The sequence below is a fragment of the Castor canadensis genome, chromosome 11, assembly GCF_047511655.1.
Source record: "Castor canadensis chromosome 11, mCasCan1.hap1v2, whole genome shotgun sequence".
Lineage (NCBI taxonomy): Eukaryota > Metazoa > Chordata > Mammalia > Rodentia > Castoridae > Castor > Castor canadensis.
Genome location: NC_133396.1, coordinates 133,395,189 through 133,539,367, shown reverse-complemented (window position 1 = coordinate 133,539,367; position 144,179 = coordinate 133,395,189). Strand labels below are relative to the sequence as shown.

At 39.5% G+C, this 144,179-nt stretch overlaps 2 protein-coding genes and 1 long non-coding RNA gene across 7 annotated transcripts; 2 read left to right on the top strand and 1 right to left on the bottom strand.

Moving 5' to 3' along the window:
- Positions 1 to 32,701: 32,701 nt before the first annotated feature.
- Positions 32,702 to 65,585, bottom strand: LOC141413984 (uncharacterized). Its single transcript, XR_012439068.1, has 3 exons — positions 65,378 to 65,585; positions 34,092 to 34,241; positions 32,702 to 33,133 (listed from the first exon to the last, which is right to left on the bottom strand). It is a non-coding gene; the product is annotated as an uncharacterized lncRNA (long non-coding RNA).
- C11H1orf53 (chromosome 11 C1orf53 homolog) lies at positions 64,235 to 68,338 on the top strand. The gene is made up of 3 exons (XM_020185931.2): positions 64,235 to 64,523; positions 67,028 to 67,129; positions 68,196 to 68,338. Exons 1-3 carry the CDS (start codon positions 64,254 to 64,256, stop codon positions 68,265 to 68,267), a joined length of 444 nt encoding a protein of 147 aa, XP_020041520.2. The 5' UTR covers positions 64,235 to 64,253; the 3' UTR covers positions 68,268 to 68,338.
- A 4,730-nt stretch (positions 68,339 to 73,068) lies between these two features.
- Lhx9 (LIM homeobox 9) lies at positions 73,069 to 93,630 on the top strand. Of its 5 annotated transcripts, none has more exons than XM_074048700.1 (7): positions 73,069 to 73,283; positions 73,533 to 73,604; positions 78,785 to 78,903; positions 80,880 to 81,082; positions 82,135 to 82,490; positions 88,233 to 88,435; positions 89,625 to 92,556. In XM_074048700.1, the coding sequence occupies exons 2-7, from the start codon at positions 73,577 to 73,579 to the stop codon at positions 89,880 to 89,882; spliced, it is 1,167 nt and encodes a 388-aa protein (XP_073904801.1). In that variant the 5' UTR covers positions 73,069 to 73,283; positions 73,533 to 73,576; the 3' UTR covers positions 89,883 to 92,556. The 5 variants fall into 5 exon arrangements, with proteins under 5 accessions (XP_073904801.1, XP_073904803.1, XP_073904802.1 ...); XM_074048702.1 differs by lacking the exon at positions 89,625 to 92,556 and adding an exon at positions 92,571 to 93,630 and having other exon boundaries at positions 73,076 to 73,283; XM_074048701.1 differs by lacking the exons at positions 73,069 to 73,283; positions 73,533 to 73,604 and adding an exon at positions 78,156 to 78,427.
- Positions 93,631 to 144,179: the final 50,549 nt, after the last annotated feature.

Below are 144,179 nucleotides of genomic sequence, written 5' to 3'. Positions count from 1 at the left end.
TGTGTCTTACTTTGGCTTCTAATATGTGATATAAGAGGTGTCTGCCTGGTTTTCCTTCCAGTTTTCATGCCTGTGTTCCTGCTGATCTACCCCATTTGCATGGCTCCTCTTCTCCCTCCTCACCAACCTCAACTTCTAGCCAGGCTCTGCGTCCTCTACAAAAACACTTTGCAGTACGCTGTCTGTCCTTTTTTAACCAATTCCCAGCTGTTTAATGTTAACTGTTCCTTGCTTTATTTTTAAACATCTAGTAATTTAAACACTACCACTGTAAATGCCTTAAGGGTGAGAACTATGATTTCTACTGTGTGTGTGTGTGTGTGTGTGTGTGTGAGAGAGAGAGAGAGAGAGAGAGAGATAGAGAGAGAGAGAGAGAAGGTACCTGGGTATGTGTGTGCATGTGGGTCCATTCCTTTTGTAACACCCAATCTAAATTGGGGCCATCCACTTGGTATTCAGCATTACTGACTGACTAATACAATGATGACCACCTGGTAAAGAAAAAGTCTATTATTGTTATTCTGGAATCTTAAGATTCTGGATTTGGGTGCTGAGGGTGTGGCCTAGCATGTGCAAGGCCCTGGGTTTGATCCTCAATGCTGCAAAAGAAATTAAAACAATAAAAAGACCCTGGATTTTACTATTTTAAAAATGGGTTTATCTATATAAAACTTTATGGCTTCAATAAGACTTTGATAAAGACAAGACATTCAGCTCACTATATAAATCATGCTTGAAAGAATAAAAGTATAAGAGAAGAAATGAAAAATATAATTAACGAATATTAACTGAGAAGAATTTTCTCTAAAAATGTTTAAATCCATAAAATCAAAATGGTTTAGAACATAAGTGCTTAATATATTATTTTATTATTTTAATAATCTGAGAAAGGGGAGAAGAGCCCTTCACAGTTAAGTGATAAGGATTTATCAATATATTAGAGATTTTTCTCCAAAGGCATCAGATTAACTAACCTTATCTATCATGAGCTTCTGTACCTTCCAGATTCTTTTCTCCTCCCCCCTCCCAAAAAATTATCAAACTTATCATTTCATTCATTTATCTATTCAGCAAATCTTTCCCCACCTTCTAGGTATTTCAGAACCATGCTGAATGAACTGCGTAGGCTTGGTATTTGTTAGTTTAGTTTGGAAAATGCGTTTTCTGTATTTCCATGGGGCAGGGATGTGCGTTGTATGCCTCTCACAATTGTAGATCACCTCCGTGCCACCCCTAGTCACACCTCCACTTTCAGCTTGATGAATGGTTTTGCAGCAGCTGTGGCAAATCAGGAGGAGGAGCTGTTAGGAGCATTTTCTGTGCTAAGTGGTGGGGATTCCTCCTGCTGTTCCCTTTGGCTGACTGGCTCCTCTCAGGGTGTTGTTAATGAAATTTAGTCTCCTGTCTCATGGTCTTCTGAACTTTACAGCCTACAGTGCCACTCCCTCAAGGACTTCATGCGGTTAGTGAGTTCCCGCATTAGAGAGCTAAGCAATGATGTTTTAGTCCATAGTAAAGGGGCACATTCCTCAGCAGAGCTCTACCGGTGTGACCAACAGCAATGTTTTTGCCCTAACATTGTGCTTGTCTCTTGAGCACGGTAAGCCTACCCTTCTCTTGTATATTAATGTGTCAGGCAGCTCCTTGTTCTGCAATAGTTCACTGTATTGAACATTTCCTGCCTCTGCAGATGCATTTAAAACTATGTTCTCCCTGCTGCCCAACACCAAGCTTTCAGTAATCACAATCTCTCACCATGCATTTACACTGGCAGGTCCATCAATTAACACATTTCTGGCACACCTATTACCTGGTGCTTGTTATCTGTATTTAAAGTCCTTGCTGAATGTGTTCTTCCATTGGACAGTCAGTGTAATTAGTCCATAGAGTTTACATGAACAAATTGACAGGGTGAAGATACTCTACTCTCCCATCAGGAGGAAAGTTAGCTATGCATAAATGAGTATGTGAGCTATCATTTAGTCTCTTCAGTGTTTCCTTAAAATATCAAACATAAAAAAACAACTTCAGACAGTGCCTGAACTTACTATTTGCAGATTGAAAATCAGCAATTTTAATGCTAACTTCTTTCTCCTAAATTATTTGTTTGTTAGAGTTTAATAATTACCAGCTATTCTGTAGGATTTTTAACAATTTAATACTTTAAAATAACTATGATATTGACATATGAATTTCATATCTGATATGAAATGGTTTTAAATGCCCAGGCTAACTTAGGGAGTGGATTTAAATATTTTTTAAGTCCATAGCAACATTTACCATTGATCACCTTATTGCTGCCTTGGACCTTGGCCTTCTTGAATGTGTTTTATTCTCATGTTTCTACCAAGCCTTTGCTTAAAGACTAATTCATAGATATATTTGCTTCATCTTCACCATGTTAGAGGATCACAGGCCACATGGTGCAATTTATGTGAACCAATTTAGCTCAGCTTCTCCTCTGAGCACCTAAGGAAGGTAGGATGTGCAGAAACAGGTAGAGGGACTTCCTCATTATAATCCTACACAACAAAGAATAGAGGCTTCTCTTCCTCATTTGAGTGCTGTTGCTTCCATCAGCCTAAGATTTTGTGAAATAGTTAGTATTCAGCTATTGCTAGCAGATTAGAAGCATATCCATCTAGTTTAGTTGTTATGTTTGAAAGGATGGAAGACCTATTAAAGCATACTTGCTAAATTCACATATTAGTAACTTCGATTCCTTAACCACAAACCCAGAAGCAACAAAAAGCCCAAGGAAATGAAAACAGTCCCTTACCTATAATGTATTTGTCCCACAAGTTTTAGGAGTTTCAACATTAACATTATGTATTCTGTTTGAAAGGTTGGGTGTGGTCATAACTATACTCCTACCAAAATTACAGAGCAAGAGGGGATCGCAGTTGCATGATGGAGAAGGAAGAGGAAGTTAGCCAATGAGGAGACAGGAATGCAACTGGTCACCTTGAAAGGAGCAGTCATCTTTGGTGAGGGAGAAAGGAAGATGGAGAATGGCAAGGAGGGAGAAAAGGGAAAAAGTACCCAGATTTCCTTCTTTCCTGTCTTTTTTCATTGCTATGATTTGGTTAGAACCTGTCCCAGTGTAGAAAGCAGAGTACAGCAAGGCAGAGAAGTGATCTGTGTTAGGGTCACATTAGGACCAGGTCCCCTCCCCCTCGCAGGTGATTTACTGGAAATTCTCCTAAAGAATAACAAACATACACCTTTAGCTATTTACTACCCACCCTTAAGCCATTATCTCGGGAGGGCCAGAGGGATGATTGAGGATTTTCCTGCCCAGTGACCTTCTTGGGACTTCTCCACCAACCTCTTATATCTACCCCCAGTCTGTAAGCAGTAGTGAGCTCTAGCTTTCTTACTGGAGACCCCTTCCTCAGGTTTCTTCTCCCCAGTAAAGCCTGTGTAGACTGATTGAGCCATCTCCTGCCTATCCTTCCATGCCTTTTTCATTCTAAAAGTCTGGAGGGGTAAAAAGAAGCTATTCAGGCTGATGTCCATTTTGTATAAAGGTTAACTCTGAAGGATAACAGAGAAAGGAGGAAACTCTTCTTGTTAGCATGTTTATTCGTAAGTGTTTTTGTAGGCTTTCCAACTAGATAAGGTCCAGGACATGCCCTTCTTATTTCTCTATCCTTGTTTTCCATACAGTTATTTGAGTCACTCAAAGAATGTCAAGTATCGCGCTTTCCTGTCTGTCCTGTAGTTCCTTTCCTCTGGGCCTTGTTGGGAAACAGCGAACTAACCCTGAGTTGTGCTTCATCACCAAGGTGATCACTAACTCAGTACCATACATGAAGTCCTTGGGCATGAGCTTCTCATTCACACTGTCCCACAGAGTGTCATTCAGGATGGAAGAAAATGGGGAGATAAGGGAGACCGTCATTGAAACAGAGATGTCAAGCCAAAGATGTATCTCCACTGCTTCACCAAAACCCTCTTCCACTGCTTCACCAAAACCCTCTAACAAAGCCTGCAAAGAGGAAAAATGGCACATGCACACACATACCAAAAAAAACCCCAAAAAAACATAGAAAAATATAGGAAGATTTCTAAGATACCTGGGAAATAGAAAGTGAATTGACTAAACAGTCCAAAGAAAGCTGAAATCTAAGTATTTACGTATTCTCCAGCTCCCTTTCTCCAAAGCACTAGCAACCATAGTTCCTAACCTCCAAGTAGAGAAAAGAAAGATACTTCCCTAAGAAAAATGGCCCAAGGCAAAAGAGCTACAGATACTAACTGATCTGAGACCCATGGGATAGCCTGATGACAAAGTCCTTAGGGGGACAGCTCCATCTAATCTTTTACAGCAAAAGATAGCCCAAAACTTTGAAAAAGTCTCTAACATGAAAAACAGAGATAGTGTCCAGTCTCCTTTAAATAAACAACAACAAAATGACATACAAACAAAGGAAAGGAAAAAGGAAGAACCAAGGAAATGAACTTTTTGGGAAATAAAAAACCTCATTATTATACTTAGTTATACTTAGCGAAATTATTGGCTCTCTGAAATGAAAATGGAGCTGCTAAAAAAATAAAATTTCACAGAATAAGAAACAGTTCTTAGAAGTAAACTATACCAGAAATAAAATAAAATGTGATCAGCAGAAAATTAAAAGAGCCAGGTGTCAGTGGCTCACGCCTGTAATCCTAGTGACTCAAGAGGCAGAAATCAGGAGGATGGCAGTTCGAAGGCATCCTGGGCAAATAGTTCACAAGACCCTATCTCAAAAAAACCTTCACAAAAATAGGGCAGGCAGAGTGGCTCAAGGTGAAGGCACTGAGTTCAACACCAAAAAAAAAAAAAGAAATAAAAAGGATTTGAGAAAATATCCCTAACTTGCATATAAAATCATAACAGGAAGGGTAAGAGAAGGGACAAGAAAACCAGAGTATTGAACCAGGAAGTCCTATATCTAAAAGAAAGAACAAAGACATAAAGAGAAGATATCAAAGAAATAGCAGCAGAAAAGTTTCTAGAACTACAGGGCATGAAGTTCCACACTGCTCCATAAATAGAAAGAGACATTAGCATTAAAAATTTAGAACACCAGGGATTAAAAAACAAACAATGCCATATAAAAAGGACAGAGTCCTCCCATCAACTTCCACAGAAATTGAAAGACAATGGAATTATGCTTTCAAAATAGTTTTTAATTTAAAATTCTATATCCAACCAAGCTACTAACCGTGTATGACCAGAGAGTAAAAACATTTTTGGAAATGCAGCATCTTAAAAGTTTAACTCCATGATCCCTTTTCCAGAATGCTACTAGAGAATATGCTCCCAATAAAACCAAGAAAGAATAAGAGATGAGATCCAAGAAACGAGGGATACAAAGCAGGAGAAACATGAAAGCACTCCCAGACAGTAGCAGTCAGCAGAGAACAACCAGACTAGAACAGGACAGATGCTTCTAAGAGCAATGTCTAAGAATAACAAAAACTGATGGAACAGCTAATATTTGTGTCTGTGTTCAGAGGGGAGTTAGTTTTAAGATTGGAATGAGCAGATAACTGATATATACTCCCAAAGAAATGGAAACACAGGAAACTATTTACATTAGGGCACATGAAACAAAATATGGTAAACTGTGTGTCTCAGTTGTGGATAATGGTTTTATTGCCATTATTCTGCATGTTGGTGCATCTAAAAATCTAGAAATGGTACTTTCACTGGATAAGGAAGGTGAAATGAGAGGACTGACAGGTGGTAGAGGGTGTGGGGTGCTGTACAGATGGAAAACCATCTTCACAATATTGGGAACCCAGTGCCCCAGGTTGAATCCCAGATGTCAGCTCTGAGATGGAGATTAGAGCTGGAAGTGACTAAAGAAATGAAAAATAACAGTTAATCAGAAGGAAAGGTGGATTATAATGGTATCTCAAAGGACGTGTTATGGTTCAGACACAGTTTGAACCCCGACGCATGTGGCAGAGTGTGGGCTCCACTGTTACAGACTTGAGAGGCAGGGGAGTCCCTGGGAAGAGGGGTCTACTGAGAGGTAATTGGAGCATGGGGTCCCCACCACTGAAAGGGATGAAAGCCTGTCTCACTAGAGTGGGTTAGGTCTTGAGGGTCTGGATTAGTTACCATGAGAGTGGCTAAAGCAGGGTTACCCCACATTTTGTCTCCTGCACACGTCACTGGCTCCTGCCCCATCTCTTGTGTTCCTACCAGGGGATGCTCCTCTCCATGTTAATGTGCCACCTATGACCCTCACTAGATGTGGCTGCCCAAGCCTAAACTTGCTCAGCCTTCGTGAGCCAAACAAACAAACAAACAAAAACAAATGCAACAAAAAACTTTTTCCTTATTAAGCACCCAGTCTCAGGTGTTTTGTTATAACAAAACAAAGCAAATTAAGACAGAAGGTCTCAGCCAACCCCATAGAAAGGTAATCACTGCTAGTTTTTCAGAGTTCTTTCTCTGAACTTGGAACAAGGAGGTTGGTTATTTATACTCTGGTGTAGTTAGCTCATTGAGCATAGGCCTCCTTGGGCACAGGCAGCACCTGAAAACATCTGGAAATTAAGGATTGTCTGACAGCAGCACTTGGGTGGTTAGGGGAACTGGTGCTTCATTCCAAAAGGTACAGTGCACCACAGAGTCCACAACAATGATATTAAAAAAAAAATTAAGATCCAGCCAGGAGCCAGTGGCTCACATTTGTAATCCCAGCTACTTGGGAGACTGAGATTGTGAGATCATGCTTTGAAGCCAGCTCAGGTAAATATTTCATGAGATCCCATCTCCAAAATAACCAGAGCAAAATGGACTGGGAGTGTGGCTCAAGAGGTAGAATGCCTACTTTACAAGCACGAAGCCCTGAGTTCAAGCCCCAATCCCTCCAAAAAAAAAATTAAAATTCATAAATTTCAGACTAAGCATAAGTTTTAGAAAATACAGCATAAAACAATTTTTTAAATTGATGCTTAATTAGATGGGAATAAGGTGTGGGGAGGAACGGAGCAGGTACTGCTGTACTGCTGGTTTTCATTAGGAGACTAGAAGTACCATGGGACTTTTAAATTAAATGCTTTAAAGTTAAAGCTTTGGCCAGTTTTTAATTTTAAGTGTAGCTAAGGAAGTAGCCATTAAGGTATATATCACTATAATGATCAGGGTCCTTAATCCTATTAGGACTAGAGGTCACATAGAAAGGGACAGAGGTGGAGTTTGAGAAAGGAAGAAAGTGAGTAATTTAAAGCATTGTGCATTAGAATGTGGAAGAATACTTTGAACAGTGTAATTTAAATATTTTGCATAATGGTGTGAAAGGCTAACTGAGGAAGGCAGAGGTCATAGCATTGAGCAGGAAGGAAGAGGCAGTTAAGAAAGTGACTTTTGCTTCTTAGGCTTGCGACTATGTCAGAGCTAATATTTACCTTGATTCAAGATTACCATTCAGCTTGCACTGAACTCAGACTCAAGGTAATGAGGCAGAGGGGACAAGATTTCAAGTGCTGGTCTCCTCTATGGCTCTTTGATGGGATTTGGAGATCCAAAGCCTATCCTGGAAGTTATTATGAAGCTGGAAGCCCAGGTTTAGGACAACCATCTTCCAGCCCAAAGATGCTACATCCTGGGATAATGGCAAACTCTAACAAGTATGTAGTTAGGAATTCTTAAAACATAGGTAATGACTTTACACAGAATTTAAAAGAAAACGTCCTTCTGACAGGGGATGGGGGACACAAGTTAGAAACTGAAAGCACCCTCAAGGTATCTAGATAAGCAGAACCACTTTGGTGTTTGAACATGAGAAATGTTTGAATTTTAGTCCCTTGAACATGAGGACAAAGTTACAGCTAAGGAATAGTTTCACACTGTGTTTTTCCCACGCTGTTATTCCTTTCATTCTCCCTAATCTTCAGTAAAGTGTGACATGTCTATCCTGTTGCTAAGATACACTTCCCAGACTAGGTGGACCTGCTGTGGACTTTGTCATCATGGCAGAGTTGGCCATACTTTCAGGGTTTGCTGTGTGGTGCACCCTACTCACCCTATCAGGCCTCCAAATACCTAGGAGTCTTCCAGGTTTGGACAAGTTTTGTGCCTGTTCCTTGTGGTGCAGCAGAGGGCAATGTGGCAGGAGCCCAACAAAATGGCTCCAGGTCTCCTCAACTCAGTCCTCAGAATATCCCCCTCCGTGTTCAATTTAGGCTTCTCAGCTCCAAAGCTTGTTTGGAGCTGTCCTCCCAAGGGAACTCAGGAATACTCAGTAATCTCTAAAGGGAAGATGAAGGCAGACAGAAAGCAGATGGCACTATCAAATGAGCATATACTCAAGGAGGGCTAATTTACAAAGAGACTCATTGCAAAGGTGTGGCAGTTTGAGGAAGCCACAAAGAACAGAGCAGGAACCAGCAGCAGAACTATCCTATCTCTAGCACCAATAGAAGAAGGGGAGAGAGAGAAAATTATTTTTGAATAAGACTTAAGGAGAGGAACACAATCAGCTGATGGCGATTTCTCAGGGAAAGAGTCAGGTTCTCAATACTGTGGCCACATCCTCCTGTCAGGGATGCCCATTGACCAAACCCCGCTGGAATCCAGAGGGGTTTATGACTCCATCTGTTAAAGTTCAGCTTCCCAGGGAGGAAGCAAGGAGAAGGGGGTGAGTAGTGAAAAGGGGCAAATGGAAGCGATCTGGCACACCCTAACAGCATCAGGCATTCTGCTGGCTGACCTGGCACCAGATGGAAATCATGTCCTCATGTGGTTTCTCTAACTGGAGTGTGTCCCCATGTGTGACTACTTTCCAGGAAGGTAGCAGGCAGGGATGCTTGTAATAGAATCAGTTCCCAAGATTTCAACTTCCGTATGTAGCCACTTCTAAAACGTTCAGCTTGACCACAAAGGAGATGACTGTACCTCATCTATCCAAGATCTTAATAAGTGTATTTACTAAGATGTTAAAAAAACAAACAAACAAACAAAAACCTCATGGGTTCTCATGAACTCCTAATATAGCAGCACCATTCCTAAATGAGCGCTCTGAGTCTGCCTTTTCCTTCTTATATTTATTTCTGTTTTTGTGAAGTCCTAGAAACAGGGTACTGTGGACTGTGTTGGGATTTGATTAACTTAAGGATATTAAAGAATGGATGGTGGGAGCCAACCATTTTATTTTATGATCCTATCTTCTCTTTAATTTTTAAAAAGGAAATCAGTTCTTTTTGGATAGTCTCAACATTCATCCATAGCATATATTATTAGTTGGAAAGGAAGGAACCTTTGAACAGTTGAAAAACCATCAGCTAGTGATGTTCATTGTTTTATAAATAGTGAAAATATTTCTGGGTTAGGAAAACACACCACCTCATGTAAGTAAGGCAATGATGAAGTGTGTCCTTTCCAGATCATTCTGAAACATTCTTTCACAGACCAACCTAAAGGATGTTTAACTCTGTCAGAAAAGATATTTTTGACTCACTGTTTCCCATTATTTAGGACTCAGAGTCCATACATTTAGGTTTGTTTTGGCTTTTATTTTGTGGAACTGGGGTTTGAACTCAGGGATTCACACTTACAAAGCAGGAGCTATATACTGCTTGAGCCTCACCTACAGTCCATTTTGCTTTGGTTATCTTGGAGATGGGCTCTTTCAAACTATTTGCCTGGGCTGGCCTCAAACACGATCCTCCCAATCTCAGCCTCCCATATAGTCAGGATTACAGGCATGAGTCACGGGTGCCCAGCTAGGTTTAGATGTTAACTTGCAGAAGATTGGTAAATTGGAGAATTGGAGATAACTTTTGTCTAGTAGAGATGAAAATAAGTTCTTCCTGGAAAGATAACACCCCAAATTATAGTTTTACTGCCTGAAGGTCATTTAACAAATTTGCACTGAATTTTTCATGCTTACTTTGTCATTTTTGTCTCCAGTCTATCCTATATTCCTTTAAACTACCTTACCCATACTTTGGTTCCTTCACTACTAAAATAAATACATGTTTGATGTGTAGTCACTGTTTACTTGAAATACGTAATTATAGCAAATGTTAAGATGCATCAGATAAGACACAAAGATAAATATTTCATCATGATATGATAATCAGAGCTGGTGGAGTGGCTCAAATAGTAGAGCACCTGCCTAGTAAGTGTGAGTTCCTGAGTTCAAAGCTCAGTACAGTTAAAAAATTTTTTTTAAAAAAACCTAATAATAAATAAATAAATAAGCAATGAAACTCTAAGTGAAATGGTAACTTCTACAATTAATAGGTATCTACATATTTGTAAGGTCTTTTTTGGTACACGTCCCCAAGATAGAGAAGCAACTCATAATGAATAACAAGTCATCTTACACAGCAGATGGTCTCTAGTTCTTTCCATTTAACGAAATTGGGAGAGGAGATCCAATACAACTCTCATCTGGTACATTACTACAATAATTTTATTTTCCTGTTGATAGAAATTGTATGCTAAATGAAATGTGCATTACATTGAGTACTTTTTTTATGATAAGAACACTTAAAATCTATTCTATTAGCTGTTTTCAAATATACAGTACATGATGAAAATAATTTATGTGACAGATCAGTTTTAGATTTTTGGAAGGTGGTCAGAGAATTGACTGACACTACTGCAACAAGTCTTCCTGTCGCATCTACAAATTTACATGGATGATGAATATTTCAGCACATCCATTCATGAAAATTGTTCAGGCTGAAACTATGACAAGTTCATAATAAATTCTGTTTTATTCTAGCAAAAAATCATATTATACATAGTTATCTACTTTTAAAAGTCCCTATTAATCTATATTTATATTTACTCTATATTTAACAACATAATTACTTATAAAAATTTAAATAAAGAATAAAAGTTTATTGCCATATTAACTATCACCATTCATAATATATATCTATAATCTTTTAGCAGTTTTATACTAATTAGAACTCATTCCAGAGAAACCTTATATCTAATGTGTGCAAGATTTAAAATAGAATTTCAATATTAAATAAAATTTTTATATTTAAGGTGTTAATTTACACACATTTTTGTGATAGAGCAGTATAATAGGATGTTTAATAAATAATTTAAAGCATAAAATACATTAGACTATGACAAGAATATAAAATGGTTCCAATTTCAGCATGTTTGCTGCCAAAGCAAACACAGGAATGCCAATATGAATTTAAGGAGAAAAAGAAGTCAAATTTCCAAATGCAAAAGAAAAAATTGTTCCCATATTTACCAGGTAAAGACAGGGGTCAAATTGTCATATACTTATGTTTTATTGATATTTTTATGAGAGTAAACAGTTTTGTTTTAAAATGTCATTAGAGACAATACTACAGATAATATATTGCAAATATGTCAAGTGATTATGAGAAACTTGTGAAGAGGGCTACATTCTTGCTTGGAGTTTTCTATGAGGCAAGGAAGCATAAGTAAATGAAGAACACGACTTCACACGGTGGTATTTTGGGGGGAAGTGAGGAATGTGGCACAAAGGATAAGAGAGATGTTACTTATTTTCTCATCTCTTGTAACCCCATGAAGTACAAGCTGGCCAGTGTAGCAACAGCCCCGTGGAGAACACTTAAATTCCTGGTCTCCAAGCCAAAATGATATGCAAAGCAAAATATGGTAGATGGTAAGGGGAAGAAAGCAAGAGTCATCAAAGAGACACTATGAGGCAAATTTACCCCAAAATACTAAAGTAACAAAGCATTTTTAAGAGCTAGAGATGCTGAGCTTTAAATTACATTTAGAAAAGGGAAAACTTAACACTTAATATAAGATTACCACTTCTATTCAACATTATAGCCAGTGCAATGACACAAAAAACAAAATAAGATGAAGAATTTAGAGATTGGGAAGAAAAAAGTAACAAGTAATATTGCTGGACACAAGCTTAACATACAAATGTCAAATGTATTTTTAGATATAATATGTCAAAGGTTGGATGAGATTTTTTCAAAATATCATTTACAACAGCAATGAAAGTATCAATACCTAAGGATAAATCTAAGAAAAGGTACTAAAGAATTTTACATAAAAAAACACCAATTATGATGGAAAGAAAATTTAAAAGATGTATCATGTTTTTTTATTAAGAAATACACTATTCTTAAAATGTCAATCTTGCCCAACTTGAGATATAGAGTTAATACAATAATCCAAATCAAATCCCATAAGTATATTTTATGAAAACTGACAAGCTGTATCTAAAAGTAATAGAAATAAAATAAATCTAGAAAAGTAACAGTCAAAACAATCTTATAAAAGGATGATAATTTAGAGGATGTATAGTCCCATATTTCAAGTCTTGCTATAAAGTTACAGTTTTTAAAACATTATGATATTGGCTTATAGACAAACAATTACACCAAAACAGAAAACCCAGAAATTGACTCACATGTAAGTGGTGACTTGGCTTATGACAAATATGTCAAAGCAATTCATTGAGAAAGAAAAAAAATATTTTCAAAAAATGGTCCTTAAATAATTGTATATCCATCTGGAAGAAAATGAACTGCACCTCAACCTCATTACCATGGATGAAAATAATTTGTGCTTTAAATCTGCAACATTAAACACTAATGCTTCCAGTAGGAAAGCATCATTGGATATCCTTATTGATTTGGTAATACAATGACTTCTAAAAAGAACACAATAGACACTGTTATAAAAGAAAAAAGGAGAGTATACTTCATTAAAAGAATTTCTTTTTTTTAGCCAGGTCTCGTGGTACATGCCTATAATCTTAGCAGTTGGGAGAAACAGGCAGGAAGATTTCATGTTGAAGACCAGCCTCAGCTACATAACAACATCTGGTCTCAAAAAAAATTATTTTCATGAGGAGACAGAACTAAGAGAATAAGTCAAAGTACAGACTGAAGAAGAATGTATACATACTACATACTCATTGAGGTATAAATATTTGACATAGCTATACCTCATAAACATAAATATATGACTAATATTTATGTACATTATAACTACATTTGCATCTGACATCTATATCTGACAATGACTCATATCCAAATGTCCAAAAATCTACTTCTCAATTAAAAAAAACAACTTAATAAAATGGATAAAAGACTTTTGAGCAAATACTTCATAAAAGAAGATACCCAAGTGGATAATGAGATCATGAAAAAGCACTGAACATTATTAGTCATCAGAAATGCAAATTAAAACCAAAGAAATTTCACAATGCACCTTTTTAAAATAAAATTTTATTAGGATATATTCACTATACAGGGGGGATTCATAGTGACAACTCTGATTAGACTTATATTGTACATTATTTACATCTCCTCCATTGTCTCTTCCCCTCAGCTCCTTCCCCACCCCACTTAAAGCAATTGCAAGAGGTTTCTTACTTCTGTTTCATATAGGTTTATGAGGTCCATCCACCATATACCACCACCTTAAACTCATCTTCCTTCAACCCTCCTCACTTCCACAAGGATCACACCCACACACACACACACACACACACACACTATGCCTATTTTACAGTCCTGGTTTTTGTTATTAATATTTAAGTTGATATTCAAAGGGGTGTCTTAATGTATGCCCACTGAGGGTGTACTTTATTTTGGTCTGTTCAACCCCTTCTACTACTCTCCCTTACTCCTTTATCTCCCAACCCCCATTTTTCAACAGCTTTCAATGCACATCCTTATATCCTCCACCTTCACATCTTGTTATGTGACATTACTGATGCTCTATCATTCTCTTTCCTTTCTCTCTTTCCCTCAATTCCATGGAGAAGTTCCACTGTTATAAACATGTTCTACATCTGAGTTTGTGTATAATCATGCTTGTTTTTGTGTGTATGTTTATCATTGGGTGTATCTTCTACGTATGAGAGATAACATGTAGCTTTTCTGTATCTGATCCTGGCTTACTTCACTTAACATGATGTCCTCCAATTGCATCCATTTACTTTCAAACCACATGTCATCATTCCTGATGGCTGAGTAATACTCCATTGTGTATATACACCACAATTTCTTGATCCATTCACTGGTTGTAGGGCACCTGGGTTGTTTCCAAAGCTTGGCTGCGATGAACATCGGTGTACAGGTGTCTCTTCTGTATCCTGTCTTACGTTCCTTTGGGTAGATGCCCAGGAGCAGTATCACTGGATCATATGCCAGTTCTAGCTCTAGTTTTTTGAGGACTCTCCATATTGCTTTCCATAGGGGTTGTACTAATTTGCATTCCCACCAACAGTGTATAGGGATTCCTATTTCACTACAATCTCACCAGCATTTGTTGTTGTTATTGCCCGTGAATATGGCCATTCTAAACCAGGGTGAGATGAAATCTAAGTGTTGTTTTGATTTGTGTATCTCTTAAAATCAGGGAAGAAGAACACTTCTTCATGTAAAGAAGTGGCCATTTGTACCTCTTCCTTTGAGAATTCATTGTTTAATTCATGTGACCATTTCTTTATTGGGGAGTTGTCTTTGAGGACTGAGTTTTTTGAGTTCCCTGTAGATTCTGGATATTAGTCCCTTACCAGATGAGTAATGGGCAAGGATGTTCTCCCATTCTGTGGACTATTGCTTGAGTCTAGTGACTGTTTCCTTTGCTGTGCAGAAGCTCTTTAGTTTGATGCAGTCCCATTTGTTCATTGTTTCTCTTAGATGCTGAGCCATTTGAGTTCTGTTTAGGAAGTCGTTCCCTATACCTATCTGCTCCAGTGTATTTCCTAGTGTTCCTGGAGTGGTTTCAAAGTTTCAGGCCTTATATTAAGGTCTTTAATTTGACTTTTACAGGGTGAAAGACAGGGACCTAGTTTCAGTCTTCTACATGTGGATATCCAGTTGTGCCAGTAGCACTTGTGGAAGAGGCCATCTTTTTTCCATCATGTGTTTTGGGCTCCTTTGTCAAAGATCAGCTAGCTATAGATGTATGGGTTTATGTCTGAATCTTTTATTCTGATCCATTGGTCTTCCTGTCTGTTTTTGTGCTGATACCTGCTGTTTCTATTGTTATGGCTCTGTAGTATAGTTTCAAGTCAGGTATTCTGATACCTCCAGCATTGGACTTTTTCTCAGAATTGCTGTGGCTATTCAAGGTCTTTTGTGTTTCCACATGTATGTCACGATTAGTTTTTCTATTTCTGTGCAGAATGTCATTGGAATTTTGATAGGGATTGTGTTGAACATGTAGATTGCTTTTGGTAGTATGGCCATTTTCACACTGTTGATTCTACCAATCCATGAGCATGGAAGGTCTTTCCATCTTTTGATGCCTTCTTGCATTTCTTTCTTTGGTGGTTTATAGTTTTCATTTAAAAAGTCTTTGGTTTCTTTCATTAAATTTATTCCAAGTTACTTTATTGTTTTTGAGATTATTGTAAATGAGACTGTGTCCCTGATTTCTTTCTCAGTCTGTGCATTGTTATATAGAAAAGCTACTGATTTCTGTATGTTAATTTTGTATCCTGCTACTTTGCTAAAAGAGTTTATGATTTCTAATAGTTTTTTTGGTAGACTTTTTGGGGTCCCTTAGTTATAGGATCATGTCATCTGCAAATAAGAATAGTTTGACTTCTTCCTTCCCTGTTTGAATCCCTTTTATTTCTTGCTCTTGTCTTATTGCTCAGGCTAGGAATTCCAAAACTATGTTGAATAGGAGGGGAGAAAGCAGACAGTCCTATCTTATTCCTGAATTTAAGGGAAACAGTTTCAGTTTTCCATTTAGTATGAAGTTGGCTCTAGGTTTGTCATATATAGCCTTTATTGTGTTGAGGAACATTCCTTCTATTCCTAGTTTCTTCAGAGCTTTTATCATGAAAGGGTGTTGGATTTTGTCAAAGGCATTTCCTGCATCTATTCATGTGGTTTTTGTCCTTGCTTCTGTTTATATGCTGTATTATGTTTATGAATTTAACTATGTTGAACCATCCTTGCATCCCTGGAATGAAACCAACTTGGTCATGGTGTGTGATAGTTTTGATGTGTTGTTGAATTCTGTTTGCCACTATTTTGTTGGGAATCTTTGGATCTATATTTATTAAAGATGTTGGTTTATAATTCTCTTTTCTGGTTATGTCTTTATTAAGGGTTTCAGAATGAGTGTAATGCTGGCTTCATAGCATGAGTTGGTAGTGTTCCTTCCCTTTCTATTTCCTAGAAAAAAAGTTTGAGGAGTATTGATGTGAGTTCTTTTTTAAAGATTTGGTAAAATTCTGCCTTATTACTCCTTATTACTGCTTCAATTTCATTGCATGTAATAGGACTATTTAGGTGGTCAATATCTTGATTCAATTTTGGATGGATATATGCATCTAAGAAAATATTCATTTCATCTAGATTTGCCAGTTTAATTGACTATAAGTTTTCAAAGTACTCTCCAATGATTCTCATTAGTATTGGTGGCTATGTCCCCTTTTTCATCTCTGATTGTATTAATTTGGGTTTTCTCCCTCCTGTGTTTTTTCATGTTGGCTAAGGGTTTGTCAATCTTGTTAATCTTTTCAAAGAACCAACTTTTTGTACAGTTTTTTTTTTTTTTGGTTTTTATCTCATTGATATTGGCCCTGATCTTTATTATTTCTCTTCATCTGCTGGTTTTGAGTTTGGTTTGTTCTTGTTTTTGTAGGAGCTTAAGGTGCATCATTGGATTGTTTATTTGGGAGGTCTCTCTCTCTTTTTTTTTAATGTAGGCACTTACAGCTATAAAATTTCCCCTTAGCATGGCCTTTTCTGTGCCCCACAGATTCTGGTAGGTTGTGTTTTCATTTTCATTGGATTTGTGGAATGTTTTGATTTCTTCCCTTATTACTTCAGTCACCCATTGGTTTTTCAGATGTGTGTTGTCCAGTCTCCATGTGTTTAAATATTTTCTGCATTTCTTTTGTTGTTAAGATCTAGTTTTATTTCACTGTGATCTAATATGATTCATGGGGTTATTTCAATTTTCTTGGATTTGTTTTGTGTTCTAAAATATTATCTATTTTGGAGAAAGTTCCATGAGCTGCAGAAAAGAATGTGTATTGCCTACTTGTTGGGTGAAATAGTCTGTAGATATCAACCATGTCTATTTGATCTAATGTGTGGAGTAGCTCTGAAGTTTCTTTGTTAGTTTTTTGTCTGGATGACCTATTTATTTGTGATAGAGGGTTATTCAGGTCTCCCACTATCACTGGTTTTGCATCTATCTGTGCTGTTAAGGCCATTGAAGTTTTTTTAATGGTGCTCCTGTGTTTGGTGCGTATATGTTAAGGATTATATTTCCTCTTAATGAATTGTTCCTTTCATTAATATGGAGTGAATTTAGGGTTTTGCTTCTCACTGATGATGGAATCCCATGGGTGCCTTTTTGGGTCCTCTGATCTTCTCTTTTCAGGGTAGTTAGTCACCGCTGGGCTATAGGGATGTCAACAATCTGCCATTTTGTCCTGCTTTTACAATACACCTTTGAAAAACCAAGTGTGTTAGTGAGCTTTGCAGCATATCTAAGATAGCTTAAAAGGATGAAAGATTGATTTTTGACTCATAGCTTCAAAAGTTGCAGTCTGTGATGTGTTGGTTCCATTGTTTGGGGGCTGTGGTGAGGCAGAGCTCATAGGGTAAGCAAAGCTTCTCACTTCTTTCATGGTAGCTGGGAAGCAAACAGAAAGAGAAGGGTTAGTGGGGTCCAAGGCCCCATTCAAGGACCTGCCCCAATGACCTTACTTCTTCCTACAAGGCCTCACTACTTAAAGGTTCTATCACCTTTCCACAACACCATGCACTGAAGGCCAAGTCATTAATATGCAGCCTTTGGGGGGCATTTCACCAAGTGTTGACAGGGATTTGAAATAAATGGAACTTCTGCACATTTTTAATAGTAATGTAATTTAATAGATATACTTGTGGAAATTCTTTGGTAGTATTTACTAAAGCAGAACAATAACATATAACACCAAGATTTCAGTTCTATGTGTAATTCTAAATCAATGACTGAACATGTCCACCAAGACAAGAGCAAGAATGTTCATACTTTGTGCATCATAGCCAAAACAATTTAAAAGTCTATCAACAGGAAATAAATTTCAATATATTCAAATAGTAGAATTCTACTCCACAGTATAAGGAATAAATCATTCTATCTGGAACACAGATGGATCTCATAGACATAGTGTTGAGCAAGGAAGGCCAGCACAAGAAGGGTGCTCATCCTGATTCCATTCATAGGAAGCTGAAGAACAGGGAAAAGTCATCGACACTGACAGAAGTAGTAATAAGAACCCTCTAAGGAGGGAGTGATGGCTGAGAGGGGGTGTAGGAATGATCTGGAGAGCAGGAAATGGTCTCATCTACATCTAAGTACTAGTTATTTTGGTGTATACCAATGTAAAAACATATTAGGCTATGCTCTTAGCATTCATGCTCTTTTTAATATATAACACCTCAGCTAAAAGGTTGAAAGAAGATTATCAACTAAAGGGCTTTTTTCTGCTTTCTAACTGCTACAAAGTTGACATTCTCCATATTGCCAAATTGCCATACAGAGGTACATCACTAAAGGTGACAGAAGAGCTCAGTTTGCAATGGCAAACTTAGCCTCTTTATTTTTTTTTTTTTTTGGTGGGGGGGTGTTGAACTCAGGGCCTCCATCTAGGCAGGCACTCAATCACTTGAACAATGTCCCAACCTTTTTTGGTTTTAGTTATTTTGAGGATAAATGCACTTTTTGCCCACGGCTAGCCTCAGATGGTGATCCTCTTACTTATGCCTCCCTCACAGCTGGGATTACAGACATGTGGGATCACTACACCTGGTTTATTGGTTGAAATGAGGTCTCATAAACTTTTTGCCTGGTTGTCCTCAAACCTTGATCCTCCCAATCTCCACCCAATCCCAGGTAGCTGGGATTACATATGTGACCCATCACACCAGGCCAAGTCTCAGCATCTTAAAGATGGAAAGGGCCTAAGAGTTGGTTATAAAAGTACAATAGTACATAAAGTACATTCTCAAGATATTTTACATTCTCAGGTTTAACTTTAGTTCATTCAAAATGAAAGGATGAGTTAGGGGATAGCAAAAGATGAGGCAGAATTTGTAGAGAGTCAACTAGGGTTCAAAGAGAAGTTTGTTTGGGGATTGTTCACTTGGGGATTGTTCACTATGGAAGGAAGGCTGGAGAACAGTGAAGAGTGTTGATACCCTTTCTATCCTTCCAGGATGGTACAATTCTTGGAGTAATCCTGGGGCAGCTAGAACAATTGAGCTACAGGCTGAGGCCATTTCTTCATACCTCAGCCATAGTGCACAGGTTTTCAAGAGAACAAGTTTGCACAACTTCCAGGACCAAGGCCAATTCCAAGTAGCAATGGAGAAAATGGGGCTAGTCAGGATCTATTCACAGTCAGCCATGAGATCTGTTACCAATACCGCTAGTCCAAAGTTTCCAGTACCCCATAGACACGCTCCACGTGATCTTCTTCTCTATAACTTGAATTCTTCCCTTCATGATTTCATCTTCTCTCTGCTACACCAACCTCTCCCTGACTAACCTTTTACCAAGGCTTTCTCCCATGATGAAGCTGACTAGACCTCAGGTTGCTTTTATATCTTTTCTCATTTTAATACCATTAACCAGGGATGGGCCTTTACGAAAGCAGGTAATAGTGCAGTAGTTTTAAAGCAGCTTTTACTGAAACTGAACTTCCCTGAGTACTTGCTTCACCCTCTCTCTATGGCTCAAAGAAATTAAACATTCTACAGTTTCTGCTGATTTTATGTGTTTCTATTGGTAACCTATATATATTCCCGTGAATTCACACATTTTCCTTCTAGTAATTAACCCCATTACATTATGCTCTCTTGTCATTCTCCTTCTGACCAATATATCTAATTCAACAAGTGTGTCTGAGCCACCTATCTCGGAGCCAGAGCTAATAAGGCAGGAGGCTGCAAGCCCAGGAGGGGAAAGAAGCATGAAAGGAGACTTAAAACTAGTGTTCAGCAATTATGCAAGAATTACATGTTACATGTATCAGTTACTTTCCATGAGTTCTTTTGCAAAACAATGGGTATACATTACATATATGCCTTCATATATTTAGCCCTAATTTTTGTAATGTTTCCGATAGTATAACTTATCTGTATAACTGGTACATTGTATCTAAAACTGACAATATTGCAAGGTCAAAGTATCCATATACTTTTAACTTCAGGGGAGAGTTTAAATATTTCCTGTCTAGTCTGTTCAAACTAATACACTATAATTTCTAAAAATCTTACTAGTTGAGTCTTTGTTACCACTTACACATTGCAGCAGAGTCCCTGAAGAGGCTCCTGTTTCCCTAAGAGTGATGTCCACACAAAACCCTGGAAATAGCCAATCTTTTCCCAGATACTACCAGGCCACTGCTCTGGGGATGGGATTTAGCCCTGGGGCTGTGGCCATATTCCAATTTCGGGAAATGCATGTGGCAACCAAAAATTTCCTGCTCTTCCAGTTCATTCTTGGGCTTTTCTTTACTTGCAGTCCTAATTCATGTGGTATATGTTTTTAAAACTTTGCTGGGTTAACAAGGGGCTGTGTTCTAGTGAGAAGCTAGCAGGATCAGGACTAAATATTTGGGGACCCCAGGAAAAGATGGGGTCCAAAGAACTTCCACAGGTTCTGCATTGATTTAGTCTTACACTTTTTCTCTGTCTAGATGATCAAATGAATCTTGTCCAAATTTAGTATTAAAAAACAAGTTTAATTAAAATGTAAATCAAGGAGCTTAAAGAGACTGATTTTTACAGTCTAAAACTCTTTCTATGTCTTGTGCCCACTGATTCAGTCACTAGTTAAAGAGGGCCCAAGAACTACTAGTTTTCTGAATTTCAACACACAACAACATTCTTCTATATTTGACATTGAGAATGAAAATTTTTGCTACTCCCAAGGGAAAAAAAAACTGAACTATAGAGATCTTTAAAAAAAATGATAAGTATCAAAACAAAATAGAGGGGGCAAAAGAGAGCAAATGAGGAAATAAAATTGTGGGAGAAGGAAAAATCTAAAAAACTGTGCTATCACTAAAGTAAATGTGATGTTTAGAAAGTGGCTTGCAGGGATACTTAATTGGAATTAATCTACTTTTATTAACTATTAAGTAATAGAAATTAAAGTGTAAAATATTAACCATCTTTAGCATTAAAATAAAACTATGCACTAAAATGAAATCAAGATTTTTATTACAAAACAAGCATCTGTATATAGCTTAAAAGAACTAATTTTTAAAAGATCACATTTGATATTATATTATTTTCTCATGTCTGCTGTACCAAATTTCTGCAAACTCAATGGCATAAAATCACACAAATTTGTATCTTACAGTTCTGGCGGTCAAAAGTCTAAAATTGGTCTTATGGGGTCAAAATTTTGGTTGGCAGGGGTTCTCTAAGACAGAGTCCATTCCCTTGATGCTGACTCTCTTTCTTAAGTAACTGTAGTGCTGGGGACCAAACTCAGGGCCTCCTATATAAGAGGCAAGTGCTTTATCACTAAGCTACATCACCAGCCCTTGAACATGAGGGTACAGGCTTTTTTTTTTAAGGGGGACCAGGGTCTTTCTATGTTGTCCAGAATGGTCTTGAATGTTTGACACCTGGATTCAGTTTCTTCCCTTAGAATCTCAAGTACCTGGGACTACAGGCATGGACGCTACCTTGTCCTCAAGACTATATTGTAGTATAGGCAAGATCAAAAGTAAAGAAAAATAAAGAAAGCTTCTGCCAGTCCATGTAAAGACTAAATTGTAAATACATAATGCTAAAAGAAAGAAACCAGACTGGACAGGGTCCATGGTCAAAGCTCAAAAAATTTAAATAAAAAACAAGAAACATATTATAAATATATACATATATAACATATATTACATATGTGTATGTAGATATATATACAAATATATGTAGTTATATATATGCATGTATCATATTGATGTAATTAAATTATTGAATAAATAAATAAATACATGTGGGAAAATAGACAACTCTCCCACGCACAAGAATTCCAATTAACTTTTGGACATACACAATTCCAAATAACACACGTAGCATGATTCTCACTTCTGAAGTGTGGTCTGTGCATTATGACTTCCTTCCAGGAGAACAGCATGGAAAGGCGAGGCGAACACTAACTTCACAGTTACTCTACCTCAGCCAAGTAGCCAAGGTCAGCCTCAACAAAAGTGAGTTGTGCACATTTGGTGTGGCAGGATGAAAATGGCACTTCCCATCTGTAATCTTTTCCACAAAGTTCATAACCCCTGCCTAATCATCAGAAAAAGTTCAGAAAAATTCCAATCGGAAGGCAGACTATACAATATCTGGTCACCATTCCTCATAACTGTCAAGGTCATCAAATACAAATAAAATTTCAGAAACCAGTGCAACCAAGAGGAATCTGGGGAGAAACAACTTCTAAACATGATATGATACCTTAAATTGGATTTGATTCTAGAATAGAAAAAAAAAGACATTAGATTAAGGATAAGGAGAGCTGAGGGTGGAACTGAGAGGGACAGTGCTTACTTAGTTGCAGGATGCCCTGGGTTTGATCCTCAGCACCTCCAAGAGAATCAAGTAGAAAATTGCAATAGACATGAGTCTAGTCTTCAGGAAGTTTATATTCATGACCTAACCTACTGTCCTGCTTTCAATTTTTTTAATGGAGTTTTTACTTCAGATAGTTCTATATTTACAGAAAAATTGCAAAGAGGGTGAATTTCAAGTATGTAGTTGATACATTGTAAGAACCTTTACAAATGCCACAATGTACCCCCACCCAGCACAAAAATAAAGAAAAAAATAAATGAATAAAAAAGAAAAATTGCAAAGATAGTATAGAGAGTTCCTGTATCCTCCACACCTAGCTCCCCCACTGTCAACATCTTAATTAGGTTGGTACGTTTGTCACAATTATTGATTTATTATTATTAGCTAAAATCCATACTTTGTTTTGATTTCTTCCCTTTTTTTGGGGGGGGGTGGGCAGGTTTTTCCAAATGGTAGACTATTTTGAATAAGTATTGGTTGAATCAAATTTAATTAGGAGGCTGAACAACAACAATAAAAAAATTAAATGCAGCTGGGCATCAGTGGCTCACCCCTTTAATCCTAGCTCATTGGGAGGCTGAGATAGGGAGGATTGCCATTCAAGGTCAGCTTGGTACAGGTTGTAAGATCCCATCTCCAAAATAACTAGAACAAAAGATGGACTGGAGGTGTGGCTCAAATGATCGAGTACCTGCTTTGTAAACAGAAAGTCTTGAGTTCAAACCCTAGTCACACATACACACACACACAAAATTAAGTGAATGATCAGAATATAAATTACAATTTTAATGATACCAGAACACCAATAGAAGACTTAAATCTATAACCTAAGACATAGTGTGCACAACCTTAAAATTTCTACTCTATTACCAATTCAATACATATCATCCAAGTAGTTGTCTGAATTATGAAGAAAGCATCCATGCTAATACTTTGAAAATATATAAAAATTTTTAAAAATTGCATTTTTGGAGATTTAAAGGTACAGTAAAAGTACTAACAAAAAGGTGCAGGTAGATAGGTGACTGTGCAGGGGGTTTCACTGCTTTTCTATGGAAGATGTAGACATGGAAACAATATACACACTCCTTGGTCATGGAACACCCAAAAGAGAGCAGTAGAGTAGGAAATTATCTGCAAGAAAATTTTAGGGAAAAGAGAAAAAAAAGTGAAAATAAGAAAATGACTTCAGTGACCTTATTTTAAAAGTGTAATCATTCTTGTGGCTCAAGCTGATGACCAATATTTAAAAATTGTGAATTCATATGGTGAGTCTTTCAAGATGTTCCCCATCATACACCAGCCTTCTCTTAGGTCAGTATAAATTAGTTGAGCATTAGTGATGGCTGCAAGAGTTGGGTGTGTGACTGGAGGAATGCATACCAGGACAGCTATGTGGTGTCTGATCTTGAAGGATGTCTAGAACCCTAAGTCCCAGCATAGGATATGCCATGAAAGTTGATTTTGATCTGTAGCCACATGGAAATCCAAAAACTATGATGGGTGGCTTTCTAAGCAAGAGAAGGTTCTTGTCATTAGGTGAGTTTGAGACATCTTTCCATGGGAATTCATCTTCATTGGTGTGAGGCTGTCCCACCTATAGTTGAAGGATCCTGAAATTAGTTGCTAGAATTGGGATGAGGGCAAATGAAATCCTGGTAACATGGAGAGAGTAAGAATTGTGGTTCACAGCAAGATCTAAATTTAAATTAGAAATGGGGAAGAAAGTTACTTAATTTTGACACATGAGGTGGTCATTAAGTAGCAAGGATTTGGATCACAGCTCCCACTGGTACTCAGAAAGATAACATAAAAAGTAGTAGTAACACTATTTAAACTGAAGACATGAAGTCCCAGCTTATATTTGCTGATGAAGTAAATAAAAATCACCATTACTTATTACATACTTTCTATGTGCCAGTCACTGCTCTGAGTATTTGATACCCAAAATCTGTGAGGTAGATACTATATATCACCTCTACGTAGCAGATGAGGAAACTGCTGTCACAAAAAATCAAACAACTTTCTGAAAACCAAATGAATAATTCAGAATGGTAGAATTCAAACTCAGTCACTTTGGCTCTGAAGTCTGCTGATAACTATAGTTACATGTCACCTTGCTTAATCTTCACAGTCAACCTCTAAAGTTAGATTCCATCATTACATTTTTTATATGGAGGAATCAAAGATTACAACGGCTAAGTAACTTCTCCCCAGTTTCTGTGGCAGGATGTATGATCCTAGACACAAATGAAAGTCCCTTAAAGGCAAAACCCATGATCTTAGCTATTAGAAGAGGCACCTTGGTGGACACAGTTGACCTACACTAATTTCAGGTTCTCAGGAGAGAATTACAAGTATACCAACAAGTTCAGCCTTCATTAGTGCCAGGTGATGGGTAAGAAGTACACTCATGGGCTCTGAACTAAACTAGAGCAAAGAGGATCTGTCTATTAGATTAAGAATCTAAATGTCAAATTCTAATTTGTCAATCCTATATTTTACATTCTTTGTTTTGACCCAATTTTCCAATCTTTATAATTTTTTGGGTCTTAATTCTATTTTTTACCCTAGTAAGTTTTCCCTACCCACTTTTGATCTTCTGTACTTTGGATTTACCAGTATTTGGGAGCTTCATTCAAAAACAGTCAGAGGAAACTTTACAGAGACTGCATTTTTCTAAAGATGAACCTTCCCTGAGACTGAATTTTCATTGAAATTTCTAGAAAACAATTCTCAGCTATTCTAAATTAGTATATAAGAAATCCTCTTCAAGTTTCTCCTTCACCTGTACCACACTCTTTCTGGATAGGCTTCTTTTTTTCCCCCTCCCCCTCTCTTCATTGTGCCATCTTTCCTCATCACCCCATGTCTCACCAAGTCAAATCCTACAAGTCAGGCAACTGTGTTTCTGGCTTTATTTCTAACTAATAACATTTACCTGAGGAAGTAACCTCTTCCTTTATTTTGTTCTGGTTTCTTGATTTTAAACATGTCCGCAATAGTACAAAATACCATAAATATATCAAGTAATGATATGAAAAAGGGTTATTGCATCATCAAAAGCAGTATTTTTCTTCCTCAATTGCGAATTCATCAGGTGAACGTTACAGAGCTTCCTAGACTGACTGCACAGTCTACAATACTTCATTTTATGTTTGGCTGGGAGCAGAATAATCATCCTAATTCATGAGTGGTATTAAAACAAGGCTTCATTCACTTATCAGGCCAGAATCCTTCTAATTTTTAACCATATAAAAATGTAGTGAACTGTACACACTTGAATTACATTCATTTAACTTAAATCCCTTGCCCATGAAGCCTTGCTTCATGTTCTCAGCCTCTTTTTGAACAGAAAAAAACAAAATTGTTAAAGGATTTGTTTTGAGTGAGATATCAAAGCAACATTAAAAAAAAAAGAACAAACAAAAAAAATACTTGCAGGAGCTCTCAGCTTTATGTACATCAAAGAGAAATATTAAATTTGAGTTCTTGAAGTATTTTTCTCTTCTTAAGGTAAGGTACATGCTGCATGGAATTCTTCGCTTCCTGCTGTCAGTCTCCTGGTAAGACAATCACTATCGGTTGAACGTTTCAATGGAAACTGCACAATAAAGTCTGATATTGTCTTACAGCGTTAGATGCTTCTAAGTCATTCAGAAATAAACATCATTAAAACTTCCTGAAATTTTGAGTCAGGGAAAAGTACAAAAGAAAACATATTGTAGAGAAGTTTGGAGAGAAAACATGCTACATTATTCTGGGTTAAGATTCTGAAGTATTCTCATTCACAGTTCTAATGGCCCAACCATAGGGTCATTTTCAAAGAAATGTTTGTTTCTTGGATTTTCTGCTCCAGCTGATGCTTTGACTTCACAGTGCTCTCTTCCAAACATCAGTTCCAGTTCACTGCTGACTCTGTCCTGGAGTAACCACACAGGGTGGTTGGGTAGGGCCTGAGGGAGGGGAGGAAGGAGAGAGAAAGAGAGATCCATCTTAACTTTGAAAAGCCCATGTTGAACTGCGTTCTTGAGGGTGATAGAGTCATTTAGACACGCTGATTGATGACAGATCCTCCCTGCTTCTGGTTTTTCTCCAGGCAAAAGAAGACAGGCTGTTTTTCCAATGAACTTTCTTACTGCCCACACTTGGTGGCTCCATTCCATACTTTAAATCATTGTCTTCATGAGCTCTAAGTAAACCTCCATCCTAAGCTCTTCAAATTCGATGGTATACTATAAATCACACACTGACTTTTTCAATTGCCTGGGCATTATTTTGAAGATCTATGACAATTTTTTAAAAAGCAGCAGATTTGTGACAAAAGCTTAGCCACATTTTCTGTATCATTCGCCAAATTTTAAGTTTTAGTGATCGACTTTCCATTAACCTCAGCTGTATTTTAATCGATGTGCTCACTTAATAATAATTTCATTTCACCAATTATCATCTTTCCCATCAGACTCTCCTTGGGGACTTTTAATACCTCACCATGACTCCTAGTCAGGTTCTAACTTTTTATGTGATCTTTTAGCACCCTGCATTAAGAAATGAAGTGGGAGCCATGTTTACCTCCCACTCCTATCAAATGCTTGAGCTCCTACAGAGTCAGTGACCTCCTAAACATGGTAAGTCACTGTTGCTTTCAGCTTTTCCTCTTACATTTTCTACAACTTCCTTTCCATCTTCCAGATCCACTGACTTCAACTCACATTTCCCTTTCAGTCCTTCCCTGTATCTGCAATGTGCATTTTAGTCATTGCTTGTGTATAAGCTTGGGTACCAGACAGACCTGGGTTGGCCTGTCATTGATAACACCTTGCTGATGTTATATGTCTCAGCTTCCCTCAGCATCTTGATCTATAAAATAAAGACTATACATTATGTGTAACATAAGCAAAATTCCTAGTTCATATCAAGTGCTAAATAAGTTCCATTCCTTTTTCCCCCTATAATTTACTTTAGTTGTTTTATATAAATAAGCCCAGATATTTCAATTAAAAAATCTTCTGAAGGAGAAATAATATATAATTTCCTTTGCAACTTACAAAAAGCCTGTTGTACATGAAGCTTATATGATCTGAGATACTGGGGAGGGAACACAACAAATTGGAATATAAATTGCATTGCTTCCTGAAAACACATGAGTAAATTGTGGGTAAAGCCTGTGGACACTGGCTAGCAACTCTTACTGAGAATCGAGGACCCTAATGTGTACTGCTAATCCTAGTGTGAGAAAGTCAAGACTTGGAGACAAACTTCCTGCCTGGCTCAATGCTAGCTCAACACTGATGAGCTGTGTGTACATGAGCAGTGCTTCTATGCCTCAGTTTCCTCTTCTGTGAAAGAGAGATGGTAATAGTCCCTGCCTTTGGGTATGCTGTACCAAATGAGTTTACACACATATATACATGCACAGCATTTGCACAAAGGACATATAAATGTTTATGCTATTATTATCATTCCACTGTTTTTTTTTTACTGGAACTGGGCAAAAAGAGGCAGCTGTAGCTATCCTAAGAAGCAATGTAAGACAGTAGAAAGATGATAGAGTTTGAATTCAGATAAACCTGGGCTCTGGAAGCTTTATTTCCAATAAATTAAACTCTCCTTGTCTCAGATTTCTGATATGTAAAATAAGGCAAATCCTTATAGACTTTTGTGAGTATTACTTTAGATAAGATACCAACTGCAAAACACTTAGTAGGTAACTAAGACATAGAAGGGTCTCAAAAATGGAACTGATATTGATATCATTATTACTGTGGTATTTTACTTAGTCTATTTTAAAATAGGACCAATATTTTGTTTCTCATTAAGAAAGAAAAGAATGCTACCAATTAAATAATGGTGGGCCATCAAAATAAGACATAGTCCATCTTTAGACAAAGATGTGAGGCAAATGTCTTAAAACCAATGAAATACACTAGTTTTCCTATGTGAAGCATCACAGAATAGCTAATCTACCATGGAGGCTCCATGGGTGGGGGTGGAGACAGCAGCATGGTACAAAGCACAGTCCCTTGACTTGGAGCTGTGGGCTCAAGGCCTGAATTCCTCGATGTCAAGCCCAGGTATCTGGGGACACATTGTTTTTATCACCATAAACACCATGGAAAACTACTGGAAACTCATGATTTTGCAGTTTCCCCTTTCTTCCCCAATATCTTACCATAAGAGTTTCAACTCAACTAAAAACTGTCCATGAAATGTTGATATCATGTATAGCCTTTTCTCAGGCATCTGTGCTTTAAATTCAAAAATAGTCAAACACAGAAATTGCATAGAAGATTTCTTAGTTGTAGAGGGTTTTCTTTTGTAATAACTGCCACACAAGATTTTCATTTCATTTCCTCTGAGCAACCATGAGAAAAGGCTCTCCTTTGTCTTTTTTTTTTTTTTTTTTTCGGTTCTAAGACCCTAGAGAATAAATTGAGTTTCTTGGGACATTGCCAGATATGTGACAGATCGACAAAGAAAACAATAAGCAATCTTTTCTGTTTGGAAGACTACACTCAGAGACTTCTGCCCTGATGGATTAGACATAAAATGAGTCCGCTCTCCTCTCCTCCAGCCCCACTTCTGATTAACTTTCCTTTGAAGGTTGACTTCGATGAGTTAGAGTGTCTTTCCTCAGGCAGACCCAGTGGATGTGGGTGGGGGTGTTAAAATTTACACACAGAACTAAAAACTTTGCAATGCCAGCTTCTAAATCATCACTATCTCCGAGTTTAGTCTAGTACCACTGGCCTCTTCAGACACATATTTCTCTCTGTCCAAAGGGATTTGGGGCCAGCTGATTTCAAGGTCTTAGAACACAACTGTTTCCTGTTCATTCCTACACAGTCTTCATCCAATATTAATCTAAATGGCTTTTAAATTTTTGTAACCTCTTTGATTGCCAGGAAATGCTACAGTGTTCATTCCTATTCTTATTTCTGAACATATGGCGCTCATCTTCTTGCCACTGTAGGGAGGAAAGGGTCGATTATCAGAGATCAAGGAAGGGATCTCAGCACAGGAACATGTGTGACAGAAAAGAAGAGCACTCATCATACTTGCACAGCCTTTCTATTTATAGCTGCAACACATCTATGATGCCTCCAGCTAGCACAGACCTTGCTGATGTTAACTGGAGAGTGCTGCTAACTAGCCATGTATTGGGAAAAATTCTCTAACACACCAGTCACTTCCTAGTGCCTCCGTTTTTTTGTTTATTTGTTTGCTGTTGTAGTATGCTTGTTTGTTTGTTTTGGTGCTGGGAACTGAACCCTGGATCTCAAGGTTGTTATTCAAGCCCCCTACTATGGCGCTAAATTCCCAGCCCCCCAGTGCCATTTGAAGTAATGTGAGTAAAAACTTGTGTCACCAAGAAAAAGAATGGATTTTTCTCCTTAAGTAAATCTACCAGTAATTTTCTAGATATAATGGTGCTACCTCCTGAATCTGGAGCATAGTTTGTCAACAAAATTAATTTGACCACACTGAATTAAGATAGAATGCCATCAATTGAGCAAAACACTCCTACCACATGTCTTTGGCCTTGATTCTAGTTTGTCAGATCCTGGAAAGCAAGGGAAATCTGACTTGTTTTTGAATCACCTAGTGTTTAGGACAATACCTGGCAATCTATGTGTTCTGAACAAATCTTCGTTGAGCTGAGTGGGGTTAATACCCAAGCCTCCAGCCATGGTGCCAACATCATCATAAAGAAATATACATTTTAGCAAACAGAAAAAATTTAGTCGGAATCCCACTCAGTGAAGATGACCACTCTTCATATGCAATGAACAATTGCTATTAGAACCTAGTCTGAGCTGGACCTGGTGGTCCACACTTAAAATCCCAGCCCTCAAGAGGCTGAGGCAGGAGGATCAAAAATTCAAGGCCAGCCTGGGATACACAGAGAGACCCTGTCTCCAAAAGAAAAAAGAACCTTGTCTAAATTCAGTGTTCAGAATTCCAAACTCATTACTCACATAATAAAATAATTAGTGATTCCAACAAAAATTCAATGAACTCTTATGGTAGATCTTTGTGTGTGTGAGAGAGAGAGACTTACTAAGAAAAGCTTGGTCTACATATATTTTTCTAATTTTTTAAGGGTTGTGTTCATACATTTGTGGGGTTTTTTTACATTTTTATTGGCATATATTAGTTGTACAGAGGGTTTCATTGTGACATTTCCATATTACAATGTACTGTTGTTAGGTTCATCCCCACCATCATTTGCCCTCATCCCCTCCCCTCTACTTAAAATAATTTCACAAGTTTCATACATGTATGAAAAGTATATCTTCCTACAAGTACATAAAGTACTTCAACCATATTCACTATCCTTTACCTTTGCCATTCACCCTCTCCCTCCCTCTCAGACCCTCCATATAACCAGACATGTTTTATATTCCTGTCCTTCATTATTTAAGCATATGTTCATTTTTCAAAGGGGTTTTGCCATGGTATTTCACCTGCAAGTATCTTGTACATCAGTCAGTCTAAACCCCTCTACTACTCTTCCTTACCCTTTCTCTCTACCCTCTATTATTCAATATCTTTCAGTGCCTCTTGTTATGTCTTTTTCCTACACGGATGCAATGTATTTCAATGTTATTCACTCTCTATCATAACAACTTTTTAATTAGTATAGGAAAAAGTCCTTTCCTAAATCAAAATTACAAAGATTGTTGCAAGTGGGCTTTTCAGGAAGCAGATCCTTAGATGAAGTATTTGGGGAGAATAATAACATCTAAGAAAGAAAAAATGGGAACACATGACTGAGTAGAGAGCTCTTAGACCAGAATACAAAGTTTGACGAAGTCTTTTCCATCCACTAGGGATTCCAGAGCAAAGTTTGCCCATCCAAGGAATAGCACATTCAGTGGAAATGGCTTGAACTAACGCCTTGCTTAGTCACTGGGTGGTGCCCTCTCCCAAGACCAGCATGACTATACCATAAAAGCAGAAGTGGGTCCAGGCTACAACAACAGTTGGACACTGGCCTCCCACACCAGCTCACCAATGAGAACTTTCTTGAAAATGGACCTGTGTGGTACCAACTTGTTGATTGCAAAGATATTCTCTTACATTTTCTTTGAAAAGAAAAATACTTTATCCACTGAAAGCTTTAATCCATGAAAAATTTATTCTTGAGTGTGATGTTCTTAAGATAGACCTCCAAATTGTTTCATCATTCACTGAATAATCCATCACTTCCTAGAGAATTTTAACATAACCACTTACTATGACATTGGATGTTTGGATATTTTACTGGATAACAGTTTTTGAATAGTGGAAGAATATTTGCTCAGTTTTGTGTTATTTACAATGTAGGAACCATAGAAACAATGTGCTTTTTAAGATTTATCTGCGTTATTATTTCCCTCTCACTTTTTAAAGGGTAGACCATCAACAAAACAATAAACTAAGCCCTGAGTTATGAGTATCCAGATTCTGTGGTGTAAATTCTCCCACCAAAGCTGATTCCAAGCTACCAATGTGATGCTTCTCAGGGCAGAGATGGGAACAGACCCACAGTAGCAGGTTCCTATATGACATCTCCTCTATACAGAGGTAATAAGCATAAATGACCTCAAGCATAGATAGCTCTAGTGCATTCAATGACAGTGTAGTAAATTGTAGTAAAATAGAATGGATTCATTTTAAGTAAGTATTAACTTTGCTTTCAATATAATAAAATTTAAACTTTAATAATGTTTGCACTTAATAACCACCTCTCTAAATTAAAAAATATATATATGCTAATGGGTTCTCAAGCAACCAGAACTTTGCCTTTTAGGTACCTACAATAGAGTAACTAAAGTAGATATACATAAGGACTCAGGTACAAGAATCTTCATTACAGTCTCATTTATAAAAGGATAAACTGAAAGTGTCATAATTGTCCATAATTAGAGAAATTGATGAAATGAAGTAAAATTCACTCATATAATGAATTTTAAACTGTAGTTTAAAAAGGTCAATTAGGTCCTTACAAATCAACGTATGTCAGTCTCAAAAGAAAGCTACAAATATATGTATGTAGTGTGATAGAAAACACACAAGCATGCAAACACATTTGAATCTAGTTTATTAAATATGCACATAGAGTGCAGCTATAAAACATGTACAAACATGAAATACACAAGTGCAGGGTAGTGTTTAGCTCTGAGGAAAGAAGTAGTGAGGTAGAAATTTAACTGTATCTGTAGCATTTATTTATTTAGAAAAAGGATGATAATAAAGGATTCTCAGCTCACCTGAGCAGTCATCAGAAAAGACAAATCAACATTTTTGTGTCCTTTGGTAGAAGTACATATGGTATATATAAAATAATCTTGCGAAGAAAGAAAACTTATATACACTTAAATGTCAAAACCCAACTCACAATTTATTGAAAAACAGAGGACAAAGGAACACGTTAAATGGAGCTCCTAGGATGCAATAAGTAGAGCCTGGAGAGTGGATTCTTCAACAGATAAACAGCAAGGAAAAAGAATAGAGATAGGGACAAAGATTCTACAGATGAAAAGAGAGACAAGGGATCCATCAACCAATTTCCATGTGTGGGCATCAGTTCAGTTCTGATCAAAACCTACAAATTACAGAAAATAAAAAGCAATAAGCAGGAATATTTGGACATTGAGTGGATATTCAAGTATATTAAGGCATTACTATTAATTACTTAGGTGACATATAATACTATGGATATATTTTCTAAATAACTTTCATCTTTCAGAGATTGATGCAGAAAAACCTAGAATGGGTAAAGTGATTTGGTGTGGGCAGGAGCACAGATGAAAAAGATTATCATTCTTTCTTTTATAAGTTTCATACAAATAGATGCTTTTCAAAAGAAGAGGAAAAAATGGAAGCAAGAACGATGCAAACATGGATTCAATCTCAGTGGTTTAACATCTAGTACACCTAACATCTAGTATATTTAACTTTTGTTTGGTGTATATTTGGGGAATTTAAAATATTACATCATTTAACTTTTCAAAAGATGTAATTTTGTATGACTACCTCCATAGTGCCACAAACATAAAATATACGCTGGCCATATTTTAGATACCATGGCCCAGCAGGGAGACAGATAAGTTATCAGCAGTGAGACTGGGGCTTCCCACTGCCTGCTCCTCAAACGTGCCAGACACTTTTGATTTACCCTCCTACCAGATTCCCTCAGCCCCTCCTCAGATAGTGGACACCCACTATCTAGTGCCATGAACCAGAAATTAACCCTTTTTGCCCACTAAAACAAAAAAGACTTCATTCTTCCTCGCTGCAGGAGGAGGTTGACAGCTGCTGGCAACTAACTTTCCCTTGCAGGGTTTTCACTTTGTTCCCTGTGAATGTCAAGGTTATGGAGACAAGGTCCCTAAAACCCTAAATGTGAATTTGAAGAGGTATTATCATGTACTGTTGTGTTTGTGGCAGTGTTCAGGAATTTTGGTATTCAGGTTGGTCATAATGGTCCATCAGAGAAATAAATTAGTCACATATTTCTACTTCTATGCAGTCATGCAGCAATGAGGACAGAAAATTAATACCTGCGTATTATTTAAATATGGCTGAACAGTTTCAAATGCTTCAGAGTGGTTGAAACATTCTTCATGCACTGCACAACTGTATATTCACTGGCACGTGTTAGAGACTGTAAAATATTCTTGATGGTCATCACATGAAGAAGTCAAGCATCCCTGGAAAAGTGAAATGAAAAGAAAACAACATTCCACGTCCTTCTGAAAACATCACACTTTAGTTTTTTAATGTAAAACCTTTTTTCCATAACTTGTAATCTTCAGTGCTAAATTTGGATCTATTTTTGGCCAATAAAAACACAGGTATGTGGAAGTATCTCCACATGAACAACTGAAATATACAGAGAGGAGATGAACCTCAACAAGAAACATTGCAAGCAGATATGGAAATGTCACAATGAAACCCCCTGTATAAATAATATACACTAATAAAATATTTTTTTAAAGAGGTACAAAGATATCTGGGTCAGTCTCTGTGACAAATGTTTTACTGCAGAGACAATATGAAGTTACTAAGAGTATAGATGCATTAGATGTAGTGACACACACCTGTAATTCCTGCACTTGGTAGACTGAGGCAGAAGGATCACAAGTTCTAGGCTAACCTGGGTAAATAGTGAACTCTGTCTAAAAAGAAAAAGGAAGGAAGATAAAAAGAGCATGAACCTCAAAACCAGAATGTTTCAGTTCAGTTTTCAGCTGTATTGCTGCTAGCTAATTGATGTTAGGAGCACTATTAAATCTTTTTGTCTCTACTTTCCCCTTTAATATGGAGCCTGCAACACTTGCCTCATGGGCAGGCTGTATAAGAATGACTTAAGTTAATATGTACAAAGCACCTGGAACATGTGACAAATGCTAAACAAGCATCAGTTATTCAATCCTCCAAAATACTAGCACTATTTTACAGATAAACAATTTGCTTAGGACTCAAAGTTAGGTGGGGGTGTAGCCTAGTGGTAGATCACTTGCCTGGCATGTGTGAGGCCCTGGGCTTGATCCCCAGAGCTGCAAAAAATATTTAAAAGATTAAAATTTTAGTGAAAGGTTTGAGCTCTGGCTCTGACCAAATCCTGTATTCTCTCCACTACATGCCCCATCTTCTTTGTGTATGTGAGGACACACTAAGTTCCAGTGTCAACAAAAATGCCGTCTTATAATGGGATATGAATTTAAACCTAAAACCTAGGCAACCTCAGGATATTACAGCATCAGGGGATTAAACATGATGTTTGTATACCAAGTTTTCCTACTACGTGATTCTGATCCAAGACTGAAAGAGATTTGGACAAGAGTTGGACTGAGTTAGCCTGGGATTCATACTCTCAGGTGTATGTTCAGAATATTTGGACTATTTCATGTTGCGTGGACTTTCACCCAGTGTGATGATGTGGGAGCTACTGGAAACTTTATGAGATGAGGCCTATTAGGTCCTTAGATCATTGGTAGCCTTGCCCTTGGAAGGGAATATTAGCTACAGCTTCAGTTATTTTGTTATAATAATGAAAATCAGATTCATACAGGAGTTCTCAGTAGATATGTAATCACCTTAAGATGAAATCATTCTGAATTAAGGCAGCCTCATGTCCAATATTACTAAGGTTCTTGTAGGAAGAGAAGAGGCCCAGTGACAGACACAGGAGGAAAAAACCATGTGGAGAAGGAGACAGAAACAGGAATGAGGCATCTACAAGCTGAGGATGTCCGGCAGCCACTAGAAGCTAGAGAGAGGCAAGGAGCAGATCCCACTCAGAACCTTCAGCAGGAGTCATCCCCACTGGGATTTTGGACTTATAACCTGCAAAAATAGGACAGAATAAATTCCTGTTGCTTTAAGCCACAAAATTTGTGGCACTTTGTTAGGGCATTCCTACTAAACTAATACACATATCTAGTTAATTGAGTGACCACTATCAGTAAATTATCAATGATTTCATAGAACCTTTTTGTGCTGAGATGACTCTTTCCTAAGACAGTATTTTTTAGCTTTTATTTCATTTTTTTATTTGCTGGCATATTATAGTTGTACCAGGGGTACATTGTGACATCTATGAAAGTGCTTACAATGTATCTAAGATTGACCTCCCTCAAGACAATATTTTTTAGCTCTTCTCATTTGAAGTGTGTCAGAGTAGTTTAAAACACAATACCCCCACAAATTGTACTGGAAACCTAAAGAAATGTCAGAGGCTTGATTTGAAATTGAATGATAATTAATACTAAACATATTATCATGATAATCACATGTGCAACACTTTTGAAAAACAAAAGCCTCTGAAAGAAAATATGCAATTACTTGAAGATGTCTTTTGAAACAGTTTTGAATTCCCTTAGTTTTGAAAAGAATTAAATTAATTAATAATAAATAATAATTAAGCCATTAGTGCTAAATTAATAAGAATTAATAAAAAAAGATTATTTATTTCAGCACAATAGAGTGGCACCACTGTTCATACCAATTAGAAACTTGAATTTAAGAGTATCTGAAATTCTACTATTCGGCCACAAAGAAGAATGAAATTTTGTCATTTGCAGGTAAATGGATGGAACTGAAGAACATCATCTTAAGTGAAGCTAGCCAGGCTCAGAAGGTCAAAAGCTGCATGTTCTCTCTCTAATGTGGAATACAGACCTAATACAAATGCAGCAGTATTATGAAAAACAGGTCATGCTAAGGGGAGGTCACATACGAGAGGGGGAAGGTAAAAGAAGGAAGCCAAGAAGGTGAATATGATTGATGTACTCTATACAAGAATGAATATAAAAATTTTAAGCCAGTTGAAACCACCATAAGAAAAGGACTAAAGTAGAAGGAAGACAAATAGAGGAGATGACCAAATTGGCCTATCATACATCTACACATGGAAATGTCACAGGAAACTCCCTGTGTAGCTATCTTAAGCAAAATGTCTTTTCCTTTTGTTTCTTTTACAAAACCGGAGAACAGGAAAGGGCAGAATAGGTCCTGCTGGGGGAGGGGGGCGGCGGTGAGGAGAGGATGGTATACACTGGGAGGGGCAGGAGGTGGGAAAAGGGTGGAGGAGTGTGAATATGGTATAAATACTGTGTACACATGTATGAAAATGGAAAAATGATACCTGTTGAAACTGTTCCAGGAATGGGGGCAGGGGGAAATAAAAGAGAATGGTGGAGGAGGTGAACTCAAGTATGATGTATTTGCTAAGACTTTTTATAAATGCCAGCACAACAATAAAACAGACAAACAAAAAAAGAATTAAACAGTAAATAAATAAATAGTGAAAGAATAAGTTGGACCTACAGAATGAAGAGATTATAAAATTATCTTCTATAGAACATCATCTTGCTTCTTTTAATCAATCATTTGATAAATTGTTGCTATTTTGCTTGCTGCCTAGAGCAAAATTAAGAGAAATAAAATATACTATGTGTTTTCAAGGTACATCATTCAGATTAGATCCATGCTTTGTTTCCTGTGCTATACCCAGGGCTTCCTTAAACATAAGTAAACAAAGGCATAAATATTTATTTGTTTATAAACATCATTTAAAGATGCATATGGCTACCTGCTGAGAACATAAATATGGAAAACATAAATGTTAGAAGCATAAAACTATACCCCTGAGGTTTCCTTGTAGTCTTGCTTTTATATGTGCATTATTTTGCTCTGAGTTAATTCATTATTTCCCTCCCAGCAAGCCAGTGATAAAATACATGGAAGATTTTCAATAAAGAAATAGGAAACTCTTAATAACAAGAGAAACCAATTTTAAACAAGTGTCAGGGATTCAAATCCAATTAGAATAACAGAGGTGCATTTGTGAATTCTAAAGATTGGAAGAATATAAATCCCAAATCTACCCACCCGTCTTTTCAATAAATATTGCAATGTCAGGCAAAACCAGATGCAGGTAAATCTCCTGTGAATTTAAGACATCCGGCCTTTCAACATATCAAGCATATTCTGTTCAAGAAAATGATATGAGGAGGTAATATGCAAATGGTCCTTCTGAAATGACAATTAAAAATCTGGAAATACATTAGCTTAGTCTCTTTCTTCTGTTAAAAAATTATACAATGTTAAGCAGAATTAGAGGTTTATGATTGATTTTGAAAAAAGTGTTCATACCACTTGTATTCAATTACTTTAATTTCTTACACTTCAGCATTTGCCTCGGATTTATGTAGTGACTGCATATTTACGTGGTCCTGCCTAACAGCACTGATTTACAAAGAGCTATTGGGCCCTTCCGGAAGCAGATGCTGATAAGGAGTAAGGAGAGCCAGCAGTTTACGGGGAACAACGCCCACAAAAGATTCAAGGATGAGGCTGCAGAATCCACAGGGAAATCCCTCCAAACAAGACACTCATAGTCACCTAGGAAATGGAAAGGAGAAAGGAAAAACAACTTGGCAGGGAGGGCCTCCTACCAGAAGGCAGATCTGGCAAAGTCTCCAGTGTGGAGCCTGGAAAAACACCCTCAGGAGACTCCATGTTGGGCAGGAATGGCAAGGCCTTTATCCCCTAGTGCTCAATCACTGGCTGGAGGTTGACCAAGAAAAGATCAGCTCAGCCCAAACCTGAGGTGGATCCTGAGGGCAGTGCAAAGTCAGTTGGCCTCCAACTGTGTTCCTTTTGCCTTGTTTCTTGGAGCAGGATCTGAGTACCACATGTCTATTATACAGAGAAAAACCTGCAATGCTTCTGTTCACACTGCTGGAGCCCCACCTCTCCCTATCCTGTGTATCCCTTTGCAAAACACACTCCAATATTTTCACTGTCTCAGCCTTCCGCCAACGTGACTATGAGCTCAGAGGTTCAGGAAACCTGGGCAGGTATCTCAAACTAAAGAAGAAGCAGCGGGAACGTGGGGGAAAATGGTGAACTGGACAATACAGACCCAGACTAAAGACTGCAGCTCTGAAGACCTGGTAGGAATGTAGGTCCAGCATGGCTGAACTTTCAATTTCCCAAAGAAAACAGAAATACAAATACTTAAATGACAAACATTTTTGTAATACAATTATAAAATGTGTATATTCTTAATGTATCCTGTAGAAACACTGTATCAAGTGCAAAATGTGATAAGTAGAATGGCAATTATTTATGGTAGTGAAAGTATGGAGGGGAAGGTAAAGGGTCATCAGTAAAGAACTGTGTGAATAAAAGGGTCCCATCCACAAGATAGATGAAGTATATATAAACATGTCTGTCCTCCTTCCTTCTTTCCCTGGCTCTCCTCCTTTCCTTTTCTTTCTGTCTTCTTTCCTTCCTTCCTTCAATCAGTGTATCCCTTTTCTTGAGTGAAAGCAGATAAATTTTTCTTATTAAAGCAACTGTTACGTGAGTAAACAAACAAACAAACACAAAATTTGGCTGTTCTTTGAATGGCACCATTTCATAAGGCAAATATAAGTCAAAAATGCCCTGATGCGGAAGAAAATATAACAGCACTTTTTATTTGATTTAACAACCCCGCCCCAATTATATAAAGAACCAATTTACACCTCCACTCCTGTTCTCTGGGATGCAAAGTATGTAAGAAATATGGAATAAAACAGATGGATCCAGAGGCTAGGCGGAAAATTACCCTAAGGAAACAAAGCAGTGGCTTGGATGAGCCCACTCAGCACTGGGGCTTTGAGGAATTGCAGTTCCTGGGTTGCTGCAGTACCTGGAGCTGACTGCTGCACTGGGTGAAGTGACTATGTGTGGAACTCCGTGAGTCACTGAGAGTCCCAGGCTTTGGGATTTCAAGCAAGCTTTTCTTCCCCTGAGGAAGCACACTCCCTTTCTGAGGTGCTCTGGAGCGGCACGTTCTTGCCCCACCATCTGACAGTGGGCAAATCTAAATAACTTAGTTGAATTCTCCATGCTGTGGACTAGGTCCTCAAAGAAAGCAGCTCCTTCAGAGAGAAAAATCCCTGTAGGCTAGAACATTTTTGAGAAACCTCTGGGCCTGGCAGAGCCAAACATTAATCATTCTGAGAAAAAAAAATTTAGTTTCTTTTATGAAGTTTGACCAAAATAAGAGAAAACAACCACGATAAATTTAATTCAGTCAATACTTGAGACTGTTATTGAGTTAACTAATTATAAAGCAGCATATTGGGCATGATGGGATAGAACTGGATAAAAATAATAACCAAAAACAGATTACTAGCCTCAGGGAACTTGCTATCAGAACTAGGCTGTCTGATATCCACATGATGCTATTTAGATTTAAATTAATTAGAATTAAGTAAAATTTAAAATTCAGTTTCCCAGTCACAGTAACCATACTTCAAGTATTGTATAGCCCACATCACCACAAAAGTTCGGTGAACACCACCGGTCTGGAATTTATCAATACGCAGTTCTGCTGTTGTAGCATAAACACGGGCATAGACAAGCAGTAAACAAATGAGCATGGTTGTTTTCCAATAAAACTTTATTTACAAACATAGACAGCAGACCAGATGTCCTGGGCACCATTGTTTGCAAAGCCCCTGTCTGGGAAAGGAAGCAGCTAGTTATAGTGTAAGGTGTAACATGGGAACAGAGACTAGAGGAATTAACTTTTTGTGGCATTTCAGACAGTCTTTATGGATGCATTACCTATAATGATAAATGATTTTTGTTTTAAGTCACTTGCTTTTAGGTAATTTATTTGCAACAACAGATAATAGATAGATTTAATCATGCTAATCTCTAATGCATTACATAAACAACTTTCTGCATAGCAACATTCAGAGTATTTACCCTATTTTCTATCTTGTAACATTCAAAACTCATACCCTCTATAAAGCCTTTATTTACTTCTCTATGAAAACAGCAATCTCTCCTCAAGTGGCCATAAACATTTAAAAATCCTTGTTACTGTGCACTGAATTCTAGATATTTTTTTTCTCTCTCTCTCTCCCTTCCTCCCTTTCTACTTCCCCCACCCCAAAATCCCCAGCCCAGGGGACGATAAGCACACTGTTCAAGAACAGGTTAATGACTTGTTCATCTTTGAATCCACAGCTTCTAATATAAGCCTGGCAACTAGTAGGTTTTCAATAAATGTGTTGTTAGTGTAGCTATGCCTCAATACCACCGTCAGACTTTCAGAGCCTGCATATTTAGGACTTCAGAAGTTTTATATTCCAGTTATCCTGTGTTTCTTTAGCTTACATTTGGCTTGCATTCTGGCAACAGCTCAATATTATTTCTGTCCAAAGATTCACTGAGGCCATGAATTTCCACACCTTGTGTTTGATTCATCTAAATTTTCAACCCATACATTTTTTGTTCATAAGAGTCATGCTCTCAAGTCACATTAGAGTTATTATTTTTGGGAATATATACTTTTCCTAAAAGTGTTTTGTGCTCATTTTACCAAGTGGCATGATTTACATTTGGCTGAAAGGCAGTTTTTTCACCTGAAACTTGTGTAAATATATTTTTAAGTGAACATAATTTATATATTAAATTTGCATTTTTATCACCAGGAGTTATAATGAAAAACAAGGGAATTGAACACACAGAAAATGAAAGATTATTTATTGTTTAATGTAGGAGATATTTTTTACAGACATTGAGTTCTCATTTCAAAGTAGATATTAAAAAACAGCCAGACAGGAATATGAAGCAGAGGACAGAAAAATGTCCTAGGCTGCATTTATTTTCTATAAACTAAATTCAAATTATTAATTTGCATCAAATGTAACTTTCAGAATTTTCAAACTAATGAGTCCATCCATAAAAATCAGTCAAGAAATAAAAATTGAAGTATCCAATTGTCTGAAAATACTGTCACATTTAATTATTTTCTATAATAGTTAAATCATTGTTTTCAATAATTTTTGGCTCCAATCTGCATCTGCTGCAGATGTGTCTTTTCCTGGAACAAATTAACACCGCTGGGCAGATGTCATGCAGCTACTGAAGTCCATATACTCTCACTCTATGCTCACAGAGAAAACAGAAGTTGACTTTCACCTTTTCTGTCTTATTCTAGAGTGCTGATAGCTCACTGGTTCTATGCCACTATGGGGTCCCCAAAGATGATTACCATCTCATCATCCCACAGAAGCTTACACTTGTCCCTTACATTGAGGTCAATGACGTGACACCTATGCAGGACGTCTTGATAAAATACTAGTGTGTCAAGCATAGAGAATTAATTCTATTAACATGCAGGGATCTGCCACTTCAGCAAAGTTCTTGGAGATCTGGTGAAATTGGACCTGTCTTTATGCCTTCTCCAAAGAGAAGTTCTCATACCTTTTCACTGCTCACTACAAAAAAAGAACAGCACTTGCTTGGTGAACAGCTTTTGAATTTGGAAGTAATATATAACAAACACATCTAAACATACTTTCTCCACCAACTTATCTAATTTACCAAAAGGTGAAAATACTTTTCATGGGTCCCAGAGCAAGTGAAAACTTAACAAAAATGTGATTCAATTACTGTGCAGCTTTAATTATACTCAAGTGTCTAGCTGGATGTGATGCTTTGTGCAAATTTGGTGAAAGTAATTCTAGTGTTGGCTCCCATGGTCTTAAAGCAAAGTCACATATTTTAGCAGTACCAGTTCTCTTCTGAAGAACAGTTCTTGATCCATCCTTGGCAAAAAATGAAAGTCTGACTTTGAAACATGAGGTGGCAACAGGACACCATTACTATCATAGGATTGGGCATAGTCAGTGGTATACCATTATTCAAATGAAAGTGAAACACATAGTTCCAGACAAAACAGATGCTGAAAAACCATGAAAATTTCATCAGCAACTGATTTTCATTCTATGATTTCTTCACCTCTGCTTTTGGCTTGGACACCCCTCCTCTGGGGGAGTCTGGTTATTAGTTAACCAGGAGGGAAAAGGTACCAGTTTTATTTACAGCTACCACTTAGATATTTCAGACTCTTCAGCCTTTAAGCAAACAGACAGAAGTGGGTTTGATTATTGGCTTGGATTACTGATCTTGATTATTAGGAGGAAAAGGCAGCACTAGGGGCATGGTGCAGTGTTGGAGAACTTGTCTGGCATTGATGAGGCCCTGGGTTTGACAACCTCCTCCCAAACCATGCAAAAATTAAAATAAGAGGAAAAAGGAATACTGAGGAGCCACATAGATGGAAGCCAGAAAAAAACCCAAAAAACAGAGGAGTGTCAATCTAAATTTAAAATTGGTATAATTTAGCAGGACCTGGTAACACACACTTAAAGTCCCAGCTAGTTAGTAGGAGGAATGATTAACCTCAGGAATTCAACACCAGCTTGGACAACCCAGCAAGAGGCCATCTCAAAAAAACTAAAACAAAACAACAACAACAGCCATAAAATATTAGTGGAATTTTCATATGGACCATAAACAGAGTGACAGGGCCCAGATTAACTCTCCCAGCGTAAACAGCTAGAAAACTGGTTGATGTTACATGAAACACTGGTTTTCCAACACTGGACAAAAGACAGTAAAAGTAGAGAGATGAAAGAGGTAAGCCCTCCCATTATCCCAGTGAAATGGTAGGAAGAAGTTTAAGTGGATGTGGAAGTTATTGCTTGTTTATTGCTTCAAATATTAGAAAAGGCTATAAATATTTTGGTGGAACTTGGTTTTCCCACTTAATACATTATAAGCTCTCAAATCAATAAGCAGAACTTTAAATCACTTTAAAGTTACTTAATATTCCCTAATAAGAGTATATAGCTTTTAACTCTTACCCTGTTGGTAGACAATGAGATCATATCCATTTTTACTACCACAATAAATACCATGATAAAGATTTTTAAATGTGGCCTTCAATAATGATGTTTGTATTTGTACAGGAGAGCAGTTTAAAAGTGAACTTAGTAGTCAAGCATATGTATTTTAAATTATTATAGCCACTGCCAGATTTCTTTCTAAAATGTTTGCAAATTTTACCTCCACTAACAATATATCTGAGTGTCCATTTTCCCACTTATGTCTTACCAACAGTGAATATGTTAGCCCTTTAAAATTTTTGCTATCATATTGGAAAGACTCTAAATTATCAAAAGAACTATTCTGTAATGTTTTCCTCATATTGAATTCACAGTCGATATATTTGGGTCCTTAGCACCTATAATTGGTTTGCTCTGCGAGATCAGCATGTGAACTGGACTCACACAGTGGTTTCTTGTGCTCTACTCTAGGTCCCAGATTACCCATGGGAGACGAGAGCATTGGAATGGTACCACCAGGACAAAAAGCATACAACACAGCTTAAAACCAGCATTATCATCTATGAAAGATACCTGATATTCACTAGAAACAGAATAATAGAAACACAAATCTCAGGGGCTGAAGGAGCTATTCAATGCTTAAATCTTATCTATAAAGCCCCTACTTACTTATTATTCCACCTCTGCTTAAATTTCTGCAATGATGGAGAACGTTCAAAAGCAGACAATCTATTCCACCATCAGAAAGCTTATTCTGTGCCAAACACAATTGTAGGTGCCTGGCAGGAAGTATCTCATTTAATCTTTACAAAAACCCTATAGGGAGATTTACTTTTATACCTATTTCACAGAATAAGCCAAGGCACAGATCACACAGCTGGCGTGGTTGCAGTGGATTTGAAGTCAACAGGAAGCCATATGGAAGCTCTTACACCCTACTGCCTCCCAGAGGCAGGTTTATAAAACTGAATACCAACCCTTTCTCATCACACAAAGCTGGAAATTTCTGCCTGTAGATTTCAAGCATTACTTTTATTTCTACTGCTCTTACTTCCATGAATTATCCTGAAGCCTTTTACATGATATAACACTAAAATATTTGAAAATAGCCATGACGTTCTCTATTAAACTTTAGTTCTAGAAACCAGAATGTGTTTAATGGAAGCCTAGGAAAGGTCAGCTTGTAGATCTCACTCAACAGTAAAAGCAAGAAAAGATAAGGCATCACATCTCTTACTTATTGCAGACCCCAAGTCAAGCCAACTAGGAGCCTTTATAGGAAATGGGACTAAACTTTTGGGGAGGAAGGACCAAGTCCCCAGCATTAAAATATAAAATATCCATGGGAAAGATTAACAAAATGTCATTACATTTTCCAAGTCTCAGTCAAATCCATCAGTGAAATGTTTGCTCCTAAAGACTCCCCAGGAATACCTCAGACACCTAGGAATTAAGTCCTTAGGAGTATAATGACAAAGGAAAGTATGGCATATACAAGAGAAAAGCTTAATAATGTTCCAGCTACAGGAATTCAAAGACAATGGAGGACATAATAATAAAAGTTTAAAAAAACACCAAAATTTCTGCATTTATCAATTGAATGGCAAAACAGAAGTAGACTATGCCCATGATGAACATTTGGATTGTCGAAGACTCAACTAAAACACATTGATGTAATCTGAGTCTTCTTTCTCTCTCTCTTAATGTGCCTTATTGATACAATATCTATGCACTATGATTTTGGTTCTAACTTCCATTTGGAATCTCTTGAGTCATAGAATATTTCTTTCTTATTTTTCCTCTATCCTTTACACTTTCTTCTGCACTGTTAACTTCACAAACTAAACACTTCTCTTAAATACTAAAAAATGAAAAAGCAGTAAAGTATACCTTATTGATACAGTACACGCTCTAGGGTCTAAGTTTGATCCCCAGCACCAAAAGAAAAACATAGCTTTATGGGTTATGTTTATTTCATTTCTTATTTGCAATGTGTAAGCAATTTATGTAACACCTTTTTTTTTTTTGTGGTACTGGAGCTTGAACTCAGGGCCTGCACCTTGAGCCACTCTACCAGCCCTTTTTCTTGTGATGGGTTTTTTGAGATAAGGTCTCTCAAACTATTTGCCTTTGTTGGCTTTGATCCATGATCCTCCTGCTCTCTGCCTCCTGATTAGCTAGGATTATAGGTGTGAGCCACCAGAGCCCAGCTACATTAACACTTATTAAAAAATCGGTTCTACATTTTTAAAGTAGTAAACTGTTAAGATATTATTAAATCTATCCGAATATTCCTGTAACTGGTTTTCCTTGAACTTGGTTGTAGTTGAATAACAACAAAGGTTATATTTTATCTGCAGTATAAGAGCTATGACAGCAGGGAATTGACATGTACATTGTTTAGAACTAATAGGTACTTTCTCTAGATAACAGAGCATTGAAGCTGGGCATGGTGGTGCACACTTGCAATCCCAGCACTCAGGAGACTGAGGCAGGAGGATCGAAAGTTCAGAGCCAGTCTGAGCTACTTAGCAAAACCCTGCCTCAAATAAACAAGATCTGGGGATTTTCCTCAGTGATAGAACCCTGGCTTTGACTTCCAGCACCAAAAAAACAAAACAAAACAAAACAAAAAATGACATTTTTTAAAATAAGGTTTTTATTTAAAAAAAATCTTTTTAATTCTGGAAGATACTTATGATGTAAAACCTATCTTCTTAGCTATTTTCAAGTGTATAGTTTGGTGACTTTAAGTACATTCACATTGTCGTAAAGCTATCATCATTATCTATCTCCAGCACTCGTTCATCCTGGAAAACTGAAGCTACACCAATTAAATAGTACTCCCCATTTCCACTCCATTCAGTCCCTCCCAAGCACCGGTCTACTTCCTGTTTGCATGATATGACTACTGTAGATGAGTCATGTAAGTGGAATCATATTTTTCCTTGTGTGACTGGTTTATTTCACTTAGCATAGTGTCTTCAAGGCTCATCCATGTTGCAGCACGTCAGAATTTCCTTCCTTCGTAAGATTAAATAATATTCCATTGAATGTATATACCACATCTCTATCTTTTAAGGCCATCCCTGAAATATGCTGTGATGTCTACTAATAGACCAGATTCAGGCCTTTTCCTTCTCCATCAGCAGGGCCTGTGAAACTCCCTATTAGCCATAGTGACAAGGTGCGGAAAGTATGCCAGTGCAGCTGTTGTGGGTAACATGGGGTCTGAGATATCTGCTCGTCCTTGTCAATTCAGGCTGCTGTAACAAATATACCATACACTTAGCAGCTTAAATAACAAATGCTTATTTCTCACTGCTCTGAAGGCTGAGAGCCCAAGCCCAAGGTGTGTGTCCACCTCCCAGTTTGCATATGGCTGTCCTCTCTGCATCTTTAAGTGGCAGAGAAGTGGGGGGAGGGGGGAGGAGGGGGAGAAAGAGAGAGCAGGGAGAGAAAGAAAGAGAAAGAGAAAACCCTCATTTCTCTTCTTCTCACACCACCAGTTGCATTCTTGAAGATGCCAGGGTCATAACCTAATAGCCTCCTAAAAGTCACACCTCCCACCACCATCACACTGGAAGTTGGGTTTTCAACATATAAATTCAGGGTGTGGGGTCCAAGCATTCAGTCTACAACAACATTCATGCAGATTACTCATGTTTTTTGGTCTTGCTCAAGGTTGATCCCAGGTACACCATTTCCATCTTATGACTGAATGTTGCTGCGTCCATCTGACTCTATGACTTGGTGGGTCTGAGTCAGATCATAATAGGCTATTCCAGATGCATGATACCTTGGTGTCCAATGGTCCTTCTCTGAGTCCAATGATATGCTATGTTTTGGGAAAAAAATGTATCTTCAACTCCACAAAAAAAAAAAAAGGAAAAAAGAAAAGAACATTATACTCTGCTGCACCTGCACTCTTGTCCCAGAATACCAGACACCCCTGTTATGATTCTCTCCCTGGGGCTTGCCATCCACACCATATGGCATCCTTTCCCACTTTGACACCTCTGACCCCATAAGGGTTGCTGCATTGCACGGCCCAAGTGCTAGGGTTTCTTGCATTGCAACTTGTACCTGTGAAGGGGACCTCTTGGGCTCCACACAAAGATAGCAGTCTTCTATGCCATCAATGAGTAGCTATTCCTAGATGTGGAGAATGCCACCTTCAGGACCTAAAGCAGCCTGTAAGCTGTTGTGTTTCCTTCTTTGTGGTAGAAGATCCAAGATTCAATAATTTGTTTGGAGGGGATATGCCAGAACTCTCCTCGGAGGGGGCGCTGTTTTCTCTCCCTCTCCTTTGTTAGAGTGAGCTTTCTCTCGCTCATGGTTATTACTAAACCTAACTGGGCTTAACTGGGGGCAACTGGAGATTCAGAAAAGACACAGGATAGATAGACAGACAGAAAGTGGGGTCAGATGTGTTGAGTGCTCGGATGGAGACACCCAACCTTCATTGCTTCTTTTGTCTATCTTTATTCTTTAAGGCCTTACTTCTTGCAGTTCTTTAAAACCTTGCTTAAAACCTTTCCTTAGACTCTCTCTGTCCCGTGTTTGCTCTTAGCTGTTCTTTAGCATAATTGCTCTTGAAGTCTTTTGCCCCCAGGCTTGCACTGTCCCATCTCTCTTAAGCTTTCTTAAAGCCTCAGTGGTCAGACTTGCAAACAGCCATGCCTAACAAACTGCATATGCATAATTCTTAAGGTCTTGGTCCTCTAGTTCTCTGTCCCATGTCCCATGTTCTCTTTGGTTTTTCTTTAGCTTAGCTTTTCTAAGGCCTATGTTAAAGTTCTCGGTGCAGACTTTCTATCAACCCCTCTTTAGCCATTCTTTTCCCTTCAGCAATTTCCCTTTAGCAATTCTTTTCTCTTCAGTAATTCCTTTCCCTTCCAAAAGCTTCCACACCAAAAAGCCCAAAGCCCAAAGCGGGAAAACCCAAGCCAAAGCCCAAAGTAAAAGCCAAAGGCAAAAGGCAAAAGCCCCCAACCCACCTTCAGAGGCCTTTGATGAACAGCCGGAAGCAGGGTGGAGCAGCAGCTCCACACTGTAAGGGAACAAACCTGCCTTTCTGCTTCTCTGAACGTAAACAATTTAGGAGACACAGCAGCTGTTCTGCTTTTCCCTGTTTGTGGCCAGGGCTGTGCTACCTTGGCCTACAGATGAAAGCAATTAACTGCATCTCACCCTGCTTACATCCAGTTCTCATAGGCTTTTCATAATCTGCTCTCCACATCTCCTAACTACAGAATCCTAAAAACTTTACCTAAATGACAGGTTCCTGAATCTTCATAGGATTTATGCCCTATCCTCTGGAATACTTGTGCCTTACCAAAGCCTCCTGTGCACTGGAGCCACTTCTTGCTCATCCTGTCCAATTATCATCCTACAATCAATGTAATGGGTGAGAGTTATTTTCTGTGGGATGGTTCATCAACCCAGATCTCTTCGGATTATGTTATGACACAGAGTGGTAGAGTTTGCTTGACCTAAACTGTAAATGAAGAGAGTTGTCCATTCCTTTATATATTCTGTAATATACCAAATAGTAAGTATTTTAAGCTTTACAAACAGTCTCTGTTTCAACTGTTGAACTGTGCAGTGACAATGGGACACCAGACAGACAATGGATAATGAACCACCGTGGCTGTGGTCCAATAACACTTAACTTGCAAAGAATTACAGCTGGATAGTTTTAACTAACAGATTATAGTTCTTTGATCCCTTTTCATTTCTAACCAGAATGGAAAGGAATGCATTTACTACTTGAATTGTTTCATACCATTATCTGAAACTTTATTGGTCTGTTCTAGCCTTTGTATGACATCTGGCACAGCAGTATAATGTGCCTAGTCATTCTCCATATTCTATAGGGGCAGACTATTAATATTCAGGAGAGAGACCCCTGAATCCTTTAGGTCTTTAATGGTGTCACTAACCTCCACCATGAACTTGGAATGCAATAATGTCATGGTTAACACCTTGGTAGGGAAGGGTGGTTGTAGAGGTTGACACCTGGTCTTCACCATGGTAATAACTTACACCATGGGTGAAGGACTCAGTGTTGGGTTATACCAATCACATAGTATAACAAAGCTGGTAATGTATTCAGGGCCTGAGGAAATCACCACTGGATGAATCTTCAGACCCCCTGTGTCCACAGCCACCCAAGCAATGAGTTTGATACACTCAGTGGTCCTTGACAGGGCATTAACTCATAGGACATATACTCGAAATCAAGGAATTATGTCAGTTTTATTTTCTATCCATGAAAATCTAATCCCAGGGATCCTGGCATGTGGTATTATCAATTTTTGTATCCTTCTTGGTAGGGAGTCTCTTAGCTCCCTTATCAAGTTATCTGCAGCTGGGTTCTTTTGAAACCATGCAGGAAAGGAAGTGAGGACAACTCCGAGGAGGCACCTGTTGTCCTGTGGAGAGAGACTTCTAAGGTATCTCTCAACCCCAAAACTGATAACTCTGATTAGGGAAGGATGGGTCACCTTCTGTAAGCTCTAAAGTCCCATGGTACTTCTATAGGGAGTTGGCACACCCACTGAGACCTCTCAGTCCCATGTTTCCAGGTCCCCAATTTCCCTACACACAATATTGACTTTAGGCTATCTGAGCTCCCTAGGACACATATTCTTCCAGACCTATGGTCTGTTGCTCCGTTGCACCTGCTCTTCCACTGAACAAAACAATGGCTTCTTTGTAAACTACCCAAGAATCCTTCTAGCTCTCACACCTAGCCTTTCACTGAGTGTTAACTGTCCTTATTTTCTCATTTTCCTTCAGTAGAGAATCAGTTAGCTTAGTCAGTCAACTCTACTGTCTGTAAACATTTTACCCAAATCAAATAACTGAATCTTTACACCAGAAGGCCTCCATGCCCAGCACTGAGGTATTTTCCTAGGTCAGTACTGGTGACATCTCTAGCAACTGAGCCACTAACCTGTCCCAAGGAACATCTGTGCCCCACCTGCCTACAACTAGGATGTCATCCTCTTTGGTCCTGTGTAGTGACTGGGCCAATCTCAGATCCCTGTCTTGCTATCTGTTTTCTAAGTATTGCTTACATATAAGTTGGATCTGCTAAGAAGCAGAATTTTAAACATTTGAGATATTTTGGGAGGGACTGAGGGTGTAGCTCAGTGATAGAGTGTTTGCCTAGCATGCATGAGGCTCTGGGTTTGATCCCCAGAACCACACGTGCACACACACACACACACACATACACAAATGCACACACAGGGAAAGAGAAAGATAATCTTTAAGAGCTTGTTTGGAGGTTCTAGCAGGGGAGCGCAGATACTCGTATACCCTTGACCAGTCCTCCTCTAACCCAGATGGTCATCCTCTTCCACCCAGCCGCGCAGCTTCAGGAGGGATGCACATGGAGCAGCGAAGGAGGGATGCACATGGAGCAGCGAAGGAGGAAGGGGACACTCGCCTAGCCAGCCAGATCAGCTGAATCAACCCTGGCGATCAATGGGGTGACTGATGTCACAGCCAGATCGCCCTCACATCCAAAGATACTCTTTGGAAGATATTTTTGGCCATGCAGTGCTGGCGGTGGTGGTGCACACCTGTAATTCCAACATTTGGGAGACTAAGACAGGAGGAAGGATTGCAAGTTTGAGGCCAAGCTATCTCTAAAAAAAACAAAAAACAAAACACCGAAAACCCACGTGTAGGTCTGCTACCTATCATCTATGGAAGGAGAGAAAGAAGGAAGGAAGATTGAACGGCAACAGCGGCAGAATGCACTGCAGTTCAAAGGAGCTCTACGTCTTACGGGTGTCCATATGGACAGAGGGGCCTTCAGCTGGGCCCATCAGTCAAACGCACTCCTTGCCTCTGCAGATCTGATGAGCACTTGTCATCTCTTCTATGCTGCGTAATAGGAAGACTTGTTGTATTTACTATACTGAGAATACATAGCTACTATAATAATTTAGCTTATATAATTTCTCAATAACTTAATTTTCTGATGTGGCAACTGGTAACAATTTAATACCTATCAAATTTAATTCATAAGAGTTTTTGGCAGCTGGGTGCTGGTGACTCACTCCTGCAATCTTAGCTACTGGGGAGGCAGAGAGCAGGAGGATCAAGGTTCAGAGCCAGCCTGGGGAAATAGCTACTGAAACCCTATCTCAAAAAACTCAACACAAAAAAAGGCTGGTGGAGTGGCTCAAGGTGTAGGCCCTGAGTTCAAACCCCAGTACTGAAAAAAACAAAAAAAGAGGCTCTGGTGATTCAAATATAACACTTCATTTAATGGAGCACTTGAAAAATTGAAAAAGAGCATATAGTGACAGTTCTATATAACTAAGAACAGCTCTGAAGTTTCTCCTTCTCCTTGGAGGAGACTGGGATAAGGAGTTCCTAAGCACCCAAGCAACTCACCCAGATTAGACATTTCACTGCAATTAGACTGATAGACTTTGTCATGTCCCTTCACCCCTCAGTCAAATCTCCTATCTCTTCCTCTTTCTGTTTCATTCTAGGTAATTTCTTTATACATGTTTATATTTTCTAGTCCCCTATAAATTCTGTTGTGCTTCATCTCTTTAACTCATTCATTGAGTTTTTAATCCTAGGCCTACTGCTTTTCATTTGTGGATTTCTTTTTAGTTGTTATATAAATCTGTCTGGCTTTTGAAGTCTCATCTTCTTACCAACTCATGTTTTCAACTCTGAGTTTTATTTCTTTACAATTCGAAGCCTTATTTGGTCCTCCATATGTAGTGATTCCATCGTAAGGAGCTTTGGTTGTCAAGCTGTGCCATTTGCTGCTTGTGACTCCTGCTGCCCATGGAGCCTGGGTTCCTCATGTGTCTTGTATTTCTAGGCTGTGAATCATGATCAACAGAGATTTTTCTGTAGGAGTTTTCTGGGGCCAGGATTGAAGTTTATTAATTAATAAATTTTCTAGAAATAATTTCTTCATTTTGCTTCCTTCAGGCAACTAGGGAGGGGTTTCACCAACCTATAATGAGTTCTTGCTATTGTCCTGACTTAGATTTTATTGGACTAAGTAGAAACAATATAATTTTTAACCCAAAGCTCATCTGTGAGCAGAGCCCTCTTTCTAAATAAAAAATGTTTATTTAAATAAATAAATGTTTAGGCCAGCTTAAGCAGGGACAAAAATCGTATCTTCCCTTTTCCTACTACTGACAGCTAGATTTATTTTGTAATCCTCCCATTCACTAACATCAGGGCTGTGATTAAGGTGAGTGCCTTTCTCGCTTCACTGGAGAACTGGCCCTAACTAAGGATACAGCTCTTTGAGTGCCTCAACCTTGTAAAGGGACATGGCTCTATCTCCTGGCTCCATCCAGCCACTAAAACCCAAACATCATGGTTATCAAGATTGACAGAAATCTCCAGGGCCACAATAGTGCCAGAGACAAATTGCACTCTGATGTTAACTCAGTTTTTAATTTTTCTGACCTAGATTTTCCTCACTTTTTTTTCAGGCTCAGCTTTGCATTTAAAAAATACAGGTTTATTTTTCTAGTTAGATGTTTTGTAAGGAGATGTTTTTCAGGCTACCTCCTGTTCCTGTAGTCTCTTCATAAGAGTAAGAAAACCTTTCTCCATAGGTTTTTCACATGTTTACATAAATCTAGCAATGGTAGAAAATTGGGTTTCCAAAACTGAATTAAGACTTGGTAGAATTTACCTCAGGGACACATGCACATTGAAACAAAATTGGGGATTAGGGAGGGGATAGCTGTTGGGAAAACAAAAGAGCATGCCTACAACATGGGTAATTTACAGGAGATTGGGTAGATTAGTCTGATTAGAACAGAGTGTGTGACCTACAGGGTAACAAGGCATAAGATTGGAAAGGTTTTCAGGGGTCAAAGTGTAGGAGTACCATGAATGCCTGGCTAATGAGTTCATATTTTACTCTACATGTAGAGGTGTGACATTGAGGATTTCTGAACCAGAAAATGGCAATAAAATCAGTATATCAGTACTTTTATTTTGACAACAGTGTTAAGAATGAATTAGAGGAGGAAGAGACTAGAGGCAGCAATTATAATTTAGGAAGCTTTTGCAGTAACTTAGGTGTGAAAAGATAATGACCTGAGTCATGCTGGATTGCAATAGGAATTCAAAAAAAGGGAGACCCATTATGAAAGAAGAATAAATAGAATTTGGCTATTATATTGACATAGGATAAATTATTTTTAAAAGCACAAGGACTTGGTGCAATTAAATATATTCAATAGTGTGCTAAATTTAGAGTCAGAGTACATGGTTCCAGTTCTAGTTCTGCCATTTCCTAGATGGTAACTTTGGATAAATCATTTAGCATCTTTGATCTTCAGTTCCCTCATTTTGTGAAATGGAGATGATTACATATTTACTACCTGTCTTAAAATGTTGGAAGAATTAAATGAGTTCCTGAATGTAATTCAAAATTTGTATTAAGCTATATTAACGTTTACTAGGCAGCTCTACATACATAGGAATTTAGTTGGGTATGTAACAGAAGCTAGTTGATATGTCTGTGTTCCTTAAGGATGTCATAGCTCAGTATTGGGAGCTAATGTTGGAAGATGAAGAGCAAAGGGTGATAGAGTTGATCAGGTCAGAGTCAGATAGTTTTCCCAGCTACCTTATATCTAGATGATGAACTATGACCTCTGGCTAAAAAAGTTTATTCTTTACTCATGCAAAACCCATTGCTGATGTTTCTGGTCATCATAACTCCTAGGCCACTGACCTTTAAGTAGTAACCCAGGAATTCAGGACTTTTACAATTTTTGGTACAGCTATTCTTAAGTATATAATCTCTTCATTCACTGAAAGATACTAAACTCCTCAACCTGGAAGGGCCAGTAGCTCACAACTCTAATCATAGCTACTTAGGAGGTTGAGGTAAGGATTGCAGTTTCAGGCCAGCCCGGGCAAAGAGAAAAAAAGCTAGCACAACCTCATTTCAACCAATAGCTAGGTACGTGCCTTACATCCCAGCAAGCCTAAAATAGGAGGATCACAATCCAGGGTAGCCTTGGCAAAAAGTGAGACACTTTGTACTGTGCAGTACAATATATCTTTAGGACTTACCTGTGTAACTGAAGTTTTATACCCTTTGAGTACATCCCTACTTCTCCCTCTCTCCAGTCCCTGGCAACCACAGTGCTACTCTCTGTCTCCCTGGTTTGATGATTGATTGTTGTTGTTTGTTTGGGGATGGGGTTTTGCTACTTTGTCCAGGCTGGTCTCCAACTCCGAGGCTCAAGGGATCTTCCTGCCATAGCCTCTTGAGTAGCTAAATCTACCTAGTCTGGCTTGGCTACTTTAGATTCTTCACATGGGTGAGATCACGTTGTAATTGTCCTTCTGTGGCTCTTATTAACTCAGCATAATATCCTCCAAGATATCAATGTGGTTGCATATTGCAGGATTTCCTTCTTTTTATGGGGGAATAATATTAGAGTGTATGGTGTGTATCACATTTTCTTCAACCAATGGTGAATCTACATTTTCTTCATCCATTCATCTGTTGGTGGACATTTTGGTTGTTTCCATGTCTTAGTCATTGTGAATAATGCTGCAGAAATCTCTTCAAGATACTGATTTCAATTCCTTTAGATCCAATACTAAGAAGTAGAATTGCTGGATTATATGATGATTCTCTTATTAATTTTTAGGAACTGCTATATTGTTTTCCATAGCTTCACCAACTTACATTCCAACCAACAGTATACCTTAAGGGCTCCATTTTCTCATCCTTGCCAACACTTATCTATTTTTCAAATCACAGCCATCCTGACAGGTACGAGGTGATATCTCATTGCAGTTTTAACTTGCATTTCTCTGATGATTAGTATTTAGTATTTTGAGATATATTTATAATAGAATCCTATACATGATGAAAATGAATGTGCTAGACTTATAGGAACTAACATAAATGTATCTTACAAAGTTAACTGAAAAAAGTTTTAGAAGATTATACATAGTATGAAGCAATTTATGTAAAACTTAACATCATAAAAATACTCATATTGATGAATAGCATCAAACTATTTATAAAAAGTTTAAAAACATAAAAAAAATCCTTATTATTTCAGTATATCTGTATAGTGAAACTATGAAGGCATATATGGTGTCTCAATTTGTTTCTGTAGCTATAACAAAATGCTTGAGAGAGGATAATTTATAAACAACAGAAATTAGTTTTGCACAATTCTAGAAGTTGAGAAGTCCAAGTTTAAGGCACCAGTATATCTGGTGTCTGGTGAGGCATACTCTCTTTTTCCAAGACAGTGCCTTCTCCCTAGATTCTCACATGGAGGAAGGAGAGAGGGGTGAACACTTGATATATCTGTGCATGACAGGAGAAGTGGGAGGGCAAAAGGGTGTACCTAGTTCCCCACAACTCTTTTTATAAGGGCATAAATCCCACTCATTAGGGTGGAAACCTCGTGACAGAAGTACTTCACAGAGGCCTCACTTCTAACACAATTGCTTTGCTGATAAATTTTCAAAATGAGAATTTTTGAAGGACACATGCATTCAAACCATAGCACATGGGCATGTATTTAGAATAAAATAAGGTGGGGATTTGGGGGATGAGATATGTGCTTGAGATGGTGTACACAGGGAGTAATGCTTTTAACACTTTACAAAATTGAATGGTAGGAATCTGGCCATTGCTACATTACCATTCATTTTATGGATTTTTAACATATTCATAATAAAATCTAAGATGGAGGAAAGTGCATCCTTCTCAAACTGGACATTGCCACATTTGGATAGGCAGCCTGAAATTATAGCAATCTAGGCAGACATCCTGAGGTGAGCAGTGAGTCGTATCTACGGACTCTTTGGGGAAACCAGCCTGAAAGACAGAAAGGACAATCCAAGCTGTGACATCTGTCTCTAGACTTCTCATTTTGTATGATAACCAATGGATTTCTGTTTTATTGTTTTGGCAGTGCTGGGGATTGAACCCATGGCCCTGTGAGTGCTAGGCAAGTACTCTACCACTGAGTTGCATTCTCAGACCTTAATGTTTTTATTTTAAGCAAATAGGATTCACATTTTCTGCCACTTACAACCAAAAGCATCCCAATAAACACCATCCATAAAAGCTTTCTTCTACAAATCTTCCTTTTTTGGGGGAAGGGATGTGTGTGGCAGTACTGAGGTTTTTGAACTCAGGGCCTCATGCTTGCTAAGCAGATGCTCTGCTGCTTGAGCCACTCCACCAGCACAGTTTTGTACTGGGATACTCTCACAAACCATTTGCCTGGGGCTGGCTTTGAACTCTGATCCTCCTGATCTCTGTTCCCTGAATAGCTTAGATTACAGGCATGAGATAAGCATTCTTGATTTTCTTCAGATCCCTGATTCTCAGCTCAAATTTTACTTCTGTCATAAGACTGTTCCTCATGGAGAAGTTTTCTCAATAGCTCTGTCACATGCTGTGTGTGAGTAGTTAAGGGCTGTCCATGAAGAGGTAAGTATGCATCACAGTCAATCCATGAAGAGGTAATGCATGCATCACAGTCAGGCTGCCTTTGAAACATCATCTCTGGAATCTTAAAATGTAATTTTGGTTCCCTGTACTACAACTTTTCTCTAATTAATGGAAAAATCTGCTTATTTATGCACAGATATAGCAAGCTTTTTTCATTTACCAATAAAAATTAGTAATTGTTCAAGTTAAGCCTCATGCCATTAAAGATTAATGATAAAAAAAGGCAACTGAGCTATTAAGGAGCTGAGGACTAATATACAAAATGACTAAAGGCACAAAGAGGTTTTCCAGCTCAGTAATAATAACCGTTAGCACTTGAGAGACCATTCTACGTGCCAAGCACTCTCCTAGATGTTTTATGTAGTACCTCACTTAACCCTCATGGTAATTCAGTATTCAGATATTATTCATATTACAGAGAGGGAGAAACTCATATCTATGAATATAAATTATCCTACTGTCAAAGAACTAGAAATACAGGGCATGTCTTCATGCTCTCTAAGACAATGCTCTTTCTACTTGCCATGCTACAACTCAAGAATTCATTCATTCACTGAGTAAGGGGGAATAAAATGATAGAGTCAACTTACTCCTATTATCATGGAGCTTACACAATTACACACTTACATTCCAAACTGAATTACACAATGTCCTTCCAAATATACCACTAACTACACTTCAGAAACCACAATTTAGATTCAACAACTTACACTGTGTCATGTTCAATCAGCCATGATGCTTTGATTTTTTTTTTTTTTTGCTATTGTTGGTCCCATAATGCAAGGCAAAGAGGTTTAGCATATAACAATGTTGTCTAAAATGTGCCATCATGACATATGATCACACAGAGCAACTGATACTGATGGCATCCTTACAGGATTATACAAATACGACAACCCACACGGTAATAGTGCAATTTAACTGCATGTAGAAGAATCACATTCCACAGGATTTCAAAGATTCATAAGCTTTATACCTGTACAAAACCTAAAGGGGTTGTGTGTGCTTCGTTGATCACTGAGGCATATCACTCCTGTCCACCACTGGGAAGATATTAACATGCATCATACTCAGTAGACTAGTCATACATGTCAATGTCAGGGATAGTTGACCTAAAACTCAGTGTGCCTTTCATTCCAGTCATGGAACAGTGGACTTGCTTTTCTCCCTCCGGCAGCAATGAGAGTGCAGAGAACAACACTGATTTGTATGTTGTATTTACAGCCTTCACCAAGACCTCTTACAAATGTGTCGGTATGTGGGAAAGTTACAAAACAATGGCTATCCACACAATTTAAAAGCACAACACTAATGTATTTAATAGTGTAAAAAGACTTGCTAATTTTTTTTTTAGCAACGTTCTTTCTGGAGATCTCACTGCTAATGCAGAATAGAGTAAGAGTAGATTTCATTTCTGATTCTTGCATAACAAAAGGGCTAGAAGTAATTAGTCTGGATATTTTATGTGACAGTGATTGTGCCCATGTAGTTTATAATTGGAATGATTGTTCAGACTTAACAAGGCTGCACTTCACTGTCAACATAAACTTACTTCATTTGGAATGCAGTCCATTCACTAATGGTTTGGAGGAAACTTAATAGATTGCCAAATAAAATCAAAGTTATCTTGTTATCTTAGTATTTTGAGTCTCAGAACAACAGTCTAAGAACAACTGATGCGCTGGTGAAACCCAATGCTGCTTCTCAACCATAAGATATTAGGAACAAATGCAATTGTATTATGCCTTTCCTATGTGGTTCACATGTAGGGTTTGCTGCCATTATGCATTCCGCCATTCATTAAACAGCTTTATTTGTTTCTTTCACATTTCCTATGTACTTGTACTATTTCTGATACAAAGATAAGAAACATAATCTTTAATGGCCTCATAGTCTGGCAGTAAAGAAAACTCAAAACCATAAAATTATACAAGAGGGAAGTACGAAGGTAGTCAGTCATGCTCAGCTGTTAGAGGAGGATTGAGTGGTGTGCCTAGCCTGTCCTGCAGAGGACACTGGGGAAGTTACAAGCAAAGGGAGCAGTAAGGGAAGAAAGCTTGGTACAGCAGGTAACATGGGCTGCAGCCTGGATGATGGGTACAATAACTTCACCACTTCAAGGAAATGAACATAGAGTTTGAGGTGGAGATGAAGGTAGGATATTTCTTGCTAGAATGAATAGCACACACAATATATGAACAACCCCAACACAGAGGAGAGGGCTTTGATACACAGGAAGTCCTCACTATGTACTATTTGTATTAATGAGTCACTCTGTTGTACCTGAGGGAAAGAAATGACAATGAATGACAGCAATGGTAGAAACAAAAGAAAAGACCAAGTTGAGACATTTTTTTGATAAATCTGAGAGACAAACTTTACCTACAAGTAAAAATGGCAGTTTGGCGACAATGTGAGTAGGGAGATGTGAAATCTGGAATGATCCCAAGATCTCCGAATTAGGTGGTTATAAATAGAGAAGGAAGATACCAAAGGTGATGATGATAAGTCCATTTTGGACATGAGTTTGGGGTGTTTTCACCTGTGTACATTCATCAGGCAGGTGATTAAACAGGTGTGTTGCTCTCACAAGCTTTGACCCTGATGCAGAGATCTGGGAGTTATCAACTTGTGGTAATAGAGTAAGAACATATGTGTGAGTAAAATCACTCTGAGAAATTGAGGAGCGGTGGCTGAGGATAGCCAGCTGAAGATATCTGAGGAAGATCGACATGTAAGAAAGGAGGAGATAGACCCTTGAAGAAATCAGAAAAAGAGTAATCATAAAGGCATAAGATTTAAGGATTTGGGGTCCAAGCCATCAAGCTTTTAGGGACAGATGATCCACCAGTTTAAAAGCAGCCTGGAGGTTCAGTCAGTAAGTGCTGTGTAAGTGCACTGGATTTAGCACTCAAGTCATCCGTGATGCTTGAAGTTGGGGGAGAGGGTAGAAGCCAGACTTCCACTCATTAAAGAAAGACTGAGAGAGGAGAGGAGATGAACGAGCTAGATTCCTTCATATTACATGGCCCTCTACACTTGTCCAGAGTAACAAAAACAAAACAGAAAGATAAGAGCCAAACACAGCAGTGCTGTAGGCGGGTAACGCTGGTGGAGTAGCATCCACTGTGAAGTCAGCAGAGATTTGCTGGGCTTGCAAATTGAAATGGTTGTAATTCCCTAAAGAGTTTTCTAAGACCGGCTCTGTGAAAGAAAGTGTGCTATTGGACGTCCGATTAAATGAAAAAAAGATCCCCTATAGGCAACCTCAGGGGCATGTAACATTTGCTCTCAATCATTAGAATTGATAGTGAAAATGCACTCTGCACGGAGCATGACATGTTATAACACACCATTCGGCTATTTGAGAAACATCAAATACATAAATCTGTGTCCAAAAGGAATGGAATAAAACAGGCAGTATATGGACCAGAAATCGAGTGGTAGCTCTGTAGCAGCAAGACTAATTTGGATAGTTCACTAAAAGCTAATACTTAAGTCAATTAGAGGCAACACTGCAAGGGCTTAGATCAGATCATTTGGCAGTGTTTTGTATGCTTATCTTGTTTGTCAGTAAAATAGCCCGTTGTTATTTAATAAGATTTCAGATTTTTTTCCAAAAATGTAACAATATTTTCAAATATGCAATTTTTTTTGAGAAAATGAGCTTAAATTTTCCTGACATTTCTGTCCAGTAGTTAGAAATATATACTTGAGAATGAAGAACCACTGACTCATTTATTAAATCAAAAATTCTTTATTCATTATTCACTATATGCCATAAATAATATGTGCAGAGACACAGGGTGGGCTGTGAAATACAAAGATGATAATGGCATGTCCCCATTTCCTTGTTTATGGTATTTTGGGAAAACAGTTCTAAAATAATTACTGTATATAAAAAGCTAAAATGGCACAAATAATTGTGAGAGATTGAAGGAAAGACTTCTAGAGGGAAACCTTTAAAGAGTAAATACTGAAAGGATTGGATGGGCTAATGGAATTTATTTTGCTTTCCAAAGTCACACTGTAGTGCATGTTTGTTAACTGTGCCCTCAGCATTAATATGGGCCACTTTCAGCCATGGGTAGGGTGGGACTGACCATGGGTAGGTCCAGGATAGCCCTAGTTAGCTTAAGCGTAATCTGTACTCCTGAGATTGGCTCAAGTACGATCCAAGGATGAAGCTATGACTGTTCACACTTCTAGGAGGGAGAAGAGCTGCTCCTATTCTGCAAGTTCTCTTTTCTTTATCAGATACAGGTGAGAAACCATTCCAGAAGCTGTTTGCAGCCATTTTTCACCAAGGAGAAAAGTCTGTCTGAAACGTGGATTAACATTCAAAAGGTGAAGCAGAAAAATGGAGAGAACTGAGTACTGGTCATATCAGGGAGTCCAGAATCAAGTTATGTGTCATGGTTATCTATGTAAACACACTCCTTTTATTTTAACCAGGTTAAGTTGTATGATCTTTGTATATCTTGTAACCTAGAGTGTCCTACCATACCTACTTAAAATTAGTATAAATGAAATCTAGGGGACTGCATTTACTTGAAAGTCATCCCCAACACAACAAGCATGTTCAATATCAACCTAATCATCCCAAATAATGGGGTGATAAAATCAACGCAATACCATGTTACATGCAGAGTTGCAGCCCAAAACTCATTCTAGAGTAAAGCTTCATAAAGTGAGAATTTAATGTATCATTCAAAGGTGGGAGGTAGTAACCCCATTTTCATAGTCATGTGTATTGTGAGTACAGAGAATATGAGAGAAAAAAAAATGAATACCCACTTGAATAAGGAAAGGGTCAAGTCCTGAAGAGGTTTTTTTAAAACAAGAGATACAATGAAAGAAAAGTTGCTTGCTATGAAATGACACTGACTCAAGATCAAATGATAATATAATTAAATTACCAAATATCTGGGAATTATTAGTATCTAGGAATTATTAGTATTAGTATCTCATTTCTTTTAATTATATAGATTTCCAACTTTGACTTCATTTTAAAGATATAATACACACAGTGGTAACACGTGAATAATATAAAAAAGCTTTCTCAGCCTAAATGCCCAGAGGTGTTGTGACTACCCAGGATGACTTTTTTTTTTTTTAAGACAGGGTCTCACTCTGTCTCAGGCTGGCCTAGAACTGGAGATCCTCCTGCCTCGCCTCACTAGGGTTACAGCACGTGCCTGCAATCCAGCTCAGGATGATCTGTAAACCTGGGAATGGAGGAGATGGGGAAATAAGGTTCTGCTTAATCTGAAAACCACTTTTTATCACTGTTTGTAAATTTAAATAATTACAAATTCATAAGAAGCTGTAAATATAGTACAGAGAGGTTCTGTACACCCTTCACCCCATGTACCCTAAAGATTACATTTCACACAGTTTCACTACAATATAAAAACCAGGAGTTTGACATGGGAAGAATGCATGAGTAGTTCTATGACACCTTGTCACATGGAAATATATGTAACCATAGTGATCAAGATGCAGAATTAGCCCATTACCACATTCTCACTCTTCCTAAACAAGATGGCACTGCTTCTTTTTCTATTTAAATCTGGCCGTGTCTATTTTATTTCAGTACAACAGCATCCCATCCTTGTAGGCCTTTATCCTCAATTTTAAAAACAATGCAATGCAATCTAAACCTCCAAACTCATTTCCTGTATTTGAAATTTTGATGGGGGGGGGTTCGTGACTTTTGGTGAATTTTCTTTTTTTAATCATAATAACTCACTTTTGGTAATCTAGGGTCTCTCCTTCCTGGTTTTAAACTCTTCTACGAATACTGAGCGGTCTCTAAGTCATAACTTATTATTCCAACACAAAGGAATCATCTGCAAAATAAGATTGCCATTTACTAATTCTCGCTGAGATTTATAATGGACCAAATTCTTACTATGAAAACAAAAATGTACTTACAGGGTTGTACCGTCAAGTCAGATACCATAAAAGCGGTTGTGATAGTCTGTGGTGGCTGAGTCACCCTTCTCTTGTACAGCTGGAGGATCTACTTTTGGGGTGCTGGTGTGACTACAGCTAAAGCCCTTACCTAGCATTTCTGGGGCCCTGGAATCCATCCACACACGACAAATAATTTTTTTAATCTACTTTTGCCCTCAAGGATCAATTCTTCATAATGAGGAACACTAACAAAATTGCCATTTTCCAAGCTCCTTCTCTCAAAACCCAGTCTGGGGGGTGGGGATTGGAGTGTTAATTTAATCCTAACACCTGAAATTACCTCCTGGGCTCGTGCTAATTTTCTGAAACTCAATTTTGTGGGGGGTCTGAGGATAACTTTCATCTGCCAGACAGGAAATGTAATTTTAGTTTCGATTTTGCAAATACTTAGTAACAGGCGAACAGCACCTTTTCCTCATTCAGTCAGTGTGAGATTTTACTTTGGGCTTTCATTCTAGGGTGGGTGAAAGAACCACACCACCAGGACCCTGTTCCAACTTTATCCCATCGCCTACTCCCTGTTCTGGATGGGCTCCAAATGATCAGTAACAAACCTCACTTTCTGGGATTTTTAACAGCTGTGATTACGCTGAATCCAGTCTAGTTTGACAGGAGAGAAAAATGTCCACCCCTCCTCTCACAAGAAAAGAACAATAGTTTGGGTTCCAACTGCGCTTTCTCTCCGGGTCCCGCCTCACTGGAGACCTTAAAAGTCCATTTGAAGCCGGGTGTGGGAGTGCAGGTCTGCAGTCCCAGCACAGGGGAGGCTAAGGCAGGCCTATCGCGAGTTCAAGGCCAGCCAGGGCAACACAGAATGACCCTATCTCAAAAAGACAACACAAAAAAATGTCCATTCTATTTCCTCAGAAAGGCAGCAGGTTCGGTCTGTCCGCCCTGCCTGAAGGTCCGGCTGAGCTGGGTCAACGCAGCTCAGGCCGTGCGCGCTGCGCCCCGGCCGCGGCCCCGCCGAGCTCGAGCCCGAGCCCCGCGCCGGGCGCTCCGCCTCCCGAGCCGCAGCGGCCATGGCGGCCAGGCAGATCCCGGCGTTGGCGGGCGCCGCGCTGGGGAGGAGACCTGCGGTTGTCCAGCCAGCCAGAGCTCCCCGCGTTGGAAGAGAGTCGCCACAGCAGCTCGGCTCAACCCTCTGCTCGGCCTCGGAGGGAGGAGGCGGCGGCGGCGGCCCCACGCCCGGCTCGCACGGTCGGCCCGAGAGAACCGAGACGCACCCGGCGAGCGAGGAGTTAACCGCCGCGGAGCTGCGGATCGCGGAGCTGCACGCGGCCGCGTGCGCGGTGAGACCCCGCCCCGTGTGCTCCTTCCGCGGGCCCCATCCGTGCGCGTCCCACTCCGCGCGCCCCCGCCCGCCCCCGGGCGCCGCCGCGCGCTCCTGCGCCTGCGCCCCGAGCTCCTCCGCCTCGAGCCACCGGCTTCCTGGAGCTCGGAGGCCTCCAGCTCCGGCTGCAGCGTTTCGCTAGAAATCTGGCCTTGGTTTAGCGTTGGGCCAAAGGATTGACCGTGTGTCTGTCCTGAGCGACAGCTGCCTCGCTTAATGATCAGCGTGGGCGCTCAACTCTGCTAGCAGTGGGAACTACTCCCACTCGTGTGCGCGCGCGTGCGTGCTGGGAACGGGGTGTGCGGTGGCTGCTGTAGGAAGAAGAACGCAAAAGTCAGAGGAAAAGTGCGTTGTGTTGTGCAAAGTGCTATATGTGCACGATCACAGAACGGTTTGTCATCCAGTGGTTTTAATAACGAAAGAAATTAGGCAGACTTATTCTGATTTTTGCTATCCCCTCTTGTCCTTTCCCTCCACTCTATAGGAGCAGAGGAAACTTGAGTCAGGAGTTTACTTTCTTCCCGAACTGTTTACACACACTTCACCATGTAAATATGCTGGCTATAAGCCAGAAGTTTCATCGTTTATAGCGCTAACACTAGAGGCGTGTAAAGGCAGGTTCAGTCAGCATGGGGAAAGAGGAACTTTTTCACAGTGGGGAATCCACACTTGTTTCATAAGTGTCAGTATCACAGAGTAAATAACTGTCCAGGGGACCATAAGTAAACCCAATAACAAGCTTGTTTCTCTTTTTCAACAAATCAGACCTCCCTCACAATGATCCTTGCCCTCCTGCATTTAGATCGCTCTTACCTTCTTCCAGGGTTGATGTGCATCGCTGAACATCTTGCTCTCCAGTCAAACTGTCAACATTGTTGCCGCATCTTTGTTGCCACCATTATCTGAGGCTCGTTTGCTGAAGACAAATTAAGTTTGTATGAGCAGCCTGCCAGCTCAGAGGTGTCCAATCCACTCGGAAAGCAGTAGAGCATACGCATGCGCAGAAGCAACCTGTTAGGTTTACAGGGTGCAACTGCCTTTACAAGACATCCAGAAGCTATGAAAAGTGAAAGTTGCTACAAAGTTCCCAGTGTTTTTGTTTTCCATCCAAGTCTCCAAAAATGGGCTTTGTAAATAGACAGGCGAGGTCCTAATCATCAGTCATTCTAAAGTGGTGCTTAATACTCCTGGTTTCATGTAATCAGGAGTGGTTCCAAAGGATTTGGGAGGCCTCTGAGACCTGCGTTGGGACTCACTGGACTTCTGCTGCTCTGATCTAGCCGTGCTAGATTGCCTTGGAGTAAACCTGGACTTGAACTACGTCCCCTTGCTACACACATTATTCACAAAATAAGTTAATTAAAACTTCAACCGGAATATAGTATTCAGCCATTAATTAAGAAACTGAACAGCTGATGAAGTTGTTCATTAGTCATACAAAAATGTGTGTGAGAAGACCTGCTAGTTTCATGTGCATTTTACTGAAAAGGTTTGATACAAGAGTGATACACTGAGTTACTGATGGGTAAAGGGTTAGGTAAAAACCATGGGGAAGTTCCTCTATAAGATCTCAAAGCTAAGTACCATCACTTAGCCACATCTACCGAAGATAGAGTTTATTTTTATCTCCACACAAGCACTTCAGGCACTTTCTTAAAAAACAAAAAACAAAAAACAAAAAAACATGTGAATGTAGGTAGAAAATGCTTCTTTGTCATTTGAAGTGGTGTACTAAAAGTTGCTTTTGATGAAACTTGTGAAAGCAGCTAGTGTTAATATGTTAAAACAATACTTTATTCGCTTATAAATAGAATTAACAGCACTCTGGAAAAAAAGGAAAATAGTAAAACTTGCAACAGAGTAACACATGAGAAGGTATAGAAAACCATTCAAAATAGCCAAGGTAATACTTTCCTATAAGGTCTGTTTTAATTAGCACCTTTTCTGTAAGTTTAAATCATTATCCCTCTACTGTAAGTACTAAAATTGCAACTCCAACTTCTGAGCAGAAGTTCATTTTCAGCCTCTTAAACTCTTAAAATTATTTAAATCACCTATTATTAAGCTTGTTTCCTAGAAACCAAATGAAAACTATCAGAGCAGTGGCTACATAGTTACTGGATGTAGAGGCGTTCTTGTTTTTCCATCAGCTCATTTTGCTCAAGTGTGTATTTTCTTCTTTAGCCACATAAAGTTAGACTGTGTTAATACTGAAATGTGTGCAGCCTTTAATTGCAAGTGCCACTAAAATTGCTGGGAAGAAATTTAATTTTTTTTTGTCTTTTTCTTTTTTGGTGCTGGGATCGAACCAGGGCCTCATACGTGCTAGGCAAGCGCTGTACCACAGAGCTACATCCCAGCCCTGTTTTTAAATTTTTTGCGTAGTGTAGGAGCAGTTATGTTGGGGAGCTATGATAAGCACGAATGAAGATTAATGAATTGTTCCATTTTAATACTCTGTAGGCTGGCCAGCAAAGCTATGTGGACCCAGCTACTGGCTATCTGGTACTCACGAGACTAGCCCATTTACAGAGAGGGTCCTGCTGTGGCTCCGCCTGCAGACACGTGAGTAACAACCGCCCGCGTACAGCAGCAGTCTGCCCAGCTTCTGTAACTTCATAAATACCTGTTACTTGAAAAACAAGTCAAATAAAAAGCTAAATAGACCTGGAGTGCACATTTCACAAGCCACTTTAGCAAAGAACAATGAAGTTGTTAGTACCAACCTAGGGTCTTTAAAGTTAGTGGAATTTTGTAACCTTTCACTGCAAGCATCAGCTCCTAGAAGTGCTGTGGCTTACATTCACCGGAGCTCTTCATTACAGGGAAACTTTTCATGAAGTTTCAGATAAGTTGCATTCACCAGGCAAGTACAAGGAGGGCAGGGAAAGAAGTCAAGAATGTGACAGAAGGAACACCCAGCACAACAATAAAAATAAATAAAGTCATCTCGGGGAAAAAAAAAAAACTGTTTCAAACCAGGTCCTAGAAAGCATTTTCTTCATTATTATCTGAATAAACAGAATTTTACCCATCGTTGAGAGATAGATTTCCTTCATATACTAAGATTTCTTTCTTCCCTTCCTTCCCTCTTTCCTAGCCCCCTCCGACTCTTAGTGTTTCCTCTCTCTGATCTCTTTGTTATAGGGTTAAGATTATAAACAGATAACCTCTGTTTACAGAACATTTTGTTTATTTTATTGCAGTAAGACGTTAGTTCCTTTCACTGGCTCACTTTATAGTTAAAGAATAGATACTAAATGCATGCATTAGCTATAAACAGTATTGAAAAATTCAACCTTCACTTTTATGTGTGTTCCTACCTGCGAAATTAGCTGTTTCTAATCAAATGCATAAGAGCTTTTTTGTAAATTGAGGACTCGAGGACTTTCTAAGAGTGGATTTTTGACAGTAAAATTCTTAAAGTTGGAAGGATGTATTTAGGAAATGGCTTCTGGACGCTAATTAGGACCATTTGTCTGAGGTTGCCATTATTCTCTTTAGTGTGCAAGACTTGATAGATCAAATGATCTATATAACATTGTGAGCAGTCTCTTTTTTTTCACTGAGAAGTATATTTTTTCAAAGTGATTGTTAAATAATTCAATAATTTGTTTTATTTCTTTTGCAGTGTCCATATGGTCAAGTCAATGTTAAAGATCCATCTAAAAAGAAGCAATTCAATTCATATTTTTATGTTTGATAACAATTTCATCTCTGTTCTCTGTTTAATTAAACTTGTATTTTAAAGAATAAAGCCCAATTCAGAATTGCTCTCTGTGTTGTTAGCATTTGAGTACTAGCTTACTACTAAAATACATATTTCAAAAGAACATCAATAAACTGAAAAAACTAACAAATGTTGTGTGTTTCTAAAGTGGCACATTGATAGTTATTTTCCTTTTTTGCTTCATTATCAGACACATATGTTGGAAAAAGAAAATAATGACTGTTCGATTAAATATATGTAGCAATTGGGTCACATGAGTAGCTCTTGACTTTCTTAGGCTTGGTTCTCATACTTTTCTAAGCAGTGTTACAATCTGAGGGAGGTTGCGGCAAATAGATGAGTACATTCTTCATTTTATTTATATCTTGAGCTATAAGGAGCTTGATATAAGGCTATGTTGTGCATGTCACGCATGAGTGCCCAAGAAGTGCCATTCTGTGTCAAGAACTGCTCTCATCTTCCATCTGTTCTTTCAATAAAAACTTTAAATTATTTTGACTTGGAGATCAGGCTGCTGAAGACTCTTCACTTAGACCATTCTGTCTTCTCTCCCACCCTTTTCTCCTCCATTTCTTTTGACATTTCCTAGGCAAATCTGTCTTCGAATGTTTTATCAGTTTTGCATCCATCCCATTCACTGTAGTGCAATCCCTTTGGGAGGTCAGTCTCCAAGCTGAGGCAGGAGCTCACAGGAACCAGTCTTCTCACACCTTCTTTTCTGTTTGTCCCACAGCAGCCCCCAAGACACCCTTTCCAAGCTCTGAGAGTTATTCAGTAAAATGAAGTGGAGCCTACTAGGAAGACTGGCTTTGCCCAGAGCTGACCTTCACCCTTCCCCTGCTCTTACTAGAAGATCTGAAAGGTTACTGAACACCTCAAGGTTCTGCTTAAGACCCTCAGACTTTACCTGTAGAACAAATACGGGCTTTTAGATATGCCTTCTCCCATATTTAATTCAAAAATAAAAGCAAGCCCTTCTTAACTATAAAGCATGTGAAAAAAGCCCAATAATTCAAATGTTTCCCTTGAATTATGACTTCTATTGGGTTTTATGTCAAATATTAAACTGCTTCCAAAAACTGAGACTTTGGTGCCCCATTCTGCTGGTGCTTTATTTCTGGTTCCCCAAGGAACACTTCCCCTGGGAGGTGTCAGCATTCAATTCAAAAAAGGTGTGTTTGGGACCTGCTGTTGTCCTAGCCACAAATTGTTTTGAGAAGGGGAGTGGGAGAAGGTTGTCAGCACTGGGATTGTGAAGGCAATTAATCTTTCCAGGAAGACGCAAGGATTCCTGGGAGCCAGATCTCTTCCATTCTGAGGTCAAGAAGCACCATTCTCTTTCCACATTTTCCATTAGGTTTGAAGATCACAAGGCAGGATTCTGGGTGAGGGGATGGATGGTGCTTTCTTCAGCAGCAGCAAGAGAGAGAAGAGAAGGAAATAGAGTTGAAAAAGATCATGTTTCTGGAGGAAAGGAGGAAAGGAAGTTCATTTTGAAAAGGAGCCCTATAAAGGCAGGGCTTTGAGAAAGCCCCTTGGTAGGGGAAGTAACTCATGAGGTGCCCCCTTCCCGCAGGCTGCTCTTTCTTCTTCCCCATGCACTACTTGCAAAAGGGCACTGACCCAGAAAGAAAGATGGCCCTCATGGAGAATCCCCACGTGGGACATCGGCAATTCTTTCTGGCAGAATGTCAAACCTCCCTGGCAGGACAGCAAAGGAGCCAGTGGGGCGGGATGGAGGGAAGGAGGGCTTCCTCCTGCACCTGATGACAGGCCAGAGGTCTGAATTTCGCTGTGGTTCTGGAGAGATGTGTGTGAACCACACATCAGGGGTGGCAGCAGGGCGGTGCTCCCGCATTAAACACAATATGGCCACATAAATGGGCCTCGCTGCAAGAGGTTTAGGCTGTATTGTATTCACACATTGTAAAGTAAAAATTCAGGTTTCTTATTAGGTGTGTGTATACAAACACATGTGGATGCTGAGAGAAGGAGACTTCCCCCTTTAAATCAACTCCTGGTACTCTCAAGTTTTCTGGAGACTCCTTCTGCCCCAGGGCACAATAAATCAAGGCATATTGATTTCTAGATTGTTTGTAACACAGAATGACCTATGGAAACTGGGGTTGGGGCGGAGGATGGATTGCTGGGCTGTAGTTCTTCCCTTGGCTGGGGAAGGGCCCTGCCCTGGGCAATCCTGGAGGCAGGTGGGTCAGGATGCACACTGCTCTTCTTTCAGAAGTTGTGTTGTTCCCACAGATGATGTGGAGCAAGGAAGAGAATGGCTTTTATTTTCCAAGGAACATTTGGAGTTCCAAACTGGGTGTGCTTGGAACACCCAGTTCCAAGTGGCCCCTGAGAAGAGGAGGCTATCCTTGGAGCTGGCTAGGTCTTTGTTTCAGCTCAGCACCCTTTTTTCCTAAGGTGTCTGCAAGATCCATTCTGCACACACAGTTCCAACATCAGAGCAAGTGGAGTTTAGATTGGTCTCAATACAAGGCTGAGGAAGGAGGCTCACAACCTACAGATGAATGAAAATCTGTATGATGCCTTCCTGTGAGCCTGCACAGCCCTGTCAGCCCAGACAGAAGCTGACCCTCCACTCCTTGCCTACACCTGCCACTCCATCTTCTCTCCGCTCCATCAATGACTAGAGTTTGTGGACTGACTCAAGCTAATAGTAAAAGATTTAAAACTCCATGCTATTTTTTTCACCATCCTGAAACAATTATAAGGTTCCTGGGCGCCCAAACTATCCTCTCCTCTCGGAAAGAAAATCAGACATTTGTGTGTACATGTGTGCGTGTCGTGAGCTGTGGCCTTTTGTTGGACTTTGGAGAACTTGATTTATGAGGAATGGTTGCAGAAGAACCAACAGCTATATTTAGTCAGAGATTGTCCCTAGACTTGTAGTTTCCCCATGTATGAAGAGTACTTGGAGTAATAATAGGTTACCTTTGTCCCCACAAGCAGTTTTGAGTTTGGTATCATGATACAAATCAACCAGTCTCAGGGCCCTTCTTAGTAGAACTATGGTGGTAAAAGAGACATTAACCCAGGAATTATGGATTGTAGGGGATGGAGAGCAGCCAAATCTTCCCACCCGAAATTTATATTCTAAAGTGTGAGCAAAGGTGTGCACTTGCTTCAGTGTGCGTGCCCAGCATGTGTGTAGATTGCCTGTGGACATCAGATAACCTGAGACAGTGCGTGACCCAGAAGAGGTTGAACACCGCTGCCTTGGACGGGAATCAATTGAGAACTGTCAAGCATTCTTGAGTGGGTGTCGCCATCTATCATTTGATGGCCTCTCGCTATCGGGAGTCTTGGCTTTGAAAAGTGACCAAGATGGGGGAGATTGTGGGAGGAAGAGCCAGGAGGCCGGGATTCGAAGGAGAAAGTCCCGGCGGAAGCTTAAAGGGTTGAAATGGTGGGCGGTGGTCCAGGTCCTGAAGTCAAGCGTTCCAGAAATGGGGGCTCTGAGAGACGCGCCTGGATTTGAAACGGAAATAGGAAGCCAGGAAACTCGGACTCACCTTTATTGGTCTGTCCCTTTCAGTCCCTAAAATGTGTGGTGGAACTTGCGGGACTGGCTGATTTCCCTCCCCGCACAGCCCCACATGAAGCTGCAGTTTTCGCTGGTAGCCGGGATGCGCACAGTCGCGGGCGGTGCATCCAGCTCTCGGCCCACGCAAAGCCAAGGAGTCGCTCCCGTGGCACCAGGCAGGGGGAGGCGGCAAGGGAGGGCGGCACCATCATTCGGATCAGCATGCTGGAGCTGCCAATCTCACTGTTCACACCCCTTCCTCACTGGCGTGGGAGCCCAGCAGTAACCCCCCGCCTCCCCATCTCCGACTGTGAGGGGCTCCCAGGTGGAGGAGCGCGTAAATAATTGGCCAGAGGCCTGGCTTGCCGATTCTCCCTCCACTTTCCGCCGGCCTGACTGCACCCGGGGGGACGCAGCCCCTGGGAACCTGAGAACAGGTACGCGGCCCCGCGGGGTCCGGAGTCTTGGCTACATCGCAAGGAACGCTCGACTGCCAGGGGTTTCAGTGGGTGTTTTCTTCATGGGGGGTGGCGGTTAATCTCCACCCCAATCCTTTAGGACGGTCCCGAGCAGGAGAGATTTCCGGGACCCTCGCGCTGACCGGGTCCCAAATGCCGCCCTCGAGGGCAGAAAGCTCTCTAACATGCTGGGTTCCTGACGCCCAGTTTAAGAGCGCGAAGAGCGAAGGAAGGCTGGAGAGGGGAAGGTGGGGATGGTGGGTGAGCAATCAATGGTTTAGCCCAGTTTCCCTCAGGAGCTTCCGCCCATTCACCGTCTATGCAGGCACCAGCTGGCGGCAGCATCTTTTAGGTACTAGCTTCGCTCCAGGAAGGCAAGGGCTGCCTGGGGGGACCAGGAGGTGTGGGGGGGCGGGGGACCGGGGACGGGAGTCCCGGCGCCCGGGACTCGAGGTCCCCCCCCTCCCCCGCCACCTCCTCCCCGGCTGCGCCAGGCCCAGAGATGCTCAAGGCTTTATGAGGTTCAGTTACCGCCGAGTCCTCCATTAACACCTCCTCTGATTACTAAAAGGCTGCGAGGGCTGGATGTAGTCTCAGCCTCAGCGTCTAGGGGCACTGGCCCGCGCCTGTGCCCTCTGCCCACTCCTCCCTTTTTCCGATTTGAAAAGGCAAAAAACGGAAAATAAAAGACAGGTGGAACCTGAGGGTCAGAGGTGAAGGATTCAGGTCAATAAGGAGAGAGAGAGAGAGAGAAAGAGGGGAGAGAGAGAGAGAGAGAGAAAGAGGGGAGAGAGAGAGAGAGAGAGAGAGAGAGAGAGAGAGAGAGAGTGTTAGTTTATCTAACAGTTTATTTATTTGGATTAACAGAGGGACCCCCAGCGTGACGAGGACGAGGGCACTGGCCCACACCTCTGATCGCCGCCTCTCCCATCCCTCTCCAAGAACCGAATTCTTGAGGAGAGCATCTGACGTCTGGACATCAAGGTAAGATCCGGAAGGGGGTTGCCTAGTCGGAGTAGTTTTCTGTCCTTGGAGTGCGCCCGGACGGCTCGGGGCTCCAGAGGCGTCTCTGGAGCCTAACGCAGGAAAGCCCAGCTTTGTTGGGAGCCGCGTGGGTACCTGAGGTCTCCGCGGAACAACGCGATCGCTGAGACGCGCCCGAGCAGATGGGAGGAGATGCCTGGGGACCCCGGGCCTCACTGCCCGGCTGACGCACGGCTTTTCTTCTGCCAGTGCCACCACCACGAGCGGCGTGAGCGACTCCTTTGGCTGTAAGAATGCTGAACGGCACCACTCTGGAGGCAGGTGAGCTCCGTGCCAGGCTCCTCTTTTCCTTGGCCCTTCTCTTGGAACCGCGTGCATCCTATGTGACTGTGTGTGCACCCGCGCGAGCGTGCTTTCGTTGAATGAAACGAAATGGAGAGTGCATTTGTCCTAAAAATTAAACTGCGCTTCGGAGGCTCGAAAACATACATTTCTGGTTCAGGATTCCTAAAACCTGCCTTTTCTTCCTTTTGCTTTCCCCCCCACCTCCTTGAATGTCTTTGACTTTCCTCAGGATCCGGGGTCCGGGCTCTGGCCAGAGGTCATGGTGTCATTGAGCTTCGAGTAGGCACACGCAGGAGAGACTCTCTCCCAACCCTCCGTGAAGCTGCTTGTGGGCGTCGCCTTGCTCGATGCCGTGAGAGGCAGACAGGGAAGACGCCCTTTGCCACCCCTTTAGGTTCACTAGAAACTGGCTTCCAATTTTCTATATTGTTATCGTTCAATCCTAATCCCAATCCAATGCCGCCATTACAGCGGACGTCCAGTGGCGGAGAAGGACATAGGTTTGAAGGGTCAAGTAGCTAGCGGCAGGCTTTTCGGTCGCGCAGGGTGTGCGTGGGCAAGAGTGTGCAGACCCTCAGGGACCTGACCTGGGAGTCAAGCCCAGCGAGCTGTGGCAAAGGCGCGCCACTGGGCTGTGGTCGCGTGTCCCAGTCTCCAGGCAGTCGAGCTTCCCCAGGGCTGGCTCTGCTCCACTCTCTTGCTTCTGTCTGAAGGGAAGTTTCCCTAGCAGGACTGAATAAGAGGAACCCAGCAAGGTAGCACCAGACTGGCTGCCAACTCCGTTTGGGCAAGGTTTGCACCTAGAGATAACTGCCTCTCCACTGTCAAGAGAATGGCCCCGCACCACATGGCCATCGATCATCTTCAACTCAGAGCAGCCTGGACTTCCAAGGCTGGTGGCTCCGCGCCCAATGAGAGCTTCCTTGCCCCAAAACAATACTAACTTCTTCCGCCCTTAGGGTGCTCCCTACAATCAAAAAGCTGGACACGATCTCCAGTGCTTTTCCAACCCAAAGGACTCTTGATAGGTTCTGAGAGAATGGTAATTCTTCTTTTTTATGGCACGGGATCATGGCCTCCAAAACTCAGGTCTAAAGAGAACTTAAGTCACCTATGCTCTCAAAAGATGCATATTTGGTGGTTGTTTTGCTTCCTGAGCAAAGCCATGCGTCCCTTTTACCTCTTCCCTTGGGGAGTTCCACTGAGCCAGGCCCCTTTTCCCAGGTGGGACTGCTAGCGCCTGGGACAAGGGTCCACTGTCTCCTTGACTGTCCTGGAAATTCTATAGTCTGGAACTCTAAATCTAAAATCCTCTCCCCCAGTGTACCACTTTCCTGAAGGTCTCTGTGGAGCCAGAAAGGGAAGAGAGCCTATTGGAATGAGTGTGCCCAATTGTGAGGGAGGGCAGAACCAGGCCAGTGATCTACCCCCCCCCCCGCCCCCCTGCTCCTAATAATGCTTTGAATTGAGGGAGGACACTGGGGATTCTATTGGGGATGTGGACCAAACAGAGCTCCCCCCACCTGCCCCATTGAAAAAGCAAGCACTCTTAACTTTTATAGATACTTACTTGTTGTCCAGCCAGAGCTGGGAAAGGAGGGGGGCACTTCCTGTACACTGGCTTCAGTCTCTTGCTGAAGAGGTGAAAGGAGGCAAAGAAAGCTGTGAGGATGCTTTACTTATTTAAAGTGTTAGCATCCTTGGAGAGTGAAGAGGAGGGAGAAGGTCTGAAGCTCCCAGACTCCCAGACAAAAAGGTTAGGACACTCAGGTCACACACCTAATTCATAAGCTAACAACCCCTTCCCCTACCTCCAAGCCCCCCCCCCCAATTCTTCAAGGGCTTCTTCTTGAGGGTCTGTGAGTAGAGGCACAGCTGGGCCTAGGGGGAGCCATTTCTGCAGAACTAACTAGGACCTCCCAAACTCCAGCAGACCCCTGCCCACCCCCAGCCTTCTGCAGACTTCCTGCATTTGCTTAGCAGGAAGAATCCTTTCTTTATAGAAAGTAGCAAATCCCTCTGGGCACAGGAATTTATAACCTGAGCTTAATAAGAAAGAGCAGTCATGGGTTTTGATCAGAAAGCTGATTGCAGGAGGTGCTCTTCCCTGCCTATACCTGATAGATAATTTAAAAATATGTGTGGAATAAATGAATGAATGAATGATTGGGGGGCTGACAGGACTTCTGTGCTTGGCTTCCCTGGAGACTCTTCATACAGTTCTGTTTTTTCCAGGAGTTGTTTCTTAAGCTTTCCTTTATGAAATCTCAAAGTTTCATTTCTTACAAGGAAAGAGTGGTGTTTGGGTTTTTTTTTTTTTTAACTGTTCATATGATACAGTACCAGAATCCTAATTACAAACACCGTTATTTGAGAGTGATGTTCAGAGGACAGACTACACCTGTGCTTGGAGATTCTTTGGGTTAATTGACTGTATTATCTGGTAGAGGACAACGGCTCTTCCTCCTCCTCCTCCTCCTCCTCCTCCTCCTCCTCCTCCTCCTACTGCAGCTCTGAGTCTGTTTAAGTTCTGACTTGTGTGAAGGCAATCTGCCCCTTTGTGAGAGGACCTGCTGTCTCTGAAAGGGCCCCTGCCCCCAGCCCCTCCTTGGGTCCCTTCATGTGTGCACGTGGGTTTGAAAAGCTCATTGATTTCCATCCAAAGGGGCTAATTACATTACTTACAGTAAATAGCCGCCCTGCTGTCAGGTAGGGCTGCCAAAGTGAGGGGAGGAGGGTTATCCAGCTTAGTTCACTTGATTGGCTTCATTTTTGTGTGAAATTGTGTTTTATGAGCTGTATTGTGGCACCCAGAGGACCTTAATAAGCGTCCAGTCTGCAAATAACATCATTTTGACCCTGAGAAAAAAAAAAAGGAGGGGAAGCAGTGGCGACTTGAGTTTCATGGAAGAGGCAACTCCAGTGGCCTCAGAGGGCCATGCTGTGGGACAGGAAGTCAGGCTGCAGCCCCATTCCCTGCATGCCTGCCTGGCTTCCTTTCTCCCTCCTTTCATTTACTTCCTTCCTTCCTCCCTTTCATTCACATGCCTCTTTTATTCTTTCTTTCTTTTTCGCTTTCCTTTGCCTAGCTCCTCTCTGCCTAGCTCCTCTCTGCCTAGCTCCATCTCTCCCTTCATCTTTCTAGATTTGGCTACAGTTGCCTGTCGGGCTCCCCCGGGCGGAGGGAAGCGGGTCTGCTGCCCAGAGGCTCCTCTAAAGTCTCTAGGATGTGTCAGGACCCATTTCCCCGATGGGCAAATCAGCGATGGGACCAGGCCGGCGACGTGGGCGACAGGAGCGGGAGCGGCCCGGATTCTTTCCCACCCTGGTTAAAGCCGGGGCGGGTCCTATCGCCGCGCCCCACTTCGGGTTCCTAGGGGGCTTCTGGCCGTTTGAATGAATCCACAATATTGGAGTAGTGTGGACATTTTTTAATGGACACGGGGAGGGGTTGCCGCTAATAGGGACAGAGGGCAACAGAACAATCTCGCCTCTTGTGAGGAGCAGGTCTGCCATTCTGCACGTCAGTTCTCACCTTTGGCTCCTCCACAGCGAGGGTCCCTTTTCACACCCACCGAAGTGTGCGGGGCACCCAGGTTTACAAGTCCCTGTTCTTGCGACGGTAACGGGCACTGCGCGCAATGAGGCCGACGCCTGGTCCTACAGGGGCGGGCGCCAAGTTTAGCGGAGTCGCTGCCCACGTTGACAAATTTCAAACGGGTCATAAGACCCTCAATCAGTGTGCTTTCAAATTTGAATGAAGAGAGTAAAGCGCCCTGCGGTCAAGGGTCAGCTGTACATCCTCGTCTACAAGACCACGCCTTGCCGTCTACATTCAAGAATTTCCAAGACAAACTTTAAAAAATTTTTTTAACGCGACCCTAGAAAAGTAGTTTCTCCAACCCCCCTTTCACTTTGGAGGACGCTCCTGCGCCCGCCAGAGTCTCTGGCCCTCAGGGAGGTGAGGCAAAGGATGAAATGTTAGAAGGATGCTTTTCAAAAGTGAGGTAAGGAAGACCGGGGATGGGGAGGAAAGAAACAGCGTTAAAATCCCCATTTCAGCGCAGAGCTTGAATTTCTGCCCAATCTTTATGTACTGTGGGTGAGTGTTTTGTAGGCTGTACATGAAAAAGTGGACAAGGAGGGAACCCAAAGTTTGGAACTGATATTCTGTGGACCCCAAGCCGGGGTCTGATCTTGAACTGGAATCAAATAGGCCGGCTTTCTGCTCTTGGCACCAGGGCGTGGACAGTAAGTGCTCCTTTGCCTCTTTAAAACAAGGGCTCCTTTTCCCCTTTAAAACATGACTGCTGAGAACTATTGGAAGGAGGGGTGTGTGTGTGTGTGTGTGTGTGTGTGTGTGTGTGTGTGTGTGTGCAGGAGCGCACGCGTGTGTTGTGGTGAGGTAGGTAAATGCCCCCTCCCGCTGCCTCCCCCTCCATCCCCCCACCCCTTTGTAGTGTTTGTCCCTGCTTGCCCATCACCAGGGGGTTGAGAGGAGTATGACAGGTCTTTGTTGTCTGAATAAAAATCCGTGGCAGCTCCAGGGAGAGAACTCCTCCTACTAAATTATCAAAAATGGGCTGGCTTTAGTCTCTTAACAAATTGGACACAGCTCCGGCAGGAGCAGTCCCCAACCCAACCTACAGGCACTGGGAACTTGCAAGCAGCCAGGGACCGCTGAAAATAGCACTTCGTTTTCTTTCTTTGTGTTCAAAACTATTTTCTTTCTTCACCAGATTTTGTTTTCCTCCCCTCGCTGCAGTTGTTTCCCGTTAGTAACTCGATCTCTCAGAGCAGTAAGATTCGTCTTCTTCGCCTCCTTTCCCCTCCGCCCGTGTGTGTTTGTTTTCTGCACCTCTCCTTCAGGAAGCCGCTGGAGGTTTTTTTTTTTTTTTTTTTTTTTTTTTTCCCCCTCCTCTTTGGATCTTTCCCCTCCACCCCCAAGTAGTTCTATTTCCACCCTTTCTTGTCTCTTTCTTCTTCGCTCTTGGGCTCTTGATCTCTGTCCCCGCGCGTCTTTGCGCTCCTCCACTGCGCAGCCTTCTGCGGTCCTTTTGCTCCTTCACTCGGATGAGCTGAGAGCCCCGGGAGTGTGTTTATGGAAATAGTGGGGTGCCGAGCAGAAGACAACTCGTGTCCTTTCCGCCCCTCAGCCATGCTCTTCCACGGGATCTCCGGAGGCCACATCCAAGGCATCATGGAGGAGATGGAGCGCAGATCCAAGAGCGAGGCCCGTCTGGCCAAAGGCGCTCAGCTCAACGGCCGGGACGCGGTAAGGAAGGGCCCCGCTGTGGCTGTAGCTCGGCGCCCCAGCGCTCCGGGTGAACCCGAGCTTCCATTCCCTGGCCCGCAGAGATTGGGGGGTGGCGCGTCATGGGCGTCTGCGTGAGGACGTCCACTGGGTTTTCGCCAGTCCACTTGGGTCTGCAGGGCTAAGAAAGGCTGCCTTTCGGACTTGTGGTGACTACGCTATGGAAACCCCAAACTCGGTCCCCTTTGGAACAGCTGTTCCCGAGCAAGCGGGGCGAGCCGGAGTGGGATCAGAAAGAGGGCCGTCTTCTTCTGCAAGCCCCCAAACTCCAGTGTCCCTTGATTCCAGGGCGCCTCCCGGGCGAGGATCCACAGTCCCGAGGGCAAGTTGGGCTGGGCGCGGGAAATGCGAGGACCGCTGGCCGCCGAGGCGACCGAGTCCAGCAGGAGCCCGGTGGCCTTAGTCTCTGGGCCCAAAAAACGCACCTCTGGAGTAGACTCCGACGCGCGACGGGTCCATTTTCAATTCTCCGGACTCTCGGAGCTCAGTACCTCAAAACCCAGGGATTTCCAGTCTCTGGCATCCTGGCTTAGTTCTTCTGTCGATGCAGAGCCGCCCTTAGTTCCCATGCTTGAGCGGGGGTCTGTTGTAGAGGGAAATCAAATAAAAAGTGCGCAGGAAGGAGCGGCTCCTAGTTCAAAAGCAAGAACGTTTTAACCGTTAAACGAAGTAATCAACAACCATTGCTGTTGTGATTCATAATAAGAAAAGCCGTGACCTCTTAAAATCTTTTCTAATCTAAGTACTTCCCTTTCCCACTTAAGAGCTGGAGAAAACTCCAGAAGTCTCCGGAAATGATTCCAAACAGCGCTGTGTAGATCCCCCAGTGTCACACCAGGAATTGGAGCTCAGAACAACTCGGGAGGCGGTTCTAGCCGGGTCAGCGGCATTTTGGGTCGCGCCTTATAGCCAAGTGGGTGGATGTGTCTGCTTTTGCAACAGTAATTAAGCGAAGGTCCCTAGTCAGATTGAAGGGGGAAGCTTAACTTATCCAGACCCGCCAAAATTTCGTCTGAAAGTTCAAGCCGTGCCTGCTGGTCTTAAGGAGAAGGTCCAGCGGTTAACTTCTTTCTCTCTTTTGTGGTTACCTTTAAAAAAAAAAACAGAAACAAAAAAAAACAAAACAGCAGCCAAACCCGAGTCTGGGCTCCTCAAGTGAAATTTATCATCCTTCCTTTAGTTGGGACCCAGGAAGAAGTGTTAATGTGGACATCAAACAGATTTTCCGGATGAAGATCGCGTATCTGTGTTGGTGCCTAGGAAAAGGGACGATGCAGCGGGAACTGGAGGATGGTTCTTCTTTCAGAACAGTCACTTTACACTTTACCTAGAACAGGACCAGTCGCCTGGAAAATTAGGGAACAGCAGGATCTGCCAAATAAATCCCGATCAAAAACACTGCCGACCAAATTAATAAGCACGGGTGTAATACTCTCTCTCTTGCTTTTGATTTCAACGATGCCTGTACAAATTTACAGAAACAGACTTGTAATATTGTTTGTATAAAAACAACCTGTAGTAGTCCAAATTTGCTTCCTACTTTTCAATGACAATTTCTGTTTTGTTTTGTGTTATGTTTTGAAAATCACAATTTTTAACTAATAATTATTCTAATTCAGGAACACCCATCACATTCTAGTCAGTTAGGCTCTTGGTCCTTTGTAAGCGAGGCTCAGGATAGTTGCGATGTCTTTAGGTCCACAGCAGCCGCAGGACGCGAACGGGAATTCACGCAGTCGAGGAAAAAAAAGGGAGCCAGCGGCCAAGGGAGAAATTGCACGTTTGCCCCGGGTTTGCCTTGGCGTGGTGACCCCAGATCCCCGCCGCGCTACTCTCGCGCTCCGACCGGCGCTGCCTGGGGAAGTAGGGGTGTAGATCCTGCGTCGTGCGGCGACGCCCCGCGTCCTCCTCAACCTTGCGGTGTGCTTTCTTTGCAGGGAATGCCCCCGCTCAGCCCCGAAAAGCCCGCTCTATGCGCTGGCTGTGGAGGCAAGATCTCGGACAGGTACTACCTGCTGGCCGTGGACAAACAGTGGCACCTTAGGTGCCTGAAGTGCTGTGAATGTAAACTGGCCCTGGAGTCCGAGCTCACCTGCTTCGCCAAGGACGGTAGCATTTACTGCAAGGAGGATTACTACAGGTACTGCCCAATGCTCACACGCCCTAGTGCACCTGATGGGGCCACCTGCCCAAGTCGGGAGCCCCTTCTGCGTTTCCCACTTCTTTCGGTTATCATTTCTGAGTCCAGGGAAGTTCAGTGAATATGCCTTAAAGGAAGGGTGGCAGGGACACCAAGGTCCAGAGAGTAATACCATGCGCTCCAGTTCTTCGCAGCTGGATTGGCAAAACCTGGAGAAATTTGGGGATGAGTAAATGGACGGGTCTTCGTACAAGACTTGAGAGATTTTTTTCTTTTCTTTTTTTTTTCTCCTCCTCGCTTCCCACAAACTGGGCAACTTCCTTGCCTTGACATTGAACTAGTGGCCAGGGCAGCAGCAACCGGGTGGATGGCAGTTGACCTTGTAAAGGACTATGAGAAAGGAATGAACGCCATCGCTAAAACTCAAGTCACCCAGTTCCCTTTACCACTAGTTAGAAGCAGACGAGAGAAAAAAATTCAGCAGCAAGCGTGTTTATTGAATCTTCCCAGTTTCTGGACTGGGGAAGAGAGAATATGTGCAAGTGACCTAGCTTTGCGCTCAGGAGAAGCAAGAGAAGTGGTTTAGAACAATAACTTTTTCTTCTACAAAATGGTCACATTCTGGGGCTGTCTGTTTTCAGGCACACTCACACATGCAGAAGAAATAATATATTCCGTCATCCATAGAATGTTTTGACGAAGCCGTTCATTTGCATTGCAATTGCGTGTCCTTTCAATAGCGCTCTGAATTAGCTAGGCCAGTGTTTGTTTTGCTTTCTTTCTGATTTTTTTTTAAATCTTCACTTTGTAGAGAAAGAAACTGAAGCTTAGTACCCGATTCTTCTAACTTTAACGTAAGGATTTTTGTCCTGGCTCATCAGAACCAGAAGAATTCAATTAGCAAATAAAATTGATGGGCCCAACAAAGTGTCTTGTCCTGGAGTCCTCCAGGATCTCAGTCTTTGGTCACTGCAGACCCGTCCCAGGTGCTGGGCTGGGAGGTAGACCTTCCTTGCATCAGTCAGCACCCTGACTCTTCTGTTTGCTTCCAGAAGGTTCTCTGTGCAGAGATGTGCCCGCTGCCACCTTGGCATTTCCGCCTCCGAGATGGTTATGCGCGCCCGAGACTCTGTCTACCACCTGAGCTGCTTCACCTGCTCCACCTGCAACAAGACTCTGACCACGGGCGACCATTTCGGCATGAAGGACAGCCTGGTGTACTGCCGCGCCCACTTCGAGACCCTCTTGCAAGGGGAGTATCCACCGCAGCTGAGCTACACGGAGCTGGCGGCCAAGAGCGGCGGCTTGGCCTTGCCTTACTTCAACGGCACCGGCACCGTGCAGAAGGGGCGGCCCCGGAAGCGGAAGAGCCCAGCGCTGGGAGTGGACATCGTCAATTACAACTCAGGTGGGCCCTGCCTCTTACCTGCCCTGGCAGCCCTGCCTTCCGCTGCCAGAGAGGATCCCGCGCAGCAGCCGGTTCCGTCCAAGATCCCGCTGCAAGAGGGTGCTTTGCCCAACATTCACCTGCTCTCACCACAACCCGCTCTCAGGCTGAAGGAAGAGCAAGAGGGAGAAAGAAGGAAGAGAACAGGAGAGGGAAAGGGAGGAGTGACACTTCACTGAGGTTGTGCAAAAACACACATAACCATAGGGCTGTAGTGACTTCCCTCAAACAGGCAGAGCCAAATCCTTGTTGCCCATTAGTTAATGAGCCATTAGTTTCTGGCCCCAGTTGGAGCAAAACAGCCCCAGGGCAATTCCTTTGTGGAAGCCAAATTATAAATCCTGGAGGAGATTTTCCTCAAAAAAACAAAACAGAAAAAAACACTTCGGAGCCAAACCCAGGTCTGTCTAGAGGGGGCAGAGACTGTGGTCACCAGCTCAAAGTTAATCAGCGGCACAGTTGGCAAGAGTGTTGAAAAATTGAATCCCTAGCAGCCCTAGGGGTGGGAATCACTCCCCACAGATGAGCTGGTCTGTGGTTCTGGTGGGTCAGGGAATCCATTCAGCCTCCTTGTTCCCTGTGTGATCCAGAGTCCAGCCAACCAAAGGAACTCCAGGTCCACTGAGGGGGCTTAGTGGTGTCTCAGGCTTCACCGTTTGTTCTTCTGCCTTCTCTCAATTAAAAACAAAATACAGGCAGTAGGTTGAGAGCACCACTTTCCTCCTTGCTTTGGGGGGACACACCTATCATTTATCTCTCTGTCTCACATTCATTTATCAATTTGTTGATAGTCTGTGTCCTGCCCCATGTGATGTTGATAGTCTCAAAGATCAAAATCTTACTGAGTAGGACAGACCTTCGCTTCAGCCTCAGCCACTGTTAAAGGGGGTTCCAGAAAGTTCTGGCTAATTTTTTCCAAGCCTAAGGCCCTTAGTTGCTCATGTCCCCTGTCTGGGAATTCAGCAAGCTTAAACTCAGGCCAGGGGAGACCATTCTGTTGAAAGGGACTTTGAAAATCTCCTTCTTGTGACAAGAACACTTTTGTTACCATGAGCATCCAGGTACTCTGGTAAAGTGTGGGTACTCAGAACACATATTGTGTCTGCTTTTCTCTTTTAGTCCCCAGTGCTAGGTATGGTGAGTGGTGTTATATAGTTCAGTAATAAAGGAATAATATCCAGCAGGTTAAGTGAGTGCTCAAGGTCTCACAGGCAGTGTGAATGCTAGAACTAAGTCCTGTTCTGAGTTTTCTAGGGAAGCCAGCAGGATGAGCAGGCACTCCCCAAGAGCTCTTCTAGGTTCTCTCCCAGGATTATCTTTCTCACTGAAGTCAGGGAATCCATTCTGGGAAGGCACAGGGTAGAGTGGAGATGCGGAGCCCAGTGAGGCTGCATTTCTCTCTAGCTGGCTCATGCCAGGGCCACTGGATGAGGGGAAAAGGGCTGCTGGCTCTAAACAGACTCCACTGGGATGGGCGGATGTGAGGGCAGCAGGCAGCCCCAGGTTTTGCCAACCCTCAGCAGCTGGTGCAGGCGGCCTTGGCCCCTGCTGCGCTGGAACAGCAGCTTTGGTTAGGGGCCACTTTGCCCAGTGCACTTACTTCATCTCCTTTGATGCTTGGTCCCCGGGGGGGGGGGGAGGAACGGGGGGGGGGGGGACAGGCAGGGCACTAATTGTTCTTTATTAATAGAAAATGACATTGGAATCTTGAGCCACTCACCAAGACCTCAACGCCCTAATGAGAGAGAGAGAGAGAGAGAGAGAGAGAAAGGGAGAGAGACTGACTGACTCTGAGACTAATCCATAACCAGGAAGTCCTTTGGAGAGAGGGCATCGCTCCACCCGCCAGATAAAGTACAGAGGGTTGGAGATTTCTAGCCAAACTTCGGGCAAGCCTGGCCTTTCCCTTGTAAATGTAATCTAATTAACTAGATTTGATTTTTCCTTGGATCTTACTTTCTGTTAGAAAGATCTGAGGAGCTTTAAAAACAGTAGAATTTAGCTTTTCTTCTCTAAAGAGAAGTAGAGTACAAATACATTTCTTAAAAAGAATGAAAATCTCCTGAGCAATTTAGATTTTTAGTTTGCAAATTAGTCCTGTTGTAAGTCGTTGAGAAAGTTGTCTTGTTCTTGAAAGAAGGAAAAGTTGCTGAGCCCCACGCCCAAGAGTTTGTACATCACTAGTCCTACCAGCCTTCCAACACCCACTGCATTCATTCCAGAGTTTTCCCAGGCATAGGAGTAAATAGTATATATTTCTTTAAGATTATGTGAAAATAATCTAGAGGAATTGGTAAAAAAAATGCCTAATCAGAAATCAACACCTCCATTAAAAAAATCTTTATGACCTAAAATCCCAGTTTGTTACATGACACTGTAAAGCAACCCTTCAATAAATCAAGTGCATGTTAAAATGTAGAAAATAAGTGAACCCAAAAATATAACTCATCATCTTAGCCTTCCTTGGATTTTACACCACCATTTCTGCTCAAATGTGAAGTTTCAGAAAGGGTAACATTACTATGAACCAAAATATAATTTACTTTACACAGGGATGTTTTCAAAAACCTTTGCACAAAACATGTTTTCGATTCAAAGACTCTCAAAGATGTGAAACTTGGCCCAGTCAGTGCTCTATACAAGTCAAATGCCTCTTAATGACAATGTCTCTCATTTAGTTTCTACCTTTTTGTGCAAATTAATCAGGCAGATATTTCAGAAAGAGACACGGAAAGTTTATCTGAAATACTTAATGGAAATAAACCCTTACCGAGGTGAGATTTAGTTTAGGATAGAAGGCTCCTACATGGATAATTTAGCACTAATTAAGAGACTCAATTTTTGTCATTTCTCAAAATCTTCTTTCTTTAGTTTCTTTCTACCCAAACTTCTAAGTCTCTGGATTGTAAATTAGCCTGGCACTGACCCCTAGTGGTCTCCCAGGAATCAGTAAATTCTCAGAAGATTTGTAACCTGAACAGAAACTCATGTTGGATAGTGACCATATTATAAATGACTGAAAATAAAATGTTTAGATCATCTCATGATTTTAATAATGCCAGATATGTACTTACAGGTGGAAGTCTGACACAATTTACCTATTTGACCTCATTATTTAGGGGAGAATACCCCTAAGGCTTAGAAATAGCTGGTGGGGAAACCCAGTCACTTCAAGTTTACGTAACGCATTTATCATTAAACACAGATAACCTAAGATAATGAACTGACTTACTCTGTGAAAGAAATAGATTTCTCTATTAAGCTGCACAATACAAGTGCTAACATAGACACGTGAAAATCGTATGTGGTAATATTTGTTTGATACATACCTGACAACTCATCTTACACACTGAATTGTGTACTTCATGTGGAAACAAGGCCTATAATTGTATTTAGTGCTCTGAAATGCTCTGCTGAGTTTTAAATCAGCAATAATTAACACAGAGTACATATTCAGGAAATCAGTATCATCAAATCTGGCTACAATTATTTTTCATAAAATTCATTTGAAAGACTAATGATTATATAGCTAAGTTGGGGATCATATTCATTTCTAAGAAATATTACCATGGGGGAGATGAACGATAAGGGCATTATTTAAACATCGTGCTAAGGCTTCTCTCCCAAGTGTAATATTCAATTTGATGTGTTGTTCAGGAAAAGTTACTCACATATGAAAGGAATGAGAGCTTATCTGAAGAAGCCTCCAATGACTAACAAGCGTTGTTTGACCGTTTTGTCATGGTACATTTATAATCTGGTTGTGACATATGGCTCAGTTTACTGGATATAAGTATAGTTTTATAGTGGGTCATGGGATGCTGTTTCATCCATTTCAGGATACAAAAGTGCAATTCTGTAGACTATTTGAACTTGACATATCCCCACTGGGCTGAAATAGGATAAAATGTAAAGTTATCTCTGGGTATGTGTTACAATACTGATGGGTTTGAGAAGCTATGTTTAGTGTTTGAATGTATATATATGATTTGGATTCCATTCCAAGATGATTTGATTTTGCATTAATATTCCCTTGTAATTTTATTGATGAACAAAGGGCTTAAAGTCTTCATTGAGTGCTTGTTGGGTTCCTGGCCTTATGGTTGACTCCGGGGAGCCAAACGTGAATATAATTCAGTCGTTCTCCTCAAAGAACTCACCTGCCATCTGCTCTTTTGCTAAAGTATGTCTTCCCACTGATGAATCTCATGGAAATACAAGCCAAGGAGACATTAATTCATGCTTAATTTTCCTTCATTAGGGAGAATTTCTTATTGAGTGAGTTTTACATGCAGATGGTCTTCTAGCTGATGATTATAAAACTTTTTTGTTTCCATATATGTTCTGATCTGCTGAATATAGATATAGATATATGAATATAGATATCATCTGGATTTTTTTAAAAGTAAGTGTAACCAGAGCATAGCAGGCAGGCCACTTTTTAAAAGGAGAATAGAAGAGGTCATATTAAGGGATACCTTATTGTTTCAAGATACAAGTTTTTTTCTCTGCTGAGTAACATGATCAGGTTGATTTTAAATAGTTTATAAAACACAGGATGGTCAGATATAAATGCACATCAGATAAATATATGAAATAAGGGTTTAAAGAAAAAAATGTCATGCCCCTTGAGTTTGCAAAGTTGGTTGAATCAGTAAATGTTTAGCAAAATCAGCAATCACATGTCCTCAGTAGAGCCACTAGGTTTTAGGAAATGAGCATTTCAATGTGCAGCCTTAGATCCTGGGGATGATGACTTTTAGCTCATTTCAAAGGTTGGCTTGTTTCCCCCATAGTGCCAATTGAGGGCTTAAGAGGAGGAGAGAAGATTGCTATCTTCTCTCTGCTGGACCATTCAGGGGCAGAGCTCACTCCCTGCTCCCACACATCCAAAGGAAAGGAACCAAGATCTGCTTAGAAAGAAGCACTGTCATTCTCCCTTCTGTGAGCTATGGGGAGCACTTTAGGCAAGGTTCATTCTCTTTCAGAAATATTTATTAGAATAACTCCAGGGGAAAAGTATTTTTCTTTCCGATATAGCCCTATGATAACTAGTTATAGCTAAAAATTATAAAAAATAATATTCTTATGATTACATAGATTTGCCATTTTTTTCTAATGTCTCCCCTTTCTCATTTTCTTTTTCCTGATCAAGAAAGCTCTAGAAATATGTAAAACAATCCTTAAAGTTCAAAGTGACTTAGATTCTTCCTTAGTTGGTGGGCTCTCAGAGAATTTCAAATTTGAGAGCTGAAATATTCGTTTGCCATATCTTCATGATAAAAATCAGTGCCTTCAGATAATACATATCAGTCCAGAAACACAGGCAAAATATAGAGTCTCAAACATTGTGAATGTGGACAATGGGACGCTGATGTTCAGAAATGTATTAGAAAAGGGTTTCTTCCTTCTGCTCTTGGAGGTGTCTCCCACACCCATTTCTCACAGTTTATTCATTTTTCTAAGCACTAAGCAAAATACAGGATTTATGCAACATTTGTCTATTATGTAAACTTCAGTTAGGTTAGCTAGCTTTGGCAATTATGTTCTTTCCTTTTGTCTAGATAGTGTTCGTAATTGGGTTGGCAGCCTTTTTCTCTGTTGCTTTATTATCTGTTGCTACAGTTTCACATAGCCTGAATGTTCCCAACCATTGCAGGAGTTTCCACTCAGCAGTTGTTTGCTCGCTTCTTACTGCAACAGGTTGTAACGAGAATGAGGCAGACCACCTGGACCGGGACCAGCAGCCTTACCCACCCTCGCAGAAGACCAAGCGCATGCGCACCTCCTTCAAGCACCACCAGCTCCGGACCATGAAATCCTATTTTGCCATCAACCACAATCCGGACGCCAAGGACCTCAAGCAGCTTGCTCAGAAAACGGGCCTGACCAAAAGAGTTTTGCAGGTAAGACACTTCCATCATTGGCTGTGCGTGCATCTCCCTTCCCTTGCCAGGAAATAGGTCCCTTCCCTGATGATCTTGATATGGTGGATATTTCCTCTTCTGACTCTTACTAGTTTATCTTAGTTATTTCCCAACAGGGTACACTCAGATTTTGCAGGGAGCTTCCTGGAGGGTACTCAAAGAGAGATCTAGGGTCTTTTAAGGTACAGCCACATTCTCCCTGCAGACGAGGAGTCCCCCAAGCCAGGGGCCTCACTGCTGTTCACATGCAAACGGTGCTGGCAGGAGCCATGCTCTAGAGATTAACATTCACTCTGGCTTCAGTGCACCGATTTCTGAGGGATCCACTGCAGTCGCACTTCAGCAAACCCATCCACATGTCACTACCTTCCAAGTTCAGGTGCACCTTCCCCGACCCCCCAACTCCTGAAAAGACAACAACAACAAAAAGTTTGGCTAGTGTCTCAGCAACCAATTGGAGCGAGTTTTTTTTTTTTGCCATTTTTACAAATCATAATTACGAAACTGAGTTGTGCTATCCAGTTGCTTCCCTCAACTCATCATGGTATAAGATGTAACTACAAAATTATAATGGGTGGCTGTGAGTCCCATGCAGTCCCCTCAGTGATAATCTGTAGACTAAATTCTGATGCACAGTTTCCAGCTGTTTGAGTCTGTGGTCCTGGAAGAGTTTTTCCTGTCTGAACAATATTTTCTAGGTGTCAGACTCAAGATCAGCTTAAACCCTGTTCCAGCAATGTTCAGTTTACAGTAGTGCTTCCTTCGTGATACTTGTAGTGGCCCCACTCCTCCACATTCTCCAAAGACATCAGTCAGAGGAATGAGGACGCATTTCTCCCCCACTCCCACCCCGTTTATCCCTGTGCCTTCACTTCCATTGTATTTCCACTTACATATCAGTTGTCCCAAGTGGCACTTGTTAATGCTGGGAGGGGAATATGAACAGTTGAGAAAGAATAAATCTGTAGTATATCTTGAATTACTCTGTTTTCCAAGAGAGAGAAAAAAGATCTTTTCCTCCCAAGAAAAACAATTATATTCAAAAGAAATAGATTTACAAAAACGAATAAGGAAGAAAAAACAAAACAAAACAAAAGGAAGAGAGAGAGAGAAAGAGAAAAGTATAAAAAAAAAATCGGTAAAGAAATCCATTGGGATTGGTTTGCAGGTTTGGTTCCAAAACGCACGAGCCAAATTCAGAAGGAACCTTTTGCGGCAGGAGAATGGGGGTGTTGATAAGGCCGATGGCACGTCGCTTCCCGCCCCGCCCTCAGCTGACAGCGGCGCTCTCACTCCACCCGGCACTGCGACCACTTTAACAGACCTGACCAATCCCTCTATCACTGTAGTGACATCCGTGACCTCTCACATGGACAGCCAGGAGCCCGGAAGCCCCTCACAAACTACCTTAACGAACCTTTTCTAACATTGATTTTCTTTTCTTTTCTTTCTTTCTTTTAATTAAATTCTGCCTCTTCTTTTTTTATTATTATTCTAATTATTATTTTATTATTTGCAAGACTTTCTTTTTTTCCTTCTTCCAACCCACAAGATATTTGGGGAATAAAAATAACAGCTTGGTGTGTAGCATCTGCAGCCACGTGGCAAATGAGTTTAGCTTATTGTTTCCTTTCAGTGAACATATTTTGTCTACAAAGTGTATTTGGAGTTTTTTTTTTTTTTTTAAGAAAGAACTAATTAGGTCTTTCAGTCGGTAAGGGGAGTTTTTGAATCATTCTAATAAGTGCCTCTTAAAATTGTATATTACTTATTTCCAGCCTCTCCAGGGGAAAAAAGAGTGGTATAATGATGGCAAAAAATCATATTCCCACTTAAATGATTAGGTTAATAATGAAGCAGATAATTAGTTTTTAAATATTTCAATTGTGTGATTATAGAATTTTGAAGACTTCACATTTAAAAAAATTTAAACTGAAAAAATATAGAGCATTTCAGTTTCTTGTGAACTGTTTGTTCACAGGAGGGATATGATTAAACAGAAGCATTTACAATAGCAATTTTAAATAGTAATAGTTAACTAGGCAGTACATCTATTCCAGGAATGTGCAACTTTCCAAAACTTTTTACTCAGCTACTTGGTTTTCAACATTTTAAAAATTCCCTGTGTGTCCATGAAAATTCCACATAGAATTTGAAATTCTATACTTTTGACCTCCTAAAGCAAAAAAACCAAACAACAACAACAACAACAAACAGAAAGAAAGAAAAGAAAAGAACTCTGAAGCCATTCTTTCTACCTTATCTTTTTCCTAGGGGAAATGGAAATAAGCAAAATATAATTTTTTAAGAAGTCAAAAAAAATCAGTATAATTTAATTAATAGCCCTATTAATTGACTTCAGCTGTACCATAATATTGTATCTGGCATTCTATATGAATAATGTTTTCATTTTAAAAAACAATTTAGTAAACTAATACCAACAATGAGAATTCCTCCATTTTGTTCTGTTTCATTTTGTTTTGGCACAGGTTGGTTTATGTATCAAAAAACCTTTCATTAGAGATTAGAAGTTATTAGTCTTAAAAGTAGATAAACTCAGAAGCCTTGTGGATGCTGATCTGAATATATTTCCTAGTTTACAGTAGCATTTTTTCTTTTAATTTAAGGTAAAATCTTAATGGTCTGGGCAGTGGTGAATGTTCATCTATATGCTTCTGTTGTAGTTAAATACCAATTAGATTGTGAATTTCCTAAAAAAAAGTAAATAAAAGAAGTCAAGATCTATGTCTTGCTTTAGTGGATTGTTAAGAATAACTTTGCACATATTCTCCACTTTTTTGGACCCCTTAAATCTCCCTTGGTGGTCTAAGTGGCTATTTAATAGATTTTAAAGGTGTCCTTCTGGCTGTATAAATGTGTGGTTACATATCGACAGTTCACTGCCCACATTAAAGTGCATTATTGTAACTTTTGCTCAGGGTCTTTAGAAAATTAGCACAGAAAGTAGCTTATTTTTTAAAAAAAGATGATGGAAGATAAGTTAACACTGTAACAGAAGAAAGGTGTGATTGCCATTATATATTTAGGAAGTGTGGTTATCATCTTATATGGAGCTTAAATCTTGACTTTTCATATTTCTATTACATTTTGGGCATTTACCACTAACCAGACCAAACAACCTTGGTAAGGCTGATATCTTATTAACACACTTTTACAGGTAAAATATTGATACTTATAAATTTTGTTCTTTGACAGAACAATATATGGTACTATAGATCTACTTTATTAAGTAGACTAATTATAACTCAGTTCTCCTATGTGCCTTATGATATAACTTGGAAGTAAGTTTGTGAAAAATCAGGATATATGTGTTGTTTGTTAAATTAACTGTTTTAAGTCCTTTTGACACCTCACTAGTTTTGTACTGTTTTACATCTTATTTCTGAAACTCTTTTTATGGTGTATCCCGTTAGAGAGGACAAACATGTCATAGAAAGCAGTTGTGCACTCTTTCAAATATAGTTGATAAATTCAATAATCTTATATATTGAGCTTCGTGTTTATAGTACAGTAAGTGGTCTAGCAAAATTGTCCATGTTTCTTTGTTTATTGATAAATGCATTGTATAGAAACTATTTCCCCTAAATATTTATGGACCAAACAATTGTGATATATCCTATTAAATTTGTGTGAATAAACCATTTTGAATCTAAGGAGTTTTATTTCCCATCAGTTTTATTTAAGTTTTACCTGTACTAGTGTGTTTTCAATAACTATGTGTAAAAGCTATTAAAATGGCAGTGCAAATTTTAAAAAATATTCAAACATGCAAATAGCTTCTAGATTTCCAAACTTCTGATTCATATTAAATACACACACCACTGCATATGCAATGTAATTCAATCTCGACTTCTCTTGAAATATATTTGCTTATAATAAAAGTAATGCCCCACTGATTTGTATCAGTCCAATATTTAGAATAAAAATAAATTAGAGAAAGTAATTGCATGAAAAAGAAACCTTACATATGATTAAGACTTACTATTAGGTCTATTGGGCACAAATGGATATTTGTAAATCTAAGTAGAAATTGCAGACCCCTAAAAGCCAAGTTGCTCTGTAGTTAATAAATTGTCACTATGATTTTTTTCAGGGAGAACAAATCTTGGGGCATTACAGCCAAACATCCCGACGTTTGAAAATTCCCTAAAGTATTAAAAGAAGGGGAAAAGTTTGATCGGAAAACCACTGCAGTGAAGACAAAGACACTATTAGGTTATGATAATCATACATTTAAAAATTTATTGAGCCAAAAAAAAAGAGAGAGAGAGTGAGACTTAAATGTCATTTATTGAATGTTCACAAAATTTCTGTTCATGATGTCTAATACAAATGAAGGCTAAAAATTATGTGGTTTAAAAAAGAATTAGATAAACCATGTATAAACTTGAGCAACCTGGCAGTAATATGCCCACCCCATATTTGAAGAAAATTAGTGTTAAAAAATACCACCCACACATTTGTCAAGCACAATAGCTGTAAAATAAAGTCCAAAAACATTCATTTCACCTGCTTGCTAACGTGTACTATCTGTTAATGGCATTTTCCAATTGTAAATTCAAAAAGAAGCTATCACTCATTTAAGAATATAGAGTTCCAAACTCAGTAATTTTAGTATTATTGTTTATTACTTCCTTTTTAAACTGAAGTCTCTGCATGCACTTTTACATCTGCCACATCTAGTGTACATTTCTGTAATGACTGATCTTTGCTGTTTCTTGTATGATAAATAGCGTTCATTAATAAACATTTGATTTGATGCAAACATAGCTTTATGTTAAACACACATTGTTGAAATTAGTTTTGAATACTGTCTTAAAAAGGCAGCACAGTATATTTACAACTTGTTATACTTAGGAAAAAAATACGAATGATATAATGAGGTTAGATTTTGGTAGTCTAGGGTAAATTACTTTCTTGTTTTTTAACTCTTCATGACTTATTTTCATTTGTTGTATTCAATTGACACATGTAAAAAATAAAAAAGAAAACCAAAATTACATGAAAAATAAACCTCAGAATAAATTATTGTGTAAAATTTCAGCTACTTTTTTAGATTAGGGTAAAATTTATAGGTCCTCTATGAGTTTACATGTTCACTATGCAATGAGCAAATTTATTAAAGTATACAAATATATTCTGAACTATGTAAAGATCCAATCTTTGTGTAGTTCAAGTTACAAATGATATTACAAACCAAGAAGCAAGTAAAAGGAAAACAAATATTTAGAAATGAGGGTTTTTTTTTAATTGTTAAAGGGAATACTTGAAGAAAGAAACTATTCCTATTTAGCTGTATATCCAAAGCATATGTTAAACAAATTAACATATAAAATACTTTCCGGAAAACTTTTCTTTATGAAATTTTTATTATATACAAATGAACCCTATGTAAATGATGTAAGTTTTATGAATGACAAACATTAAATATTTCACTTACATATATTCTCAGAATTTTGAATGTTTTCTTACCATGCTTTCACCTCCTGAATATTAAAACAGACAAAAATTTTTAAAAAGAGCGAGACAGCAGCTTACTGCTAATAAATAAGAGAAGTGTTTCAGGACAAGTAGACTATTTGAGTGATCACGAAGCATGTTGGTTTTGTCAGTGGCTTGAATGTTTATGCCTCATGGAAACCCCATCCCTGACTACGGCAGCCTAAATAGATTTCCACAACCTTTCCAACAAGTGTATTCAAGTCTCTGTTCTCTAAGCTTTGCTTTCTTTTCCTCTTCTATCACCTATGGCAGTTTCATTTGGAAATACTTTGCAACCTCTCCTGGTTTTACAGACCTTTAAATATTTGTCTGGTATGTGAAATGCGGGAAGAGACCAAAGAGAGAAAGAACATAACTGAAATTAGACATCTGAAAAAAATAATACAAATTTGAAACAGGCACATGTTTTCTAAAAGGAAAGGGAAAAGAGTGCTAATTATGTGAGTGAGAAGAGCAGAAGGCATGAGATGCAGAGTTGGAGGGTCCGCCATGCTTTTTGGAGGATATACGACAGTCTCCAGTTGGGACAACTGCACATTTATTGTTTGGCATGGGAGAAAAGAATGTGATCTTCTTAAATGGGCACAGGGTGCCAAGATCTTATAGCTTCTACCTCCCGAATGCCTGGGCTAGTCTAACTTCTGGCAACTCGATCTTGGGCAGAAAAGGGTTTACAAAAGGAGTTGGTGTCTGTGAGCTGTGGTTGAAGAGCTACTTAATACCGACTTACATAGTGGGTAGGATTTTGATACCTCAGACGGGGTAAAACCCAGTAACAAAGAAACCAAAGCAAACACCCTTGAATCACTTTGGTGATTTTCATTACCTAAAAAGTAAATAGCTTTATTTGGCCAAATCCCAGAGGAATTGACTGTACGTTCTTTGGAGTGAAAGCATTTTTTTTATTAGTCATATATAAATATGTCATTTTTCTATTGCAGTGTGCCTGCAAAGGGTCTTGTGCTAGAAAGTAAGTGTTAAAAATGGGAAATTCTGGAATAGAAATTTGGCGTCATGTCATTCTAGGCTCTTAAAAAGAGCCTATTGGGAATTACACTGTTGGTATAAAAAATAAACACCTAGTTTTGTATAGAACTTTGTTACTTTGTTTTCAACTATGTTACAGACAAGATTCACTTTGCTTGTAGAGAGATTGTGTATGCTTGTGGTACATCAATGATTTTACTTTTTATGCTCTGTAGACACCAGGGGAAAATAATAAGTAAGCACACTAGTATGTAGTTCAAATTAAAGAAATGCCATTGTATTTTCTTCCATACTGTACACATAGATAAACACTGGATTGGCTACCTGTATCTGTTTTCTATTTTTAGTAATGGGCATCAATTCCCAAGATTCAAAATTAAAAACAATAATACCCCTCTAATGCACAATCCTTGCTTGCTGGCCAATGTCAACAATTGGAATTTATTTTCTTTATATTTTGCTATAGATCTTAAGCATTTTTTATCATATCTACTCTACCCTTATAATATTTTTCAAAATAATATGATTTTTTTCTTATTTTCAAAATAAAAGCCTAAGTTAATATGTTATTTTGAATAGATTTCCATTCTATTTTACCTGGTTTAACAGAAAAAATTTAAAAAGTTCAAAACTGTGCATGATACTCAATGAAAAGTAAATAGTAATTGTACTTCCACGCTAATTTTCTTTTTTAACTGTGTTGCAAGATGGATATTCTTATCAAACCCCCATTTGCAACATTTCTCTGTGAATATTAATATAGTTAATCCTTCCTTTTTTATGTATCACATCAGAAAATTTCTCTTCCCTTGGATTATTAACTTTTTCTTCTTTGTATTACATTTTATCTTGTGCTGAAATGACAAAAAGCAGGCAAGAGTAAAGATCCAGGTATTAGCCATATGTAGAAAGTTCCTGGTATGCATTTCTGTGTGCTTTTCCCTCATATATTAGAATTGTCAGGAGTGTTTCTTTCCTTTGGGACTTTCTGTTTACATCTTGCATGCTCTTATATGCATTAATCTGAAGAGTAATTGGATACCTTTTATGGTTATTTGAAAAATAAAATTTGCTACAAATAAGATGTTCTGGTCTCTGTTGCCTTATATTATGCATAAATATATTATTTTTCTATAGTTTGACATTGAACTAGATAAATATTAACCTCTAAGGATGCTTAAATTACTTTTTATGACAGATCTAGAAAGATGAAGAAATTCAAAAGTGAAATTGTCTTTATCACTCTTATTCTGTTGTCTTTCCTTTTCCAAGGTAGCAAACATCATGAAGGGCTATCAGCTTTAATTTCAGCATTCAGTGGTTTTGACATCTTATATTACTTAAAACTGTATTTATTATTCAGTAAACTTTAATGCTATAGATGAGTACCCTTAATTAAATGTGATTTTTGAAAAGTACAAAAGCATTTCAGGATGCCATGCAGCTGAACTTGTTTGAATTCTGCAAACAAACCAGAGTATTTTTTCAGAAGAAAAATAGATGGAACACTATTTTAAATGTAATATTTGTAGCATTTTACCTTGATTGACCTAGAGGCTGTAGAAGTTAAAAGAGTCATAAAAATCTCCAAAATGTTATCAGATCAATAATTACATGATAGAATTTTTTCTATAAGTCAAGACAGCTTATTTTTAAAATACAATTGTGTAGTTACTCTATTATCTGAGTGAAGATCTGAGCTCTTCTCCTGGATATTTAATGATAAGGATATCTTTTTTATATTTCCAATGCTTCTGATTTAGTTCTTTATTCAGTTTTCTTACTAAATTCAACATTAGGAGTCCATTGTGAACCTGAATATTTTCTCCCATTAAAACCAGTTTTTAATTAAAAGTAAAACAAAAAGTCAAAATAATGGTGATTTTTCTTCAAATGAGATATAGTAACAGGCCTACTTTTCCTCAGTAAGGCTCTCCAGGAGCTGCTAAGCCGCTAGCCATCGGTCCAGGCTCTGTGAAGGTTACTCCTTCATTCAGCTGGGGCATACTTTTTTTTTTTTTTTTTTACTGGAATTATGTTGCTTTTTGAACTTTTCTGTTAACCAAGTTTGACTAATGTTTATATTTCAACATAACAAGGCATTTTTATTGTATTGACCCATCATTTAATTTATCTTTTAAAAGAGGGACAGTAGAGAAATATTCTCTTACAATTCCAAGAGAATATTTTGTTTTAAATTGAACAGTATTAAAGTGGCTTGATCCCAGTGAATTCATTGCTAAATATGAAATAAAAATTTATTGATCTGTGCATGTACATGGACACACAAGTATCCACCATCACATGTTAAATGGGCATACTGTGTAATAGAGCTAGATTCCAAGGCTTGTGCAGCGGTTGTTCACCACATGTGCAACTTGAATTGTCTGAATACCTAGCTATCACATGTCAGATTATGAAGCACTTGTTAACACTGGTGTTTTCTACTTTTCCAGAGTACCTTATATTGGGACATAGCACTAATAAAAGTTCTTATCGTGGACTTTGCTTTTATTTTGACTCAGACATGAATCAATATACAGAATCATTTGGTGTGCTGGAAAGAGCATTGCAGGTTGGTTCAAATTCTCTCCACCCCCCTCCACCATTTTAAACATAGAAAGCACCAAGATAGAGGTTTAGAGTTCTGAGACAACTGTGGGCCTTCATCAGAAAAATATGGATGTCAAGAGAGTATTTAGTCTTTACAGATGGACTCTTTTTTTTTTTTTTAAATCATTGGTGAAACAAAGTCATGTAGCAATATGGCACTCCTAATACCTCTTATTCATTGCTTCTGATTGTTGCTGCAAATTGCATTCCATTTAGAAAGATTACAATTATTACAAAACATGGGTGGTTCTAACGTTACAGAATTTTCACAAATGTTCACAGCTTCAAATCAATGCATCAATTCCTTACAACTGTTTCCTCTTAAATTCTTTCTTCTCACTTCAGTTACTGTTATTATTATTATTAAAACCACCTTCCTTACAGTTAGCAATGGTCTTTTCCTTACGCATGGCATATCTCCTGTCTTTATTCACATTGTCTTTTGTGCCAATTTTATGCCCCTTGTGACTGGCTTCTCTGGAAAACGTTTCCTGCAGGCCGTGCACCTGCTGCTTCTCCCGTGGTTCTGCTGACTCCGAGCCAGCACACCAGCCCTCCAGGAGCTCCTCTCTGCCCATGCTCATTGCTTCCATGGAAACGACATTCTTTCTTAAAGGTTCAACTTTTCAGTAATGACCTCAAATATATTTCTTGGGACATTTCCATCTGACTTCTCTGTTATTGCTTGAAGTGCAGCACAAGTGAAATTTACTCACCTTTTCTCTTTGGCAAATGTGTGGATTTTTTTTTGGTTTTTTTTTTCTGTTAATCACATTACTCCGTCACCTAGATTGGGAGTCATCAATTTCTCCATCACCTTGTGCTTTTTCTTTTTAAATCATCAGATGCCACTTGGTTACAAATCTATTGGGTTTTTTTTGTGTGTGTGTGTGATGCTGGGGCTTGAGCTCAGGGCCTTCACCTTAAGTCACTCTGCTAGCCCTTTTTGTGAAGGTATTTGCGAACTATTTGCCCTTGCTGGCTCCAACTGTGATCCTCCTGTTGTCTGCCTCCTGAGGAGCTAGGATTACAGGCATGAGCCAATGGCACCCAGCTTAGCTTTTCTTTATCCTGTCTTTGATCTAAGTGTTGATCTAACCTCCCTTTTTTCTATTTCCCTTATTACCTTACTTACTATAACTAAGCTTTCTTAATTTGAGGGAAGACATTCTCTGTAGGAAGACATACAGGTTGCTTAAGCGTTACCCTCTTCCCTCGTCCTCACTCTCTGCTTCCCAGAAAGAATGGACCCAACAGTCAGAAAATTTTAAACACTTACATCTAAATTACATGGAAAACTTTCTTTGTAATCCAAAATTATATGATCTAGAAGATAGTGAATGTTTTTTGTGAAGATTTACAAAGACCCTGGCTATCATTTATTTGGAGGACCAGGAGGAGAGTTTCCTCCACTACTGGAATAGAATATAATTATTAATTTTACCTGAGAAAAATTTTAAAATTAATTTTATATTATACCAAGGAAGAATACCTAAGAAAATAAAACCATTGCTTGAATTCTAAAGATAAAATCTAATGCTTCAGAGAAAGTTTTGCTTGCATGTGGACCTCCTAAAATCGTGCCCCTGGTTCTTAGAAAACTTGTGTGGAGAAGTTTAAGGGCTAGTGGAGTAGAATCAAGGTAATTTTTGGTTCCAGCCACATGTGACAGGTTCTGTAAAGAAGAAAAATCATGGGCTTAAGAAAGACAGATAGAGCTGGATTCAGATTCTACCTCTTCCACCGAGTGCCCAGGGCAAGTCCTCACTTACTGACAGTGCTCACATCTTTGTGGATGTCCTGCTGGTTAGCTGTCTCTGCTCCAATCCTTCCTGTGTGCTGCAACAAGAGTGAGCTTTCTGAATGTCATCTTTCAGCTATCCCTTATCAGGAACATTGGATTCCCCCTATAGATATCACTATTTTAAGAACATTTTGTTTTATTTTTATTAACATATTAATTGTACACATTAATGGGGTCATGTGGATTTTTCTATACATGTATCTAGCATGTGTTGATTATATCCAGCCATTTTTCCTCCACCTTCCCCACCCCCCTTATCAATCTCTAGCAATCACTGTTCTACTTTTAGGTCTGCCTTTTTTAGCTTTCACATGTAAGAAACCATGTGGCACTTTTCTCTCTGTGTCTGAATAATTACATTTAACATAATGTCCTCCAGCTCCATCCGTTTTACTGTTAATGACAAAATTTCATTCTTCATTATTCCTGAATAATACTTCATTGAACATATATACTACACTTTCTCTATTTATTCACTTGTTGCTAGGCACCTAGACTGAATTCTGTATGATTGCTACTATGGATAGTGTTGCAATCAGCACAGCCCATGCAGGTATCTCTTTGGTGGGCTAGTTTCATTTCCTTTGTATTTTAATCCCAGGAATGTGATGGCTGGATTATATGATAGCTCTATTTTTAGCTTTCTTAGCCATTTCCACTCTGTTTTCCATAATGTCTGTACTAATTCCCCTTCTCCCAACAATACACAAAGTTCCTTTTACTTCATGTCCTCACCAATATTTGTTATTTATTTTTGGTGCTACTGGGATTTAAACTCACAGCTTAACACTTACAAAGCAGGTGCTCTATTGCTTGAGCCAGTCCTCCAGTCTGTTTTGCTCTGGTTATTTTGGAGATGGGATCTGGTGAAATATTTGTCCCAGCTGGACTGGAACCACAGTCCTCCTGATCTCAGTCTCACAAGTAGGTAGGATTACAGACATGAGCCACAGTGGTAAGCTCTTTTTAATTTTTGATAACCATTTTAACCAGAGTGAAGTTATAGTTTTGATTTGCATTTTCCTGACAGATAATTTTTTTCATATTGGCCATTTGTGTGTGCGTGTGTACGTGTGTGTTTGTGTGTTTGGGGGATTTGAACTCAGGGCTTCACACTTGCAAGGCAGGTGCTCTACTACTTGAGCCACTCCACCAGCCCTTTTTTATTTTTTATTTTTATTATTATTATACTGAGGGTACAATGTGACATTTACAAAAGCTCTTACAATATATCATAGTTGAATTCACCCCCTCCATCATTTTCCATTACCCTCTCTCCCTCAATTACTGGAATAGTTTCAATGGGTCCCATTTTTCCATTTACATACATGTGTACATAAAATTTCCATCATATTCACCCATGTACACCCTTTCCTTGTAATCCTCCCCTCTCCCCACTGGTACCAACCCTCTAGACAGGACCTGTTTTTCCAGCCCTTTTTCGTATTGGGTATTTTTCAAGATAAGTTCTTGTGAACTATTTGTCTAGGCTGGCTTTGAACCATGATCCTCCTGGTCTCTGCCTCCTGAGTAGCTAGGATTACAGGCGTGAATCACTGGTTCCCAGCTGTTTTTTAATTTTGAGAACTGTCAGTACAATTTTCAATGTGGATTACTTGTTTTTTTTTATTGTTAAGTTTTTGAGTACTTTATAGACTCTGGATATTAACCCTCAGTTGGATGAGTAGCTGGCAAATATTTTCTCCCAGTATTGTGCACTATTTCTTCACTCTGTTTACTGCTTCCTTAGCTGGATAGAAAGAAGCCTTTTAGTTTGATATCACCCCCCCACACACACTTGTCAATTTTTGCTTTTGTTTCCTGTACTTTTGGAGTCTGATACAGAAAGTCATTACTTGTCTTATTGCCTTGAAGTGTTTCCCCTGTTTTCGTCCAGTAGGTTCAGGGCTTCTGGTCATACTTTGAAGTCTTTGAAGCATTGTGAATTGATTTTTGTACAGGGTGAGAGAGAGGCCTGGTTTTTGTCTTCTGCATGTGACTATTCACTTTCCCAAGCACCATTTGTTGCTGTCTTTTCTCCAGTGTATGTTTTGACACTTTTGCTGAGAATCACTTGGTTATAGGCTTATTTCTGGGATCTCTATTTTGTTCATATTTATTTTGCTCATATTTATGCCAATATCATGCTGTTTTGGTTTCTTTAGCTCTGTAGTTTCTTGAAACCGGGTACTGTGATTCATCCAACTTTGTTCTTTTTGCTCAGAATTGCTTTGGCTATTTGGGGTCTTTTGTGCTTCCATAAGAATTTTAGCATTGTCCTTTTCTAGTTTTGGGAAGAATGCCATTGGGATTTAAGTATTTATACTTACTGTAAATAGGATTGCTTTTATAATTTCTATTCCAGCAAATTTGGTATTGTATAGAAAAGCTATTGATTTCTCTATGCTGATTTTGTATCAGCATACCGAATTTCTTTATAAGGTCTAAGAGTCTTTTGGTAGAGACTTTAGGTTTTTCTATGTATGTATAGAGTGATATCATCTGTGGATAGTGATAAATTGACATCTTCCTTCCTTATATGCTTCTTGTTTCTTTCTCTTCCCTAATTGCTCTGGCTAAAATTTCTAGTATTGCATCAAATAAGAGTGGTAAGTGTAGATACCATTGTCTTGTTCCTGAACTTAGAGGGAACGCTTTCAGTTTTCCCACTCAGTATGATGTAGCTGTGGGTTTTTCACACATAGCCTCACATTACATTGAAGCGTGATCCTTCTAGAACAAATGTGTTCAAAGTTTTTATGATAAAGTCATGTTGAATTTTATCAGATGCGTTTCTGCATCTATTTAGATAAACATATGATGTTTTTCCTTCTTCTGTTGATGTGATCTATTACTTTGTTTGATTTGAGAATGTTGAACCATCCTGGCATCCCTGAAATGAAACCACCTTCATCATGGTATATGATATTATTGACGTGATACTGAATTAAATTTGCTGGTATTTTTCTGAGGATTTTCACATCTATGTCTATGATGAATATTGATCTATAGTTTTCTTTTTTGTTGTGTCTTCATCAGATTTTTTTAATGGGATGATGATAGCCTCATAGAATGATACAAGGGCTCCCTCGCCTTCAATTCAATGAAATAGTTTGAGAATTCATTTGAGTTCCTCTTTAAAAGTTTAGTAAAATTCAGCAGCAATGCCATCAGGTCCTGGTATTTTCTTTGTTGAAAGGGTTTTTATAAATGATTCAATATCATTATTGGCTATTGGTCTATTCAGGGTTTTTTTTATGTCCTCATGGTTCTATTTTAGTAGGTCATATGTGTCCAGAAATTTGCCCATTTCCTCTAGATTTTCTAACTTTTTACCATAGAGTTTTTCAAAATAATCCCTAATGACCCTTTTTAATTTTTGTGGTATTGGTTCTAATGCTTCCTTTTTCATTTCTAATTTTATTTGTGTTTTCTTTTAATTTTTCTTGGTTAGTCTAGCTAAAGTTTTTATCAATTTTCTAATCTGTTCAGAGGATCAACTCTTTATTTCTTTGGTCTTTTGTAGTTTTTTTTTTTTAAGTTTGTAATTCATTTATTTCTTCTCTGATCTTTATTATTTCTTTCCTTCTAATTTTGGTTTGTTCTTGCTTTTCTAAGTCATTGGCATGCATTACTAGGTTGTCCATTTGAAATATTTCTACTTTTTGATGAAGGAACTCGTTGCTATAAAGTTACTTCCTACTAATGCTTTTGCTTCGTTCCACAGATATTGGCATGTTGTGTTTCCATTTTCATTTGTTTTGAGAAATTATTAAATTTCACTTCTGATTTCCTCAATGACCCACTGTTCACTGAAAGTTCGGTTTTTTAATTTTTATTTTTTCTTTTCTCCTTTTGTTTTATTGTTTTTGCATTTACTTCCATGTGTATACATTGTTTGTGCCCCTCCCCCTCACCCCCCACCCCTGCTTCTAGGCAGAATGGAAGTTAGTTTAGTTTATTTTGTCATTGACTTTAAATTTCATTTCATTGTTACCATAGAGAATACAGGAAATGGTTTCAATATTTTATAAATTTGTTAAGATTTGTTTTGTGACCTAATATATGGTCTATTCTAGTGAGCTTTCCATGCACTGATGATAGGAATGTGAATCGTGCAGCTGTTGTTCAGAATATTCAATGCTCTATAAACATATGTTAAGGCCACTTGACTATAATATAATTTAACTATGATACTTATTTGTTAAATTTTTTGTTGCAATAATCTTCCCATTCATGATAGTGGGTGTTGAAAACTCCCACTATTATTGTATTGTAACCTATCTCTCTAATAGTGTTTGTTTTAGAAAATTGTGTGCTCTGATTTTAGATGCAGGTAGATATCTCTTCTTAAATATGATTAAATATAAATTCCTCTCTGAGACTTTCAAGATTCTTTGTGATATGTCTGTATTACCTTTCCAGTTTATTTTATCACTCCTCTCCAATACTAACTCATTTGCTGACAGAAGATATCATGTTGATTCATACTGCCATGTTTTGCACACAATATTTTGTCTAATTATAAAACACTTTAGATTATTTCTTGCTTATCTAAATCTTACAAATTCTTTTCTTCATTCTTGTTGCAAAATAATAAGGAGAACATTTTAGAAGAAATAAAATTACTGACAATCCCCAAAATATCATATATACTGGTAAAAATTTCTTAAGCTCCTTTCCAGTGAAATTTTGATAATTTTGTTAAAGCTCTTAGGTAGGCTTTTGGTATCATGATAAGCACTCAACAAATGGAAACTGATTTTGCATCTCAAAACTATCAATCATTTATGTTGTTCTAATTGTATCTCCATGAAAACTGTCTCCATTAACACTTTTCATAATTGATGCCTTCCTTCCTGACCATCTCAAAATATTATATGTCCTGTACGTTTGACATGATTTGTATGAGGCCTTTAGTATATACATATCACAAGTTTAAGACCTAAGTTTCCCCCAAATATTATGCTGTTCTTTAGAAAAAGAATGATGTCTTTTTCTACAGCTGGCATTTATTCTTCATGATGTAGATCAAGGTAAAGTCTATTGATATGAACACTTCAGGACTCTTTTTCTTACTCTGCTTCTCTGAAATAAAAAAGTACTCTTCTCTGAGACCTGAATGGAAGTAAGAGTGCTTACCATTTTTATTCTACTTGTGACAGTTATCTCCATTATCATTATGAATTTCTGATCTGGAAAACATTCCAGCAATTAGTCCTTGCGACTTGATGGAAAGAGCTGAATTTGTTTGTCTTAAATCTTTGGGTTATATTATTGTGGTAGGTCTTTCATTTTGTAAGAACACTTGCTTCAATAGAGTTTTTTGAAGGCAGACTGAAAAAAGATTAAAAGACTCAAAAGGAACATTAAATAAGTCACTAATGGTGACAACACAATGGATAGTACTGAATTATAATACCTTCTGCTAATGGCAGAGGAATCCAGTAGATGCCTGTTCACTTCTCTGTCCTTCAGTTCTGAGTCTTGGTTCCAGTACGATTGTACACTTCCCTGAGAAGATTTCTATTATATCTCTAAGGCAGAAATCTCATATTTCAGTAAGCCTAAATGTTTCTTTTGAGCTAGATTAGTGTTAAGCTACATTTTATTCTCCCACTGGCAGCAAGTGTTATCTGACTCCACACACCCTCAAACCAACAGCATTACCTTGTCAGTATATAAACCCGGAGCAAAAATAAATTTTACACATTGATCAAAATTTGGCATCAAACTTTTGCAGTGTTCACAGCATAGCTGTGAAGTGTTCACAGTGTTTCTGCAAGCTGCATCATCCCGGGTGAGAATCACTGTGTCACAGAAGGTGCCTGCTGTGTTCCCCCGAGAGTGACTGCTCACTGTTATACATCCTACTGTTTTCCAAGGATGGCTGTTGATTTTATACACACATTAGAAAGCAGATATTAATTCCCTGCACTAAACTGATGCTAATAGTCCTTATTAAACATGGCCTCTTTAAGATGCAGAGTGACCAATACAATTGGTCATCTCTAAATTAATAAAATAAATATGACCTTTACATAAATATGTATAGATGTTACTAGCAGGGAAGATTAATGAACAGTGAGTGAACTTTAAAATAAGATACTCTGAAGCATTTTTTTTTGAGACAGGTTAACTTTTAAATTATGACCAGGTTTACAGATGGGAATATGTTAGGTCAGTTGCTATCAAATTCTTTTTTGAAGCAAGAAAACTTGCTTGCTGAAATTTTTCACAGAACTGAATATATGAAACAGATCAGAATAAGGCTTTTCTCTTGGAGATAAGAGAGTGTGAAGAGAAGAAAGCTGAGGTCCCACCATTCCTCACCTCCAGGCATTTGTACACATCTTTCCTCTGTCAGCCCCAATCAGAAGTCCTCATACAACTAACTGCTGGACGTTGACTTTTCTCAGCCTTGTCCATTTTGCCACACTTATTTGAATCTCAATTTAGGCTCAAAGTGAGAGAGCCACTCTGTATCATTATGTAGATTGATAAAACTGATTTGAAAAGCCAATCCCAGAGAGTACCAATTAATGAATTAATACAGCCTATGGGAGGTGTTTAGGGGTCTTCTTAAAGACTTTATTACTTTCAACAATTTTGTTACTGAATTAGTTTAAGGACAGAGCTGTCAAGGTAATCATACTTGCAGAAGGCACAAAGCTAGAAGGGACAGAAAATAAAGCTATGGCAAACCAGAGTAGAAAAAACACTAAGAGAATGGAATGCTGATCTGAGTCTATGAGATAAAATTTAGGAGGGAGAAAATGTAAATTTTTACGTAGACTCTAAACTCCTCCTGCACAGATGTGAGATACGGCAACAACCTAAGTTTATTTGTACCATGGAAGAGTAGACAAAGATTTCTAAGACTGGAGAATGTATCTTTGCATGACCAACCACACAGGATCAACACTGTGTTCTCATAACATTGTGATCATCTGGAAGCTCTAATTTTACATTTTACCTTTTGGTTATCATTTTATAATTGTAGCAAAAGAATTTAGATAATCATTATTTGTAATAGCTGCATAGCGTGCCATAATGTACATATACCAGAACTTATGTGTAACCATTTTCCCACTGTTGGGAGATCAGTCAGGACAGCTGCATATAGCTCACAGGCTGCATACTGACCAAGACCATGGACATTATTCTCAGAGATGGTAATGACCATGAAAAGTTATTCCTCGTAATTTTTTCTTATTTTTTTCCTTTCGGTTGCCTGCCATTCAGACCTTTAAGATGTCTTCTTTAAAGGTCAGATATATATCAGTGGGTCTGGCTGGAAAATGACATGAATTGGTTTTTTTTTGAATTGTTTTAAAAGGTACTTGTTCCTTTAGGATTTAAAGATGTCTGTTTAATACTGGGGTATAGTGTTTTCTTGTGATTCTGTGTGGAATGAAGAATAGCCAAGGCAGTAAAAAATACCACACACGCTTACAGTTCCCACTATTCTTTCTACAGCCCACAATGAGATGAATTATGAGTCAAACTCTCCCGAGCTAGCAGAACGCCTTCAGCTTCACCACTCAGCTCTGATCTGCTCAGTAATCAGTTTCTTTCTCTAAAAAAATAATGAAATTAGATGAATCACCTCAATACTCCTTTCAATTCTGTTATAGTTTCTAGTCAGTGAAAACATATTTTTAAGAGATGGAGGTGATCCCACCTAGCTCATTCTGTTATAATGACATCCATCCATTCCAGGTGAGAGTCACACAGTTCCTTAAGAAGATTCTAAAGCAACAGTTCTCAAAGCATGGTCCTGGCACTATGGAAGCTCCCAAGACACTTTCAGGGCTTCAGAAAGGTCAAAATTTATTTCTATCATAATTCAAAGATGCCATTTTCCCATTTCATTTTTATTTTCTCATAAGTGAGTAGAATACGAGAAGTTTATTGATATATTTCCAGCAATTGCAATTACGTTTTGACAAACTACCATCGTCAAGTTTTGGTGTAGTCCCAAACTAGACTACAGTTGTCTGGGAGGCTTCTACAATGGTCCTTTCTTTTCTAAATACACATCCCTATAAGGCCAAGTTTTCCTGATACTCTTCAAACAAAATAATGACATATTAGAAGCAGAGCCAGAAATGGGAATGTTTTAATTTCTACTACAATAATAAATATTAATATAAATGACCTGAAAAAATGAACATCTTTGGGGTCTTTAGTGAATATTAAGAGTGTAATGGGGTCCTGAGATGAAAAATTGAGAACAGCAGTTTAAAAAGTTAGCAAAATGGCTAAACTTCTTTCTGCAAAAGGTTAGTTGTAGTTCTGTTGAAATCCACTACTTTTCAGACTCTAGTTGTTCAGTTGAAGGCCCATTAGGAAGGGTCAACAGCATTTTGAAAGGTAATTATCCTGTAATTCTCTTTAAATTATATGTTTTGATTATTTGGAGCTAGGACATGATTTCCTAGAACTTTTTTTCTGAGTTTTGTTTTCATCAAGGGCAACTTCAAGGAAATCTACACAATAGTCAAGTGCTAGAAAAAGTGTTAGATCTGGAGAATAAAGATGAAATGTAGGGGGTCCAGAAGAGGCTGGAACCTGATATGAGAGTGGTAACAATATGGGAGTCCAAGCATGAAAAAGAGATGACATTCACCATCCTTTTGTATTCCTAAAACAAGTTGCAGAAGGAAGGACAGCTGCCATACAGTCAAGGCAGTTGGAAAGAACCCATAGGAAATGAGAATAAAGTTTTCTCTGGATGACTAATTCCTGAGAAGGAGCCAGGATGTGCCAAGATCACTACTGTCTCTGCCTTAGTGGAACACAATGATACTTCCAAATGAAGGTTGGGTTTATGGTGGTTGCTGTGGAGCCCACAAACTGTGAGTTGCATGTGAACACCTCTAAGTCCCAGCTTTCACTTGGAAGTGATTCATTAGTTGACTATTTTCCTCTCACTCTTGCTCAGAAACAACTGTTCATTTGAGCATCCACAATACAAGAATCACAAGAGAAGGGAAGGGATAGAAGGAAAGAGTATACAAAGAGAAGTTTTGCACTTTCATGTCACTTCCTAATGAATTTGCAGACGATTGGTGGCCTGCTGAGCTCCCCATCCTTGACCACCTCTTTAAAACCTTTCCAAGGTCACTTTCCTATTTTCATCTGGCTCAGAGTGAAGACTCTATCACCTAGGTGAGGTAGACAGAGGCTAGCTATGACCCCTGCTAGAGAGCAGGCAGCATTAGAAGGGACACAGTGGCTTTTATCAATGCCACAGGCATAACTCAGGCCCTTTCATTGCCAATCAGGTCACCAGTAATGAGATCCTGAAAACTGTCCCTGGGGTTAGCCCTGGATATTTCAGCCAGGCTCTCTGCAATTTGGGCTCATCAGATGGAATATATGAAGAGAGGAGGTGACAGCCAAAATTTTAAGCAAATGCTGGAATAGATAGATGAGGGCAGCCTTGAAGCAAGGTTAGAATTAGTGTAAGGTTACTATGATATGCAATCATATGTAAAATGTCTAGCTATGATTATTTTCACATATGAAGTTTTGAGGAGCTAACTAAAATATTTATAGGATAGAACTCATCATACTCGCCATTCATTCCTTTATTCACTCATCTATACACTTTGGTTATGCTCCAAGTCTTCTGACTTTATCTTTTTATCACATTTGCATGACAAAAGTTCAAAGTTGGTTGAACCTAATTGTGCACTTTCTCCATGATCACAGTAAAACAAACACCTGAGCCCTGCTAGAGAAATGGGCACCGCAGGCCACATGAGTATTGTGGTAAATTCATGATATGAAACTCAGCATTTCCTGGCAATCCTTCTGTTTCTCTGGTCAAAGTAATCTTGTCCTCCACAGCAGTTCTTCTGATCTTCTCTGGTATTTTCAAACCTCTTATACCATCTTCTCCATGATACCATCCTATACTATACCCCCCTCTTTCTAAGAACATCGTATTTATTTCCAGAAAATATAGAATGGGAATGATATCAACTTCCTGCTAAAACATCCTAACTTAACCACATCAAGATTCAGTCTCTTGCCCCTCCCATCCTGTAAAATAGGTCTACCTCTCCCATCTAAAATCCTTCTGTCTGTGGTCCTACATTTCCTAGTGTTTTCAGGAGCCTTACACAACAATTCATTCCTCTTCCATTTTTATGTCAGTTGATCTACTGATCATCCCCAAACCCACTTCTTATCTAGTGTTTATTATTTTAGGAAATGGCACCATTATTTCTCCATTACACAAATCAGAAACCTAGAGTCACCCTTGACACTTTTCTTTATCTTTTGTCTATCTATGATCACTTTCTGTCAATGTTTATCTCCTATTTTTCAAATTCACCTCCCCGTTTGCCATTTCTGTGATGAAGGCTTGCATCCTTCCTTTCTTGGACATTGTTTAACTTACCTTGTCGTAGCCTCTCCTGTCTACTTCGGCTCACTTTCCATACTGTGCTCTGTTCAAAACATAATGATAATCACATCACCACCTGACCTACCTAGCCCTCCTGCTTCAAGCATATTTTAAATTGCTCTCTGTAATTTTAGAAAGCCCATGGTTCTAATTTGGGATAGAAAAATCTATTTTTCATTTTGCTTCTCCTGACTTCCTGAGCTCCAGGCATACTGGCTACGTCTTCCCTCAATGTAGTCCTTTGTGAGTGCTGTTCCCTTCGCCCAGGAAGGTACTGAAGTCTCTCTTCACCTGTTAGGCACACGCTCAACTTGCATTTGTGACACTGTTTCAGAAGCATACCTCAGACAAGATCATTTCTCCTTTATAAGGTTTCATAGCATTGTGAGGTTTCATGTGTCTTTTCTTTATACAGCTTATGACAGCTGCCATTTTATATCTACTCATGAGATTACTTAATAATGCCTTTCTCCTCACTAGCCTTACAAAATCATGGGAGCAGGGGCCGTTTCTGCTTTTGCACTGTGTCCCTAACACAATGGTAGGCAGGTAGTAAGCATTCCATAAATATTCATTGAATATTTATGGAATGTGCATTGAATAAATGGTCAGGGGACTGAAAGAATGTGCATTGAATAAATGGTCAGGGGACTGTTTTAGATGCTCTAGGGCATTGAATCTCAAACACTAGCATCCAAACCACCTGAAGGCTTGCTGAAGCAAGGGCCTCCATCCCAGACTTCTGACTCGGTAGGAATGGGTGTCACATAACAATGTACATTTCTGACCTGTTCAAGGGAATGCTGATGTTGCTAGTCTAGGAATCACAATTTGAGAACCACTGCTTTAGGGAATTTAATTCATGATTGTGGTGTGGTTACTACATCATGAAATTTACAATTTTGTTCTGAGTAGACACATTAGATTACTGAAATTTGGAGGGGGGACGAAGAGATACTGGTTAACAGGTACTAAAGTACAGCTGGGTAAGAGGAATACAGTCTTATATTTAGAAAAATAGAAGAGATAATTTTGAATATCTAATAAAATGGTAAATGTTTGAGATGATGGATGAATTAAAAAAAAAAACTTAAAGCAGCGAGCATGCTGGCAGGTAACCATGCTGTTTGGTACCTAGAAATTTCCTGTTTCCTTCCAATCTGATCAGGGTTAGAAGGGAAGTGAGTGAGCAGAGTTACCAGAGGGCAATGATACAAACTCAATGTTTGTGTCCTGCCACCCTGAAATTCATCTGTTGCAACCCTAACCCCCAGTGTGGCTATTCTTGGCGATGGGGCTTCTGAGGATATATTTAGGCTCAAATGAGGTGATTAGGTTGAAGCCTTTGGGCTTGTGTTGGGCTCAGTTCATTTTCTGTTGTCAATACACAACATACAGACAAGGTAAATTCTAAAGAAAAGAGACTGATTTGGTTTTATGGTTCTGGAGGTCAAGGTCAAGGGGCAACTGGTGATGGCTTCTTCCTGGCAGAGTCCTGATATGGCAAAGGATATCACATGTCAAGAGACAGGGTTCATGTGAGCATTGTATGTCTCTTTTAGTCTCTTTCCCTCTGTCTTCATAGCCACTGGTATTCAGCCATGGGGCTCTACCCTAATAACTTCTCCTAACCCTAATCAGTTCCCAAAGGCCCCACCTCTAAACACTATGGTGTTTAGGTTGTTTCCATCCTGATATTTCACAACGTAAATTAAATTTCAACACACAAAGTCTCAGGGGAGCATGCTCAACCAGTCTCCAAACCACATCAATGTCTTTATAAATGAAGAGACACCAAAGGTGGTTCCATTTCCCTCCCTAAACACACACCGAGGAAAAGTTGAAAGGGGACATAAAGAGAAGGTGGCTCCTGCTAGTTAGGAAGAGAGCTCTCCTCAGAAACTGAACTGGCTGGGACTTTGATCTTGGACTTCTAGTCTCTAAACTGAGAGAATAAATTTTTGTTTTTTAAGCACCCACATGTAGTATTTTGTTATGGCAGCCTGAGCAGGCTAACACAGACCATAGTTGCTCCATTTATGTGAATTTTCTCCCCTGTGCTGCAAATCTCTACCAACCAGTAGTCCTGACAACCCAAAGGTGAGCCAGTGAGAGTGACTTTTCATTGTGCTTATTTTATAAGCAAAAAAAGGGTGCCACCTAAGACAGGGATGCACAGCACTAGAAGATTGTGAGTGCCCTGCAGAGATGACTCACACAATTGTTAATTCACTCCACAAACACATTTGGAGGGTCTCCCTTGTGTCTGGCACTGGTCCAGGTGTTGGAGATAGAGCAGCAGGCTTACCATATCCATGCCTTCATGAAGCTTGGGTTCTGGTTTATTGTCTACTGTGGTTAAAGTTAGCATACACCCAGCACAAGGACAAAATAAAGATGGCATTGGATGGTAATAGTGAAATGGAGAGGAATACAGTAGGGAAAGAGAAGAGGGAGAGAGCTAGGAGGAGACAGAATTTAAGGCCTCGCTGAGAGGCCTGGCTGAGATAGCAAATGAGTCAAGGCCTGAAAGGGGGCAGAGGGTGGTGCAGAAACAGAGCTCCTGGCCCAGATGGCTAGAGTACACTGCAGGAACAGAAGAAAAGAGAAAGGAGGCAAATATGGCAGGAAGATGATAGCCAAAGAAGACAACTCAGAGCCTTAACTGGTACGGGGAAAGCCCATAGTGTAGAGTCCTGTATGTGAGATGGAAAGTCTTTGGAGGGTGAATAGCAGAGGTGATACAAGATGTCTGGTATCTATTTGTGTGTGTGTGTGTGTGTGTGTGTGCGCATGCATGTCTCCAGCATGCTAGGCAATTGCTCTAACACTGAGCTACACATCTAGCACTAATGTTTTAATGTTATCATCTAAGCTGTTGTACTGAGGACCATCTGCAGGAGATAAAGGATTTGTTATGAGATTATTGTGATAACCCACTTGAGATATTCTTGGGCTTAATCACTGTAAAGCAATGGAATGGAAATGACAAAAAGTAATCAGATTTTGAATCTCTCTCTCTCTCTCTCTCTCTCTCTCTCTATATATATATATATATATTTGTGTGTGTGTGTGGTGTTGGATGTCCCCAGTCCTTTGGTTTAGGTTTGTTTTTAGCCTCTTGCTTATTTTCCCTGGGCTGGCCTCAAACTCACAGTCTTCCTGTCTCTGCCTCCTAAGTAGCTGGGATTACAGACATGCCCCATTGCATGAATATATTTTGAAAGTAAGGTTAAAAAGCATTTGTTAGCCAGGCACCGGTGGTTCACATCTGTAATCCTTGCTACTTGGGAAGCTGAGATCAGGAGAATCATGGTTTCAGGCCAGCCCGAACACAAAAGGTTTGAGAGATTCTACTTCAATGGAAGAAAGCGGACATGATGTCATGTGCCTGTTATCAAGCTAAGCCATGAAACTTAAAATAGGGGATCATGGTCCAGTCTGGCCTGGGTAAAAAGCAAAATCCTACCTCCAAAATAACCAGAGCAAAAGGACTGAAAGTTTGACTCAAGCAGTAGAGTCTGCTTGGTTAGCAAGTGTGAAGCCCTGTGTTCAAACCCTAGTCACTGTCCTCCCCCGCAAAAAAAGCATTGGTTGGCAGATTGGATACAGGATATGAATGAATGAAATTAAGAACTATTTGAAAATTTTAATCTCAGCAACTAGAGGATGGAGATGTCATCAGCTGATGTAGGGAAGATGTGGGAGGAGACACCTGGGGTTTGGAGAAGGGACATTGGATCTTGGTTTTAGCTAAATTAAATTTGTAATACCTTAAGGATGCTGTCATGGAGGTATTGCATTAGAATAAGCATTAATTCAGATGGAATAAGTGATGTGTGTTTGCAGTGAGGGGGGTTTTTGCTGGGTGTGCTCTAGATGAGAAGGGATGGAGTCAAAGGCGCTGGAGGAACACACACATGGTTTATTCACAGACACAGGAAAGACGCAGAGTTCAGAGCACAGGTGCAGGGGTGAGTAAATGTGGTAGTGGGAGTTTGTGGAAATTCTCTATCGACTGCTTCAATTTTCTCAGTGAAAAAGGAAGCAAAGTGACAGCTGAGAGAGGAAATACGTGCCTCGGTTATTGGGGGTTGGATGGGAGAGAAGATAGGAAACAATGGTCTAGACTAGCGACAGTGCCTGCACTTGGAAATGAGGGCAGAATTGCCTGCCAGCCGGAAGGTGCCCACCCGCCGAAGGTTATGGTTATGAATTTAAACAGAGACCTGCCTGTCTCTGGCCACGATCAGCTGAACAGGTGCAGCTTGGAATAGGCAGGAAGTTGGAGCATTGCCAAGCAAGGAAGACAAAGTGAGAGAGGGTCCAGGGAGTGAAGGGTCCAGCCAAGGGAGCAATTATCATGATGGACCACGAAAGCTGAGCTGTTACAGGAGAAGGGTGATGACAGGAGGGGGCTGTGGGACCTTGAAAAGGTGACAGGATCAACAGATTGAGGGTCCCTGACTGGCAAAGCATTGTTGAAGTCATGGTACCAGAGGAAGTGAGCTAGCAGGATAAGAGGTGGAAGCCACAAAGTGAGACTCTTAAAACTGAGATCAAGTCCCTTGTGTTCTGAGCTCTGGAATCCAATTCACAGAAAGGCCTTTGATGAAGGCCTCTACCAAACAGGTAAAATCTATAATTAATATGCTTTTAAAATAAAGTCTAAGGGTTCCCCCATAGCAACACCTTCTGTTTGTTACCATTTCCACAAATAGAATCAGGCTAATAAAAATATGAATGTATTCCTAGGAGTTAACTAATAATAAAACCACATGCCTGGAAACAACCTCTAAGGATCCTAGTCTAGATTACCTCACAGTCTCCCAGCAACCCTGAACATCCTGGAGAAGGGAATGTCACCACCAACATGAGTTGGCCATTTACTCCAGAAGTCTTTGTCACATTATAGATTTTGCAAATCAATTTTATGGAGTTTAAAGTCTATGTAATTTTTTTAAAATTCTGGAGAGAGAGAGAGAGAGAGAGAGAGAGAGAGAGAGAGAGAGAGAGAAGTTATAACTTGTTTTACACAAGGTGTCAGCTGGTTGGAGGTTTTTACCTGGCAGAAAGGTGGTAAGAGACAGAATATACATGACAGTACACCTGGCTGTAAATGTCTTACCGCTCCATAATCCAAACAAAACCAACAAATCTTCATGTGCATTTACAATGAGATCAAGGGCTCTCAGTCAGAAAAATTATGATCCCCACAGCTAAAAAAAGGTGAGATTCAAATCTCCAAACCTTGAGTATCCATATATTTTTGGAAACAACCCCCTTTGAATCTCAGGTTACAACTGTCTCCTTGCAGCTTCTTTGCTTTGGCTCAAACTGTACGTGGATTCTTTGTCTGTTTGGGAACACAATTCTCCTTCTGGTTAAGCAGAGATTTGTGGGAGCAGAGCTTGTTAGGGGGCTTGCTACACAGTGAGTTTGCTAACTCAGGTGCTCATGAGGAGAAAACCTATCATTACAAGGCCTTTAATAGGGTTTTTAGCCATGGGATTTTTAGTAGGTCAGTGTGCTAAATCATTAAAAAATATGGAAAGTGGATGGAAAGTCTTTTCTTCTTTTTTAAAGGCTAGAAAGAAGTACATCAGAAGGACTAGCCAGAAAAGGGGAAAACAGCTGCTTCTTGAACAGTGTTGCTGTTATTGTTATTGCAAACTCTCGAGTCTACACTTCTGGTTCTGATTGAAGCCAAGTAGATTTTAAAAAGAAGCTCCTTTTTGTGAAGGGGCCTGAAGGTCCCACCTGAAAGAGAGAAGGAGAACAAGGATGGATTATCGCAGACTTGCCTCGTTTGCTGCAGCTGTGGAAACCTGCAGGAACAATGTCAGAGGCATCTAACTGGAAGCAGAGAGGAGCGGTGGCAAGAAGAAATGTGCTCTCTCGAGGTGGTGTGCTTCATATGCTGGGAAGAGACAGGAAATGATTAGACAGCTGAAAGAGAAAAGCAAGAAGAGCTGTAACCGACTCACTTGTAGAACTCGCAGTAGCTCTAGGGAAAAACGGAGCAGATGAATTCCAGGGAGTTAGGAACTGGAATGATGTTGGAGCCAGGTTCTGTCTCTTCCCCTCCTCTCAGTGGCCCTGGGCAGGGCTGGTCTTTTGCCTTTGCTTCTCTCTTCACTGCTATTCCCCCTACTCCCCCATGCCCATTCTTGGCAGTTGGTTTTTGCTACTCAACATGTGACCACCCCACATTTGCCCCACAGCCCCTGAGAGTGCAGGTGCAGAGAACAAGGACCAGAATTGCTAGTGAGGTCAAGCCTGGGTGGTACAACCCAGAAGATCAGATTGCTTCCTGCAGGTAGACAGTGGAAGTTCTCTAAGAAGTCTGTGGGTGGGGAAATACCCCAGGAGACAGACACAGACTATTATCTTGAGTCAATTAAAACAGATCCCTGGCAGATATTATAGTTTGTATACTGGTCCATGTTTTTGGATTTCTTTCTTTATTTTTTGTATGTTGGATAATCTCTCCTGAGACTTGAGAGGATTTTAGAAACATAATGTATTACAGTTAACTGCTAATTCAGTCTTGCTCTTCTTACTGGGGTACCACCGCTCTGCCATATTGAAAAGTCCTTTGGGTGATGGTATGAATGCAGAGGCTCACCTCACAACTAGTAAACAAGGGTCCAGTTGCTTTCTTGGTTCCTTTTCTTTTTTAGTGATTGAATTGGAATTATGGATGATACTAAGAGGGAGTTTATTTTTCTTTTATCTTGAATACATTAATACTCATTTTGGTTATTTAAATATTTATATTATTTAAATGTTTGAGGATATTGCAACACAAAAGATTTTCTTTTTTCTCAGTATTTCTAACTTTTTATAAAAGGATTCATTAATGGTACAAGGGAGTATCATTGTGAAAATTCTACAGATACGCATAGTGAACTCCCCCACTTTTTCAAGCAGTATTTGCTGAGTTTCACTATGCTATCTTTATATATATATATATATATGTATATATGTGCATGTGTGTGTATATATAATATATGTAATATACTTCAATAATATTCACCCCCACTCCCTTCTCTTTTCCCCCCACCCCCTCTCACTGATTCCCACCTGAGTCCCTTTTACACTCATGTCATCATTATTATTGTCATTTCACACCCAGATTCCACACGTGAGCGAGCAAAAACGTGATATTTAGCTTTTTGGGCTTGACTTATTTCACTCAATACAATGATGTCCAATTCCATTTTCCTGCAAAAAACATAATTTTATTCTTCTTTATGGCTAAATAACTCTTGGTAGTATATATATATATATATCACATCTTCTTTATCCATTCTACAATAAACATGGATGTGCAGGTGCCTCTCTTGTATGTTTATTTACACTTCACAGATATGCCCGAGTGGTATAGTTGGATCATAAGATAGAGTCTATTTTTACTTTTTGATGAATTGTCATATTGATTTCCATGATTTTGAATAAATTTGTTCCACAGGCCCATTTAGTAGCATGTTTCTAAGCTAGGGATATGACAAAAATTTGTATTTTGGAGACGATTTCTGAATTTTAGAAGCAACTTAGAAACTGTACTGAATGAGCTACTGTGTATTTCTGAATCTATTTGGATGAGTACAGCAACAAATGTGTGAAGTCACATCGTCTGCCATGAGTTAAACATGGCTCTCTGGTGGCTGCAATACTTCATACATCCTTCTTTTAGAGATCAAGAAAGGGAGAAGAGTGTCTCTCTCTTTTCTTAATAGAACATATGTTTTCATTTGGAAGATTTTGGGAACAAAATTTAGGGCTCATTTTTCTTTTTCACATTTTGCATGCCTTTTGGCTCATATATTTTTCTTGCCAAGAAACTTTAAAACACTAATCCGTATTTTGAGATAGCATCCTTAACCAAGAAGCAAACTGTGAAATTTTCTGCAGTTCATTGATTTAAAACACTTGGAAGGCATTTGGTTTGTTTTAGCTGGTGTTGATATGACTATCTTTTAAAACAAAAGGCAAAATTCTATTATAATTTAAATAATTTTAAAACAACTTGTGGGTTTGTTGCCAGCAGCAGTGGGAAGGTTTTCTTCTCATTAGTATGGATTCTTTTGTTTTACTCACCAAGTTTTGCAAAGCATTTAACCAAGGCTAATAAATCTATCTAGGCATATTAATATTGTCATGCCTGTCACTGCCACAATGACAGTGTGGATAATATTGTATTATAGAAAACGACTGTAAGTAGAAAGTGGATTTGATGTAATGTCTAACTAAATGTCAGAGTGTAGAGTGGTACAAAGGATTTTCATCCCTGTTCTGTTAGCAATTTGATGTAAGGACTTCAATAAGACACCTGATATTCTGTTGATGTCCTTGTCACTCTATAAGTGAGAAAGAGAATGACACCTAATGGCTCATCTTTCCAGGGATGGAAACCAGCAAGCGGAGTCATTCACAGTACTTGCCAAAGGTTGGTGTTAAAGACATTGTCAGGACAGATACCATGGAGGAAGGAGGGCTGGCCAGCTGGACAGGTTTTCACAGGGATGTAGTATTTTGATCAGGTCCTATATCCTGGGTCCTGGTCTTCTGGTTTTGATTTTTTGCCACATCTTCTACACCTTATGAGACTCTTCAAATCTGGCTTATTTTAATAAAATTAACAATAGCAACAAACATCTGATTTTATTAAAAGGGACAACTTATTAATGTCCAGAGACTATCCTTTCAATAGTCAGGCATTTGTTTCTGTCATTCAGGGATTTCCATGTCTAGAGTTAGGCTACCAGGAAGGACATATTTATGAATGGAATATCACTTGGAGATTATGGACTCACAGAAAAGGGAGTTGGATTACTCTTGATATTTCCATGATGTCACAGTAAATCCTGGTGTCTTGCTTGCCTTTCCACAGGGTAGATTTCTTCCGTGACTCACCTTCTAGAGTCTTCTCATTCAGACTTTGGATAAACACTGTGAAGTCTTAGATTTTGTGCTTTATGCATCCTACATCCCATGCAGATCAAGGCTCTTCTGTTAAACGATTCATTCCATTAGGCTATGGCTCTCGTTTACAGCCAATCATATTTTCTTGTGATGTAAAGTGCCAGTAATATTAACTGGACTGGGGGTGGTTTTCTAAATGCCTCTCAAATCACATACTTTTAGACCATATTTCAAGGATGGCTTCTTCCAAAGATGGCTGACCTCAAGGTAATAATAATTTGTATTTTTTGAGTCTATAATATACTACCAGGCTCAGCTTTCTTCAAGTTTTCATAGGGAAACAGAGGCTCAGAGAGGTTAAATGACTTGCCTATCATCATACAGCTTGATAGTGTCTGAATTGGGATTTAAAACCAGTTCTGCCTGACTCAAAGCTTGTATCTTCTAACATTTGTTCTTCCTACTTTTGCTTCTGAGAGATAGCTAATGTCTAAGTTTTGTGAGAACTCTACTGTCCCCTTAAATCCTGATTATAATGTAAGTCAAATTTTGGAATTAAAGTCATGCAATGCCACTTTAAATCAATATGAAGGAAGTTCTATATAGCTAACATTGATTTAGAATTTAATATGTACCAGATAGTATTGATTATGCTTGACACATATGCTGACAGTGCCATTTTCAGCAATGTCCTTATGAGGAAATTGAATAACAGAGAAGTGTGACATAAGCCATGAACCAAACCTAGGCTCTCTAACCAGGTTTGGATTCTTACCTATTAAAGTACTGCCTCTTTGTTGAACAGAAACTTCCCAACACAAAGTCTGAAGCTCATATTGCCTGAAAATTGTTTCTACATGGAGATTTCATCCAATGACTTTTGTAATTACTCCATGCTGGCTTGGTGGGGGCTATAATAATAAATGAGGCATTTTCTGAAAAAATGTTATAGAAGTGTAAGTGATATAAATATAAACGAAAATGATAAATAAGGAAGGATGCAGTGCCATGAGAATACAGAGGAGGGGCAAATTAATTCTGCCTGAGGGAGGGGGATGAGGGGGCACTGCACAGAGGAAAGGAGAAGTGGTAAGAAAGGTGAGTCCTCAGGTGGAAGGGGCACTCAGGCATGGGAGAGGTGACAAGAGAGACAAATTACATGTTTGGCAGCAGCAGAAGACCTGGAAGCAAGAAGCATAGGACTTGTTAAAGAAAGAATTGAGGGATGTTGCTAGAAAAATCTAAAAGAAGGAGTCAGTTAGTATCTGGAAAATAAGCCTAGAAAGTTAGTCTGACACCAGATTTTGCAGAGTCTTGGGTATGGGGTTTGGATGTAGAGGGAAGTGGAAGCCAGGGAGCAAATTTTAACATTGTAGGAACAGGATTAGCTAGGATGTGTATGGCAAACAGGAGTTTGAGGCGAAGAAAGACTAATTTAGAGGAGCAAGTTTACAGCAATATAGGCAAAAATAAGGGTAAGTGCTCAATCTGAAAAAATATAACAAAGGACAAGGAAATTGGTAGAAGAGAATCAAGAGGAAATGATGGCTAAATGGATGGAGCCAAGAAGCCAAGGATGACCTCAGGGTCTCCAACCTGGGCAATGAAATAAATGATAGTTTTCTTAGCCAAGGTTGACAATTTAAGACCAGGTATTCTTTGGTAATGGTGTTTTTGTTTATTGTTGACAGAATAATGTTCATTTCTGAGTATCTTTTAAATCCTGTCTAAGTTGCAAGTGTAAATTTTAAAAATTTATTTGTTTTGTGGTATTGGAGTTTAAACTCAGGACTTCACACTTGCCAAGCAGGTGCTCTACCACTTGAGCTATGCCTCTAGTCCTGCAAGTGTAAACTTTTACTTGTATGGTTTTAGTGGTTTTTTTCCTTTAACAAAATACTTTATTTCCAATCAAAATCCTTCTAGAACATGAGAATTCAAACAATCAGACTTCAGGAGAATTCCAGGCATATTTGACTCATGACTTATTCAATGTACAGGTGTTAGAATTGAGAATTCGCAGTGCTTCGCTGATCACCCTGTGCTTTTGCAGGAAGCTGTACTACATACCTGTGGCCCACTTAGTGAAGATCAAGTCCTTCCTGTGTCCTTTTGACTGGGCAACTGACATTTCTCATAATAACCTTCCATTTATGTGAAGACAATTCTTTGTCCTTTAGACTACTGATTTTCAACCTTACATAAGAATTTGCTTGCAGTAATAGATTTTTCATATAGTAATTAGGTTAATCCTGGTTCCTCAAACCAGGATCAAAATATAAAACTGGACTTTAGAAACCCAGAGAAAAATTCTTGCAATGAGAAAAAAAGTCATTTCTTTTAGTCATTAAAAAAATTGAACTATTTATAGACACACTGATCTAAATTATATAAATACCAAACTTGTAGCCTACTACTTTGATTCAAGAGCCAAACAAGGGAGCAGTTAGTGAGCAAGATACCTTGTTGATAAGGTGTGCTAAGCCATGACTTTTTTATCATATGCACAGGGTTCTGGAGTGGAAAAGACTATGTTTGAATGAAAAGGTTTAAGATAGTTGCTTATTCACTTCAAAGAATCCCTTCATATTTTCCAAGAATGGAAGAAAGCTAGAGCACAAGTGTCAGGCTCATCCTGGGTCTCTGTTAGCTATCTACAGCAGCAGTGGATACAGACAAGGGGAAGGTGGGGAAGGCAGCTGCTCTCCCTTCCACAGAAACTTGGGAGCCTTGCTTTGACAACCCACCAAAATCATGGCCATACTCAATGTCTTTTCCAAACGTGGGAGTATTTTTTGGCCTCACACTGTGTGTGTGTGTGTGTGCGTGTGTGTGTGTGAGAGAGAGAGAGAGAGAAAGAGAGAGAGAGAGAGAGAGAGAGAGAGAGAGAGAAGGAGAGATCAGTTAGTAGCCACAGTTCTTCCTGTCCTGAACTATATGACAAACAGAGTATAGTATTTATTTCTTGGTTCTTGGGTTGCCAATCCCTGAGGTTCTAGGGGAAAAGCTTAGGTCTTAGTCTGTTTTTGAAAATAGTTTTATGAAGGTATAATCAGTGTATCTTGCAGTTCAGTCCACAATTAAATTTTTTTTGTATATTTACAGATATGTGTAACCATCTTCAATTTTAGATACCTTGATCACCTCAAAAAGAAAATCTCTCCCTTCTGTTCTCAGTGCCTTCCTCCCTACATTCCCACTTTCCAGCCCCTGAGCAACCACGAATCTGCTGTCTGTCTCTGTGGATTTATCTGTTCTGAATATTTCATATAAATGGCATCATATAATATGTACTTTGTGACCGGCCTCTTTCACTTAACATGTTTTCAAGACTGATCTGTGTCGAAGCATGGGTGGGGACTTTGTGCCTTTCTCTGGGTGAGCAGCATTACATTGTGTGACTATATCACATTTTGTTTACTCAATCACCAGTTGAAGGACTTTTGGCTTGTTTTCCTATTTTGCCTAAATTTTGTTGCTAGAACATTTCTGTATAAGTTTCTGCATAGTCATGTGTTTTCATTTCTCTTGGATGTATATACCTAAGAGTGGAATTTCTGAATCCTATCTATAACTATGTGAAGAAAGAATCTAAAAATTGCAGAGTAGCTGCACTATTTTATATTCTCTACCAGCAGTGCTTACATATTCCAATTTCTCCCGTCCTCAGTGGCACTTGTCATTAGGTGATCTTTTTTGGGTGGTATTGGGGTTCAAACTACTCCACTGTTCTTAAGAGTGTTCTGGGGCATAAATTGCTGCACAAATGGAGTCATTCAAATTGGACTCCTGTGAAGGGATAGTCCCTGATACCAGGGCATGAGGTTTGTTCTGGTTTTGGGAGGACTCCTCCCAGCTGTCTGATTCCCTGGTTGTTTCTAGCAAAGTAGCAGACCTGGTTTCATTTCTGGCTCCTATAAACTTACCTTTCTCTCCCCAACTGCCTTTCACTACAACCTCTACTGCTTTTGAGAGCATGCTCAGGTTTGAACTTCACATTGTTGCAAGTCAATTAATTTCCTTTGAAAAGAGATTTGGAGCTCTCTGCTTTATGATTTGCTTCTCCCTTCAGGGGAAAATCCTCAAGCTCAGGGTGGGAGCTAATGAATCTCTTCTGTCTTTAGTACTTCCTGATGGTGTGTGACCCAATGGCTCTGTCCCCACATTAGGGGATGAGTGCTGCTGGAGCAGGGGCTTCAGATCTTCTTACTGGCCATTCTCTCTGGAATCTCCATTGTTTGAGCGGGGAAAAGGGCAACCCGTGTCCCATGACTCTTTGTAGCACCATGTCTAAGGTAGGGGATCCTTCTCACAAGTGTGGGGGGATGCTGGGCAGAAGAAAGGAGCTCCTGACTTTTGGCTACATTTGCCTGGCACTTAGATCCAGTACCTGATAGCTGGGGGCAGGGATGAGGAGAAAGACAGTCCTTGGTTAGGAATTGGGAGATGAGGGTCTTTGGAGTCTGGGCACTGGTAGTTTGGAGTGGAATTTCATGTCACTGTAGCCTTGCTTCAAATACCACTGACTGTCATTGTTCTTTGTGAGTTTTTATAGACTTTTAAAAATAAGTGTTTCCTCATTTGCTTTAGGCCCTTAGAAATAGTTCCAGACGTTAAATTTTTAAAGTAATTTTACCAGCTTTAATGGGTAATGGATTTCATAGTCTCATACTGGAAGTAGAACTCTGTTCTCGAAGATTCTTTCTAAATAGTGTGATCCATCTAGAATGAATGAAAACACAATCGTTTTGGGTAACTACATCTCCATGTTTTAACCTATACTTTTAATCATGGTGTTTGTTAAAAAATTTCCCCTTTCATTTATATCTAAAAGCTCTCATCTACATGAAGGAAGAAATTGTCTCCGTACAATAACACTGTTGCTTCTTCAACTATTCCTTTAGGATCCTACCCACTCCCCTCCATGTTTGCCCTGACCAAAGTCTTCTCAGTAAAAGTGTTCAGCCATGGGGTCGGTCAGCCTTCTCAGGATACTCTGGATATGCAGAGTCTGAGATGTTGAATTCAAGCATGTGACCATACTTCTCTCCACGAGGTCATCATGCATTTCTGCTCGCAGTTCATAGGAGGCTTCTAGTAGGAACCCATGCTGGTATAGAGGAATCTCTAAGTTCTAAATGCATTCTCTATTATTTCCTGACTTGTCAGCCTCTGGCTTGCTAATGTTGCCAGCTGCTTTCTCAGGGCAGGCTTCATGGACATGCTTAGAAAGGCTCTCCTGCCAGTTTAATGCTCTGCTGTTATTTTTTGGAAATTCTTCATGATTTTTGAACAAAGCATCTGCATTTTCATTTCTCTCTGGGCCTTGTAAGGTATGAAGTTGGTTTCACTCAGTAAGAAATCACCATAGCCTACAGGATGCCCCTAGTAACCAAGTGGCAAACAGAATGTTTTTGGCCAACTAAGGCTCCCTTGGCACTCTCAGGCAGCCCCAGAAGCATGTCTTAGTTTTCATTAGGGACACTCTTAAGTCATTTTGGCCACTGACACATTGGGAACCACATCTGTGGAGGCTTTAGCCTGCCCACACTCCTCACTGTTTCTACCAAGATTAATTCAGCAAGAATGTGTCAAGTTCCTATTACGTTGTCAGCACCATGGTGATATAATGAATCTCATTGAAAGGAATTAATTTTCTGATAAAATTAGAACTTCTTTTTTAAAACTATGTTTTTCAATTAGAGTTTGAAGTAATAATGAGTTCCTTAAGATGGTAACAGGTGAGGCATTGAAGAAATTTTCTTAATGATAAAAGTAAAGTTTGACAATCATTGGACTAAGAGTTCTTCACTGCATGACTTCATAGAGACTTTCATGTAATTATGTACCTTGTCAATCTCTTCAGGTTGGTAAAGTATTGAGTGTTTAATTTAAAAACCCTCACAGTTCTTTTAAAAAATAGGTCTTAAACCAATTTTTTTAAAAAAAGTACCATTCATTGATCAGCAACTCTGTGCAAAGTATTGACACTATTACTCCTCTAATGAGAAAATTATTTTCTCAGGTAAATAACTTGTGAATTTAACTCAGTTCCAATACTTCCATATTTAAGGTTCACGAATGAATTAATGAATGAATAAATATTCGCAAATCTCTGAGTTAGTTTTTAAGATACAGATTTGGACACAGTATTAATATGTGAACCTAGGAAAGAAATATTGTCTTGAAATATTTTGGTTCAGTGAACTGAAGAGCTTGACCAATCAGTTAATAGCTATTATATCTAAATTCATAGGATAATTTTAGTATTTTAAGAAAAACATTTTTTTGCATTAATTATTTCTTTTTTAGATTTTTTTTTTACTAAAATGTCAGGACTCACTGTTTAAACACAAGTTGCTCTGATTTGAAGTGCAGTGGACTCTACGGTACCTTTGTGGAAACTAACTTTTGGAAAAAGTTTCCTAATCTGAAAGACAACTTGACACTCTGATCTTAGACATTATGTGAATGCTTATACATAGATTACTGGCTGGAAATGACCTCACAGAGTCTTCGGTTCAAGTTATTTTCCAGTGGGCAACCTGAGACTAACATACAGAGAGCTCTCTTTCCATGACCATCGTGAAACTGTGATAAAGCTAGGATTAGATGACAGAACAGTTCTCTTTTTAATCCTGTGTGATGAGAAAGACAAAATGTTAGAATAAGAACAGATACATTTAACATTTATAGATAGCAATGCTTTCACATCTCTTAGTATGTTAGTAGTCTATAAAACAGAGATTAGGAAATAGTGAGTTAGAGATTAGTTTGAGCCCTCATTCATTTAAAGTCCAGAATATGTGGAACAGGTAACAAATGATAATTTATAAGAGGGCAGAATCTGTGTAATACAAAGTCAACAAGGAAAGTGCCACATAATCAAGTCCCATAATAGGAAATGCCCTCAACATCAAGAGTTGGACTACTGGGACCTTGGTGGCAAAAAGATAAAGAGAAAGGAGCCAACACCATAAGGAATTAATACCAAGAGACAAAATCAGACTAGATAGCTGGTATAGTCCTTTAGGAATGTGTATAAGACATAAAAGGCATCTTGGTCCAAAATAGCATGTGAGTTCATTTTGTACTGGTCTAGAGGGAGAAGTACAGAAACACAACTTTCTGGCAGAGTTGATGCTTGAAGTCAACAGAGTGACAGTGATTGTGGTTCTTGGTGTTATATTTTAGAACATGAGCTTAGACAATGTGCAGGGCAGGCCTCAGGGTATTCTGGCTCTTGTTACCTAAGGGCTAGCCCATGTGCCTGTCATTGGAAAAGCACTGCTCTCCTGCTCTGCTTCTGGTCTCACTGACTAATCCTGATCTTGCTCCAGCTTCTGCATTATTCTGCCCTCTACCTATACCATGTCAGTGTCTATCCTGCTGGACGAGTGTGACTATCAGAAAATCAGCAAAAGCATGTGGTATATCCAAATCTGTACCTCGAGTTTCTTCCAATTAATGTAAGCTACAGGGGAGCTCATTAATTAGGCAGTTTCCTTTTATCTCTTACCATGAAAATAAGTTTTGGTCTTCATCCAGGCAGAGTACAACTGACTTTAGATCAGTGATTCTTAATTAGAAGCTGAATTTAATTGATTAATTAAATTTAATTAAAATTAATTAAATTCAATTAAGCTAATGTAAACATAAATTAACTCCTCTCTAATGAGGGGAATTAAATAGCAAGGAATATGATTTCTGTCTGTTAAGATTAAGCTTTGGAGAGTGACAAAACTCTGTTGTATCTAGATACTTGTCTTGTGTCCTCTTCTGTTTGCTCCTTTGAGATTGTATCTCCCCAGTTGAGAATGTAGGTCTTGACATATACATCTGAGTCGTCTCTTGACTTAGAAAGATATTATTAATTGATTTTTCGGGACTTGAATTTGCCAGAGTAGCCCCAAAGTGACAGACAGTTTCTAACTGCCAGGACTGCATGAACAGTTCTGATAATTCTCCAGCCAGTCAGCCAATACACAGCTACCTATGCTACACTGTAGAGGTAGTGAGGATATAAAGATAAGATGATACGGACTACCTGTAAGCATGCACACACAGTAAAAACTGGTACCTACAACAAGATACAACTTTCCCTGTACAGTGATAAACATCATGGGAGCACTGAATGAGGGCGACTGCATAACAGGTGGAACAGAAGAGTTGTGAAAGGAGTGATTCTGGAGGAGTGACACCATGAGCACCATTAGAAGGCTTCATGGATCACACTGAGCCAGTGTACCTCATTTGAGATTAGGAAGGGAGAGAGTCCGGTATGCAGAGCAACAAGAACAGATTGCTTTGGTCTTAGTGTATTTGACCATTGGCTGAATTATGCTTGATCAAGAGTATGTGTTTATATTTATGCAATGTTGTCTCTCAGTCCTCCATGTCAGTCCTGCTGTACCATCCCCACCCCATGCAAGATAAGCCATATTAGTAATCCGATTTGCATCTTTCTATTATTTTGAACATGACACACAATGCTGCGACAAACTCCCACGTGCAAAGCTTCTTCTTAAGTGTTACTTTTCTGACAGTAAGATAATTGATGTTTATTGTAGAAGCTTTGAAAAATAAAAGAATAACAAAGAAGATAAAGGTGAAAAAGGCTCAACCATACCTGCCTTACAGGAGTAGGCACTTCCCACTGTACATGGCAGTTTTTCTGTGACTACTTGTGTGCACACACATTTCTTTTATGACATTGGGATCAATTGGTGCAGCTTTTAACTTTTTTCCTGTCAGTTGGTTTATTGTCAGTATTTCATCATGTCACTAAAGAATTTTCTTTGTTTAAAAAGTTAATTGCAGCCAGGCAGCTATTTGGTAGGCTGAAATCAGGAGGATTGCAGTTTGAGGCCAGCATGGTCGAATAGTTCTTCAGACCCCATCTCCAAAATAACCAGACCTAAATAGATTGGAGGTATGGCTCAAGCAGTAGAGTGACTGCTTTGCAAGTGAGAAGCTCTGAGTTCAAACCTTAGTCCCATCAAAATAAATAAATAAATAAATAAAAGCTTAATTGTACCCGGTGGTGTGTGCATGCCTATAATCACAGCACTTGGGAGGCTCAAGCAAGAGGATCAGAGTTCCAGGGATGTCTGGGTTACACAGTGGGATCCTGTCTCAAAAAATCTCCAAGAAATAAAACCCCCAAACCAAAAAATCCTTAATTGCCTTTTCTCTCTGGTTATGAACATAATACATACTTAATGTCTGTGTGTGTCCATGTATGGGAAGCCCATGTGTGTGTATAGAAAGTATACATTGTCTTTGTGTATCTATATATACTAGTTCTAATTAGACTTCAGATCTAAAATATGTATTATTCTGATAAACATATTAAGCATATAGATTACTCTTCAGTAAATTGCATTTTCACTGGACAGATCTTGAGTGAATCAGTTTATATAGAGCTATTTTTAAATGGGCTGCATGGTAATCCATTAGTTATTAATCAATCTCTTATTGACTGTCAATTAGTAATTAAACACTAGTGAGTAAACATTTAATTATTAACAATTCTTATTTGCTACAGAGAATGTCAGATGAATAACTGATCAAATATCTTTGACCATTATGACAGCATTTCAACTGACAGTTATCAACACTTTTTTACTTCCTAGAATGTTTGCTACTTATATTTTTGATGCCTCACAGAAAATAAACCAACCATAATTTTCATGAAATAATTTTCTTTAAGTGATCAAAACACATTCTGTTTGGACAGATATTTAGAGATGTAAATTGAGTAAGTGTGATGAGTAAATACTGTTCTATTTTCAACATATGATGAAAATTTCAACCTTGTCAAATGCTGCCTAGATAATGATTTAAGATCAAACTAAAATTTCCTTAGAGAGGAATTTATCTCTCTCACCACCAGAAAGTGCCGGCAACTGAGACAAAGACAGAGGCCACTTTCACTGTCAGAAGTGAGTGAGGAGTGTGGGAGGAATGGGGGCAGCCTGGTACCACACCTGCTGGCAGTCAAAAAACCATGCTGACTAGTGATGGTTGGGATTTTTTAAAGCTTGTATGGGGAGATGGGGGCAGGAGAGGGGGAGGAAAAGTGGGAAAGTGGGCCAAGGACAAATGCTCTTAGAAAAGGGCATTTCTGATGAGAGAAACTTGAACCCAGAAAGCGGGTTCTCCATGGTGTGACTCCAGGCTTTCTAACCATGAGCCATCTCTGCCCAGGCCAGGCCTGGAATCCCATCACCAGGACATCTAAGTGGTCAAGGAGGACTCTATGGAGTTTGTCTTCTTTAGATGACTTGTTCAAGACACAACAAAATGCACTGAAAACCATTGAGTAATGGGGATAGGGGAAGGGGAAGGAATAGTAATAGAGGGAGTTAGACTGATTAAAATACAATGTATTTACAGGTAAAACACCAACGTACAACCCCACCCAACAATTAACATGTACAAACCATGAAGGACAGGAATTTTGAGTAGTTTGTGTTAAGGGGAAGGCACTGGCAGGAGGGGGAGAGTAAAAGAAGAGCGTGAAGGAGGTGAACACAGTGGTGTATTTTCTACACACGTGTGAAGATGGAACACTGAAACATGTCGAAGTCATTTTAAGAAAGGGGAGGAGGACAAGAGAGAACAACGGAGGGGATGAACCAAACCGGGGTATATATGCATATATGGAAATGTCACAATGAAACCTCCTGTACAACCATTATATACTAATAAAAGCAAAAATAATTTACTGTTCAGAGATTTCTTCAAATCATTCACTAATGTGATCTTGTATTGGGATATTAGACCTAGAATCATAGTCAGACCTGTGTTTTCTTTAGAGAAAGCAGAGACTTTTTTCCCATTCCATAAGATGTTAAAGTCCTAGAGAGACACTGTTAGTATTATAGGTGATAAATTATAGCAAAACATTATTTAAAGTACATTGTGTTAGCATAATGTAGTGTGCTTTTCCTTATGTAAACAAAATACTTTTTGCAATATTACTAATGTTCACGTTTGGCTTAGAAATCAAGACTTGCCAGCATTTAATTAAAATGTACTATATTTGTTTATTAAAGATTTATATAAAATATTACTTCCATAATCAAAATTATAATGGACACATGTTCAAAGCATCTCTACCCATGTTTGAGATGGGAACAATGAAAGGTGCCTTATAAACTGGTGACATTTTCAGAGAAATATATTACAATGCCAATATATGTAGTCAGTCAAACCTCTTTGATGAATGTTTTTCTTAATTATGATTACTGTGAAAGAGGAAAACTAGCGAAAACATCTACTCTATTCAGGTTGAAAAAAATTAACTTTTTCCCCCCAGTAAAAGTAGAGACACTTTAGATTTTAGGACCCTCTTGGCTCCTAAACATAAGTGCTGCTTGAAAAATAGCCCTTTCAGCTTTTAGCCAGCAGCCACAGTTTAAATCCACAAGAGAGAAGCCTAACAACTTGCTTTAAATGGCAGTCTGCCATTTCAGAAAATTGTAGCTTTTTGAAAGAAGAAGAAGTAAAAAAACCTAGTAAGTCATTTAATTCACCCCCCTTGGAACTGGATGTATGTTAAGGAAAAAATAAGTAGGGTAAGAGAAAAAAATCCTAATTTCTATTTTAAAACTCTTTCAACATTTGGTAGAAATGGAGTCTATAGTCTGTGGTGCACCCAGAGTAGTAACAGTACACCCAGGGTAATTTTAAAGAACCCATTTCCTGTTAAAGTGGAGAAATATAGATCCCATTCTTCTGCTTGTATCTGGCTATGTCAAGAGTCAGCAGACCCCAAAGAATTGACTGCTCCAAAATGATATAATTTCGAAACTTGGAAAAAAATTTTGAAATTGAATCCCAAATTTATTTTACCTGATTTATGTGACATTATGCGGTCTGTTGTCAGGTTATATTTATTCATATGTTGTTATGAAAGAAAGGTTCCTCAAGAGAAGAGCACACTAACAAGGTTAGTCTTCGTAAAGTGGAAGAGAAAGCTCCTTTCAGATCTGATTCCAAGTCTAAGTATATGATTGCCAAGGTCATGTAATAAAACATGATCAGAGACCCTGTGGGTGAAAGATAGTCCACATCCAAATACCTTTAACACACGCATACTGATTTTTGCAAGTGTATCCCCTGCTTAGAATGACAGCGTTTGAACATGTGTTTATTGAGAGCTCACATTGTGCCAAATTGTGTGCTTAGGCACTGGTGACTCAAGACTGAGCAAAACCAGAGACTCTGTGGATGAAAGATTTTTGTTGTTGTTTTCAAGAAATTTAAGTTATAGAGGATGAGGGAGAGAAATGGAGGTAAAATTCAAGTATGATGTATTTGATACATTGTAGGAACCTTTGTAAATGCTACAATGTACCCACACCCAGCACAATAAAAAAATAAAATAAAATAAAAAGAAATTTAAGTTATAGTCGTAAACACACCAACAGATTTTGGTTTCCAAATTCCGTTGCCCTCTTAAGGGAATCTGGGCTCTGTTGAGATACATCTGATTGCAGTTTGCAGCAGGGAAAAGAAGATAAACCTGGAATATTTTGTTGTATCAGAAGTGGGCAAATAGTATACAAAGAATAATGAATATATGTTGACAGGACAGAAGACCTGCCCAGAAGGAGATCCAACAAGTTAAATAGGTAATTCAAGCAACAACAACAAAAAAGTAGTATAGTGTAGTTATGAATAAAAAAAGAAAAGAAAATGTGGTGCATAAGGACATTAAATAAGAGAGGGGAGCCAGGTGCGTTTGGTCATGCCTGTAACCCTCACTACTGGAGAGGCAGAGAGCTGGAGGACATGGTCAATGAGGGGGGACGTTTGAGAGACCCCCCTCTTAACAGTGGCTGGGCATGGCAGGTGACATGCATGTCTGTCATCCCAACTATGCAGGAAGCATAAATAGGATTACAGTCTGAGCATAAAGCAAGACTCTATTAAAAAAATAACTAAAGCAAAAAGGACTTGAGGTGTGGTTCAATTGGTAGGGTGCCTGCCTAGCAAGTGCTAGCTCTCAGAAATCAACTCATGAATTTATTTATTCACTCAACCAATGAGCATGGTGGGTTGGAGCCTGTGCTAGGCAATAGGGAGACACAGATGGCCAAGGCGGAGGCCTGACTGTCTGGGAGCCCAAGTCGCCAGTTAGTTAGAACAATAATTCCCTTTGAGAACCATAGGTACACGTGTTGATGCTCTGCTACTTGCCCCAACTCTTAGGAATACTTTTCTAGAAATCATACTTTCCTAAATTTTATAATAATAAATACCTGATAGCTGAAGAATCAGACATCCAGTGTTGTCTCTAATAGAAAAAAATGCATGGAGACATGGCATTATTTTCAAATTGGCAGGTGTCTGTTGAGATGAAAATGTGGTTTGGAGCTAATTAGGCAGAGGGGTTTTACCTCACTCTGTAGAAATGTTTATTAAAAATCCCTCAGCCCAGACCAGGCATCTGTGGCTCACATTTAGCTACATGGGAGCAACAGATTGGGAGGATTGCAGTTCCAGGTCAGCCCAGGCATAAAGCTTGAGAGACCCCATCTCAATGAAAAAAGCTGGGTGTGGTGGCATGTGCCTGTCACCTTAGCCATGGCGCAAAGCATAAAATAGAAGGATCACTGTTCAGGCTAACCTAGGCACAAATTGAGACCATATCTCCAAAACAGCCAGAGCAAAAAGGACTGGAAGAGTGGTTCAAGTGATAGAGTAAGCACAAAGCCATGAGTTCCAACCCCAGTACCACCAAAAAAAAAAAAAAAAAAACTCTTGCCCCCCCCCCCCCGCAACACAACAATAAAGGGAAAAAAAAAGTACAATTTGAAAACCAATAGTTAACTCTTAGAGTAAGAACCTGGTCAGACATGATGGTGTATGTTTGTAATCCCAGAACATGGGATACTGAGGCAAAATCTCCATGAGTTTAAAGCCAGGCTGGGCTACATAGCAAGACCCTGTCTAAAATGACCAAGAAAAGAAGTCTGTTTACTGGGAGATGGAAGGTAAGTTTGTCTAAAATATTTAGCACTGTATCCAGCACAGACATGATCCTTTAAGAGAACAGAGGTGTTTGAAAGCTAAATAAATGGAATGGAACAATTGAGAAGACTCTGTTGCAACATCTGCTACATATCAAATACTTGGTTTATGTAACAATTTTAGCTAACAAAATTGGTGTTCAATTCACTAATTCAGGAAAAATTTATTGAGCACCTAAGACATGTCGACACTGTTTTAGTTACTTGGAATGCAAAGATAATAAGACCAGTTTCTCTCTTTGGAAGAGATGACAGATTGGCAAGATAAGGGGAAAGAGGGCACAGATACATAAAATAAAAGAAAAAGGACTAATCATTCTAAAATGGAAATTCATTTAGGGCATCTCCTTAAAGGAAATCACAAAATAAAAATGCCAGGTAGATGAGGGAGAGGAGAGAGGGTTAGCAAAGAACGAGCCATGCACGGGGACTGGAGGTGTCATATGTAGCTGGGGAATGAATCGGGGTGAGCTGCCTAATTGAAGCTGGAAGTGTAGACAGAAATTCAAATGTGGGTTCCATGAAGCTGGAAGTGTAGACAAACATTCACAAACATGGGGTCCATGAAGCTGGCAGTGTAGACAGAAGTTCAAAGGTGGAGTCCACAGTGAACATACTCTCTGGACATGAGTTGATGGGGAGATTGAATCCTCATAAAGGGTGGAAGGAGAGTGGCAGTTGCATTGTCACCGCTCTGGGAAGTATCTCTGCCAAATGGAAGAAGGGGATCAGAAGAGTTACTGACAATGTGGAATCCAGAGGACTTAGTGACAGATCTGTTGTTAGGGATGAGGAGGTGAGAATGAATCTGGGGTTTGTATTTGAGTGTGTGAGAGTCATTTGGTGAGCGTGGCTCTCAGGATAAAAACAGGCTTAAACAGGATTTACAGAAACTTCAGGTCAGAGAGTTGGATACACACAACTCCAGGACTAGGGATTAGGAAGGAGTTTCACCTAGGAGGTATGGATTCAGGGAACATCAAAATGTGACTGGGGCTAAGAGCTGAAAGGCTGAGAGTGGATAAAATGAGCTAAAGAGGGCACAAAGAACCAGACATGAATAAAGACAAAAAACCCCCTATCTTTCAAGAATAAATGAAGGAGTCGGAGGGAGGGGCGGGGTGGGACTCAATTGGTAGAGTGTGCTTAGTGGGCAAGTGCAAGGCCCCGAGTTCAAACCTCAGTACTGAAAAACAATATTGTAGGTGAAGAGCCATGGGTCATCAGAGAAGGCCCTGCTGCAGAAGAGCACCTTATCTTCCCTCACGTGCCCATGTACACTCAGTTAAGAAATCTTGGACTGCTAGGACTGTCTATGCCCATGCCAATGTTAGAAGGCCAACACAGGCAACCTTCTTACAGCACCTGGTTTGTTTCTGTTCAGATGATGTATTGGAAAGGGCACTGGAAAAGTGGGACCTGGGACAGAGTCCCAAGTCTAAAACTTGCTGTATGGCCTCAGGCCATTCCATTCAGTCAGCCCCCAGCCTCCAGAAACCACTATTCTGAACTTCAGGTTCTCACCATAAGATGGAGAATTGAGTAGTGTATAGTGCTTATTATTTCATGGGGTCATCAGTAGTGAATTGTTATTTGATAATAACTTGCAAACTTGAGAGTGAAGCATCTGTTATTACCGCGGGCACCATCAGAGGGTTAGAACAGACCTTGGCCTATACTCTTGGACTCAAATGGAAACAGGATGTGGTAAATTGGGGTCAGAGTGAATGTAGAGACTTGCATAATTTTCAGTCTTTTTTCCTTTTAATCAACAAATAATAATTGTAAATACTGTATTTATGGGGTACGTGTGATGACTTGATAATATATAAAGGAATGATTAAATCAACTAATTAACATGTCTGTCACCTGATATACTTGTGTTTTTGTGATGTGAATGTTTAAAAAATGTACTTGTAGCAAGTTATTTCTTTGGGAGTACTGGGGTTTGAACTCAGGACCTCATGTTTGCTAGGCAGGCACTCTACCACTTGAGCCAAAATGTATCTTAGCAATTTCGAAACATAGATTACATTATTATTCGTGGTGGCCACTGTGCCGTGCAATAGATCTCACAATTTCATGCCTCTGTTTAACTGAAATTTTGTGCCTTTACCAACATTTCTTATTCCCTCAGCCCCCAGCTTCTGGAAGTCACTATTCTAGCGTTTGCTTCTGACTTTTGTCTTTTAGATTTCATGTATGAGTGAGATCATGCAGTACTTGTTTGTCTGGGCCTGGCTTATTTAACTTACTATAATGTCCTACAGATTCATTTATGTTGCTGCAAATGACAGAATTTCCTTTTTTTTAAAGGCTGAAGAGTATTCTGTTGTGTGTATATTTTCTCTATCCATATGATCCCATTTAATACCCCAACATTTTGATTTAAAGTTTAGTGTACATGGATAGCTTGGTTTTTATTTCATATAATTTTTGTATACATTATAATGATAGTATAAAGAAGACCATAGACAGACCTGAGTCCATGAGTTCACCCAATCAGTGTTCCATAAGACTATTCTCTTACAGGTATTTCTGATCACTTTTGAAGCCTAACTTAATATAATTATGCGATGTCTGGATTTAAATATAAAATATTGGTTTAATGCAAGCTATATGTCAGGCACTATGACATCTTATCTCATATGACCTTCCTAGCAACAAGGTTCATCTTATCACCCTCAATTTACAGATGAAGAAACTAAGGCTCTGGTGGTTAAGTAACTTATCCTAGACTGCACTATAAATAACTGGACCTTGAATCTGAACTCAGAACAGAGTTCCTAGCCCATTCCCTTGCCATCAAACATCATCCCATCAAGATAGAGAAAACAGCCATGTGCAGTGGCTCACACCTGTAACCCCAGCTACTCAGGAGGCAGAGATTGAGAGGATAGCAGTTCACAGCCAACCTGGGCACAACTTTAGCAAGGTCTTTTCTCAACTAATGAACTGGACACAGTGATGTATCTTTAATTCTAGGTATTCAGGAGGCGTAGGTAAGAGGATTACAGCCTGAGGTCAGCCCTGGGCAAAAAGTGAGAGACCCCCCCATCTGAAAAATAGCTTAAGAAGCAAAAAGGACTGGAGATGTGGCTTAGCTGATAGAGTGCTTGCCTAGCAAGTTCAAGGTCCTGAGATCATCCCCCTTCCCCCCGCCCCCAAATGGGGAAAATAGCAAGAATTTATTTTTTTACCGTAAAACTTTTGAAAAATTTATGTCTGCTTTTTGATTGGGCTTACAATCTCTTTTTTAGCTAACATCAGGACTTTTCATTATTAAACATAGTTTCTTTCACTTTAATTAATTAGATTTTCCTGGAAATGTGATCATTTGTAGAATCCTTTGGTTTAAAGTTCTTAATAATCCTATGAAAACTTTTACACAACATAAAGTGTTAGAAGTTTCTCATGAATAATCTTTTCTTAATATGGTTTGGAAAACAGTGCTGTCATGTAGTAATGAGAGAGACTCTATAAAGAGACTCCTGGAAGCTGAGCATGGTGACAGATAACTGTAATCCCAGAAGGCTGGCCAGCTTGGGCTACATAACAAGACTCTGTCTCAAAAAGTAAAACAAAACAAAAAATAACTCCTGCACAGTATGACTAAATAAAGAAGCAGTTCTTTGACAAATGATTAGTTTGGTATCTTAGGCCATTTAAAAATATTAAATCAGTCCCCTTTGGACATTTGACTGATAAGATGGTAGAAAATTGGTAAGTTAAGAAAGACACTCTTTTGAGTGACTAGGTTCTTTGTGTTTCCAGCTATCTGTAAGATGGATTAAATAATGCTTTACTTTTGGGAGTGTTTTAAGAATTGTTAAACACACTATATTCGTGGTTTCTGGTCAGTTTCCATATCGTTCCTTGGCCTCAGGATAGGCTATTGACAGAATTCAATAGGGCAGAGCAAGGTTCACAGACTTGTGCTGGGAGCTGTCTGAAACTCTCCAAGGAGATGTGGTCAACTGTGCCTCTGTGCGATGACAGACGAGCCAGACATTTTTCCAAAAAGTTAGCCATTGGCGTTAAATGCTGTCTTAGTAAAGAAAACTGCACAAGTTTATCAAGAGGGATGGTATGCAATCTTAGAGAATCCATTGCCACTAAATAAAAACAGTACTGCAGGAAATACTAGGAAAAAAAATGTGCCTACTTGCCAACAGAGGATAAGACCAGGGAAAAGTACAGCAAGTTGGGAGACAGCCCTGCCTTGAAAGTCCCATTTAGCCTCTTGCTTGGGAGTCAAGCACATAAATGAAAGAGGCATGCTGTCCAAAGTGCAGAGAAGAAGGGAATTAGGACCATCTGAGGTTCTGTGAGAGAAGAAATAGCTTTCCAAAAGCTGCTCATTTCTACTGTAAGGAGCCACACAAATATTTTACCAGGCAATAAAAGCTCCCAAGTATATGCTTGTTTCTGTTGTCTTGAACGTGCTGGTTGACTATTACACCTGGAATAGTTTTTGTGGGCTGGTATCCGATATAGGTGCGTTAAATGGAACCATTGTGACAGTGGGGAAGGGGAGTGAAAGTGAGTCCTTTAGAAAAACAATGCATGCAGCTAGCCAGAGAAACAGCAATGTGGAAGAAGCAAGGGAAGGGACATAAGAAAAGTCATGGGGTTCAGGAGGCTGAAGACAAGGAGAAAGGACTTGGAGAGACATGCCAAAATATGTAGCCATGCTGGGCGAAAACACTCCATTTCAAATGACACCTTTTCACTGAAATTCTCGCTCCCCATGTCCTCATGTAAGATTACACCTCTGGGCTTCTGTTGTCCTTGATCTTTTCTTTTCTTTTTGTGGTATTGGGGTTTGGGGCCACCACTTGAACCACACCCTCAGCCTTCTTTTCCTTGTTCTTAAACATTTGCCCCATTCTAAACCTTTAGCCTTTCAGCCTCAGAATTTTACTTAAAATTGTTCACTTCCAGGTATCTCTTGCTCAGGGAAAAACACATCCAAATTCATTTGACTGATTTGAAATCATACTTATTTAAATAGACACTTTATTTCCATGAGACTTTTCTCTGGACAATGGTGTATGTGAAGGGGAACGCAAGTGGCTCTCCTCATTAAAATATCTCTTCCTGTGTGTGCTGAGATTGTCAAGTGGTCACTGCATTCTCCTCCAGGGAATTTATAATCAACCCCAGGACCCAGTTAGATGAAAAAAAGAGCTTTTTTTAGCCTTAACAAAGTCATATTCTTTCTTCCACCAATCCTTGCCCTCTGTAAAAAATAAAATAAAAATTTTAAACCTGTTTATAAAAAAATGTTTCCACCTATTAGGATATAATAAGGAACAGGAGTTTTATTTAGTATGCAGACAGATTGAAGTTATATTTTCACTCTAGCTTGCCCGCATACATAAGAACTTGAAGCAGCACAGAGCTCTTTTTCTGATAATCATTTTTTCCCTCAACTATTGTTTGCCAAAGCCTTACAATGTTCAATGTCTCGCGTTGTTTTAGATGTTAGAAAACACGCAGCAAACATAAGACACAGCCTTCCTACAGCGTTTGTGCAGTATCATGGACAGACATACAACCTTGCAGGTCAGTATGGAAGTATTTTTGCATAAAATTCAGGGACACAAATTCAAATACTCACAGAGGCCAGATAGGCAATAGATAGGTGTGATTGTTAGCCACCCAAGGCCTCTGGAACTGGTGGGATCAATGGCTAAACTGAAGACACTGAAATAATAAAAAGTCATAAAGCAGCACCTATGAAATATCAGATTCTGCAGCTATGGCTTATAACTGTAAGCTGGGATACTTCAGTAGTTATATAAATACACTGAGGAGAAATGCGAATAGGTATTAAAAATAGTATCAGCTGCTTGGAGATGAACTTGCTGGCCCTTATCAGGGAAGGTCTTCCAGAGAAAAACAGCTGGCCATGGTGTAACCTGAGGGTCCACTCCTGCATGGAAGACACTGAGAGTATGGGAGGACCTCTGAGCTGAGCGGTCTGCTCAAACTGGTGTTTCCTCTAATATCCTTCTTAAGCCACCACTTTCTCTTCTCTGTTTCAAGCATATTTATTTTAAGGCTGGAAAAACCAAAGAAGTGGAGGTGAGAAAAAGGGTGGTGGGGAAAAGACCAGAGTAAAAGTCCTGTCCCCTCTTCCCCACAAGGAGATGCAGAGCTGGCTGTGGGTATGAAAATCACAGCTGTGCACTGCAGTGGGAATGAACCAAGTAGCTGAAAGCTGGTTCCTAATTCTCTAATGATGAATCACATGTGCCCATTTCAGTGTCAGAGAAAAATTTTGCAACAACTTACTGTGGCATTCGACTGTCATTTATTTCAAGGAACAGAAAGCTCCAGTATTTATCTCTTTGAGAGTTTACTATTCTCCAACACATTAATTGGCCATGTTAGATTGATTTTTGAAATATGATACTGTACTGAGGAAAAATTCTGGTTTCCTGGTGCAATTATCTTCTGAGAACTTATCTTTCCAGTAAAAGCTCTTCACTGAAATCTCTTCAGTGGCTAGTTCCAATGAGGGATTTTAAACATGTTTTAAAACAGCATTTGAAAGGAGAGATAAGAATGGCTCTGTTGAGGATTTAAACTTTCTTTCAAAGAATTTTAGGTGTTAGCAATTGTCTGAACACCAAAGACCTAAAATAAATTAACACAGATCTCTAGAAAATCAGACAGCAAGTCTGCCGAGTAAGAACTTCAAGGGAGCAAGGTGCCTCAGCGGTGATATGATCCGATTTAAGTCTTGAGTTTCTTCTGTGATATTCGACTTGGTAATCCAGCCTCCCTTTGAGTCTTCTGGTGCCGAGGGAACTCACGATCTCCTAAATGAAGCTCCCTCCATTTTCCCTGACTTCTCAAGTCATTCAGAGTCTTCCTTAAAGTGACAGAATAAACTTTTTTATTGCTTCCACATACTACAGACCACACTGTGTAAGTTTGAACCCTCTTATAAATAGATTTTTATATGTGTGAAGACAGTTATTATTATACTCTAAATAGAATCACCTTGTTTGCCTCTCTGTTTCATTTTTCCAGTTCAGTTATAATATCATTAGTATAGATGTGAGGATATTATCTGTACTCAGAAGGTTATTTTCTGTAAATTCATGGAGGGTGGTGGGTGCAGTAGGTATACACAGGGTGCAGTTATCAAGGTCATTTTCTGGGAGTGAGTTTGGGAAGAAATAATGTTAGAAATAGTTTTAATTCCTTAGCTTGAAGATTCTAGTGTAAAGAAAGGAGTGCCACACACTGTTAGGAGTTGCCTCATGGAAGAACACTTGAGCACGAAGACCATTTTAACTCTCAGGTGGGGTAAATTTGGAAGGACTTCATGAAGGAGTGGATACTCAGGGTCTATAAAATATAATAATTTATCTGAGAAGTGGTTCTGAATGTCATCCATATTGGGATTCTGAGGATATGCCAACATGGATTTTTACCTTAGAACGAAAACAAATTTCTCCAAATCATTTTACCACTTTCCTTAGTATGTAACAATTTATGTAGAGATATTTACATAAATATTTTACCCTGTTTTCTCAAAATACTTTCTCTATGATAAATTAAAAACACTTTCATCTTTCATAAATCATTAGTCTTTGTTGAGCATTTTCTCAAACTCTTTGGGCTGAAACCAAGCATGGAAAATTTCACCTTTACCAGACAGGCAGGCTTTTTTGTAAGTCATAAGCAGTGAGAAGGGAGACTAAATTTATACCTAACTTCAAATGTTTTTTACCACAAATGATATAATATGGGGTACTGGGCAATCATTTTTTGGTTTAATTGAGCTAGCTTGTTGGTCTGTTCAATTATTTATGAGCCACTTACAGATTTATTTAGGAATTGCATACTCTGACCTCTGTCTCCTAGAATTCAACATTTACAGAAGTTGCTTTCTCTTTCTGGGTGCATAAGTAAGGGGATTTCATGTCAGAAAGAAAAAAGTATCCATGCTGTAAGAAACTAAGATGATTATGTATTATATGAGGTTATCAGGAACCTCAAAAATGTAAGAAATGTGGAAATACCACAAATACATTCTATATTAACATGATACGAGACTGAATTAAAGAAAGGACTGGGGGCAATGTTGGGAGAGCACGGCATTTGCTTTTTAAAATATATTGTCATTGAAGATTTTAAAAAATAGACAAGCTACAGCTCTGAGAATTTGGAACTATTAGATTAAAAGTAACAAACTTATACTCCATAGTACTGCCAGGAATTAAATTTTAAACTGCAGAGTCCTGGGTACAGATTATTTAATTGCATTTATATATTTGTTTACTTATTCATCAGTTTGAATAATATAGAATAATTACTAGTAAAATACAGCAATGAAAACTTTTAGAAGAGAGAAAAGTGGCTAGGAGTGGAAGACCTTAAGATGCCATAAAGGAGACATGGGGAAAGTCTAGAATACTTATATTAGATACAGGAGGCAATGGGAAGTCATAACTATGGCTGGGACTACTTTTTTCTTATAAGTGTCCTGGAATTCTTTGGGAAGGTGCAGACAGAGAGAGGTCATGGAAGTCAGAAGTATTTGGAATGAAATGGGGAACCATGCTAGTGGAATAGTTGCCACTTACAGCAGCTGGAAGGTGTGCCCTGAATCTGTCAGTGAGATTTCTGTCTAGGTTGAGTTGGATAAACAGCAGGGCAAAGAGATCAAACAGAACTTATTTTTATTCTGGGTCTTCATCAGCCCCTGGAGAAAGTGACACTCTCACTTACATTATTTTTTATTATGACCTTTTGGCCTTAATTCTGCTTAACTTATTCATCCTAAGTCTTAATATTGTAGTTTCCAGGCCATAAAGATTAACACCTTTTTATGCCTATGGTTTTCCTTAAGCTGCCTGCAGATACCACTACATCAATTATAATTTGTTAATTTCAGAAATTTTGATCACATCGCTTTGGGGTTTCACTTGTTAGTTTCTGGTACAGCTCTAATTACTTTCCATCATATTCTCATTCATCAAAGCATTGTGGCCACTAAGGTGACTAGTTCCTTCCATCTCTCCAAGGACAGGTTTTTCTTGAAGAAACTTTAGCATAAGAATGAACATAAAACTAACCCCAAGTGTCACAGTGGCAAAGCATTTGCTGCTTCACCTTTAAAGTCAGAGAAGTATTTAAGTAAATCAAAGAGTGAGGAATAAAATAAGAACAACAAAAATCACGACATGAGAGAAGGATTTAGGTAGAGACTTTTGTCATAATTTATCATTGGAATTTAACATACTACTGTGCATTATTAATCATCAAGAAGAAAAGGGTACTGTGTGTCACATTTCCCAAATTTATTGGAGATTAAGATGGAATTTTCACACATGATGGAGAAAAGACAGCCTCTTCAACAAATGTTGCAGGGAAAACTGGATATCCACATGTAGAAGACTGAAACTAGATCCTTGACTCTCACCCTGTACCAATATCAACTCAAAGTGAATCAAACACCTTAATATAAGGCCTGAAACTTTGAAACAACTCCAGGAAGTAGTAGGAAATAGACTGGAACATATAGGCATATGGAACGACTTCCTAAATAGAACCCAAAAGGTTCAGCATCTAAGAGAAAGAATAAGCAAATGGGACTGCATCAAACTAAAAAGCTTCTGCACACCAAAAGAAACAGTCACCAGACTCAAGAGACAGCCCACAGAATGGGAGAAAATCTTTGTCAGCTTTTATATGATAATGGACCAGAATCTACAGGGAACTAAAAAATTCAACCCCCAAAGAATCAACATCCTAGTGGAAAAATGGGTACATGAATTAAACAGGAAATTCTCAACAGAAGAGGTATAAATGGCCAATAAATACATGAAGTGTTCAACTTCCCTGGCTATAAAAGTGAAGTAAATCAAAACTACACTAAGATTTTATCTCACCACAGTTAGCATGTTCATATTCAAGGGCAATAACAACAACAAATGGCGAGACAAGGATGTGATGAAACAGGAATCCTTATATAGCTGTTGGTGGGAATGCAAATTAGTACAACCATTATGGAAATCAGTATGGAGAGTCCTCAAAAAGCTAAAGACAGAACTGCCATATGATCTGGTGATACTGCTCCTGGGCATCTACCCAAAGGAATGTAAGTCAGAATACAATAGAGACACTTGCACACCGATGTTTACTGCTGTACTATTCACAATAGCCAAGATATGAAAACAGTCCAGATGTCCTACAACTGATGAATGGACCAAGAAAATGTGATACACACACACACAATGGAGTTTTACTCAGCCATAAAGAAGAATGACACCAGGTGGTTTTAAGGTAAATGGATGCAATTGGAGGACATCATGTTGAGTGAAGTAAGCCAGGTGCAGAAAGACAAAGGCCATATGTTTTCTCTCATGTGGAAGATAAATCCAAAAGACAAACATATACACGAAACAAACATGGTCATATACAAACTCATATGTAGAACATATTTGTAATGGTGGAACTACTCTATGGCACTCAGGAAAGGAGGGAAAGGAAAAGAGAAAGATAAAGCATCAATGATATAAAACATAATATCTGTGAAGGTAGAGGCTATAACGATATGTATTGAAAGCTATTGAAAAAAGGGAGCATGGGAGGCAAGGGGTAAGGGAGAGCCATGGAAGGGGTTGAACAGAGCAAAGTAAAGTACACTCACAGCAGGGACACTGTAAACATTGACTTAGAAATTAATAATGAAAAACAGGACTGTAACATAGGTACAGTATATGTGAGGGTACTTGTTGGAGGGGGAGGGGGAATGAAGGAGATTAGGGTGAGGAAATACAGTTGATGGACCTCATATAGCTTTATGAAATAGAATGATGAAACCTCTTGAAATTGCTTAAAGTGGACTGGGGAGGGGATTGAGGGGAGAGATGGTGGGGGCGATATAACCAATGTACAATAGAGGCCTATTTGGAATTGTCATAATGAATCCCTTCTATACAATGAATATATCCTAATATATATATATACATATTTTTTTAAGTGGAGTTTTTGGTAAAACATGGAATGGAGACATTGAATATAACATACTTTGAATGTTGTCCTATATTTTTTGATTAAAGCTTTCACTCCAGAGAAGAGTCATGGGTTTGGTGTTGCTGATGTCACTATTGTCTGGTTTTGTTTTTGAGACAGGTTCTTGCTATGTAGCCCAGGCAGGCCTCAGACTCCTGATAATCTTGACTCAGTCTCCCAAGTGCTGGCATGGGCCACCATGCACAGAGAGTCTTCTTTTCAGTATAAGAAAATTCTTGAATATTTCAACATAGCTAGAAGAGAGAATTTTGAATGTCATCAACACAAAGAAATGCTAAATTCATGAGATGATGGAGATGCTAAATATCCTGACTTATTACTCAATGTACACCTTATTAAAAAATC

What these genes read in the sequence shown, in the direction of transcription:
- Lhx9 (XM_020185925.2), top strand. Translation starts at nt 78,730, where the DNA reads ATGGAAATAGTGGGGTGCCGAGCAGAAGACAACTCGTGTCCTTTCCGC. An exon ending in AGCTCAACGGCCGGGACGCG is followed by an intron (nt 78,904 to 80,879) that starts GTAAGGAAGGGC and finishes CTTTCTTTGCAG; the next exon opens with GGAATGCCCCCGCTCAGCCC. An exon ending in TGACCAAAAGAGTTTTGCAG is followed by an intron (nt 88,436 to 89,624) that starts GTAAGACACTTC and finishes ATTGGTTTGCAG; the next exon opens with GTTTGGTTCCAAAACGCACG.
- C11H1orf53 (XM_020185931.2), top strand. Translation starts at nt 64,254, where the DNA reads ATGGCGGCCAGGCAGATCCCGGCGTTGGCGGGCGCCGCGCTGGGGAGG. An exon ending in TGCACGCGGCCGCGTGCGCG is followed by an intron (nt 64,524 to 67,027) that starts GTGAGACCCCGC and finishes AATACTCTGTAG; the next exon opens with GCTGGCCAGCAAAGCTATGT. An exon ending in GTGGCTCCGCCTGCAGACAC is followed by an intron (nt 67,130 to 68,195) that starts GTGAGTAACAAC and finishes TTTCTTTTGCAG; the next exon opens with TGTCCATATGGTCAAGTCAA.